The 115,991-nt window shown below is 45.8% G+C and overlaps 3 protein-coding genes and 1 pseudogene across 4 annotated transcripts; 3 read left to right on the top strand and 1 right to left on the bottom strand.

Annotated features, from left to right (window-relative positions):
• The first annotated feature begins 4,294 nt into the window (after positions 1-4,294).
• Positions 4,295-17,002, top strand: TMEM220 (transmembrane protein 220). Its single transcript, XM_075719568.1, has 6 exons — positions 4,295-4,381; positions 4,523-4,552; positions 5,705-5,765; positions 14,509-14,632; positions 15,455-15,514; positions 16,351-17,002. Exons 1-6 carry the CDS (start codon positions 4,295-4,297, stop codon positions 16,481-16,483), a joined length of 495 nt encoding a protein of 164 aa, XP_075575683.1. The 3' UTR covers positions 16,484-17,002.
• A 597-nt stretch (positions 17,003-17,599) lies between these two features.
• ADPRM (ADP-ribose/CDP-alcohol diphosphatase, manganese dependent) lies at positions 17,600-20,387 on the bottom strand. Its single transcript, XM_009490786.2, has 3 exons — positions 19,802-20,387; positions 19,128-19,244; positions 17,600-18,207 (listed from the first exon to the last, which is right to left on the bottom strand). The coding sequence occupies exons 1-3, from the start codon at positions 20,352-20,354 to the stop codon at positions 17,921-17,923; spliced, it is 957 nt and encodes a 318-aa protein (XP_009489061.2). The 5' UTR covers positions 20,355-20,387; the 3' UTR covers positions 17,600-17,920.
• A 315-nt stretch (positions 20,388-20,702) lies between these two features.
• Positions 20,703-81,861, top strand: LOC104027666 (myosin-13-like; annotated as a pseudogene).
• Positions 81,862-91,420: 9,559 nt separating this feature from the next.
• On the top strand, positions 91,421-108,719 carry LOC104027583 (myosin heavy chain, skeletal muscle, adult). Of its 2 annotated transcripts, none has more exons than XM_075719565.1 (38): positions 91,421-91,651; positions 91,740-91,883; positions 91,977-92,133; positions 92,674-92,701; positions 92,800-92,914; positions 93,001-93,093; positions 93,212-93,275; positions 93,358-93,456; positions 93,558-93,661; positions 93,748-93,886; positions 94,818-94,936; positions 95,036-95,185; positions 95,732-95,902; positions 97,345-97,654; positions 97,759-97,826; positions 99,318-99,405; positions 99,500-99,617; positions 99,891-100,014; positions 100,463-100,599; positions 100,690-100,945; positions 101,921-102,163; positions 102,266-102,442; positions 102,529-102,674; positions 102,763-102,853; positions 102,942-103,331; positions 103,586-103,712; positions 103,807-103,925; positions 104,230-104,426; positions 104,820-105,003; positions 105,090-105,255; positions 105,427-105,551; positions 105,716-106,024; positions 106,125-106,328; positions 106,614-106,739; positions 106,835-107,005; positions 107,092-107,196; positions 107,336-107,431; positions 108,479-108,719. In XM_075719565.1, exons 1-38 carry the CDS (start codon positions 91,445-91,447, stop codon positions 108,623-108,625), a joined length of 5,814 nt encoding a protein of 1,937 aa, XP_075575680.1. In that variant the 5' UTR covers positions 91,421-91,444; the 3' UTR covers positions 108,626-108,719. The 2 variants fall into 2 exon arrangements, with proteins under 2 accessions (XP_075575680.1, XP_075575679.1); XM_075719564.1 differs by having other exon boundaries at positions 97,756-97,826.
• The last annotated feature ends 7,272 nt before the right edge of the window (positions 108,720-115,991 follow it).

Here is a 115,991-nt window from a genome sequence, read left to right as displayed (position 1 = left end):
GACCTTTTCTTTGCAGTAAGCACTACAGCCCGATTGCTTTTGAATTAGAGCAGCAAAGAACGAGACAGATTCAGACGCCACAGTTGGTACACCAATCCCCTCCTTCCCACCCTATCCTCACAAGAGACAGACAGGCCTTTGGGGGGCCTCTTTTGCTCTTGTGTCACTGAACTTTGCTTGTTTACGGGGTTGCCAAACCCTCCATGCCATCTCTCCCAAGTGCCCAGGAGAAGCTGCTTTCTGCCAGTGCAGCAGCCCCTTCCCTTCGGCAGAAGTCCTGTCTCACCCCATGCAGGGCCCTGTTCGTCTGTTTCTCTGCCTCTCTCCCAGTCTCCACTAGTGTCTCCTAACTGCTCTGTAGAAGCTGCAGTCTCGCCTCTGGACCTGCAGCCCACCTGTTTGCCACCCATGATGTGGCAAAGAGCAGCCCAGCTGGGGCACAGAAACCAGGCGGGCTGTGTAGGTTTGTGCAATAGCTTGGGACTGGACAAATGAAAGAGTCATAGAGTTCATCCCAGCTGAATTTTCTTTTTGCAAGATCAGCTAATACGGTTGGAAAAAATGGACAGTAATTCATAATTTTGTTTCCCACACGAAGAAGAGCTGGTGTGCCTGAGAAGCTTCTCTGCTTTTATTTTCCTATCATATAAATTACTCTAATAAAAGACACACTGTCTCTTACATTCTTTTCTCTTATTCTTAATAACACCACTGTTACTTTTTAATCCTTGACATTGCCATTTTCTAGCCCAAGATACCTCCCCTCCCTTAGAAAATATATTCAAAAGCCTATCCTGGACCTGGAAACAAAGCAGGAAAATTATTCATTACTAAAGCATATTACTAGGCTCATTACTAGAGCACTGCTCCTTCTGAGATGAGGGGAAGGGACTGAAGATCTGGGGATGGAGGTTACACCAGAACGACAAACATCGCTGAGTGTTCTCCAGTGAGGTCCTGCCCTCTTAAAAAACTCAAACCAGGAGTATGATGTAGTTCATGTGCCTCAGGGATGGAGTGCAGCTCCATGGGGACATACTGAGAAATTGCAGGGACATTTGGATTGTTGCTCTTGCTAATCCATGCATCAAGCTGGGTTTGGTAAGAGGAGAACAAAGTGTGGAATGTAGTTCCCCAGCTTTCCTTTAAGCATTTGTAGTCCCTTCCCGGAGTGCTTGTGAATAGGAAAGTCGTACTCTTAAGGGTGCCTGTAGAGAGTGGTTTAATTTTCCTGGGCTTCGGGATGGGAATGTGAATCAATTTAAATGTCGGGAGGGATTTAGTTATAGTGCACATTGCCTGCTGTTCTGCCTGCAGCTGCCATCAGTTGATTAGTGTACAGAATAACACAATTATTATGAACCATAAAGCCTACTCAGTGGACCTGTAACAATGGCAGCCATTTACAAAGACAGCTCTTACTTCTCTGTGACTTTGTCTGAAGTAATTTCATCTTTCATAACCTGCTCAAGGAAAGGCTCAGTTAAAAATGACAGGAGAAGATGAGTATTAATCCTCTCCACAAATGTGGACACATTCACATGTCCTCTGCATAACAGTTCAGCAAGACGTAATTCTGTTGGGGGCTGAGGGGACTGTATTACACTGTTACTGAAATCAGTGGGAGAAATGATCTGACAGAGACTCCAGTTTGGTAGATGGGTATGGTAGGGATAACATTTCTAAAGGGCCCACTTTCAGTTCATCACTAATTATCACTTTTGGTCACAAATGATCAGTGAATGATGAGGCACTACTATTCTTCTGAGCAATATCCTTTTTGTTTTCCAGACAACACAAAAAGACTGAATCTCTTCTTAAATACAAAACTAATCCTAGAGCATTGAGTCATTAGAAAAATTTCCATCTAAATTCCAATCTCTTGGCAAGGAAAAGAAAGAAATCCCTTCATCCCTGACTCACTATTCATCCCCTACACCTGCGGTTCTTCAATATCACCAAATTTCCAAGCCCTGGCATAGCTGTGACACCCAGTGCCACATCTGTTCATGGCCCTTGGGAGACAGAAGACTCTTGTAACAAGATCACTGGGGATCCTTGGAGCTGGTGCTCACTCTTGCTGTGTAACAGGAGGCCTTTCTGGAGACGGTTCCTTCTCTTCTGCCATGTGAGCTCTCAATCAGCTTAGTTATTTCTACGGTACAGAAAAAAACCTTTCAGATACCTACCACCAAAGTTAACTATAACAAACATGAATCTCTCACACATAGTTTGGATGTAGAGGCGGGCTCACAGTGTCCTTTGCAACTAAACAGGATGGTTCTTGACTATGAGGACAGACTGGACAGAAATTCAGTGGAAACCTCACCATTCATAGTTTTGACACAGACTGCAGGATTGGCAGTAGTTCCTTATTTTGCCTTGCCTATGCTGAAAAGTGAGTATCTTAGTCTTGTATAGTCCTGCCTGACCTTGGAGGTATCCCTCAAAACAGCAGTGGTCCCTGCCTGGCAGTGTCACCACTAGCAGTTTGATCTGAAGCTGTACTGCCAGCCACAGCTATTCCTAACCCCTCCCTGGGAAGTCTCCGAGCTCAGTCGTGCCCAAGCACCCATCAGCCCACTGTGGTGACTGATGGTGCAGCTGCACAGCCGTCTCAACCTCAACCAGTCTGAGCCAGGGCTCTGCACTCCAGCCCTCCCCTGCTACCCTGACAGTTCCTTCCTGCCCTCCCTGGCCACTGGCACACATGTACTGAACTCGGTCAAGGAGCTCATCATGGAGCAGCAAGGGCCGGCTGCTCCCTAAGGGACAGGCACTGGGAGGGACATCATGGCCAACAGAGCATGGGCAATGCCCGTTCCACCACACCGGCACAGGGCAAGCAGTGCAGACCCAGGGACTGAAGTCACATCCAACTGAGAGCCCAGATCACCAGCCAAATTCATGGAGACAAGGCAAGCCTGAGGTCAAGCTGGGAAGTCAACCTATAGGTCAGGGGCAGGATCAGGCCTGGTGAGGGTAACCAGCATCAGACATAGCCCAGTGATGGCTGGTGAGATCCACGGTGATGAGGCACATCTGAGGTCAAGCTGGGAAGTCAGCCCATGGGTCAAGGACTTGATCAACAGGCTCCATGGGCAAACACAGGCAAAGCTGTGGCTGAGCTGGAGATGGGTGGTCCTACAACAGCTCAGGCAGGGACTGCAGGGCCTCTCTTGAGGGGTTTATACTTTTACATAACTACTTGCCAGTTTTACTGTACAAGTTTGTTCATGTGTATTCACTGAGACAAAGATCTAATTCTCTTTCAGGTACATGAGTTATCACAGAAATGTGGAAATGTTGCTATGAAGGCATGGCTGGAGGTCTCGTGTCCAACAGCCCAACTGAAGCAAGGTTGTCACAACATCAGATCAGGTAAGCCATGGCTTTGTCTAGGTAAGCCATGGAAATATCCAAGGATGGAGATCACACAGCCTGCCTGTGTCACCTATTGCAGGCTGCATGACCCTCTTGATGAGGATGTTTCCCAGTCAAAACCTTCCAAGCCACCATTTGTGGCCAATGCCCCTTGGTAGCTAGCAAGGAAAATATGGCTCTGTCATCTCTGCAGCCACCCCACAGGTGGTTACACGTTATTAGTGGATTTTGCTTCCTCTTTGCCCACTTCTGCTCAAAGGCCACGTTCTCTGGACTCCTGACCATCCTGGCCATCGTCTGCAGGACCCCAATCGGGTCTTCCATATCCTTCCTCACTGGGGACCTTGGACAGAACTGAAAGTTGCAGGTACACCATCACCGAGTCAAAGAGGGAATAACTCCCTGAAATGAGCTGCTCATGCTTCTCTGCATGGAGCCCAGAATGTACTTGGACTTCTTTGCCACAGGAGCTCTTTGATGGATGACCTGTTTATGTGCGGACTGGCTCGTGTTCAGTGATACAACCGCTGAAAGACAGGAGAACCCTTGATTTCCTGTAATTACTGGAATATGCATATTGTAACTAGCGCCGCACAATTCTGGATTTTGGCTCGATTTTGAAAACAAGCGTTTTTCAAACCTCTCTAAAAAATCAGTAACTGTGAATAGCCAGCGCTGACCATCCCTGGCATCCCCGCTGCACCCCAGTCTGCAGCGACCCCCACCCCCCCCGCGGGGGACCGCACCCCAGCCCGGCGCACGGAGCGGCTGGTGCCGCCGCGCGGGGGGCGGGCACTGGGCCGTTCCGCCCCCCCCGTGGCCCCGCCCCGGAAGCCCCGCCCCTCCCCCGTGGCGGCTTCCTGCCCTGGCGGAGGCGGAGGCGGAGGCGGAGGCGGAGGCGGTGCCGGCCATGGCGGGCGGGCGGGTAGCGGGGTGGCTGTGGCGGCTCTGCAACCTCCTCATGGCCGCCTTCTTCGGGCTGGCGGCCGCTGTGCAGGTGAGGGCGGGGCCTCCCGGGCTGGGGACGGCAAGCGGCCCCGCCCTGCCCTACTCCCCTCCCCTCCGGTCCCCTCCCGCGGAGCGCGGCCCCGGCCGGGGCGGCGGCTGCAGGGTCTCAGTGCGCGCCTCCTCGCTGCAGGTGAACGACCCCGACGCCGCTCTGTGGACAGTGAGTACGGACTGCCCTTCCCGCCGGGCAGCTGGAGCGGGGCGGGCGCCGGGGGCAGGCGCCGGGGGCAGGCGCCGGGGGCAGGCTCCGGGGGCGGCCCTTTTCCTGCGGCTCCGCCTTCCGGCGCCTTCCCCAGGTGTCCTGGTGGCCCCAGCCCCGCTCCGCTGCACCCATCCGCCCGACGCCTGGTCCGAACCGGGGCCACCGGAGGAAACCTGCTTCCTGCTTTTAGCTGAGAAGCAAGCAGGCGCTGGGAAAACAATCTCTCTACGGCAGCGACGGCTGAAATCCGACAGTGCTTCCAGGATCTTCCTTATTTCACCCCAGATTTGCACCTGCCCCCTGCAGAGCATTGGTTCTGTGTGCAGAACACACCAAACTGCTCTTGTTCCTCCTGTCCTGCATCCAAAAGCCCCTGACCGGGCGGCCTCCTGTCTCCATCGCCACCTCTGCTTGCCTTGAATCACCAGCTTGACTGCCTTCTGTTGCTGCTCAGCTCAGCAGCACTTCCTTGGTCTCGAAGGGAAATCTAGAGAGAAACTCTCTTCTCTGTCCACTTTGCCAGCCCTTCTCAGCCACATGAACAGTGTGGTGGCCCTGGCCTGGTGTGCACAGGGCTTGGAGCTGAGGGGCAAGGGGGAATGTCTCTGTATGTGACAGGAGCTGCTGGGTGGGCAGGGGCTGTCCCCTGCACGTCCCTTGTGCAGGGGGACATCCCTTGTGTGGGTAAGCCCAGCTGATGGCAGCAGGGCTGGGCTGCAGCAGCAAAGGGTGCTTCTGCTCCCAGGGGAGCCGCCCAGTACAGGTGGAGGGTTTGGGAGGCCCAGAGGGAGGGGGTGTCCTGTACGGCTTTCCCTGGGGAATCAAGATGCAGTGCAAGGGGCTCTGGAGCAGGCTGGTTGGGCAGCGAGGACCAGTAACCTGGAAGCTGAGGAACAAGGGCTGGCACTCAGCTGATGGTCCAGGATTTTGGGTCGTGATGGTAAAGATGAGCACTGCCAGTGCCAGGGAGTACCAGAGGGTGAGATATTGGCAGCTGTTCCGCACATCTGACAAACTGCTGTGAAGCGGAGAAGCACTGATGTGGATAGGTGCTTCTGCTTCCTTATCTTGATAAGTTTGATACAGAGTAGATTTATGTTTCATTAACAGGTTGTCTACTTAGTGCCAGCTGCCCTGACGTTGCTTGTCAGCATTAACCCTTCAATAACAGGTATGATATTGGTGTGCAGAACAGAGTCTCTGCTCAAATTTTGTCCCTGAAAGGGTTTTTTAATTGAATCACAGATTAAGATCAGGCCATGTGGAAACATGTCATACTACCTTTCTAGGGAAAAAAGCTTTGGGACCTGCTTCTACAAAAGCTGGTCACTGGTTTAGTGCTCATGGTTGGGTGTGCTGCAGGTGAACGGAGGAGCCTTGCATAAAGGCCTGCTGCTGGGATGGTCTTACCTTTGCAACCTGATTCCAGTGTTCAAAGCCTGAGTAGAGCACAAGCCTGGGAGCATGCTCTGAACATGGTTCTGGTGTAGACATTATGTCATGGTTTCGCCCCAGCCAGCAACTAAGCACCACGCAGCCACTTGCTCACTCCCCCTACCCTGATGGGATGGGGGAGAGAATCAGTGGAGTAAGAGTGAAGAAAAAATCCTGCGTTGAGATAAGAACAGTTTAATAATTGAAATAAAGTAAAACAGTAATGATAATAAGAACAATGTGATAATGATAACAATAATAACATACAAAGCAAGTGATGCACAATGCAATTGCTCACCACCTGCCGACCAATACCCAGACAGTTCCCAAGCAGCAATCGCTGCTCCCCGGCCAATTCCCCGCAGCTTATATACTGAGCATGATGTAATATGGTATGGAATAGCCCTTTGGTCAGTTTGGATCAACTATTCTGTCTGTGTCCCCTCCCAGTTTCTTGTGCACCTGGCAGAGCATGGGAAGCTGAAACGTCCTTGACTAGCATAAGCAGTACTTAGCAACACCTAAACCATCAGTGTGTTATCATCAACATTCTTCTCCTACTAAATCCAAAACACAGCACTATGCTACTAGGAAGAAAATTAACTCTATCCCAGCCAAAACCAGGACAGTATCCATCCCTTATTCTATACCATCTACGTCATGCACAGGTCCTACCCCTTTCCAATGCATTCTAATTAATCACCACCACTTTCCCTGTCTTGATATATACACACAGGTATCATTCCCTTCGTCTATGGGCCATCCCTCTAAAATGTCCATTGAGTTCATTTAGTCCATGACTTTGGGTTCCATTGGTCATCACAGTCTTTCAGAGCAGGAGAGGTGGTGTACGGTGTTGGACTGTTGCATGCTGAAGTCAGTTCTCATTCCAACATGGTTTCATCAAAGTTCATTTTCATGAAGCCGGGCAATTCTTACTGTAATACCATTGATGTGGCATATAGCAACCATAAAAGAGATGACGTACAGTATTATATAGCAATTAACATCATACAATTCAGCTCATTAGCTATTTTCACCCAAAATCAAATCCCCTTGAGGTACACATTGGACTTGCCCATCCTCTCGCATTACCCACCAAGTGCACCCAGGTCCTTGAGCAAAAGCAATCCCACAAATGGGTTTGCCTTTGCCCAAGGGGGAGGTAACCCAGACTGTCTTCCCCAGCATATTTTTTATGTGTCCTACAGGGACTTTATCTCCTTCTACAGTATGTAAAAGTTTTGACTGTGCAGGGCCAGCTCGATTGGCAGATCCTCTGGTGTTGACTAACCAGGTGGCTTTTGCTAAATGTGTATCCCAATGTTTGAATGTCCCACCACCCATTGCTCTCAGGGTAGTCTTTAACAGTCCATTGTATTGTTTGATTTTCCTGGAGGGTGGTGCATGATAAGGGATGTGATACAACCACTCAATGCCGTGCTCTTTGGCCCAGGTGTCTATGAGGTTGTTTTGGAAATGAGTCCCATTGTCTGACTCGATTCTTTCTGGGGTGCCATGTCACCACAGGACTTGCTTTTCAAGGCCCAGGATGGTGTTCCGGGCAGTGGCATGGGGCACAGGATATGTTTCCAGCCATCCGGTGGTTGCTTCCACCATGGTGAGCACATAGCGCTTGCCTTGGCGGGTTTGTGGGAGTGTGATAGAATCAATCTGCCCAGCTTCCCCATATTTATCTTTCAGCCATCGTCCACCATACCAGAGGGGCTTGAACCGCTTGCTTGCTTGATTGCAGCACATATTTCACATTCATGAATAACCTGTGCAATACTGTCCATAGTTAAGTCCACCCCTCGATCACGAGCCCATCTACATGTTGCATCTCTTCCTTGATGGCCTGAGGTTTTATGGGCCCACCAGGCTATAAATAATTCACCCTTATGTTGCCAGTCCAGATTCACCTGAGCCACTTCAGTCTTAGCGGCCTGATCCACCTGCTGGTTGTTTTGATGTTCTTCAGTGGCCCAACTCTTGGGTACGTGAGCATCTACATGACGAACTTTTACAACCAGGTTCTCTACCCAGACAGCAATATCTTGCCACAATGCGGCAGCCCAGATGGGTTTGCCTCTGCGCTGCCAGTTGATCTGCTTCCATTGCTGCAACCACCCCCACAGGGCATTTGCCACCATCCATGAGTCAGTACAGAGATAAAGGACTGGCCACTTTTCTCGTTCAGCAATATCTAAAGCCAGCTGGATGGCTCTCACCTCTGCAAACTGACTTGACTTCCCTTCTCCTTCAGCAGTTTCTGCGACTTGTCGTATAGGACTCCATACAGCAGCTTTCCACCTCCGATGCTTTCCCACAAGATGACAGGACGCATTAGTGAACAGGGCATATTGCTTTTCATTTTCTGGCAATTTATTATACAGTGGGGCCTCCTCAGCACACGTCACCTTCTTCTCTGGTGATATTCCAAAACGTTTTCCTTCTGGCCAGTCCATGATGACTTCCAAGATTCCTGGGCAACTGGGGTTTCCTGTTTGAGCCTGTTGTGTGATTAGTGCAACCCACTTACTCCACATAGCATCAATTGCATGATGTGTAGAAGGGACCCTACCTTTGAACATCCGGCCCAGCGCCGGTAGTCGGGGTGCCAGCAGGAGCTGTGCTTCAGTACCAACCACTTCCGAAGCAGCTTGAACCCCTTCATATGCTGCCAATGTCTCTTTCTCAGTTGGAGTATAGTGGGCTTCGGATCCTCTGCATCCCCGACTCCAAAACTCTAGGGGTCGACCTCAAGTCTCCCCTGGTGCTTTCTGCCAGAGGCTGCAGGTAGGGCCATTCTCCCTGGTTGCGGTGTAGAGCACATTTTTAATATCCTGCCCTGCCCGGACTGGCCCAAGGGCTACTGTCTGAACTATCTCCTGTTTAATTTGTTCAAAGGCTTGCTGTTGCTCAGGGCCCCATTTGAAATAATTCTTTTTCCGGGTCACTTGATAGAGAGGGCTTACGATCAGACTGTAATTTGGAATATGCATTCTCCAAAAACCCACAATGCCTAAGAAAGCTTGTGTTTCCTCTTTGCTAGTTGGTGGGGACATAGCTGTTATTTTGTTGATCACATCCATTGGGATCTGACAATGTCCATCTTGCCATTTTATTCCTAAAAACTGGATCTCCTGTGCAGGTCCCTTGACATTCCTTTGTTTTATGGCAAAACTGGCCTTCAGAAGGATTTGGACTATTTTCTTTCCCTTCTCAAAAACTTCTTCTGCTGTATTGCCCCACACAATGATGTCATCAATGTACTGCAAATGTTCTGGAGCTTCACCCTGTTCCAGTGCTGTCTGGATCAGTCCATGGCAAATGGTGGGGCTGTGCTTCCACCCCTGGGGCAGTCGGTTCCAGGTGTACTGAACACCCCTCCAAGTGAAAGCAAACTGTGGCCTGCACTCTGCTGCCAAAGGGATTGAGAAAAACGCATTAGCAATATCAATTGTGGCATACCACTTGGCTGCCTTTGACTCCAGTTCGTGTTGAAGTTCTAGCATGTCTGCCATGGCATCACTCAGTGGCGGTGTAACTTCGTTCAAGCCACGAGAGTCCACTGTTAGTCTCCACTCCCCAACAGACTTTTGCACTGGCCATATGGGACTGTTAAAGGGTGAGCGAGTCTTACTGATCACTCCCTGACTCTCTAGTTGACGAATCAGGTTATGGATGAGAATCAGGGAATCTCGGTTGGTGCGATATTGCTGCCGGTGCACTGTTGTGGTAGTGATCAGCACCTGTTGCTCTTCAACCCTCAGCAACCCCACAATAGAAGGGTCTTCTGAGAGACCAGGCAAGGTGGACAACTGTTTAATTTCCTCCATCTCCAAGGCAGCTATACCAGAAGCCCACCAGTACCCTTTTGGGTCCTTGAAATACCCTCTCCTGAGGTAATCTGTGCCAAGGATGCACGGAGTGTCCGGGTCAGTCACAATGGGGTGCTTCTGCCACTCATTCCCGATTAGGCTCGCTTCGGCCTCCAATATGGTTAGCTGTTGGGATCCCTCTGTCATTCCAGAAATACACATGGGTTCTGCCCCTCTATAGCTTGATGACATTAGGGCACACTGTGCACCAGTGTCCACTAGAGCCTTACACTCCTCTGGGTCTGATGTGCCAGGCCATCGAATCCACACAGTCCAGTAAACCCGGTTGTCCCTCTCCTCCACCCAGCTGGAGGCAGGGCCCTCTAAGTCCTGGTCATAGTATTCATTGTTCACTTCTTGTAAATGTGAATCAAAAGGCCCTTGATTAAGATCAGAAGTAAAATTAGCCCTTTTACTCTGTGTGGGGAACTGCTCACTGGAAACTGGAGCTGCAGTTTTCCTGGGAGAACTGCCTTTTGTAATAGTTTTTCCTTGCAACTCATGCACCCATGCCTCTAGGGTCGAGGTAGATTTTCCATCCCACTTCGTCATGTCCTCTCCGTAGTCATGCAGGTAAAACCACAGGGTGCCCCATGGTGTGTATCCTCTATATCCTCTCTCTTGAGCATAAGGATGTTGACTCCTAATGGCTGAGATACTGGTGTGTACAGGTGGGGAGTAGGACATGTCCTCTCTGAGTTGCTGGAACTCTTGGCACAGTTTTTCAGACAGTTTTTCCACAGCCGAGACACAGGCCCGTAGGGAGTAAGAGATACTTTCTTCATATTCCCGGAGTCAGCTAGCCACTTCATCCATATTTGGTGCCTCTTCATCTTTCTAGGCCAGTATTGCCAATGAGTTGGCATGCGATGCTGGTGCACTCTGTACCACCTTCCACCACATGGGTCGTGTGCACCTGACTTCATCTGGATCTGTGGGTAACTGCTCATTGTTCGTGTCACTATAAATCACCTCCAGCATGCCTAATTCCCTCAGGTACTGGATACCTTTCTCTGCGGTGGTCCATTTGCCTGGGCAATATATAACATCTTCCTTGAAGGGATACCTTTCCTTCATGCTTGACAGAAGTTGCCTCCAGAGGCTGAGAGTTTGTGCCCCTTTTCCAATTGCTTTGTCAATGCCCCCTTCCCTAGAAAGGGATCCCAGCTGCTTGGCTTCCTTACCCTCTAAATGCAGGCTACTGGCCCCATTATCCCAGCATCAGAGCAGCCAGGTGATGATGTGCTTGCCTGGATGACAACTGAAATCTTTTCGCATATCTCACAGCTCACTCAGGGATAGGGATCGGGTGGTTACCATCTCATTTATGGGTTCTTCCTTCTCCTGTTCTCGTGATGGCCCTGGTTCATCTCCATCCCTTACTAAATGAGCTGATTTTCTTGTGTATTTTTTCTTGTGTATAGGGGCAACCGGTACTGGCATAGGTTGGTTCTCTGGTTTAGCCATGGTGCCTGTCAACTGGGGTTGGAGTGGCCGCAGTGCCTGTGGCTGCGGTTGGAGTGGCTGCTGTGCCTGTGGCGGGGGTTTGAGTAGCCACAGTGCTTCTTGTTTTGTCATCAGATCCAGAGACCTTCTCTTTCTTTTGAGGGTACTGAATAGTGTTGACCAGGGCTCGATAGGCATGGGCCAGCCCCCAGCACGTTGCAATGATTTGTGTCTCTCTGGGGTTGCCAGGGTGACAACATACTTTTTCCAAATACTTTACTAATTCTTCAGGATTCTGCACTTGTTCAGGGGTGAAGTTCCAAAACACTGGAGGTCCCCACTGTCCTAGGTACTTGCCCATACTAGCCCACACACCCTGCCACCCATAACTCTTCAGCCTTGGGGCAGGTCTCTGGATGATATTCTTAAATTGCTTACTAACCTTTGTCAAAACTGAAACAATATTCCCAGCAAGTATCAATAGAAGTATCTTAACTGCCCAGGGATGTTCAAGATACTGAAAAGTTGTTGTAATGAAGGAGGAAACATCATAGAAGAAGGTAGCGAAGGTGCCATTCTGTATTTCCTCCACAACAAACCTCTCAGAGGAAGAAGTATAATTGCTAACTCTCTCCATGAGGTAGTACCCAAAGTACAGTAATGACCTCTGTATGAAACCCAAATACCAAAGAATGCTCAAGGTCAGAGTTTTGATAAGGAAACTCCCAAGCAAAATATCATTAATCACTGCAGAGCATAGCACACTGCACACACCAACACCAAGCTTTAACATGCACTGCAAAAAAAAGAACATGGCGCAGATCAGATGAACTAATATCATGACCGGCAACTGTTAACAGACTCCTTAATACCCTCTGGATAATCTGTTATTATGTCAAACCCTTCGAGCCCCACATTGGGTGCCAAAAAGGACTGTCGTTGTTTAGCCCCAGCCAGCAACTAAGCACCACGCAGCCGCTCGCTCACTCCCCCTACCCCGATGGGATGGGGGAGAGAATCAGAGGAGTAAGAGTGAGAAAAACTCCTGGGTTGAGATAAGAACAGTTTAATAATTGAGCTAAAGTGAAATAGTAATGATAATAAGAACAATATAATAATAACAGTAATAATAACATACAAAGCAAGTGATGCACAATGCAATTGCTCACCACCCGCCGATCGATACCCAGACAGTTCGCAAGCAGCAATCGCTGCCCCCCAGCCAACTCCCCCCAGTTTATATACTGAGCATGATGTAATATGGTATGGAATAGCCCTTTGGTCAGTTTGGATCAACTATTCTGTCTGTGCCCCTTCCCAGTTTCTTGTGCACCTGGCAGAGCATGGGAAGCTGAACAAGTCCTTGACTAGCATAAGCAGTACTTAGCAACAACTACAACATCAGTGTGTTATCAACATTCTTCTCCTACTAATTCCAAAACACAGCAGCATGCCAGCTACTAGGAAGAAAATTAACTCTATCCCAGATGAAACCAGGACACATTAGCACATTAATGCACTTTGTTTCCTTGTTGTAAAGCTGCAGTTTTGCTTACCTACCTTATAGAAGAGCAGTTGTGCTCTGCACAGTCCTTTGAAAGAGCTATAGATCTTGTTCAGTCTCAAGTATTGCAGCTACCCCACAAAGCACATGGGCAACAGTGGGGACATTTAAACGCTTCAGCACAGTGGCTGAGTTTCCAAGGGCATACACTAAGGGGGTTAATGCCACATCACATGTTGAGAAAATCAGTCAGATTTGGTCCAGGACTCCAGAAAATAGTTCATTTTTTGTATTTTCATCCAGTAGAAATAATTTAAAATAACAACATTTTCTATACACAAAGTGACTGTATCTTTTCTGGATGAATACTTACTCTGAATAAACCTCACTTATACCAAAAAAGAAAATCTTCAAGAGTGCATGCTGTTGTCACAAATCACACTGCTGCAGTCTCTCAGCATTCTGGCTACCATAAGCATATAAAGTGGCAGCATTCATAAAGCCAAAACCCATGAGGGCTGGTTACCTGTGGTTTTGAACATTTCAGGGGAGGTTTATTTGTGTGATACCTGTAGCTTCAGCATAATGGCATTTGGCTGGTCAAGAAAATCTGCATGTTAAACTCACAAGTAGTTTTTTGTTACTTGTGCCAAGATCTGTGGAAAATAAAGATTAAAATAGCACAACTATTATATAACTGGACATTTATGTAAATTCACCAAGGGGTATTTGCCATTCAAGTCTGTGGAAGACCCAGATTCTCCCTCTGCTGAGCTGTAGTAAGTTCAGCCAAATGGGGAATCCATTACAACACTGGGTCATGTTGAGCTCTTGAATTTTGGCAGCTCATCATCTTTAATGCTTGCCTGGAGGAGTCAGCACCCAGAAAAAAACTGCTTTTAACTTTACAGTTTTTGCTGTTGACATTGCTGAGATCAGTGAGAACTGCCCATGTTGTTTGCTTACCTCTCCCCCATGAGCCCCTGGGAATGGACATGGAAAACCACAAGAATCTGTGGGCCCATTCAGGTATTTCTCATCATCTGTACTTCTCTGTTTAAAAACATCAGTCCCCAGGCAGAGATGTCATGAGTATTGCTCATCACCACAGGCAAAAGCTCAGGCAGAGGCTTATCAGGGAGTGAGAGAAGATGCTCCCTGCAGTGTGGTGGTCGCTTGGTACCTCTGACAGCTGGCTGGGAGCTGGAACTCACTCCCCTAGACTCTAGTGGTCCTCTGGGAGGACCTCATGCTGAGCATCTGGTTATGGCTGTGAGCTCCGGAAAGGCCGTTCCTCCCGCTTAGAACTTTCATTTGTAATCTGCTTTGTGATTTTTTTCCATGTATGTTGAATGCTGGAGTCTGTTTTGTTTGCTGGAGAGAACAGGAAACTGTTTTCAATGAGGTGCTGCTGCCAAGAAGTTGTATTCCTAGGAAAGCAAGCCCCAAGCCTACTAGTGTTTATTTTCAACAACACTCTTTAGCAGATTTCCCTGGTCATAAAAATGCTGGTATTAATTCCATCTTGCTGCCTAAAATGTGTGTGTTTGCTGGAGGCATCTTTTTTAGCGAGTCAGTTGCTTTTTGATTTATAGGGTTTATTTTATGCTACACTGCAGTTGCTGGCAATCTATTTTTTTCCTCAGATAATGGTGTTTGGAGGAGCCTCTGTGACCTTCATTCTGCTGGTTGTATTGTTGGGACCATTGTCTTGGCTTGCTTTTTGTTTGCTTACGCTCAAGGAAACATTTTGCGTGAAGAGGAAGGCAGGTAAGCAGTTTTTATTTTCCCCTGCATGAATTTAGCACACCAGGCCATCTCCTTCTGGTGGTCACCTTGCTAAACTTTATTTGCTGGGCTGCTGCAGTGAGTGCTCTTCATCTAGGGGAATCAAACTGAGGAGGAGGGACCATAGTGCTCCAAACCAGCGATTTGTTGGACAAAAGAGCTAAAGGGAGAGTGAATAGTTGTGGTTGCTTGCCTGATTATGGCAGTTAGATTTAATTGGGGGCAGTTCTGGCTTTCAAAGACCAGGGCACTAGCACAGTGAAACAACTTTGTGTTCTCTTGCTGGAGCTGTAGGGATGGGAACTAATGTTTTAAAAACTCTTGAGATGATACCATATGCATGTTTATCTGGCATGGGCTGCCGAGTCCTCTGAACTGCCAGGGATTGAGGGGGCGGGAGGATTTCTCACCTGGACATTCAGTTGTTGCCTAAAGTAGGTGCTTGCACAGTATTGAGGTGAAGCATTGGCTGCTACTGCGGCTGCTTACGGCCTGGAATACTGGGATGCTGCTTTGCTCTGTGTTAATGAGGGAAATGTGCTGTGGAATATAAGTTTAGCAGCGGAACAAAAAGTGGAAGCAGGAATTTCTGCAGCTGTATGGCTGGGTCATGTGTGTTTGTAGATTTGTAGTGGCAAGCAAAGTTACTCCGTGTAAATACCTTTATAATTATAAACCTAGTAAAATATACTGAACTTCTCCAAAGGAGCAGACACTACTGTTTTGGAGGAAAAATTTGTATTTTTTAAAAGTAAACATCTGCTTGTATTATTTTCTGATCTGTTTTTTTGTTTGGCTTTTTAGAGAGTTGTTTGGTCTGGTGATTATTACAATATGGATGAGTCTTTGTCGCAGTTCAGCAAAGTAAGTTTTGTTTCTTTTTTTTTTTTAATCCATTCATATGTTCACATTTAGTGACTAGCTTCTTGAAAACACAGTTGATTTTGGCTGCTTGTTTTTCTGCTTCATGTCACTGTCTGAACCTCCTCAGATACTTAAGCAGCAGTAGCTGGTGCTTCAGCCTGTAGGATCTTACACAGATAAAAGTCTGAGGGGAAAAGTAAAGCTACACGAAACATTTTTTCTGCTCCCCCTGCCATAATAGGCAGCGGACATTCTCCCTTTGCATAAGGACAGCATGCCCCTTCTGTGAACAGGCTAGTGAGTGTTGGCCACAACTGCTAATGAACTGCAAGGACATTTCTGCCATTGTTCCCAATTTACAGAACTTTCCAGTGAGGGTCTCTGTACTGGTGCCTGCTGCATCCACCGGAGCAGGCGGGTGATGCAGGCGGAGCTGGCAGAAGTCTCTGGGTGGCTGCCTGGCTGCAGTGGCTCCACACTTTTCCCCGACAGCCTCTTCAGAGGACTGTGCTACAGCAGTTTTGCTAGATTCCTGTTAGCTGGGAGCATGAAAAATCCCAATCTGCCAAACAGTACCTTTGTGCTGGGAAAACATGCCACAGATGCTCTGGTCAAGCAGGGTGCTTTTTTTTTTCACCTGGTTTATTTGGCATGAGGTGGCAGAAAAACTTTCTCTGCTGGCATCTGGTGCCTCTCCAGTAAAAGACTCTGCTGATGCACCCACAGGAGCTACATTAAAGTGGCCAAAGGCTCTCTGCTGTCTGTCCAACTGCAGCCAGGTGTGAATGTTTCGTAGCAGTCTGATCTGAAGCAGCCCTGTTGCATTTGCTTTATAGGAGTCCACTGGGTGGAGTTTGCTTGATTGCTGCAATCGTGGTTGCCCTCTTCCCCTTTCTTTTGTGGCTGTACGTTTATGTGAACAAAGAGATGCGAGCATCCTGGCCAACGCACTGTAAAACGGTGATTTAATTGGGAGGGAGAAAGTATAGAATATTCTGATCTTACTTGCCTTTGCTTTTGGTTCTTAATGAAAGGTTAGTATCAGTTTGATAGGACCCAAGAATGCCTGGCTGCTTCCAGCAGTGCGGTTTGAGATGTGTTAAAAAAATTGAGGAACACTGTAAAATCTGAGTGGAGAATTTTTCTATGGAAACTGTTGTTCAGCTGGCTTCTCCATATATTTTCAAAGCACTGTTGATCTAATGTGTTTTCTAATGGTATATTCAAGATATCCTGGCATCCCCGGATCACCCTCCAACCACCTTGTACTTTGGGAAATCTACTGTTCTGTAACATAAGGGAAAAGTAAAGCAAACACTTTGTTTCAATAACTGACTATTTACAGCTGTAAAACTTCCAGATATCTGCCTGGATAGTCCACTGATACTAACTGAAAAATTGAGCAGTCTGTATTTCTGTTCCTATGCTAAAATCACATGTAGAATATATCTGAAGAAATATTTTCACTATTATCTTTAACTGAAAATTACTGGGTTTAGAGAGTAATAAATACTATTTTTCTAAAGAAAATGAAAGCTTCTGTATCTTTTATTTTCTGAGATGTGTACTCAAGACTGCCACCAGCAGACCTGGTCACTCTCACAACTCTGCTTCTCGCAATTTCTGTTCCTGGAAAGCAGAACCCACACAGCAGCCCAGCGACAGTAAGAATGTTCCACTGCTACTAATCCTGGAGAAGGAAGCACAGGTGAATACACTGGACACACAAGCTGGCTGGGAGAGAGAGCCAGAGCAGGTCCAGATGCAGCACAGCAACATGCTTTAGATCATTCCACGTCAGGGCTTCTTTGCTCAGTACTGCTGCATGCTAATACAGCTGTACACATGTAGAGCCCAGTGGGTGTATCTGCAGCATTACATGACATAGCATAGATAGTCTCCATTTTCCTTGGACTTAGCTTTTTTTGAAGATTACTTCAGTCTTTTAAAGCAATGTTATGGAGACTGCATTAGGCTATGGGGTGGATTAACTCTGCAAGACATGAGACATTACTGACTATGATGTTTTAAAAAAAAAAAATTAAATGTGGCTGGGCAGGTACAATTCTACATGTTTTAATTCTGACTGGTACAAAAAAGTGGTGTTTTTGGACAATATTCATAATATGGTTTGCATTTTTTCATAGTAAGTAACAATCTGGTCAGGATTGGGTGTTTCAAGTCAACATTCTGCATTCAAGATATTTATTTCAAAAATGGCCTTCTCTCTTCTGCACAAAGAAACTAGGTCTGTTTTCTTACAGAAACATGATTTCTAAAATGTTTGAGTTAAAGCTATAAGGATCAGCCACGCACATCTTTCTACAAGCAAATAATAAGCTGAAGCCCCTGCTTTTTTGTCTGAGTACTTCCTGAAGAACAACAATTTGTATTGGGTGACAATTTTCAGAAATGCATAACTCTGTCTGAAATTCTGCCCCTTCCCTTTAGTATCATTTTGTGTTCATAGACATAAATAGTTCCAAAGGCATTGCTTTCCGGTGGAGTTTCAATAACCCCCTCCAAAGTCAGATGATGAACTCCATGAGAGTCTAAACAATAGCCACCGTCATGCAGGTGCCCTGCAAGAAAGCAGACCACGCACTCATGGGAGTGTATGACTGAAAGGGCATCTTCGTAATTCCAGGCTAGGCAAACTCTGTCTGAAGCATCTGGATGAATGGGCAGATGACCTGCAGTTGAGAGGGAAAGAAGCAGGAAAATTATTTTAAGTGTGACCAAACTCTGCCTTCATTGCTGGGAAGTTCAGACACCTAACTGTAAACAGAAAGTTCACCCAAGTGTGAGACATGGTTGCTATGCTCCTACTTCATAGGTTACATGTGTACCTCAGTGGAGCTTCAAAGCTGCTACATGTTTTCCTCAGTTAACACACATTGGCTACATAAGTTTTTTTGCATATATAGAATTACAGAATGCTTTGGGTTGGAAGGGACCTTTAGAGGTCATCTAGCCCAAACCCCCTGCACTAAGCAGGGACAGCTTTAACTAGATCAGGTTGCTCAGAGCCCCGTCCAACTTGACCTTGAATGTTTCCAGGGATGGGGCCTCCACTACCTCTCTGGGCAACCTGTTCCAGTGCTTCACCACCCTCATTGTAAAAAATTTCCTTATATCCAGTCTAAATCTACTCTTCTTTAGTTTAAATCTGTTATTCCTTGTCCTGTCACAACAGGCCTTATTAAAAAGATTCTCCCCATCTTTCCTGTAGGCCCCCTTTAAGTATTGGAAGGTCGCAATAAGGTCTCCTCGCAGCCTTCTCTTCTCTAGGCTGAACAACCCCAACTCTCTCAGCCTGGCCTCATAGGAGAGGTGTTCCAGCCCTTGGATCATTTTTGTGGCCCTCCTCTGGACCCGCTCCAACAGGTCCATGTCCTTGTGCTGAGGGCTCCAGAGCTGGACGCAGTACTCCAGGTGAGGTCTCACCAGAGCAGAGCAGAGGGGCAGAATCACCTCCCTCGACATGCTGGCCATGCTTCTTTTGATGCAGCCCAGGATATGGTTGGCTTTCTGGGCTGCAAGCGCACATTGTTGGCTCATGTCCAGCTTTTCATCTACCAAATATCCCCATATATCCCCCATATCCACCTACCCATAACTACAACTTTTTCTTGGTTTTCATCAGAGAACTTGAGGACTTCATTGAACCAGTTCAGCTGGGCTTGGCTAAATCCTCCATTAAACTCTACAAACCGAGGTTCTTTGAGTCCTGCAATGAACAAGGTTAGTCATAGGTGCATACACCTCTCGTGGCTCCCCTATTTTCTTGCCTTACGATAGATGATTTACTCTTATAACCTTTTTTTTTTTGCATGTCTTGGATCAAAACTCCAGCCTGCTTGGACAAACAAGAGAACATTATTTGTTAGTATTTTGGGGGGTTTTGGTCACACTGCACGCACAGGATTTCCACTCTTGGGTCCCCCTGGCATAGGATAGGGTGGGCATCACTCGATGCTCTGCAATAGCGGCTGCACCAACAGCTGCCTTTCATTCTGATACTGCAGGGCACATAGCGCAAAATAAACCCATCCCAAAAGCACCAGAGCAGCATGATGGGCATGGTGGAACATCTCCTGTGCCCGCCTAGAGACCCAGTGACTGGCTCTCAGCTGACAGCAGGGAGGTGGAGGAGGTGGGCAGAAATGGGGCACATGCCTCAGCCCTCTGGCAACCAGATGTCAGCCCAGGGAGCTGCCTTATCACTCTGGGAAGAAGAGGGTCAGCTGTCCATGCTCCCTGCTGAAGGGTGGAGCAGGGGGGTACCTGTGGGGCTGTTGAGGTTGTCGTTGGAGTTCTTCTCCCGCAGCAGCCGCAGGGACTCCTGGTAACGGGGGCTGTCTGGCTCCCTGCCCAGGATGCTCAGATCATAGGCATCAAGCACGACAATGCGGAACCGTGCAGCTGGGCTGAAGTGATAGGCCTGGCAGTCCCCAGCTGACAGGCTGGCCATGGCCTCAGCAGGACGGCTGTTGAGGCCAGTGTGCACCAGGCGGGCTCGGCTGAAGTTATAGAACTCGTGGTTGCCCCATGCGTGATGCACTGGCACCGGCAGCTGCCCCAGCGCTGCCAGCACCTGCTCCAAGGCACTCTCGGCCTCGCCGCTGCGGGCATTGAGGCCATCGATGCTGTCACCCAGCTGCAACACGAAGGCGAGCGGCGGCCTCTCAGTGGCCCACGCTTCCACAGCATCCTGCAGCAGGTTAAGGCTCTGCCGGTAATACCGCCGCCGGTATCCGCCGAAGTCGTAGCCGTCCTCCGCATCCGCATACTGGATGTCCGCGATGACACCAAAGGAGAAGAGCGGCACCGCCTCCATAGCGGCCGCTCCCGGGTGAGGGGGGCGGAAGGGGCGGGCACGGAAGAGCGGGCCACAAAATGGCGGCGGCAGTGCTGCGTTGCTGGCGGGCGGGACTGTACTGGCGGCTGCCGGCGCCCGGCATCCGCCCGCTGTCCCGCCTGCCGCCGGGCAGCGCCACGCGGACGGGCGCGCAGAGGAGAGTGAGTGAGTGAGTGAGTGAGGGAGGGAGGGAGGGAGCGAGCGAGGGAGGGAGGGAGGGAGGGAGGGAGGGAGCCCGGGGCAGCGGGCCGTGCCGTGCCGCGCCGTGCCGTTCCCCCCCGTCCCCCCCCCCCGCCCCCCGCCTTGTCAGTCACTAAACAGCTTTTTCTTAGCAGCTGGTGTCGTGGCGGTCGCTGGCGGCCACCTTCGTGCTGTGCGGAGGGCTGCTAGCCGCCATGAAGAAGGTGAAGCGGCGAAAGGAGGAGGGTGAGTGCGGGGGCGGGGGGACCGGACCCTTCCCGCCTCAGGGGAGGCCGCGCTGCCTCGGCGGGACCCGGCCTGGGCTGCCGTCGTGTGGCTGGGCGGGAGAAGCAGAAGGAGTGTCTTGTTTTGTACTCAGATAATGTATTTTTTTGTATTCAGATGTATTTTACCCACTTCGGCATCCCACTGAATCACGTCATGCTTCGCACAGTGCCACTTCGTGCCTGTGTGTCTCTAAGTGCTACAGAAAATTTTCAAAAATTCTGAAAAAACTTCAAGGTTAACTGTTTTAAAATTCTTGAATATGCTTTTGCTGTCAGAATAGTTGGATTTGATTATGCACACTCTGCCAGTCAATGCAGCACAGACACGGAGGTGGGGTTTTCTGTGCAAGTTGATTTCCCTCTGTGTAGCGTATATGTGCATTTTCCCTGTCTTGCAATAACTGCCCATGTGTTTCATTTTCATGTGTTAAATAATGAAAATCAGAGATATTACAGCTGTGTTGTGGTTTAGCCCCAGCCAGCAACTAAGCACCACGCAGCCGCTCACTCACTCCCCCTGCCCTGATGGGATGGGGGAGAGAATCAGAGGAGTAAGAGTGAGAAACACTCCTGGGTTGAGATAAGAACAGTTTAATAATTGAACTAAAGTAAAATAGTAATGATAATAAGAACAATATAATAATGATAACAATAATAATATACAAAGCAAGTGATGCACAATGCAATTGCTCACCACCTGCCGACCGATACCCAGACAGTTCCCAAGCAGCGATAGCTGCTCCCCGGCCAACTCCCCGCAGCTTATATACTGAGCATGACATCACATGGTATGGAATAGCCCTTTGGTCAGTTTGGATCAACTGTTCTGGCTGTGCCCCCTCCCAGTTTCTTGTGTAACCTGGCAGAGCATGGGAGGCTGCAAAGTCCTTGACTAGTGTAAGCAGTAGTTAGCAACACCTAAACACATCAGTGTGTTATCATCAACATTCTTCTCATTCCAAATCCAAAACACAGCACTATGACAGCTACTAGGAAGAAAATTAACTCTATCCCAGCCGAAACCAGGGCAAGCTGTTAGGATGTGTTCAGTTTACAAAGGATGCTAATTTTTCTGTTTCATGCTAAGCCAGGTACTTGTCTTTGTCTTTTTTTTTTTCCCCCTTTTTTAAATAAAAATACAGTCATATGACAATGAAAGAGATTATTATGTTTCAAAGGAGTTTAGTGATATATTTGATTTTGCCCAAAATGGAATGCTTTTTGGAAGTCTTGTCCACGTTAGGCTTCTGCGTGTTGGGCTTTGGTAGATCTTGATGTTTCAGCGCCCTGGGCAGTGAGTCTGTGAGGTTGCTTGACTTTCAACTGCTTCTGAGGCTTGCCTGGGAAGCAGTGTGGACTGTGGCGTGGATGTGTTTGATCCCCTCTTGTTTTTTGTAGACCTGGAGAAGGAACGAAACCGAGGAATTGGGAAACCGCTGTTAGGAGGGCCCTTCTCACTCGTCAACCATGAGGGACAGCCCAAGACCAGCAATGACTACATTGGCCAGTGGGTGCTGATCTACTTTGGCTTCACACACTGCCCTGACATCTGTCCTGATGAACTGGAGAAAATGATTGAAGTGGTAGATGAAATCGGTATGGGAATTCAATTGGCATAGTAGTCCTTTTTGTGGGAGGTCCAGGTTTATTGTGGTAAAATACTGCAAATGGTAATAACTGATTATTTTTTTTAAAAAAATGCTGCTGACTACTATTCAGTAGTTGAATTAATTGCTAAGTGGTACATACATCTATCTGCCTGTGACTAGGATCTGATACTTAAAGCATGACAACACTGATCTTTCCACAACAGGGGACTTCTTGGTAATACAACATGATGGTGGCAGGTTACAGGGAACAGTGCCATTGCACTGTATTTTTGCCAAGAAGTGGTTGTGGGGTGTATTAGGGGTTTTCTCCTCTGTTTAATTAATTTTGACAACAAACCTCTGTGAGAGTCTTTTCTGAGAGTGACTGTGCTGTGGAATGGAGGTTGGGGGAAGGCTGTGTCATAGAGGTGGTTTTCTCAGCCTGCAGGCCCCAAAGAGTTACAGAGCAGGGATAATAGTAATCAAGCAAGTGGTAGGGTGGACTAAAGTGAAGAAAATATAGCAAAGGCTATGGCTGGAACATGAGGGAAAGAGCCTGCGTTGTGTCTTCACCTATCCTCCAGCTCCACTGTCACAGGTGTGCTTTTGTTGTATCGACTATTATGCTTTGATATGTGCATCACGCCATGGCATTTTCTGCATCAGAGCCAATTTGTAATCTCTCCTAAGCAGGGCAGGGTCTCCAGTTGAGAGGCTGGAAGTGTAGCTGTACCCAGGACAAGCACAGAGTGTTGGATTTCATGGCATTTGCTTCATTCACAAATTACATAAATTAAGCTGCACAAAATGCCCTTTTTTGTCACTTAGGGTGGGCTTGGATTGATGTTATGGTAGCTTGGCTGTGAGCTTGTTTGAAGGGAGGCGAGAAATGATTTTTAGTTTTCTAAGAATAATAATAATTGTTAATGTCACAGATAGAATTCCATCTTTGCCTAATCTGACCCCACTCTTCATCACCATTGATCCTGAGAGGGACAATGAAGAAGCCATTGCCAGATATGTTAAAGGTATTACTGTTTTCTTCCTTGATGTCTTATAGCATGTAATACAGAGTACTGTAAAGGATGCTCTTGATAGGATTCTTTTCACTAAAATGTCTAAATGTCTTCTTTCTCTCTAGAATTTTCTCCAAAGCTGATTGGATTGACTGGTACCAAGGCACAGATTGACCAAGTGGCTAAAGCTTACCGCGTGTATTACAGCGAAGGTCCCAAAGATGAAGACAATGATTACATAGTAAGTAACTGTAGGGCTTTTGCCTAATGAAAGGCTTTTGATAAGAGCAACATACAGATTTTAAAATCAGAAGGCAGCTGTTACAATCTATGCTGAAGTCCTACATGACAGAGCCCTGTTGCACCGATGTGTTAAGCTGTGTTTTAAAGGTCTTGGTCAGAATCAAGGTGCCCTCTTACAAGCTCAGAACCTTACTGAAACATTTTCTAAAAGTGTACGATCCTAGGCCTGCATACAGAATAGCATATGAGCTAGCAAGCCTGGAATTAATTTGAACTTTTTTCTGTCACGTAATGTATATGTCTGGCTGTTTTCCTATGTGCTCTGAAGTGAAAACAGAACTGGGAAATTAAGGCAATAAGAAGAGGGAGAAATGAGAGGTAGAAGTGAGTAACAACGCATTCCCTGTCAAAGTAACACCAAGAAGCAGGGTCTTCCTGGCAAGAGACTTGGATGATGCAAAGGCTGCCTGCAGATACTGTGGGGATCTTCCTTCTGTGTCAAATGACCTGGAACAGAGAAGCATGTTAATGCTAAATTAAGTGGGAATAAAATACATAGAGTAATAGTGTGAAGGGGGAAGCTGAGGTTTAAGTGAGGGTAAACTGGGTAGTCAAAATCTTACTCTCTGGAAGTTGATAGGACTGGTTATAGGGCTCAGAGCTGCTGCCAAGGCCTTCCTGACTTGGCACATCCTGAGAAGACGGGAAGAGTAAAGTAGGTACAAGTGATATGACAAGTGAGGATACACATTATATGGTCTTCATTTTTTTTTTCTTCATTACAAGAACTAAGGGCATCAGAGAAAACTAAAAACAGGTTCAAAAGGAAAGGTGATGGTTCTTGTTGCAGCGGGCACGTGAGAAGTGGAATCCCTTGCTACAGATATAAATGGTAGAAGTTGATGAGAATCCACAGGGAGACTTCTTGTTAGTCTTGGGGAAGAACAATCTGTTGTTCATGACATGCACAGAAATCTTGCCTAGTTCAGGAAGCCTGTGAGCTAAAAATGTTTGGAAACTGGGAAGTAGTAGAGGAAGATAGCATATTTTTGGTGCTGGTTTTATACTCTTCTTTAAAGCAACCATTGTTGGCCACTATTTGAGGTAGGATGCTGAGGCAGATTGGTTTTGGTCTAATCCAGTATTGTCTATTCTTAATCCATTTTTTAAAATGACCTGACTGCAGCACATAAATATCCACATGGACAAAAAGATTGATGGAACGAAGAAGTGGTGCACAGAAAGAAACAGCAAGAGCAGCACATGATCTCAGTAAAGAGAAGATGGAATCACACTGGTGATGTGCACTGCTCTACATTACTAAAAAGGGTGTGAAGTGGGAGATCAAGAACTTGTTTTCACTTAAAGCAGCAACTCGGTACAGAAGTCTTTGTCTAAGATACTTTATTTGGAGGAGAGAAGCTTGCTGGAGAAATTCAACACCAATTTAAATCAATCTAGGATCAATCTGAAATCAATTTAAAGATATGCTTAAAATCAGATTTATAAAAGGGTGCTAGTGGAAATGCAAGAATAGGTTATAGGAACAGGATTGGCAAAGGATGCCTGCTCAGGAGAGAGAAAAAATCAGTAGAATCTGACACTAAATGAGTGAACTGAAGTTAAGGAGAGTTGATGGAAAGAGGCCAGAAAAGCTGAAGGAGTGCTGGTCCTTATGAAGTAAACCACACGTGGATTCTAGCAAGCCACACCTGGATTCTGGCATGGGGGTTCGGCCAAGAAAAGTAACTGTAGATGACAGCAGCTTCAGGGGAGGCTGGAGAGTGAAACTGAACTGGAGAATGTGACTACAGGTGTAATGAAGTAGGAGAAGGGATCTGGGATCCAGGGAGAATACTGCTGGTCTGTGCTAGGGTTGTGAGTCTGAAAGAAGGGAAGGGCAGAGAGGAAGAAAAGCCAGTGGAGTGGGAGCAGCAGAGCAGCCTGGGAGCCCTAGATGTGGTGCCAAGGAGGAACAGCATACCTGCATCTCTTCAGGATTTGTCATAGGCTCTTGGTTTTGAGAAGCAGTGAGCTCTATGCATTCAGGGCAGGAAGGCCGGAGGACACAGTCTCTGAAACAAAATGGAAAGAGGATGGCAGCAACAGCAGACATGGGAGGGAGAGCTTGCGGCTGGTTTTGTGCCTAACTGAGACTTAGCCATGTAATTATTACTCTGTCATTTCTTCTGGTAATGTTTTTTTCCTTCCTCATTATGTCTTGCATGGACCTGTTGTGCCCGTTGATGATTAAGACTGATGTTTGTGCAGGAGTGGGTTCTGTTTCCTTTGCAGGCTGCTGGGATGTGGGGAAGAGGTCCACTACAGCCAATTAAACTTTGCTGCTTATTTTGACTTGAAAAGAGCATTGAGATGAGCATTTAGAAATTATAATTTCTAAACATCTGTTTGAATTTTTCAAGTATTACTTGAATATTACTAGTTCCTATTTAATAATCTCAATTTTATAATTCTCAATACCAGACTATCCAATTTACTTGTTTTATTCTGTGGTTTACAAGATTGCATTGAAACTCAAATGATGTTCTTATGTGCACACAGTGGGAACAGTGCAAGCTTCAGGCATAGCTTGAAAAATGGTGGTCTTTTGCACACAAACTGCACTCAATCCTGACTGTATTTAATCTTCCATAGGCCAGGGAGTTAAGATACTCTGAGCAGGCTACCTGATTTTTTTTTTTTCCTACTTTCCAGTTGAAGGATCTAAATTGTGATTCAGATTCCTTAAAAAATTGTTTCCTACAACTTGATTTTGTAATCTTATCTTGAAAATTTGAAATGAGTAAAATATTGAATTAGATCTGCTTCACTAAAATTTTGAGAAATGTTCTTTCAATGACAGAAATGTCATTAAGTTTGATGCATGCTTTTAGCTTGTGGTACTGGAAATGTTTATGTGATTTCTTAATTTCAAACACAGTTTTACTCTCAGTGCATAAATACATTTCAGGTCTTTTTCTCCGGCAGCAGTGAGATGATGTAGTCACTTGAGCATCAGAGATTCATGGCCTCCATTTTCAGTATTTTGTGTCTTTGCTCATAAAGATGTTGTCACAGTTAGATGCAGACAGTACTTACCAGTGGCATTTTAAATAAATTTACAGTGGAGTTAATATTTATATAAATCAAATTGGAACACCTCGAACATTCAAGTAATTGTTACTTTGAACATTTTTTAACGTTATTTCAGTTCCGACAGTAGAGGGAGCCCCCTCCCAGCACATGGCTGCATCTGCACCGACTAGCTGCAGCTCCTGTATCCCAGTGATGCTCTTGGTCCCATTGTTTGCACTGACAGTGAACTTGGTTTAATGAAATACCTCTTCTTGTATTGGATTTACATTCTATTAGCAGCAGGGGCTTGAATACCTTGTGGGAGTCATGGAGTATGATATGTAGAGGGGAACTGGGAAAAGACCATTAGCCCGCAGGTTTGCCCCAGTCTTGTCTGTGCTGCAGGAAGGGTGCCAGCAGCTTAGGGAAGACTTGTCTGCTTAAAGTATTCCTTCACACATTCTGAGTTTGCAACTAGTTTTCTCTATTTATTTTCATGGGTAAAACAAGAAGAGGTCGCTGAGGCATTGCTGAGATTTTCTTTATCTTGCTTTAGCTTCTTGATGAGAAGTCTTGTCAGACAGCCGAACCAAAGGCTGAATGGGATGCTGTTGCTGCTGACTTTGAGAGATGTGCAGGATGTTCCAGTATTTAAAGGGTAGCTCCAGAGAAGATGGAGACTCCCTTTTTACAAGGAGTCACATAGAAAAGGGGTAATGGGTACAAGTTACTCCTGGAGAGATTCCGATTGGACACAAGAGGAAAATTTTTCAGAATGAGAACAATCAGCCATTGGAATAATCTCCCCAGGAAAGTGGTGGATTTCCTAACATTGGACACTTAAGATTTGGCTGGACAGGGTGCTGGGCCATCTCGTCTAGACCATGCTTTGGCAAAGAAAGGTTGGACCAGATGATCCTTGAGGTCCCTTCTAACCTGGTATTCTATGGTTCTATGATTCTATGACCTTTTTTACCAAGCCACAATGTGCTCTCTTACAGGTGGATCACACAATAATAATGTACCTCCTTGGGCCAGATGGTGACTTTGTGGACTATTATGGCCAGAATAAGAGGAGCACCGAGATTTCTGCTTCTATTGCTGCGCACATGAGAAAATACAGATCCTAAAATACAAGATCTTCAAAGATTGATGTGAACATCACCTGTAGGTTTGGCTGTAATTGGGCATTGGAGTTAAAGCAGAAGCATAAAAGTGTAACATCCTGTCACCACATGCCTCCTTTCTTCCAAATAAGAAAGGCCACCATACTTCTGCAAAATACCATTATCAGAAATCTCTATAGAGCCTTCCCCATCGATATTATTTGCAGCAAGATCTAGGCTACAGAATGAAATTTGGGACTTCTCTGAGACATTGTTGGGAGCAAAAAATGGAAAAAAACTTTTCATTTGGGAAGAACATGTATATCGCTGGTAAAATTAATTTGTGTCTCTTCGCAAGACATCAGCAAAGGATGGTCACTGCAGGAGCATGATTACTTGATGAAAAGCCATGTGGGCCGTGGCATTCTCAGAGGACCACTGCCCTCTTTTTCTGCACTGTTTTGCTTTGTGGGAGAGGCAGTTACAATATTATAAGGAGCAGAAGACCCTTAAGAGTACTTCTTTATCAAGGTTAATAAGGTGAAGAGCACTGAAAGCAGCAGCAGCTTCCATGTGTGGGACTAGCCCTGTAGTGTGCCTGATCTCTTCCTCATTTGAATGCAGGAATGAAATGTTTTTTTCTTGGTGATTTGTCCAGGTGAATGCTGTTAACTTAGAGGGAAATGAGTAATGGGTTGCAAATAGATTTTTCTTCTGGTCTAAATGATTTTACGTGTAGTCATCCTGATTGTACTATGCTGTATAGTGAAGTGGGGAGGATGAAGGGGGTCTGTGTCCATGCATATGGCTGATACAAGGTTTATGCAGTGCAGCATTTGAAAATAAAGATTGCTTTGTATAAGCAATACTTTTTTCCCTTAGTTAGGTTTGACTAGAATATCATCAGAACTTTGTATACTGGTCAAGCTTCATATTCTTGCTCTGTTTCAGCTCTCTTTAGAAAGTAGTGTTTATCTATAGTAGTGCAAACCATAAGCTGAATGTCCTTTTTTTAAGGTAGCTGAACCCCAGAGAATGGCCCACAGGAGACAAAACAGAAAAGTTCTTGGTGCAGGTCCCAGAGTGTTTCAAACTGAACACAAGTTTCCTACTGGTAGCACTGGCATTCTTAGGAATGTGGGGGTTGGAAGAGAATGTTCCTGTCTGAGGGAAGGTGCAATGTCTATGGTAAATTTACATCTTTCCAAAATCCTGAACAACAGTAAACTTAACCCATTCCAGAGCAGTTGTAAAACATGATAAATTAGTGTAGGTCCACATCAGCTGCCCTATACTATGGTGACCTCCTGAGTGGTATCAAGAAGGTTACTGTGATAAGAGTATGTCTAAGACTGCACTCTTCTGATAAAGTGCTGGCAAGGAAGGAAGATTCCTGAAGTTCCAAGATCCTTCTCCCCGCCCCCTCCACCCCCCCCACACCCCTCCTGCCAAATACTAGATAGTTTAAAGAAGGGGTTTTTTTTCTTCTGTTTTAAAAGATCAGCAAGAATTTTTCTGTATCAGTTTACAGTGGGAGTTTTAAAAAGTGTCTTAGTAGAATTAAAGTCAACACCTGAAAAAGAAGTTAGCTTTTTTTCCTCCTTCTGCTAGCTGGCTTGATTGCAGTAGGCAATAGGAGTGGCTTCCAAAGGAAATGTCACACTTTAAGTCTTCTATCAATTAGAGGCTGTGTCAAATCCAAGGTATTGTCAATGATAGTACTGTCTGTGATAAGTGGCACCCTGGCAATAATGACTTTATTTTCATGGAGTCGTTGCAAGTGTCGGCATTGTTTCTAAAGAGCCTTTCCTCACCTTTTATTTTTCCCCACGATCCTGGAGGTAATTTATTTTCAAAACTTTCCTTATAGAGCTGACTTTTGGCACCTCCTAGCTCTCCATTTCTTTGTCTGGGTGGCTGTGCACCAGTTCGTTTTGAAACAAGACAGGCTGTGGCTTGACCTGCTGGTAATAGTCCTGTAGGAGGCTGGACTGGGGACCTCTGGAGTTCACTTCCAACCAGCACTTCTGTGTTTCTATGAAATTTGTCTTGTTGAGACTGTACTACTCAGTGCTCTGAGCCTCCCTACTCCAGATGAGTGTGTGTGTCTGCTTTTTTCATCATGACCTTTACCAGGGAAAATCGCCTCCTTTTTGAACTTCTGATGCAGTTGTTTTGAGGATGACTTGTGCAATACAGTGCATTAGGATGTAGAAGGTGGTAAATTATATGTATCTGTTCTTGTGATAAAAGCAACATCGAAATACCACCTGTTTATGGGTCTCAGTGGCCCAACACTCTCCCCATTCAATAGGGTCAATCTGTAGTGGACAAGTTGGGCATGTTAACTGGTAACGAACAGAAACTAGCAGTGAGTACTGCTAGTGGAGACGATGTTTAGAAGTGCTGGCCTGTGCAGCTTTTTTTAATGCCTTCTCATGTGCTCTAAGTCCCCAAGTTCTTATTTACCTTATTTGCATTGGGTAAATACTTTTTTTCCTTTTTGAACAAGTCAAGAAATAATCTGAATATTTTCCTTGGGGTGGGGGGATGGAATTGTCCTGCCTGTCTTGCTCCTTCTTCTGTATTAAAGAGTCCATTCCTCTCTGTTCTGTGTTTCTTGAAAATACTGATGTAGAAGACCTGGTAGGAGTGTGACTAAGTAATGGAGCAACTGATCCAGGAGGATATTTTGTTTGCATCTTTAAAGTCTATTTGTGCTTCTCTTGATTACTCCCAAGTGCTTAAGATACCCTGTGGAGAAAAGATGAATTTTAATACTGTAGTTTGACTCTTTAAGGACTGAAAAGACTCATAATACATGTTTTTCAGCTAGATCTGTCTTCCAAAAGGAATGGGAAAGAGACGATATTGGTCCTCAGTGTTCATTTTGAAGAAGGTTGTTTTGACCAGCTGCTGAGCAGCTCTGCTCTCCACTTGTATTGAGCTTGAGCTGTGACCCAGCATGGGGCCAGGCACTTTTGGAGCAGATCTGCTTCAGCCCGTGACTTGCACCTGGGTGGTGAAGACTACCCGGGTTATATGTGTTCACACAGTGCTTTGCCTGCAGTCCCATGGTGCATCTGAATGATGGTAGTGTCTTTAATCACTCGTGACTGTCCCCAACCAGAGCAGTCTGCTGTGCTCTGGAGGGACTGTCCGGGGCAATTCCAGGGGAGGTATTTCCTACAGCACTGGATTTACCTGCTGCCTCCAAACAAACTCCCCATCTGATGGAGTAATGCACACGAGGAAGGAAAAATAGATGTTTCTGCTGTCTGGAAACAAGGTAGCGTCTTGGTACACTCCAGATCCACAGACATTAGTCGTCTGCCTTGACCAGTTATATTCAGTATGTGCTTCCTGATCATGCCAGCTGGGCCCCTGTGCTTCCAGGGGTTGATGAGTCTCTCGACTAGGAGCTTGCTGGCCTGGGGCCTGTGGGGTGCTCCTGGGTTGCAGGCTGAGCAGCCACCAGGCACACTCTGCCTAGCACAGATTTGTACCAGCACCTTCTCTGAGACAAAGACAACCTCAGGAGCGCTCCCAAGCCACTCCAAAGCACGAAGCAGCCAGCTTGACTCAGGGGCAAGCTGCAGTGACAGTGAGAGAGGGCTGGAGAGCTCAGGACAGCTCTTCTGTGCTTGTTGCAGTGGCTCCTTGATTGGAAGCTACCTTTGTGTATCGGGTCCCTCTTCCTGGGTATTGGAGGTACAGGGAGGGAGCGGAGAGTTTGCTGCAGGCAGAGCAGGCTTAAGTACAGGCTAGAGCAGTTTGTGCAGGGGGCGCCAAAAAAGGCTAGCATGAGGCCAAGGGATGGGACAGACTTGGAGGCAACAGTGGGGTGTATGGAAGACCAAGGTGTGCACCTGAGCTGGCACCTGGCCATGTGGCTGTCACTGTGCTTGTGTCTCCTCCACTGTGGCTGCCACACACCCTGTATCCCTCCAGGCTCTTCCCAGCCCTATTACTTTTCCCTGAACCCCCTTCCCTGGGGTGAGCAGTGTTGTGCTGCTCGCACAGGGGTTCAGCTGATGGAGACTCGGGCTCCTGAAGCACTCAAGGTTCAGGCTCCTTAGTGCTGATAGAAATATCACAGCCAGCCCTGCTAGGTGGCATTTTGGCAGTGATAGACTGAACAGCATTGTTGGCCAGCACCACAGAGCACTGCAAGCTGTGGTATGGCGAGGCTGTTGTCGTGGCAGTCCTTCAGAAACTGCAGCCAGTGGCACTGAGTTTCAGTGGCAAAGATGCCTGGCCATTGAAGAAAGCTGGCTGAAACTTAGCGTCCTCCTGGGGCCACCCAGAACTATTTAATCCTTGCTGCTTGTTAGCTATTAGCAGCCTGAGGAAGAAAGCAAGTCTTCCTCATCCCTGTTTTGGGTCAAGGCTACGTGTGGTTTGAGATACTGTAGCTCTTTCTCCCTTTCTCCAGTAACTCTGCAGATACCTACATTTTGTGAACCTTTTCCCACTTCATCAGACTTGTGCAGTCCAAGCACTGACCCCATGTTATGAAGATGTGCTCCCATCTTCCAGGACTGGAAGATAGCCCATAGCCAGGACTGTGGGATGAATGAGGGGTCTCATGTGCTCTTTGGTGAACTACAGGATGGAGCTGAAGGCTGAGCAATGAGTTGGGCTCTTTACCACCTGGCTGCAAATCAGTATGTATTTTCAGTCAAGTCAAACGGCTATGAACAGCCTGTCATGATGTACTGAACTTGCAGGTTGCAGCCAAGGCTTTCCAGTCCCTGCTGCTGGCGTAGGGTGCTCACCTGGATAGACCCAGGAGCTGTGGCTCCAGGATAGTGTGTGCTGGGGCTGCTCAGGAGCTCCCCCGCCTTGGGGCGGTGAGTGTATACTTAGTGAAGCAGGTATTCTGGGCTGTGCTACACAGGGAATGGCCACAGTCCTTGCTATTAGATGTGAACTCATAAGCAGGTCAGTTTTACGGGATTGCTCTTAGGTTTGGTGAGAAAAAAAAGAAAAGCAAAAAGCTAACTATTTCCCTCCTAGAAGAGAATTTAAAAGGTTTGGTTTGGTTTGGAAACTGATTTTCTTAAAGCAAGCTGTGCTGCTCGTGGAGTATCTAGCCCCTGACTTCTAGCAGCTCTGCATCAGTTGTACATGTTCCTGGGAGTATGAGGATCTGTGCTGGGGAGACCGGAGCAGGAATGATTTCATCTGTCTCTGAGCAAAAGCCAGCTCGTTCCATGTTTTAAGCTGTGTATTACTGGTTTAATAAAGTAGGTTCCCTCAGCATGCCAGGGAACTTACTTAGCTACAGCTTACAAAACCTCCTTGTTCTCCCGAAGTTCTTTATGCAAAAATAGACAGACATCAACCAGTAAATCCACCCTTAATTTGTGCGGGAATATTGAGCCATGAGTGCCCTTATCTGAATGAAGGGCAGTAATAAAAGCTCCCTGAAAATACCAGGACTAGAGAGCCTTGCAAGGCAATGCAGCTTGCTGTGATAGCACCCTTGTGACCTTCACCTCAGGACAGCTCCGTGTCTGCAAATGATGGCAGCATGGAGCAACAGATACAACTGCAGCTGCTGTTCCCCAGGGCTGTTTGCAAGTAGACATGCACCTACATGTGTGCCCTGGGGCCTTTCTGCAGTGACCTAAGAAGGTTTTGGTGGTAAAGGGAGGTGTTTCACTGTCCTCTGCCTGTGAGAAGCTGAAGTGGCATATTGTTAGCCTGGGACTTACCCTAATTCTCATCTTTTCCTGGGACATCATTTCATGCCTGCCCAAACACCAAGTAGCCGAGCTTGTGGCAGTCCTGGCTATGGTGGATGGTGTCAGTGCTTCTTCACAATGGGCAATCTTGTACCCTGTTGTGAGGCAGCAGCCCCCTTGTCCCAGCCCCATGTGCAGTTGGCCTGTTTGCAGGAGCAGTCTACTAGCACTGCCTCTGACTGTGTGGTGGTGGGGGAGAGGCAGGGTGGCCCTGGGCACAAGTAGCACTGCATCCAGAGGAGCAAGGAGTCCAGAGCTCTGAGCTAAGAAAGGAGATCCTGGCACTCAACAAGTAAAACAAAAAGGCTTCTTTTCCCTATCCAGCTCTTGCGAGGCCAAGAAATGAGCATCCTTTGCTTTTATAAGAAAATATTGGGTATGAATGTTGCCCAGTCTGTGTAACACCATTGACTCCGATGACCTCTGAAATGGCCTGCTTGCACTTAGATGTTTCTTCGTCATGGTTAGGGTTTTACGTGGGAGCCCTCATGTTGTAACTGTGGAGCTTGGGGTATAATTGCTGGGATTTGGCCGTCTCATTTTCCATACGTACTGGGGGCATGTTGCAGTAACCAGCACCCTGGGTGGGCACTGTTGTAGGTCCTCCAGCAAGCTGTGGTCCCTGCAGCCCGTTCTGGGTCTCCCCAACAGTTGCTGGGGCAGATGCAGCAGATGTGCCACTGCCAGCCATGACTCTTGGGTTCAGCCTCAGCCAGCTGATGGGCCTCTCGCCTGGCCAGGTCCTGCTGGCTGCAGGACAGATGAGACCTGGCACCATTCCCTTGCCCACCCCATGCATGGGGAGCTGTTCTGGGGTGTCCCCCTGACTCAGGGGTATGAGACCTGCCCCCCACACCCAAGCCTGGGTCTGTGAAGTGAGGTACATCAGCCTGGGAGGTGTCCCTGGAAAAAGAGGGGCAACCCCAGAGCATGGTGGAGACACTGTGAGGTCTCTGAAGGAGGCTGGGTGATTAGCACGTGATTTGTTCCCCATGCTGGGTGCCAGGTTAGTGCTCTGGGTTGGATGATCTTAGGGATCAAATCAGAGAGAAGGGCTTTGCAGGGAGATCATCATGGCACAGTCTGGTATTGGCACTGACTCTATGGTCTTCATTTTTGGTTTGGGTCTATTTTCCCCTGTTGAAAAGATCCTGGCCTGTTCTCAGCTGTGCATGTGTGCAGTGTGCCTACTGCAGCTCCCTGCAGTACCCATGCTCCAAGCCTCAGTCCCAGAAATCATGGATGTATTTTGCTGAACTCTTCATGAAAACTTTCACCATAGACATCTGGCAGGGAAAAGGTCAGCCCAGTCCTTTTGTATTCAAGAAAGCTGAAAGTAATTGAAACCAGAAGCTGCTGAACATTAGGAGGAATGCAGCAATGAGCACCATTCCTTGTGTCAGAAAACACTTGGCTGCAGTGATAATTTAGCTCAGTTGCCATTTGATGCACATATAATCTGTATACTTTATTCCTTTTTTTTGTAGTACTTGGGACTTTTGAAATAGCTGTAATGCAGATCTGCAGTGCAAAAGAGGGTGTGACACTAGCCTCTGGCTTTCTTAGAGTGGTCATTTCTAGATAATTTATATTTCTGAGAAAAAACCCAGCAGATTTACTTATAAGCTCTTTAATTAGGCCTTTATCTTCACTGGAGTAATTTCCAGTGCCCCATAAGACCAAATTATTTTTGGAAAGGCCCAGTAGCCCCATCCCTGCTGGTGCTGCATACACTGACCTGCTCATTTAGGCTGTGCCTGTGCCACTCCAGGTGCCCTGCAGCAGTGGAGGGACAGCGCCAGCTTGAAGCTTGTCCGACAGCCACCCTCCAGGCTGCTGGCAGCGCCATTGCCTCTGTGCTGCACCAGCTCACAGCAGTAACGATGGCTTATGAGAGTCCGTGTGTTAAATACAGGCTCGTGAGAAGGTAAGACATCCCTCCTCACCCACTGATCTTTCCCTTTGCACCACACCATTTCTTAACTTAGTTTATATTTTTAGTGCATTTTGTTCACATGTGAAAAGACGTCTATTAAAGGGCTCCATTGCTCTGAACATGGGTGTGCAGCTAAACCCTTGGTACCAGGCCACAGGCACCCAAACCGAGATGTGGTGGACCACGATGCCCTGGGTTCACAGCAGCAGGCCCAAGGCCTGCGCTCATCTTGCTCAGAGTGCTCAACCCCAGCACATGCAGCTTTACATTTTCCTGAGGGCTAGCAGGATCCTCCACAAGTGCAGAGGGGAGCACTTGTGTGTGGCCTGTCTTAGGGAATGGCTTTGTGGTTAGGAGACTAATCCTGCACGATCCTGGGGTTTAGGTGAAACGGTTGAGACGTTCTCCAGCCCTGGGAGTGCAATAAGAACTATCTCTCTACAGGAATAGGACCAAAACCCAGATATTATACTGGGAGCAAGGTGCCCACCAGCTGAGCCCTGGAGTGTCCAGGCTGCAGCCAGGTTTCCTTCTGCTGCTCCTGCTTCTGACACTGACTCTTAACATCTCTCTTCACTTCTTCTGGGAAGGTGAGAGACATCAGCTGAAAGTCCCCAGGCTAAGAAAAGGTTTGATTTCAGGCCTCCCGTTCCTGGCTGCTGGTCCTGCTGGGAGCAACCAGACCCAGCCTGGTCAGAGGGGCTGAGCTCTGCTCAAGCCCTCCAAAGGCAGTGACAGGCTCTGGGACCAGCACTGAAGGGGTGGGTGCTCAGCATCATCACTCAGCTCAGGCTAAGCAGATCCCCTTTTTTTTAGCAGAGTTTGTGCATTGTTCTTCCGAGGTACTTAACGATCCCCTGCACAGCTCAAGGAACTTTATGTTAGACCCTTGGGGTCTGGATTTCATCCAGTACTCAGAAGCTGGCACTCAGATGTCCACAACGTGCTTTGAGTCTGGTCCTGTCTTTTTCCATTAGAGGACGCAAATCATTCACATGTAATCTCCTCTGCAGAGTGGGAAGAATAGCCACCTTGCCAGAGTGAAATACGTAGTATTTCTAAAGCAGTTGCTCTCTGGAAAACTCCAGACACATGGAACAAAAGCAGTAATCTTTCTTCAGCTTGCTGTAATTTTGGAATTTCCTTGGTTGGGTTTAAAGACCTGCAGTACCCCACTCATTCAACTCCCATTGTTATTTATAACAAGAGATTTAAGTTTTAGATCTGTCATGGCACTATGTGATTTTCATTTGCATGAAGCTCCGTCATCCCTATTCACACAGCTTGTCAAACATTCAAAGACTCCAAAGCACAGACATGTCTAAACATAGAAAAGTTTGTACCAAAGAAAAAAAACCAAAAAATCTAGATGTGCAGATTCATCTGCACTCCCCAAGTCTCTTGGCATTCCTGCTTTGCAATGTAACAGGCATATTTTTGTATCTCAGCCCTTGCTACAGGCTACCTTCTGATAAGATTTTACAGCAACTGTTATCCTGAGAAATGTTTTCATATAATAATGGAGAACTGCTAGAAATAAGAGTATGACTGTTACAATGAAAAGTGGGGCCTCTTCAAATAGCGGGCATGTAATAGCAATGGCTGTTGTAGCTGGTTGCGTAGTTCACAGAGCAGAATTACTTAAGAGATCGGAAAGTAATGTGTATTTTTTTAGCTACTAACCCTTGCTGGGCTGGGGAGAACATGAAATGATACTACAGCTTGTGGATATACTGGGTGGCCCTGATTTAGAGCATTTGAGACAATGGCTGCATGCAAATGGTTTTAAACAGTCCAGTATGTTCTTGCTGCAGTGCTCAGCAGATGCCTGTGACTAGTTGGCAGCAGGGGCTACCTGTGGATCATTGCTTGTTGCTAATTTTTTTCCTGCACTCTGCTCCCAGCTGGGCACCTGAACCAGTGAGAGAAAACAGGGAGAGTGGCTCTTGCTGCCTGTGTGTGCTCTTTGCTCTGATCCTGCAACTGGGTGTGAGGAGTAGGGTCCATTCCCCTTGCTTTTGGGCATGCCTGGGAGCAGGAAAGGCCCTGTATGAATCACACTGACAATTCAGTGTCAGGACAAAGCCCCAAACTGGTTGTTGGTCTGGTGTGTCTCCGCTTTTTGCAGACACTCAGTACATTCACTGTGCTCAGTTCAAAAGGCTGATCACAGGGGAACCTTGCTAAAAAAAGCTTTCCCTCATCCTCCAGGCTTAGGGGGATTCTAGGAATTCATGGTTCATGAGATATGTGGCTGTGTTGTCCATTTTTAGTGACCTTAAATGAAATTAAGGGCAATATGGAACATGTTTGTCAAAACACTAGTTACTTGCTCCTGCCAAGACCATGGGGTCAGCTTTCCTCGGACAAACACAACCAGGGCCAGCCGCTGTGTCTGAAAGGTGAGGTAACATTCCCCATGCTGCAGAAGCAGCTGCAGGTGCCCCAGGGTGCTCCAGCTGGGAGTGGTGCTTTGGGTGGTGGCAGGAGCTATTTGGAGCAGGCTTCTGGCTTCATCCAAGTCCTGTAGGCTTTGTTCTGGTGAGGGAATGCTGGTGCTGCCACCTTGGATGAGTGTCCATGCGGTGTGGAGGGCGAACGGGTGATACTGAATAGTGACAGAAGATGACCAAAACAGGCAGGATGACTTGGGGCAGAGGAGACCCTTCCGTTCATGTACCAGGAGCTACCTCTATCCATGCAGGCATGAGGGCTCCCATCGCTCCTGCCAACTGCTGTCCTCACCTGCCCTGCCAGGTGAGCTTAATTTTCAGCCATTGCCTGTCTGCTCTGTACCAACCAAAGAGAGCATTTGGCACTGGAAGACTTCCAGTGAAAGCCCACCTTGGCCCAAAGGGTGTTCATACCCCCTTTGCAAGAGTTTCGCAAGAGTCACTGAGGGTTTTATCTCATTGAAAATGTGCAACCAAGGACACAGATTGTTGGGCCAGAAAGAGAGTAACCCAGCAGAAGCCTGGCTGTGCTGCCTGCTGGTCATGGTGCTTTGCCCTGAGATGGGAGAGCTCAGCTCTGGGTCCTGCCTGACCCCCAACCTCTCCCACAGAGCTGGAGAACTTAGCTACATTTTTATTTTTCACCATGCTAATTCCCACTGGTTTCCTATGCTTTTCAGGGCACATATGTAGGCTGAAGTGGATTCTGTGATGGTTTGGCAGTGTGGTCCTGGAAGCCTGTGGCACAGCTGGGCTCTGGGGAAGGGAGAGGGGTGTCTGAGTCTATGCTGGCCATGCCTTGCTGCTAGTCCTCGGTCTGTGCTGCCCAAGCATGAGTTGCATAGGTGCAGTGTATCCTTGCACAGCCTGCTTGTCCTCAGACACAGGTCTGCCTTTCCCAGGCATGGCTGACTCTACAGCCTCCGCAATTCACATGGAAGTGGTGCTCTGCTTCACGAGTGCTCAGGATTGAGCAGAACTGCACTGTCCTAGCTGGCATGCAAAGGTGGCTAGTGCCCAGCATTTTGGTGGCTACTATGTTCCCTTGCCAATATCCTTCTCACCTGGGAATTGCAATCAGCTGTGTCTAAACCTGATAGCAAAGTGTGACATGGCTTCTGCAGCTCCTTTTGGTAGCAAGGGTAGTCAACGTCCTAGGCAGCCAAAGCGGTATTTGAAGCTAAACTTCTGTAGCATATTCAGGGTTTGGCATTCATGAAATGTCCATCCCTGGCTAGATTTGGGTGTTGTTCTTTCTGATTAGCCTCTATTTTGCCATGGTTTGTCACATCATACTTCAGTCACAGCCTCTCCTCCTGTCCTTCCTGACCTGTGCAGTGATGGGAATGCACAAGAATTGCCATAACTGATCCTGCATGAATCCTCATCACCTTTTTCCCTTCCTATGGCCTTGCCCTCCACCCGACGGGTAACTGCTTTGCATTCCCTTGCCACTCACTGCCCAGGCATCCCATGAGAAGGAGTAGTGGGGCAGGTACCTTTTGGACTATTATTTCTTTGACATACAGGTGAGAGTAGGTGTCATGGTTTAACCCTAGCCAGCAACTAAGCACCACACATGTGCTTGGTCACTCTCCCTGCCCTGGTGGGATGGGGGAGAGAATCAGAAGAGTAAGAGTGAAAAACACTCCTGGGTTGAGATAAGAAGAGTTTAATAATTGAAATAAAATAAAGTAAAATAGTAGTAGTAATAACAGTAGTAATAATAATAATAATACACAAAGCAAGTGATGCACAATACAATTGCTCATCACCCACTGATGATGCCAGTCCCTGAGCAGTGATCGCTGCCCCCTGGCCAACTCTTCTCAGCTTATATACTGGGCATGACGCCATAAGGTATGGAATACCTCTTTGGCCAGTCTGGGTCAACTATCCTGGCTGTGCCCCCTCCCAGCTTATCTCTGGCAGGGCATGAGAAGTTGAAAAGTCCTTGACTGGTGTGAGCACTGCTTAGCAACAACTAAAACATCAGTGTATTATCAACATTATTTTCATGCTAAATCCAAATCTCAGTATTGTGCCAGCTACTAGGAAGAAAATTAACTCTATTCCAGATGAAACCAGGACAGTAGGGATGAGTGAAGTGCTGTGGTTGTAGCTGGCAGAAGAGCATGTTCCCCAGTAGAGAAAATTCTCACAACAAAGAGTCTACAAACCACAGTTAGGTCCCAGAGTTACTAAAACTGGAAAAAAGAGCGACTCCTTTCTTTACATACTGTATATGGCAGAAAACTAACATGAATTGGTGAGCAGGCGGGAGTATCGATCCCTTCCTTCCGAATATAGGGAAGGGGCCAAGCTAAGGGAAGGGGCTGAGCCTATAAAAACTGTCAGGGAGAAAGCCTTTGTTGGTGGATCCTGATCCCCTGGCCAGGCTCATGGCCATGCTGTGACTGACCCGCAGAGGGGTGGAGGGCTCGTGTCACAGGTGCTGTTCCCCATGCTTGGAGCTTGGCAAGGCTGTAGCACTGCGGTGGGAAATCTGCTGTAGATTCCCCACTGGGCCATTCCTTGGGTAGGGAAGGACTGGTATCTGTGGTTTACTTTGCTGGTCCTCAACTGGAGTGGTTGCTCACAGTAAGTGAGAGGTATTGGGCCTTCAGAGAGGCTGTAGCTTAGCTGGAGTCTGACCTTCCACTCTTTCAGAGATCAGAGATGTCAGCCTATTCCTTCCTCTTTTCTGTCAACTGATTGTTAAGGTGAGAATTTAAGGCATGAAAACTAATAGCTTGTCCAGAATGGCGTGAGCTGGCTCTTCCCTTGTGCTCACTGTGGGCACGTCCCCATTCTTGTTCCTGCATGAGCTGCTCTAACAGGCCATGGCCATCTTTCCGAATCAAATATGACTGCAGTAACACTATTTCCTCCTTGGATTGGACTAGTCAGCTTGGACCAGTCCATGGGAGCAGCAATTACAGCGTAAAAGCAATGGATAAAAGCAATGGGAAAAGTCATGTGGAGAAATGACAACAGGATTTTTAAGCTCCTTCATGGTTCATTGTGGCTGAGATAAGCTGCTGCTGTCTGTGCACATCTGCTTTCCTGCACATCTGCCCCCCACCCCCTGGCCAACATATCCACAAGCTCTGGCTTTGTGACAGGATGGTCACCCACAATGTGAGCCAGTAGACAGTGCTATTTGGTAGGGCTAGAGCCTTTGTTTAATTAAGAATGGCAACAGGCAGGAGTGGAACAAATCTCTTCCAAGGAAGGATTTGCTGTTGATGAATCTTGTGCTGTTAGTGTCCTGTCTCTCCAGCAATGTGCAGTGTGAATCTTGGAGGCTGAAAGGTAGACCGGCCAGCAGTTGTGCCTCTGGCTATTACAGCCATGAGCAGCAGTGACCTGAAGTTCAAAAGCCGCAATAATGTGTAGAAAGATCTGGTCCAGCACAAATCCTGTCTGCATGATTGTAGCAATTCCAGGACAGTAAATTTACCACCTGTAAATTTGCCAGTGTTGTAGAGTTCCTGGCTGGCAGCAGTGTCTGCCCTGTAATAGCCATATCTTGTTTTTCACAGTTAAACAGAAAGAAAAATCTGAATTAGAGCAGTCTTACAGATGGTATTACTTCTCTGTGTTTCTGTCTCTGTGTGTACACATGGAAGGAGCATTGAGAGTTGCTGAATCAAGGTTAACTCTTTCTTTCTGAATTATAGATGGTTGCTGTCAAACCTGATGGTGTATATGCCATGAACCCACCTGAGTTCGACAGAATTGAGGATGTGGCCATGTTGACCCACCTGCATGAACCTGCCATCCTCTACAACCTCAAGGACCACTACAGCTCCTGGATGATGTATGTAAGTTCCCCCTCATGGCAAAGGAGAAAATCCAGCTGCCAGGAGATGGACTTCAGTGACTTTTCTGGTTTTTTTCTGCAGACCTACTCAGCTCTCTTCTGTGTCACCGTCAAGCCCTACAAGTGGCTGCCAGTGTACAACCTGGAGGCAGTGTTGGGCTACCAAGGTAAAAAGTGCCAGGAGGCACCTCCACACATCTTCTCCATCTCTGACAATGCCTATCAGTTCATGCTGACTGGTGAGCTTTTCTATTTTGACCAGACTCATAGAAAAAAATCAGTGTCAGAAACACTGCTTCTGCCAAATGCTATTCCTTATCTGCCGTGGGCTCAGTTGCTTTTGCCATCTCTCACAGCGTGCTACCCCAGTTCCTTGTTCTGTGTCATGTTGCAGATTATCTGTTTGGGCTCCCAACTGTTGTGGAATTAGATGTGCCTATTTTATCTCTATGTGATGCAAAACCAGCTCCAGACAGTTTTCCCTGTCTCCTGAAATAGATTTTTTTATTCTTGAAGTGCTGTGCTGTTGTACTGCACATTATCTGTATGTCTGGTCTAAGTACTAAGCTAAGCACCGTAACAGGAGCCACTGCAAAGAGCAGTTGCAGTTGGATAGGACACACTATCTGGGAAGTCCTTAGTCAGCACACCAGTGTGTGGCTTCAAGCAACAGCAAGTAGGTTCAGAACAGAGCTGGAAGAAATATTTTCATCAAATACATGGTTTGAATCAAGTCCTGTCCCTTATTAAATAGTAATAAAGGTAAAGAATGGTAGAGACAGAAGCAAAGAGGAGAGGGTGGGATGGAGCAAAGGTGGAGGAGAGAAGACAAAAAGTGGAGTACAGGGAGGGGAAGAGAGGAGGAGAAAAAGACCATGCATCTTTTCAGTTTTGCTTGCAGAGATTTTTTTTCTTTCCCTTTGATGGGCACTAGGTCACAGGTTACCTGAGAACCAGCACTTCTCCCTACAGCTTATCTGACTGCAGTTATTTTTCCCTTTGACAGATCGTGAAAATCAGTCTATCCTAATCACGTAAGTACATCTGTTACTTTCAACTTTGTCTCCAACAAAAAGTGGGCAGATAATTCTTCGCTCTGTGCTTTCTTTTAACAGTGGAGAATCTGGTGCAGGGAAGACTGTGAGCACAAAGTGTGTCATCCAGTACTTTGCAACAATTGCAGCAAGCGGGGACTTGACCAAGAAGAAGGAGTCCTGGATGAAGGTGTGAGGAAGAAAGGCTTGGCAGAGGGGCAGTCTGGGATGTTATCAGCTTGTGGCTGTGGACAGCACTGGTGACAAACATTTACCTCAAAATACAAAATATTTTTTATTAGCTTTAGCCACTCTCAAAAAGCAGTAAGACCAGGGACTGATATGCAGTTAGGACCACAACAAATACAAGCCACCAGAGCTGCCACTGTCACTGCCCAGGTGTAGCTTCACCTGGACTGAAACTAGGTCTGGGGGATTGGTGTCCAGGAAGAATCAGAAGCTCCAGTTTCTTCACATGGACCAGCCTGTCCCTGTGGCTGAGAGGCGAGAGCTCTGACCATGGGAGAATTCTGAATAGGAGAAAAATGAATTATTTACCATTTACACATAGTGCTGTTTCTTGGTGCTGTAGTCGAGAAGATGCTGTAGTAATGCTGTATAGCTGAAATGAAGGGCACGTGGCTGCACATGTAATCAGGTGAGCCACAACATAGTCACTTTTTCCTACCACGTAGTCCATGATGTTTTTCAATAATTATTCAAATATTCTCACAGGGTACGCTTGAGGATCAATTCCACTGAGGATCAGTGCCTACCCGCTGCTGGAGACCTTCGGAAATGCCAAGACTGTGACAAATGACAATTCCTTGTGCTTTGTGAGTCATCATGTTTCTCTCTGCCCTCCTGCATTTGTAATCCTGTTTGCTTATTACTTGCAACTGGGAGCCACTGGGCTGGGAGAAATGTTCTTGCTGACAAATTTCTTGGTTGGTTGTCATGTGCCGATGTGTTTACAGCTGTTTCATGCTCATAGCTGCATGGGCTGCAACAAACTGTTCTGCTTTATCTATCTTTGAATATCTAAGATAGTTCAGACTGATTTGGAGATGCTGTCACAGAGATTCAAGAGCGAAAAACATGCTGGCATGTTACCCTGAGAATACTGCACTGAGCACTACCTTTTGTCTGCTTGCCAGGGTAAATTCATTCGTGTTCATTTTGGCAGCCCAGCCCCCCGCCTAGAGCGGGGAAGAGCGGGAAAGGGCGAGCTGGTGACGTGCAGCAGCTCTGACGCAGCGTGGGCGGGGCCAGGAGTGACGGCGGCAGTTTAAAACCCGGTGTAACTGCCACTTGGGCGCAGTCACCGAGGTCGGGGGCTCCGGAGCGGATGCTCGTGCCGGGGCACCCTTGCGAAGGCGGCAAAGGTGCAGGGAGAGAGCGGGCAGCCCAGCCCCCAGCCTAGAGCGGGAAAGGGCGAGCTGCTGACGTGCGGCAGCTCTGACGCAGCGTGGGCGGGGCCAGGAGTGACAGCGGCCAAACCCCCCCGCCTATAAAAGCAGCCCCCAGGGAGCGCCAGCGACCAGGAGTGTGGCGCGTCAGTTTGCGCGAGCAGGGAAGGCCGAGTGCCCCCGCTCCCTAGTTCCAAAGGGAAACTCAGGCAGTGGTCATCGTCCTTCCAGGAGAATACCCGGCAGCTATGGTTACCACTCACCCGAAAGCCGCCACCAGAAGGAATGCGGTGACCCAGACGGAGCTCCCGCACAAACAAGCAGCCGTCCAGGTCTCCGGCTGCAGGGAGTGCCTAAGCCTGTCGCTTGTGCCGGAGGGCAGTGGAGACAGCAAATGTATTCGCTGTGACCAGGTAGATGGTCTCAGCCTGGTGGCAGAGTTGGAGGAGGGGGTGGAAAGGCTGAGGAGTATCAGGGCGTGCGAGAGGGAGATAGACTGGTGGAGCTGCACCCGACTGTCCCTGGGGCCAAGGCAGCAGATGGAGGCCCCACAAGGAGCGGAGGATCCCCTACCCTCTTGCCAGCAAGCAGAAGGAGGGGATCCAAGAGACGGGGGGGAATGGAAACAGGTCCCTACCCAGGGAGGCAGGCGAATCCCCTCCCGGCCTCCCTCACCTTCCCAGTTACCCTTAGATAAAAGATATGGGGCTCTGGAAGTTGAGGGCCAGGCAAGTGGGGAAGTAGGTGAAGGTGAAGGTCCAGCCAGGCGGTTGCCGAGGGCCAGTCAGTCAGCCCCATGCATTACGACTGCCCCTCTTAAGAGAAAGAGGAGGGTAATTGTGGTAGGCAATTCCCTCCTGCGGGGAACCGAGGGCCCAATCTGCCATCCAGACCCATCCCACAGGGAAGTCTGCTGCCTCCCTGGGGCCCGGGTTAGGGACGTTACTAGGAAACTTCCCAACCTTGTAAGGCCCTCCAATTATTACCTGTTGCTGGTTGTACAGGTTGGCAGTGATGAGATTACAGAGAGAAGTCCTAAAGCAATCAAGAGGGACTTCAGGGCACTGAGGCGATTGGTCGCAGGATCGGGAGCGCAGGTAGTGTTTTCCTCAATCCCATCAGTGGCAGTAAAGAGTGCTGAAAGGAATGGAAAAACTCACCTGATTAACAGGTGGCGCAGAGACTGGTGCCATTGGTGGAATTTTGTTTTTTTCAATCATGGGGAGGTTTACATGGCATCGGGCCTGCTGGTGGCTGATGGAGATCAGCTGTCTCCAAAGGGGAAGAGGATTCTCACCCATGAGTTGGTGGGGCTCATTGAGAGGGCTTTAAACTAGGTTCGAATGTGGAAGGGGATATAACCAGGCTTGCTAGAGAGGAGCCCAGGGGTGGCATGGCAACGTTGGGGGCAAAATCGATAGCCTGTCTCAAGTGCATGTACACCAATGCATGCAGCATGGGCAACAAACAGGAGGAGCTGGAAGCCCTTGTGCAGCAGGATGGCTATGACATAGTCACCATCACAGAAATGTGGTGGGATGACTCTCATGACTGGAGTGCTGCACTGGATGGCTGTAAGCTCTTCGGAAGGGATAGGCAAGGAAGGAGAGGCGGTGGGGTGGCTCTGTATGTTAGGGAGTGTTTTGACTGTATAGAGCTCGACAGTGGTGATGATAAGGTTGAGTGCTTATGGGTAAGGATGAGGGGGAAGGCCAACAAGGCAAATGTCCTGTTGGGTGTCTGCTATAGACCACCCAACCAGGATGTAGAGATGGATGAAGCGTTGTACAAGCGGCTGGCAGAAGTCTCGCAATCACCAGCCCTTGTTCTTGTGGGGGACTTCAACTTGCCGGACATCTGCTGGAAATACAACACAGCAGAGAGGCAACAGTCTCGGAAGTTCCTAGAGTGTGTGGAGAATAACTTTCTGACACAGCTGGTAAGGGAGTGTTGCGTCAAGAGAGGCTTTGGAAGGTACCCAATTTATCGTTATAAGTCCGGTCACGTTCAGTGCACTGAACTATCACGATTACGGATTCACAAATAACGTAGGCACCTTTCGTCTAGTCGTGCTGCATGAACTATCACGGCCACACTTAAAGCGTCTGGTCGCGTTCAATGACACAGCTAGACCAATAAATCAAAGCAATTTATTAAAGCAACAGACACACAGGTTCTTTGGATTACCGGTGATAAATTCACTGACTGCAAGGCACATGTAAATACCAAAGTTTAGAATAACACAGATGCATCAACAGACCTAAAGCGACTCTATAGAGGTTTCTAAGTTTCCCGGGGAGGCACTTGGTATAACCAAGTGTTAGATTCTTACCCAAAGGCGTCCCGATGGGGAGGCAAGAGAGGCTCAGCGCGTCGACTGATCCCAGAGGTCAGAGTAGTACACGGTGGTATCTTCCCCTAACATCCCCTCTCTCTTGAGGTTAATTTATACTATTTTTTACCTTTCAGGTGGAGCTTGAGGGACTCTAGTCATGCATACTTTGTTATGATTGGTGTAAAGTTTTCTCGCTTCGTTTTAAAGGTATAGGCTCAGAAAAATTCAGAGTGCAGGCTCAGTGAGGAGTGGTCTCACCTTGGAGGAGGGTAGGTTTTGGGATGGGAGTGTGTTTTGGTATTATAATGACATTATAATGAGTAAAGGTTACTAAAGGACAGCATTTTGCCAACATCATGATGGTTTGTTGCCTCCGGGTATCACTTATGCAGCTTATCAGTGCCATGGTGCCCCTTATCACAGGGCTTGGCCGTGATGTCTCCACACCACTCCACCCCCTGGGGAGTTCCTCTTAGAATCAGCACACCAGGCTCCCCTGGGTTGCGACATCCAAGATTACAGGCTTGGGGAACTTCCTGTGGAATCAATTCCAGCTGCGTACCACCCGGATTGCTTCTTCAAATGCTGTGCCTTTCTTGAAACTGAAAATCTAAGTCTATTGTCCAAGTCACCTCCAGCAATCACTCCACAGGGAGCCTACCAGGGGAGGTGCCTCTCTTGACCTGCTGTTTACAGAGAAGGGCTAGTGGGAGGTGTCGTGGTCAGAGGCCGTCTTGGGCTTAGCGATCATGATATGATAGAGTTCTTGATTCTGGGCCATGTAAAGAGGAGGGGCAGCAAAACTGCTACCAGGGACTTCCGGAGGGCAGACTTTGGCCTGTTGAGGACACTGGTTGGGAGGCAGTCCTGAAAGGCAAAGGGGTCCAGGAAGGCTGGGCCTTCTTCAAGAAGGAAGTCTTAAGGGCGCAGGAGCAGGCTGTCCCTGTGTGCCGTAAGACGAACTGGCAGGGAAGATGACCGGCCTGCTGAATAGGGAGCTTTTGCGGGGACTCAGGGAAAAAAGGAGAGTCTACCGCCTTTGGAAGAAGGGGCGGGCAACTCAGGAGGAATACAGGGATCTTGTTAGGTCATGCAGGGAGGAAATTAGAAAAGTAAAAGCCCAGCAAGAACTCAATCTGGCCAGTGTTGTAAAAGATAATAAAACTTGTTTTTATAAGTATATCAACAATAAAAGGAGAGCCAAGGAGGGTCTCCATCCTTTGCTGGATGTGGGGGGGAACATTGTCACTGAGGACAAGGAAAAGGCTGAGGTACTTAATGCCTTCTTTGCCTCTGTGTTTAATAGCCAGACCAGTCATCCCCAGGGTGCTCAGGCCCCGGAGCTGGAAGACAGGGACGGGGAGCAGAATGGAGCCCCCATAATCCAGGAGGAAGCAGTTAATGACCTGCTATGCCACCTGGATGCTCACAAGTCTATGTAGCCGGATGGGATCCACCTGAGAGTATTGAGGGAGCTGGCAGAGGAGCTTGCCAAGCCACTTTCCATCATTTATCAGCAGTTCTGGTTAACAGGGAAGATTATGGAGCGGTTCATCTTGAGTGTGCTCAACAGGCATATGCAGGTCAACCAGGGGATCAGGCCCAGCCAGCATGGGTTCATGAAAGGCAGGTCCTGCTTGACCAACCTGATCTCCTTTTATGACCTGGTGACCCGCCTATTGGATGAAGGAAAGGCTGTGGATGTCATTTACCTGGACTTTAGCAAAGCCTTTGACACAGTCTCCCATAATATTCTCCTTGGGAAGCTGGCAGCTCATGGCTTGGATGGGCGTACTCTTTGCTGGGTAAAAAACTGGTTGGGTGGCTGAGCCCAGAGAGTAGTGGTGAATGGAGTTAAATCCAGTTGGTGGCCGGTCATGAGCGGTGTTCCCCAGGGCTCTGTTTTGGGGCCAGCCTTGTTTAATATCTTTATTGATGATCTGGATGAAGGGATTGAGTGCACCCTCAGTAAGTTTGCAGATGACACCAAGTTGGGTGGGAGTGCCGATCTGCTGGAGGGTAGGATAGCCCTGCAGAGGGACCTGAACAGGCTGGACCGATGGGCCGAGGCCAACTGTATGAGGTTTAACAAGGCCAAGTGCTGGGTCCTGCACTTCGGTCACAACAACCCCATGCAACGCTACAGGCTGGGGGAAGAGTGGCTGGAAAGCTGCCTGGCTGAAAAGGACCTGGGGGTGTTGGTCGACAGCCAGCTGAACATGAGCCAGCAGTGTGCCCAGGTGGCCAAGGCGGCCAACAGCATCCTGGCTTGTATCAGGAATAGTGTGGCCAGCAGGAGCAGGGAGGTGATTGTCCCCCTGTACTCGGCGCTGGTGAAGCCGCACCTGGAATACTGTGTCCAGTTTTGGGCCCCTCAATACAAGAAAGACATTGAGGTGCTGGAGCGTGTTCAGAAAAGGGCAATGAAGCTGGTGAAGGGTCTGGAGCACAGGCCTTATGAGGAGCGGCTGAGGGAACTGGGGTTGTTTAAGCCTAGAAAAGAGGAGGCTGAGGGGAGACCTTATTGCTCTCTACAACTACCTGAAAGGAGGTTGTAGTGAGGTGGGTGTTGTGCTCTTCTCCCAAGTAACAAGTGATAAGATGAGAGGAAATGGGCTCAAGCTGCGCCAGGGGAGGTTTGGGTTGGAAATTAGGAAAAATTTCTTCACAGAAAGGGTAGTCAAGCATTGGAACAGGCTGCCCAGAGAGGTGGTGGAGTCACCATCCCTGGAAGCGTTCAAAAAACGGGTGGACATGGCACTCTGGGGAATAGTAGTCTAGTCTAGTCTACCCTTGATTGGTTTAGTGTGGACATGGTAGTGTAGGTTAATGGTTGGACTGGATGATCTTAAAGGTCTTTTCCAACCTAAATGATTCTGTGATTCTATTGTTCCTCTGGAAAACTGGCCTCTGGTGATATTGAGACCTGTGAGTAAAGGAGGTGGGCCTACTGCTTTACTGTAAAGTAAGGAAGAGTTTGAGGAATTTATATGTGCCTACATACTACTGACTGGCTGGCAAAGTCAAGTCACCTTCCAGCTGAAAGCTGAGAGAAGCTACCACATCTTCTACCAGATTCTTTCCAATAAGAAGCCTGAACTACTTGGAAAGGACAGCCATCACCTGGTGACATTGTACAGTAAAATCAATATGGGAAACTTTTCCCTAAATATGCCAGCTCAGTGACAGAGGGTCCAGTGGCACCTGCTGGCCTAGCGCCATCTGTCACAAGCACCCAGCTTCCCCTTTCGGCAGGTGCCTCAGGCTGTGCAAAGCACTGAAGCTTTGATCATGTGCTTATTTATGTTATCTGCATTCCAGCATCACCAATGACTGGGTTACCAAAGCTGTACACAGCACTTTTATCTCTGTATAATGGTGTTGCACTAGGGGTTACTCCACCTCCAATTTATCTTCCTTGGTTAAGTTCTAATGAAAACTATGTGCAGGTGAGATGTGGGGGTGGATAATTTACTCTGCTTACACCTTGCTGTTCTTGCAGGTGTGGAAAGTCCAACCATGTCCAGATCCAGCTATGGGCCAGATCCTGTGAATAATCTTCAATAGAAAGGTTAGAAATTCTCTGGGTGCAGGATGGCCAGATATACTGATCTACAAACAGTCTATCTGAACTCTTCATCATATGGGCAAAAGTTCTTCCCCGTTTCCAGTATAGCTCCTCCAGCCTTTTCTCCCTTCCCACTGCCATGGCATACCCTACCCATGCCCCACATCTGTCCCAAACCCTTTTGCCACACACTCAACTAACTGCACTCATCCTCACTCGACTGCCCATCCCTCCCAGCTATCCACAGAACATCTCCCAAGATGGAACTCCTACCCCAATCCTCCCACTATGTGCCCTTCCAACATTGACCACCTCCCTCTTCCCTTCCCAGAGAGACTGCCGTGTGGGACTGCATGTCTGTACAAGGACACAAACAGATTTATCTTCAATGTATGGAGGGCTTCCTCTCCTGCACGCTGCACAACCCCACTGCATGTCTGCACACCTTCACTTTTGCTCTTACTCTGCCATAGGACTCAGGACTGAAAACGAGTTGTGAATTTTGGCCTCAATTAGATGGAGATAAACAGACATGTTTGTATTACTTATAAGGACCAGCACACAACCCCGGTGGGTGCAAGGGGTGTTCAGGATGGATTAGTATGTGTCATGTATGAGGATAAGCACATAGAAGTATTACCTAAAAGTATCTTTCTTAAAAGCTGTTTCTTTGGATGGCCCTTGTTCCTTGTCTGCTAGGACTGAATGTTCAGCTCCCAGTTCACAGCATATTAAACTGGTAGGACTGAGAACCTGCCTGGGACTTTCTGCTCATCCAGTGGAAGGAAGATGAATGGATTTACTCTGTCTTTCTTGTCCTTTAATAGAAAACCAAGAGTCTGGGGATGCAGAAGGAGAAAGAGCCTGTGAAACCTTGCTGAGCTGTTGTACCATTTTCACTGGAAGGATCTGGCTCTCACGCCTTCATTTGTCTTGCAGAGGTGCTCCTCATCACAACCAACCCGTATGACTACCCATTCATCAGCCAAGGGGAGATTTCTGTGGCCAGCATTGATGACCAAGAGGAGCTTGTTGCCACAGATGTGAGTACATTTAGCAAGGAGAGACAGTATCACTTTTACCATCACCACCATTATAATGAACTGATCTATCTGGTGTGCAGGCAACCATTGACATTTTGGGCTTCAGCCACGATGAGAGAACAGGGATTTACAAACTGACAGGAGCAATCCTGCACTATGGGAACATGAAGTTCAAGCAGAAACCATGTGAGGAGCAGGCAGAGCCAGATGGCATGAAAGGTAATACCTGCATGGTTTGGAGAGACGTATTTCCAACTGTTTGCATACCATTTTTCACTAGAAATGCAAGGACCCTTCCAGGAAAGAAACAGTTGTTCCTTGATGAACATAAAAAGGAGGTTCAGCCTTCAACTTACCACCTCCTGTAGAGTCACTTTCTGCATCTACTTTATTCCTGATGGCTCTGCTGAAGGACCTTGTGACTGGGACATGTTACTGTAGTGTTCAGTTTCTGGTAAAACATCCAGACTTGTTCTGCTCGAGTGATATTGCAGAGAAGTGGCTTGAAGGGAAAATCACTCTGTTGTCCCATCACCAATGCACTCAGTGGTTTTACCACTGTTGGGGCTGCTGTAGTCACTCAATCATGAGGACCAGCCCTACAAGGCTCTTTGGAAAAGTAAATGAGACTGTTGTTCAAGCTTTGTGGATAGGGTAAAGCCAACCAGTTTGGCAGGTTTCAGAGTGAGCTCTGGCTGGCTCCAATGCATTCTGTCTGTCCAAGCTAAGAAAGTCTTTCAGCTTTTTTTTTTTTTGTTTTACAGAGCCTGACAATGCAGCATACCTGATGGGCCTGAACGCATCAGACTTGCTGAAAGCTTTGTGCTATCCCGGGCAAAAGTAGGAAATGAATATGCCATGAAGGGCCAAACAGTGGATCAGGTGAGTGTCAGGGAGCAGCAGGAACTGTCCTCTCCCTAAGGGACAGGAGTGGGTGCAGGTCACAGCTGAGGATAGTGAGGACCATTAAGGCCTATCAGTGTACTTTCTGGGCTGACAGTATCTATGTATAGTGGAGAGGCATTTTATTCTGGTGATGCACTAGCAGTGCCCTGACACAGCTGTGTGAACCATCTCCCTGCAGGTGCACCAGGCAGTGAATGCCATTTCCAAGTCAGTCTCTGAAAAACTCTTCTTGTGGATGGTGGTTTGCATCAACCAACAACTGGATACTAAGCAGCCAAGACAGCACTTTATTGGGGTCTTAGGCATTGCTGGCTTTGAGATTTTTGAGGTTTGGTTTTACATAGCACTCTCAGACCTCTGGCTGTCTTAAAAGCTTTTTTCCTTTTGTTTGACTTCTCTGACCTTCTCTCTCCTCCTGACCCCAATGCAGCCCTCAAGAACAGGGCAAGTCTCTCAGAAGCTGCTTCTGCCTTTGTAGATCCATTAACCACTTTATAAGAGAAAAGAAATGGCAGAAGCATAGCCATGAAGCTGCTGTGTCCCTCCCCACAGAATCTGTATTTAGTGACATTAGGGTCACCCAAAAACATCGCCAAAGAAGGCTGCATCAACCATGTGCTGCACAGCACAACTTTTCTGTAAGCCTGGACCACCCATGATATATCTTTTACGCTATTATCAAAACCCTTCAGGGATAGTCTGGCTGACCTTGCCTTGACATCTCTATGAAATAAATTGATTTGGGTCAGTTTAACAATATTAACATGCTTACTCAAATATTAGTTCAACAGCTTTGAGCAGCTGTGCATCAGCTTCACCAATGAGAAACTGCAACAGTTCTTCAACCACCACATGCTTGTGCTGGAGCAGGAGGAGTACAAGAAGGAAGGAATTCAATGGGGGTTCATTGACTTTGGGATGGACCTGGCTGCTTTCATTGAGCTCATTGAGAAGGTGAGTTTCTTACGCAGCTTGTGCAATCACACAAATGAGACCTGGAAGGGGTTCTTGAGAGTGTTTGCACTGAGTGCCTTCAATACACACTCTCTGTGAAGCTTCCAGATCTCCTTACCTCCTCCCTTCCTTTAAACATAACCCTTGTGATTAATTATCCACTGACTGGAAATGTATTCTGCCTTCTGAAAAGACATTGATTTTATTTCTTTGCTCTGTCTTTCTTTCTTCTACATCATTATAAATCGTCATTTCATTGTCATATTTACCCCAGTTGTATTCTGTCTTTGCATATTGGTTCCACCTCACGTTTTCCTCTCAGTTAAATTCAAATGTTAGAAAGTCTCATGTCTGCTTGCTTTTTGCTCCTTCTGGATAAGGAGACATCACTACTGTATTCCAAGAAGTTACTGCACAATTTTTGCTTGGCTTGCTTTGTTTTCCAGCCAATGTCTGGTAGTTGAAAACCTTATTTGTGAAGGTCTGATGCTTTTGAATATCTTGCCAGCTGCTCACAAAAAGTCTTGCTTACCTGCTCCTCCCAAGCTAATTCTCTATAAAATACCTCCAGTACTTTAATTTTAGCATTTCTTTCACCCCATATTATTATAACATGAATTAATCTTACTTGAAAACACCTTTTTTCTATTCAGCCTATGGGTATCTTCTCCATCCTGGAAGAGGCGTACATATTCCCCAAGGCAACTGACACTTCTTTCAAGAACAAGCTCTATGACCAGCATCTGGGCAAGTCCAGCAACTTCCAGAAGCCCAAGCCCAGCAAAGGAAAGGCTGAGGCCCACTTCTCCCTGGTGCACTGCACTGGTACAGTGGACTACAACATCTCTGGCTGGCTTGAGAACAGCAAAGACCCCCTGAACAAAACTGTTCTGGGGTTATGTCAGAAAACATCTATGAAAATTTTATGCAATCTTTATGCCACCTTTGCTTCCATGGATGAAGGTAAGATCAGAGGATTACATCTCCTGTCTGGTGGTTCCAACTATAGCTATCACCTGACTTGAATCAGAGTTGAGTCAGTATTTGTGCTGTATGTATTAGATGCATAATTATAATGCTGTCAAAGGGATGTACAGCAGTACCTCAGTCGGACTGTCATTTCATTTTCCAGCTGAAGGTAGTAGTATTAAGAAGAAATCAATCAAGAAAAAGGGCTCTTCCTTCCAAACTGTCTCTGTACTCTTTTGGGTAGGTGTGTTCTCCGGCACAGCATGGGCCAGCTGCAGAAAATGCTAAGGAGGCAGTCCTGTCAGATCTGTCTGCACTAGTTCACCATTCCTACTTTCTCTGTTGCCATACAATACTGTGGAAAGTTACCTTTGGGATCTGGTAAAGGTTAATTTGAATTCTGCTTTGCTGATGAAGTCCAATAGGATGATTGTGGAGAAGGGAAGCCATATGCTCTGATCAGGTTGCACAGTTTCAAGACAGCCCAGACTGTCTTGGCTATGACCTTTGGTGCTAACAGCATCCTTCCCTTATTTGGCTGTAATTGGCTTCTTCCAGGATGTGTCTCTGAGTACAGGGTGTTGTGTGGCAACTAGTTCCTTGCAGTCAGTGTGGGCAACATAAATTACATGTTGCAGCCCCTTGATGCTGCTATATCCTGGGAGCAGGAACTCAGCCCTTCCTGGCAGGATGAGTGCAGCATCCACCTGGCTGTGACATGGGCTATACTCAGAGTATGTCATTATCGCATGAGATGATTAAAGAAATGCAATGCTAACAAAAACTATCCTGCAAAGCAGATGACTTCTGATATCATAGACAAACATTGATTTTGTGGCTCAATTCTCTTTTAAATATACATAACTAATACATCTAAGTAATAAAAACAACAAATCAACCCATTCATTAATTTGATCAAAAGTTCATTTGGTCAAGAAAGACCACTATTTGCATCCCACAATATCGTTCATTTCTTTCCATCCTTGTCCTGTTTAATAGCTCTTATGCTTAGCTTCTAACCACTACGGACATATTTTCATTTTAAGACAGGAGGAAAGTTTATCAATTGTATCGACTGTTAGTAGCTATTTGCTTTGCTGATGCCTATACAGGATTGTAGAATATTCACTAGAAGAGTAAGGAAAAGCTTCTAAAGTTTTATTTTTCATCAGAGTCAAATCATATTGAGAATATTTGCATTATTTCTTGAAGTAATACAGAGATTGCAAATGATCTCTTTTTTTACAGGAAAATCTAAATAAGCTGATGTCCAAATTGCAAAAAACTCATCCTCATTTGTGCTTTGTATCATTCCCAATGAAACAAAGACTCCAGGTAATTCATAAAATATAGATTAGAAATTGGCAGAAAGACCAGCTGACCAATGCTAGAAAAATCAGTATATCCATATGTTGCTCTGTCATAGGCCTGATGGATCACAAGCTTGTTCTGCACCAGCTGAGAGGTAACAGTGTTCTGGAAGGCATTCAAATTTGCAGGAAAGGATTTCCTAACAAGATATTATATGGGGATGTTAAACAAAGGTCTGTAATAACATTCTTGTGTTTGCACTGGGCCCAGTTCATTTGAGAGAAGAGTCTTGCTAAACAAGTCAATGATAAAGTTCTTAGGAAAAGACTGTCTTAATATTCAACAACTATGCAAAGTATGAAGACATATCGAATAGCACGGTCTGTGTGGGCAATGCCCACCCAAATGCCTTCCTGAATACTCTATGCCAAAACCTATTTTCACTTCATTCATGCTCATCTGAATCTTGGGCTATTCTTTGCTTAAATTCTCAAATTTGACACAAGCATGTTTCAGCAAAAATCTGGAGGGTGGTCTATACCACATCCTATATTTAACCACTATCTAGTAGAAGTTTGAAGAAGAATGTTTAAATAATTCTAACTGGAATGGTTTTACTGAAAGGAAATTTTTTTAAACCTGATACCATTTTTTTGATTAAATTACAAGCTTGACGGGCAAATGTAGCTACATTAACAAAACAGACTTCAGCAGGACATCTAAATTAGTTCCACATGGCACTCTCATTTTGTACAGGGCTAACATTTCTACATGCTAACATTTCTGTAGCACCTTAGCTACATTAATTCATGGATTAAAAAAAAAAAAAAGCAACCAAACAATTTTAACTCAGGAACTGCCATGCAAATAAGACATTTATAAGGGGTTGCTAAATTTAGGGCAACCCAGCTGGGGTCATCTGCTTGTTATATTTGAACAAAGGCAAATGTAGGATTAGATCTCTAAGAACAAAGAAGGTACACCACACTTACAGCACTGAAAAGGGTGTCCTGGAGAGCAGGGACATTGCAAAGGGTAGAAGTGGCATTTTGGTCCCTAACTGAAGAAGACTTCTCAAGGCAGTGATGTGGGTGGGCAGATTTGTGTACGGGTAAACAGAGGCATGCTGAAAAGAATAGGGGGTGGAATAATCTCGCAGCATAGGATTGGGAAGTCCATTGCTAGATACTATGTCTAATTCTGGTTTAGATACTTCTGGAGGAATGCCAGAACCTGGATATTGTTCAGAAAAGAGCTACAGGATAAATGTGAACTCAAGTGCAGTGAGAGATTTAAATCCAACTATTTAACTCATGAAACTGTATGTTAACAGATGATTTGTTTGTGATGTAGAGAACCTACATGTGTAAAAGTTTCTGAATATGCAGGAACCTGTCATCCAGAAGACAGACTCAAAGCAAGAGTCCAAGGGTGGGACCTGAAAAAGGATGTTGTCAAGGTAGAAGTATACCTTTCCTACAGTGAGGGTGAATAGCTTACCTGGGACACTCTCAAGGTTTGAAGGCCTCAAATAAGATTGAAATTTCTTTTTTCAAAAAAATATGTACCAGATTAATGACAAGATGGGGGCTGGATCAACAAGGCACTGAGAAAACTGTGTGTCTGTGTTATACAGGAGGTCAGATTAGATAATTGCAGCAGTCTCTCTGTTCTTAAAATCCATGCTGTGCCGTAGCTCACTGATTCTGTGCAGGGAGACTGGGAATTTGGGACAGTCCCAAGTTATTTTAGCAACCTGTTAGAACTGCATTTTCTCCTCCAAGAGTGCACGTGATCACTGTGTGTACAGTATCTGTGTGTGTGCTACCCTTATGAAGCTTGTTACTGTTCCCATGCAGACTTCTTAGAACAGTGTAAATGACTGTGAATGGTCCTTGGTCTGGTTGACTGCAAGGTCAGACATCTCAAATTAAAATACCACTGAATTGGCTTAAACTAACCTTCTGAATTTTAAGGATTTTACACAATAGCAGATCAGGGAGTGCTGACATATACTGTTCTAGCAGCTGAGCCATACGGCTACACATGCCATGAAAACCCTTTATATGTGAATTTATATGAATTTATGTGAACAAGTCTATAGGCATATCTGTGTATGGATGGAGACACAGCTGCAAGGAAACAGCAGACCAAAGAGGGCATAGCATGTGAAAGTCTCCCAAAACCTGGTAATGTCTGGAGGCTAGTGGTCCTGATGAATCCATAAGAACTGCCAAACTCAGGACACCGAGACCTGCCAAATTAGCCCAAGACCACTGGCAAACACTAGCATAAACAACGAGTTGTATAACTGGGGTGACATCCAAGAGTATGGTGGCTGCCGTATGCAAAGACTACAGTGCCCCTGAGGGCACTGGCCTGTGAGTATGATCCTCTCCTTCTGAGTAAAGAACTAATGTTGGCCTTCCAGGCCTCCTACTAGGAAGATATGGGTGAATATGTGTGTGTGAGTGAGCTGTGAAGAAATACATGAATGTGCTGTGTTCGAAGTTGCCTGGCATTAATGATAACAGCTCAAGGCTAATAACTGTAGCAACTTAATTAATAAAAGGTGTTCAAATAAATACTGGTTGCAATCTGTGACTCCCCCATCTCCATCCCTTATCAGGGAAGAGGGAATTTACAACACCTTTGGATGGAGACTGTCATGTGGGAACACACAGACCAAAACCCAATTCTTTCTTCTTTTCTTCCAAGTGATCTTTTTGAAGTGATCATGCTTGCAAGATGATTCTGTAAATCTGACCGGTTTGTTGTAATGTCATTGTGCATAGTGCTCGAGAGGAATCATAGAATGAAACGGAAAGCTTAAGCCATTTTAGATGTTTTTCTTAGGAAAAGTCTGAAAAGATTATATTGAAGGGCTACAAGAAGACCCAAGAATTCTAGAGATGGCAGCATGGGCTATAGGCACCTCTCCAAGAAAGGAGAGATGTGTTACTTCAGCCCACAGGACAGAGGGTGATGTAGAATAAATGTTATCCAGTTATTGTAAAGCTTATGAAGTGAAACTTTAGGATATACCTCTTGTATCACAGGACCAGTTACGGGAAGCTGCTAAAGCATTTTGTGTCAGTTGAGCCAGTGTGACAGCATAAAATCATACTGCCTCAACATTAAAATTGTGTTTTAAAAGAAACAATTAAGCATATTTCTAAAGACAATTTGTCTTTAGAAAAGGAATATCATCTAGTGACTCAAAAATGTATTAAGGGAAACAATTGGAATTAGAGAATCAGGTGAATTTAGAAAAAGAAAGAATAACAGAAGCATTTTGAAGCATTAAAATATACTGTGCAGTGGTTCACCCAGAGCAAGGGAGAGCTCCAAAGGGAACTGATCATAAAAAGTGTGAAACTAAAATTAGATGCTTGGAAAAAGCAGATCAGGATGCAAAAATGAAAAAGAGCTGCTGATCTGCAGGAAGTGATGGAGAATTAGAATGGGAGTCAGGGAAAACACATATTGGGATAATAGATATGAATGGAAAAAAGAGGAGGTGGTAATAGCAGCATATACAATGACTACTACCACCATCCCACGACAGAGAGGTACTGCAGATCAAACTAGTCTTGTTACATTCAAAGAAATGACACCAGAGGATGTAAGACAGATAGCTGCAGATCTTGGGCCACTGAAAGAAGGTACCATTATGGATTGGACTTTTAGAACCTGCTTCAAACATTTAATAAAGTCAGAATGAAATAGGCAAACTGATTAGCCTTTGTGCTATACCAGCTCTTAGCCAGGTTAAACATCATGCACCAAGGGATCACTATATGGCCTCCTTGATGACTGCCTTAAGTCAAATTGCCAAACAGATAGGTAAGGCAAAAACGGCATTGGTGGCACTAACATTAATCCGTAAGTTGGGAGACGATGGGGAGTTGCTCAGATATGGGCAGGACAAAATACCATATGCCAGTCACCCCATCCTGATGGAGCACAGCTAGCTCTGGTCCTCTGGCAGCAGCAACGATGAATCAGGTTTCTTGCAGCACTGGCTGCCCAAACGCACCGCACTATATATTGCAGCAGCCTTTGTGGAAAAAAGTAGGGAAACCTACCTGGAATCAGTAGGAATATTACTCAGTATTATGAAGTGGGTTTAGGAGAAAAGGAAGAAAAGGGAAAACCAGGAAAGTTCCCTATACAGGCCAAGCAGGACCAGAGACTTACAGTAACCCAGCAGATGAATAGCAGAGAAGAGGAAGTTTCGAGAGTGGACGAATAGAGAAAGAAGAGGTCTAGTAAACACTGATAACAGGGGTAGGAAAGCAGAAGAAATTACTAAAGCTGTGCAAAGCAGTGGAGAGTATTAAAGTGTTTAGTAGAAGATAGGATAAAATGGAAGGGGAAGAAAACACAGGATAAGCTAGAGTGATAGATACAACTTGAAGAGAAACATCTAGACCTAGAGACAGGATTGCCAATTTCCCTAATGTTTTTAAAAAGATTGTTAGTATAGAAGAAATTTAGAAGGGATAACAAACAAGAAAGGAAAGGAAGGTTTGAAACCATAGAGAAGCTAAGTGCTATGCACTTAAGTATTTAAAGCTGAGAGAATTGTGGGTTAAGCATGTGTATGTGGAAGTCTGAATGAACAGTAAAACTCATGATTAAAGCAGAATAAGAGTAATGTTGAAGGAGATAGAATAGATAAGTGTTGAAGGAGACTTACATCTGTCTCATAATTTCATTACTAAACCCTGCATTACTCTAAGAGTAAAGATGACATGGTAAAAATGTATCTGCAACAAGAATGATAAAATAAGAATGGTAAAAGTATATACATAAAGATAACAACTTGGTAAGATTAACAACGTTGTGTGATTCCACTTGTCTGTTACTGATTATTCTTTATATATGGATGCTTTCAGCATGCTTAATCTGGACAGTACTGGAAACTTGTCTTCTCTTGTCACAGGTGAACTAGGTCGTCAACTCGAAGAGAAAGATACCATAACATTGCAACTGTCCAGAAATAAGCACGCAATTACACAGCAAACAGAAGAACTTAAAAGGCGCTAGAGGAAGAGATCAAGGTAGCGCTAACTACTGAGCACATGCTAAGGCTTCAAAATGTATCAGGGCCCCAGCTCATTTAAAAAACACTTTTGGAAGTTTGTAAATATTGTTGCCTACACTCTAACACAATAAAATTACTACTGGGCAGAATGTGTGCAGTGACCACTGTGTTTAAGTGCTTTGCTAAGGAGGTCTCTGACACGGTAAAAGCGGTTTCACTTTTGGTTAATTTTTTTGCGTGCTTTTTAACTTTAAAGCCATGGTCTATGTGATTTCTTTTACTTCTGTAGCCCCAGAGAAGAAAAAGCTACAGCATATGCCAAGGTGAGAGCATCAGTCTTGGTCTTTTCTAGTGGTAGAGCTGAGAAAAGTTGGTTGCAGCTGAAGACAGCCGCCTGAACACTTAGAAACCTCTGGCCCTTTTTCTTCTGCCAAAGCTGCAGTGACTTTATTTTAGTGAACAAGGTCATGGGGTCACCTGCTGGTTACAGCTAACATAAATACATGATATTATGGGTAATTTTTAGGCCAAGAACGCCCTGGCCCATGCCTTGCAGTCTGCTTGCCATGACTGTGACTTGCTCTGGGAACAATATGAGGAGGAGACTGTGGAAGTCTGAATGAACAGTAAAACCCACAGCCAAGGGGGAGCTGCACTGTGCCCTGTCCAAGGCGAACAGCAAAGTGGCCCAGTGGAGAACAAAATACGAGACGGATGCTATTCAGTGCCCAGAGGAGCTGGAGGAGGCCAAGTACATGATGATGGGTGAACTGTCCAGATGTTATGTACATTGTGCAGAACATAGACCTACTTTTAGTAGCCTGACCTAAATTATTTTATTGGGGTTTGCAGATACACTTAATTAAAAAAAAGACTTCTCATATTGTTATATCAGAATACTCATTAAATTATGTACATAGTACACTGATTTTTTTGAGTCATATGTTTCTTTTATTCATATTCCTTAAGAAAAAAACTCTCTCAGCATCTCCAGGAAGCAGGGCAGCTGGCAGAGACTGTGAGTTCAAAGTGTGCCTCCTTGGAGAAGATGAAGTTGCATGGGGAGGTGGAGACAGTGGACATAAAGAGAGCAAACACATTGGCAGCGGGCCTTGACAAGAAGCAACAGAACTTTGATAAGGTGATAAGTGAGCACAGTATCTTTTAAGTCTAGCCTTCCTAGAAGGCCAAACCAATACTCCCTGCTTAAGTCAATACTGAAAGCAAGTTGAGTGTAACAGTTATAAGCTCCCCTAGAGCATGGCAATAGGAATTTATCCTGTTTTCAGAGACTGCGGTATTTATTTAGCACAGAAAATAGCTACAAATAAAATAACATTTTCAGTACTAGCAGGGAATGAAACATGATGTCTTTCAGGTCATGGCAGAATGGAAGGGAAAGTATGAGGAGAGCCAGCTGGAGCAGGAAGCTCTCTCTAAAGAACCATGCTCACTGAACAAAGAGCTTTTCAAAGTGAAAAATGCCTATGAGGAAACCTTAGATCAGCTTGAAACAGTCAAACAGGAAAACAAGACTCTCAGGTGTGTTTGGCTCTGGTTTCCTCTTAGCTGTTCACAGTCCTACCACAACAAGACATGCTGTACAAGCACGCTTATGTCTGCACAAGGTGCACTAAATTACAGGAGTCTGTCATTACTATTCTCTCCATTTTAATGGAGAATATAAGTGTCTCACCAAAAGTTGTCAAGCAAGTTTGTAAAGTGACTAAGCTAATAAAGCAAATGTCCTGGCTCTCCATTATCTGCTGCAGAGTTGTAAGATCAAGGGCTTAGGTGCCACTCCCAGATAAAGGTGGTGACCTCAAGAGGCTGTACAGCTTGTGAAAGTGAATTTTACAGATGCACTGTGAACATATAATGACAAGACCTGTAGTGTTATCCTGATGGCCTATCCAGAGACATAAGCACATGCAGGTATCATCCAGGCTCTCTGTAAGGAGGGCTATGAAACCACACCAATGTCCCTGTGTTTATGTCATCCTGCATGAGTTGGCGGTATCTGTTTTTATCTGTACATACATATACATACACTTATACAACCGTGTACACATGTACGTATGTGTATACATATGTATATATGCAGGTACACAAAAGAGGTATTGAACACAGTCACAAAGCATAGAGTTCAGTTTCTCTGGCTACCACAGGCTGATGTCATTCTTATCTCACAGAGGAAATAGCTGATTTGACTGAACAAATTACTGAAAATGGCAAATGATCAGAGACCTTGAGAAAGCCAAAAAGCAAGCTGAAGTAGAAAAAACTGAGCTGTGGTTAGCTCTGGAAGAGGCAGAGGTGAGTTAGTTTAAATATTACTGGAAAAAGTAGAGAGCAGTCTGAACAACTTTCTGTTCTCTCTCTTGGGCAGTGGCTGTGTGCAAGGTTGATTGCCACAAACTTTAGGAGTTTGTGTGAAGTCATTGAGTAACACGACAATGATTATGTTCTCTGAAATGTTACTTTTGTGTTTGTTTTTCCCCTTTTTCTTTTAAAGGCAGCTCTTGAGCATGAAGAGGTCAAAATCCTTGGTGTCAACCGAGAACTGACTCAGATTAAATCAGAAATCAACAGAAAGATTGCTGAGAAAGATGGGGAGATCAGCCAGTTAAAAAAGAACCATCAAAGGACTGTGGAGACGATGCAGGGTGTTTTGGATGCTGAGATCAGGAGCAGCAGTGAATCCTTAAGGCTGCAGAAGAAGGTGGAGGATATCTGAACGAAATAGAGGTCCAGCTGAGCCATGCCAACCACCACGCTGCCGAGGCACAGAAACACCTGCACAGCATCCAGGGAGTTTTCAGGGTCTTGGTTTACCTTTTTGGTTGATTTATTTTTAAGCACAGTATCCGAGAAATTCATTAGGACAAAATTGGCTTTTCATATTTAGGACATGCAGCTGCACTTGGATGATGCTCTTAGGACACAGGAGGACCTGAAGGAGCAGGTGGTCATAGTGGAGCGCAGAGCAAACCTGCTGCAGGCTGAAGTTGAGGAGCTAACGCGCAGCCCTGGAGCAGACGGAGTGGTCAAGTGGCTGAGCAGGAGCTTCTGGATGCAACTGAATGTGTGCAGCTCCTCCATACTCAGGTAGTTTGCTTTGCTAAGGCAGACATATTTTGGGGTCCAGAGATTCACAGAGTAAGAACGAATAGTAATTCATGGTCTCTATGTGTAAGAGGCTAAAGACAGACACTCAAAGCCTCTCTTTTTCTCCTTCATAGCACACCAGCCTTTTTAATAGAAAGAAGCAGCTGTAAACTGATATGGCACAAATCCAAACTACGATGGAAGTTATTACTAATGAAGCAAAAAATACTGAAGAAAGAGCAAAGAAAGCAATCACAGATGTGAGGATGTTAATGTGTTTTTCTCTTCAAATTTTCAGGGCTTTCCAACAGCATTGCTGCTAGGAGTTAATATAAATACTCTTGTCACAAGTTGGACAAAGAACCAGGCTGTGGGCCTGGTTGAAGAGGCTACGAATCGGAGGAGGGTTAGAGTGACAGGGAACTTGTCCTGCTGACAGGTGAGTTATTTGGGCTGTTGTCATCATAATGAACTAAACTCACATTTAGTTAGTCTAAAACAAATAACTTTCTCCAGTGCTGCATGAAAGTGTAAACCACAAAAAAATCCAGCAGTATTGAAACCAGTAAAGTGTCTGATGTATTTAAATATTTATCTCTTCAAAAACCTATTTAAGAGCTTTTCAAATGAGAATTGTGGATTTCCATTCAAAATTGATGCTATATCCTACTGTGCAAGGCCAGTGAAGCTCAGACAGGCAATAGGGCTGGTGTATCATGGGACCCAACCTGCTAATGGTTTTTGATGCATAGGATCAAAACAAAATCTTAACACTTAAAAACTTTATTTGGAGTTAAAAAAGAAGGAAAACGTCTCCACTTTCTCATGAAAATGAAAAAATATAGATCGTTTGAATAAAACAGAAATAGAGTATTACAATGAATTGTACACACACACATATATGTATTTATGTATGTATAAAATTTCTAATGCCGTTATTGTATTCTCGCATTTTTCAATTTAGATTTTTTTAGGTATTTTGCTGCCAAAGCAATTTGTTGAATTTTATGTTATTTATAAGTAATGTCACTCAATATTTCACCAAAATGCTTAATTTGATTTTGTAGGAATCAAATGTTTGAGAGCAAAATGTATCCTAGTTTTGTCTTAAATAACATAGATTGTTTTAAACTATTTTCTGCCTTGTAACACTAGCCATCCAGGCTATCGTGGCAATAACAGGGCATGCACTAAGGCACAGCATGCAGACTCCATCATACTCCACTTGTGTTACACAGAGAAGCCTTTCAGCTGTGCCATGCCCTGCTCCCAAGCTTTGCTGTGGCTCCTGCTCTACCCCATGGCACCTGGGTGTCAATAAAGGTCACAGTAATGACCATACAGTGGGACAGAGCATTTACCCTTTCCAAGGGTTCCAAGGGTTCCAAGCTCCACGTGTGCAGCAAAGCAGATCTTTTTTGCTGTCCTTTTTCCTACTATGTTTTGTCATGTTTCTGCCACTATCATGTCACAGAAAAAAATGAGTCAGGAAATGTGGTGGCAGGAATTTTCGGCAGGAGTGTTCAGCAGGAACCAGGAATAAATTCTCAGATGGTGCACAGCATGCACTGTTCTTTCATGTTCTTCCAGTTTCTTGTGTCATCTCTCTTCCAAGGCAGGCATGATGGCAGAAGAGCTGAATAAAGAGCAGGACACCAGCACCCACCTGGAGAGGATGAATAAGAACCTGGACCAGACCATGAAGGACCTGCAGCACTCAGCATGAGGCCGAGCAGTTGGCACTGAGGGGAGGCAAGAAACAACTCTTGAAGATGGAGGCCACAGTGGGTACCAGCACTGAACATTGGTGTCAAAGATACCTTTCTTCTCTGAGTCCTGTGTGAGGGCTCAAGCCAACTGTTGATTGCTTTACCAGATCTGAGAGTTAGAAGCTGAGTTGGAAGAAGAACATAAATAATCTGCAGAGGCTACGAAAAACATCCACAAATATGAAGAGTGTGTCAAAGAGCTTACTTTCCAGGTAGGTATAAATAGAAAGCAATTCTCCTGATGTTTTTTCTCCCAAGAATGTATAATTGCACATTCCCTTTCCACAGAATGAAGAACACAGGGAGAACATGATGAGGTTACAAGATCTGGTAGATAAACTGCAGATGAAAATCAAATCCTACAAAAGACAGGCTGAGGAAGCTGTGAGTCACTAAACTGAAGCAAATACTTATTTACCATTTTCTAGGACTGTCAGTTTAAAAGTTAGCTCTGTGCTCCAGCATGTTGCCAGATGGTTTTTATTCCTTTTGTTTTGCCATTTCAGGATGCACAAGCCAGTGCTAATCTCTCCAAATTCAAAAAAGCAGAGCATAAGGTAGAAGAGGCTGAGGAAGGGGCAGATACTGCTGAGAGTCAAGTAAATAAGCTCAGAGCTAAAACCCGAGCAGTCCTTTCTACAAAGGTAAGCCTTTGTTGCAGGAGGCAGGTGCGCAGTTTGTACTGTTCACTCAAGCAAATCAAGCAGTAGATTTTTGCCTTGCCTGTGGGTATAGCCGTCATTCAGAAAGGACAGTTCTGGAAGAAAGGGACTTTGAAGAAAGGCTGAGAGAGATGGGGTTGTTCAGCCTGGAGAAGAGAAGGCTCTGAGGAGCCCTTATTCTGGCCTTTCAATATATAAAGGGGGCTTATAAGAAAGACAGAGAAAGACTTCTTAACAGGGCCTGTAGTGACAGGACAAGGGGCAACAGTTTTAAACTGAAAGAGGGTAGGTTTAGATTGGACACAAGGAAGAAATCTTTTACAAAGAGGGTGGTGAGACACTGGAACGGGTTGCCCAGAGAAGTTGTGGATACCCCATGATTGGAAATGTCCAAGGTCAGGTTGGATGGGGCTTTGAGCAACCTGATCTAGTGAAAGATGTCCCTGTCCATGGCAGGGGTTTTGGACTAGATGATCTTTGAAGGTCCCTTCCAGCCCAAACCATTCTGTGGTACTATGATTCTGTGACTCTGGCATTTCAGGCTTTGGTGCCAAGCATGAGCCTTCGGGCTAGTTTCATCACATTTGTTTCAGATTTGAGAAGCTGCCTCATAAAGTGAAAGTAATGAGAGCCAACCTAACTTTGAACATTCCTAAAACAACCTTCCTGTGAGTCTTAGGCAGAATTAATGTTAATTAATGTTAATTAATAAAAAACTGGTTGGGTGGCCAAGCCCAGAGAGTTGTGGTGAATGGAGTTAAGTCCAGTTGGCGGCCAGTCACGAGCGGTATTCCCCAGGGCTCTGTTTAGAGGCCAGGCTTGTTTAATATCTTTATCAATGATCTGGATGAGGGGATTGAGTACGCCCTCAGTAAGTTTGCAGATGACATCAAATTGGGTGGGAGTGTCGATCTGCTCGAACGTAAGATGGCCCTGCAGAAGGATCTGGACAGGCTGGACGGATGGGCTGAGGCCAGCAGTATGAGGTTTAACAAGGCCAAGTGCTGGGTCCTGCACATTGAGGTGCTGGAGCGTGTCCAGAGAAGGGCAGCAAAGCTGGTGAAAGGTCTGGAGAACAAGTCTTATGAGGAGCGGCTGAGGGAACTGGGGTTGTTTAGTCTGGAGAAGAGGAGGCTGAGGGGAGACCTTATTGCTCTCTACAACTACCTGAAAGGAGGTTGTAGTGAGGTGGGTGTTGTGCTCTTCTCCCAAGTAACAAGTGATGAGAGGAAATGGGCTCAAGCTGTGTCAGGGGAGGTTTAGATTGGATATTAGGAAAAATTTCTTCACAGAAAGGGTAGTCAAGCATTGGAACAGGCTGCCCAGAGAGGTGGTGGAGTCACCATCCCTGGCAGTGTTCAAAAAATGGGTACACGTGGCACTTTGGGACATGGTTTAGTAGGCATGGTGGTGTTGGGTTGATGATTGGACTGATGATCGTAAAGGTGCTTTCCAATCTTAATGATTCCTAGTTTTTACTTTCATTATAAATAATCCAGCCACCAAGCCAGGAAACATGAAATTGCTACTCTACCCTTAAATGGTTTAGTGGTGGACTTTGTAGTGTTAGGTTAATGGTTGGACTGGATAATCTTAAAGGTCTTTTCCAACCTAAACGATGCTATGATTCTGTGATTCTGATTGAGAAAGATGCAGCAGCACTGTTTCCTAGCTGAGCTTCCTGGGCAGTTGTCTGTCTCCAACCCAAGACTGTTTGGTACAAGATCTATAGCCTATTTTTCCTAGTGTGATCTGAGCAGGTATAACACCTTTTGACTGCAGTAGTCTAGCTCAGTTTGTGGTTGAAGACAAAATACCCTTAGTCCATGTTTTGGAAAAATTACTAGTGCCTAGAGCATGTATCCAGGAAATGGACAACCTTGGCTCCAGGCTGCCCTCTGCTTACTCACAGCATTCTCTGACCCATACAGCATTTTAACTCTAGAATAGAGACGCTATGGAGAACATGCTTTCTCCTGAAAACTCTGGCCTGTGACATAATAGACAATGCTGGTTCTGCCAGAGGCTGGTGTGCAACTTTCGGTGAGTCACTTAATGCCATGCTCCAGTAAAAGGCTTTGACTTGTCAAAGAGCTTGTCAGAGTATCTTGCTGAGACCTCAGGGGAAACACTTAGAAGGCTGAGTCCAGGTTCCTGAGCAAAGTCTAGACATGAGATTACCTTACGGAGGGAATGCTGAATCTCTAATTGAATTGAAAGCCCAGACAGGGGCAAAATTTCAGATATCTCCTATTGGGTATCCCCAGGTAAAGGCAGGTTGAACATGCTGACTGTGGGCAACTCTCTCTGCAGTATGTTATAGTTTTAGATCCTACTTTGAGGTGCCTGATAGTGTGCAGTGTATATGGAGCCTGGGCACCTGGCATGAGTTTAGGATTCTGTTCTGGGAGGCTTAAAAATTAAGCATTGTAATGCCTAAATCTTTTAATAGATCCAATGGTCCCAGAGGATTGGGGTGCAGGTTGTTTAAGCACTGCAACAGTAAAGTAGCACTTCAGAACAGCCAACAGATAATGTTTCTCCGTTTCAACCCATCAGTCCGACAGCATAGCATTTGATGATATGTGGTCTTAAGGGTTACAGACATACAGACACCACAGACATACAGACACTATACAGACCTGGGCTCCATTTGTACATCCTAGCTGGATGGTGCATTGAGACAGATGATTTTAGGGACCGAAAGACTCATCTTGACATGTGTGGACTAAACAAAGCCTCTCCTTTCCAGGTGGTGTTAGGAAGTGAAAAATGAGCTTCCTCTGGGACAACCAGAACTTGCACAAAGTATCTTTCCAGCTGTGGATTTGCAGTAGCTAGAGCTACACTGGTACAAAGTATTCTTCCATTTGCTTATGGACACAAACATTTTCTGTCACTCTGCTGCTGTAGCAGTGTCATTAAAGTAGATATCTGCAACTTCAGATGCTATAAATGTTGATGTTCAGATGAGTCATTTTCTTTCTAAGTTAAACATAGTCAAACCTGTGGGTTCAAGTCTTACTGCTGCTATCATCATGTTTGAGCAATTTTGTCCTGACCTTAAAATCTAGGTGTTTGACAGGCTTCCTCCATACCTTCTGCTTGAAAGCAGGTATCCTGACCTTGTTAAATGAAGCTGAGAATAAACTACTGTATGAACAGATGTGGTATGTCAAACATGCAATGTGAACAAAATTACAGCATTTGTGCTTAGTTTCACTGCTGTATTTCCGCATAGGAGAACAAGACTGGTCCAGCCTCTGAGCCCACAGCTGTCTGTGTGCATTACAAATCAAGTATTTCTAATCTCCTTGTTGTCAAACCACGCTTCAGAATGTTGGCCCACTTCTGAGCTATCCAGTTTGCAGCTCCAAGCAGGTGAGGACTTGAACTTAGGTGTCTCACATATTTGTTACATTGGAAATAGTTATCAAATGGTCTGTAATGTTAGCAGCAAAACCTGAGTAGCTGCTTGAAGCTTATCTCCCCAGTGACGCTGGGCACCATAATTCTCCTTGGTGCTTCCCAAAGAGAAATACACGTTCAGCTACTTTGTGGTGTATGTGTGGTATAGTTGAAACTGCAGGATCATAGGTAGTGAGAAAACCCAGACACTTTGGCACTGGTGAAGACTGCTGAGGAGACATACCTGGCAGCACAGTAAGGGCTAGAGAGTGAATGGGATACCTTTGTGCAGACATTCCAGTGCTCTGAGAAGGTGAATTAGTTTGTGCACAGCACTAGATGCTGGGTCAAATAGGATGCTGACACTGTTGGGAAGTTCCAGCTAGCTGCTTCATGTCTGTGTGCCTAGGAAAGGTGTATCCAAACGGATCTCACCTTACCTGTCTCCAGGACACAGCCACACCAGTGCTCAGGAAGCAGTCTGGCCTGCTTCTGCTGTCAGTATCAAGGATGCGCGAGGAGCAACCCAAGATGTTCTGTCACTCTTGTCTGAAAAAGTGATGGACGTCACCTCTTTCTCAGTTTTCAACTACAAAGAGGTTAATAAAACCAGCAGGTACCTGCCCCTCCCATGACACCTTTGAAGGTTTCACCATGGCTCCCTATTAGACCCCCAATTTTTTCCATTCCTCCTCATCCAGTGTACTCATGATCCTTGGCAAAGAGTCAGGATGGCCCTACCATCATGGTCAATATCTCTGCCTAATCCTTGCCAGTCCAACATTACCTATATATGGGCTGCTCCTGTTGGACAGGCAGACCTGTTTCTTCCATTACCACAAAATAATCACGAGCCTTAATCACTTGGGTGCCACCACACCAGGTCAACAGTTCACTCATTTGTAGCACCGCACCGTACCCCTTTGCACTGAGATCCTATGGGCCAGTCACATGTCCCTACCTGACCTGGGATTTGTACTTCAGTGTGCAGAAAGGGAGGTAGAGCTGTGCTATCGATGGGACCCACTGCTGAACACAACCCTGTCCAAACAAACAGACCCCCATTGTAGCCTATTAGTACATCACTTCCTCGCATCAGATAACCTGGAGATTCACATCCCTAGTTCAGGCTGCATGAACTATAAATGGTTTCTCAGTTAGAGAGCAAAAACCTTGAGAGTTCAGTGCCAGAGGTACCACCTAGGAACCACTACAGAAACTAAAGTGGTGTAGCATGGCTTCCCAGGTTGGCAAAGACATTGTCATGCCTGCAGAGCACAGCAAAGCCAACTGACAGAGCAGTCCATCAGTCGATCTCCTTGGACTCCAGGAGATCGAAGGCCTCTAACATTTCTCTGTTTTCCACATATTACAGAATGGTTGAGGTTGGAAGGGATCTCTGGGGGTCATTGGGTCCAAACCCCCTCCCACCCTCCATCAGTCCCCTCTGGCCCCCAGTGGAAACATAATGTACACACACTTTAGCAACTGTCTGATTTTTCATTTGTTCTGGCAAAATACATTGATAGCAATGTATTTTCTAACACAGATGTTTCTCTTGTCACTGATAGTTCTCCCTGTCACCTGGGCCCTTCTGTTATTCACTAACACAAGCTCAGTTTGTTTGAGCTCTTCAGCCTGCTCTCTACGATGGGGCTCACAGGACCCTGCCCATTGTTTCTTCCTTTATGTGGCTGCCAGTGAACTTGTGCTCACTGACTGGATTGACTGGTGCTGCAAGGTGTGCTCCCAAAGTGTGGGAGTAGGTCTCAGAATTGTTGGGATATTATCTGCAGTGCTTCCATGCGTTTTCTAGGCTCCGACCCCACAACTCTCTGGTGGGATGTGCAGTTTCTTGTAGCTTCACATGGTAGTTTAGTAGTGCCACAAAGAGGAGTCTCTCGGGGGTTCTTGCTAAATCTAGATCTGGTTATTGCTACTGGAATTGTCAGAGTGTACCACACAGCATCCTTTTCTAGGTATTTTAGTCCACTTGTGAAATTTTCTTTTTTTTTTTTTTTTTTTTTCCCAGTTGCAGGATTTAGAGCATCTGATATTGGGGTAGGAGGTCTCTCAGTTACTCAGTTTCCTTGTCATTCTTTAATAGCTGGGGCATTACAGGATTGCATGTGAGATCATGAAAGTTGGGCATCTTGTTTTTATCTCCTGCCTTCAGCCACATCTTCTTGTGTCCTTTCTCAAATCCACACTCCAGGACACTCTGATGAGTTACCATGTTTCCGAGCTAGCAAGTCTATGCAAGCATCACACTTGTACAAGGGAATGAGGCTGTGAGTCCATCCATTCCCACCTTTTGTCACTGAATACAGAAAACTTACACATGCATGTGGAGATATGGAGGGCCCTTACTGGTATCAAAAAAGGTGCATGTACTGTCTTTCGTATATGAAATGCAGTTTAAAATAGATGGGGATTTTTGGAACAGTGATCACATTCAGCATTTTCAGCTTCTGAGTGAGTTTAATCTACCAGTTTAGTTTGGAAATGAGATCTCATTTTGATGGTCCAAACTATGAATACACCCTCATACCCAGATATTTCTCTGAACCCACTGGGACAATCATGTTTAGTGCTTTGGTTCCTATTCTCAAACCTTAACAACTGTTTGTCATGAATGAGTCAAATGTCAAGGTGCTGTAAAGCCTGTGGCACTTCCTTGCTTGTGTGCTCAAACCAGAGAGCTTGCAGACCAACGCTGTGGTCGTCAGTAAAGTCGTTCACTCTGTCCCAAGACCTGGGAAGCAGATCATCTGCAAACACCAGTACAGGGACTCTGTTTTGCTCAGATAATTAAATATTGCCCTCACATTCCTGGTCAGAGATAAACAGAACTACTGCCAGGTTGGGCAGGGTTTGGGGTTACCCGTTTCTCCTCTCATCTTGCTCTCCAGAGGTCTGTGAACTACTGCCCTAGTTACAAATGGATTTTCACATTTCCTTAGGAGCGTTTGGTAATGATCATTATGCAATGGCCCAAGCTTTCCTATCACTCTGCCCAAAAATAACCTCATGAGATACTGAGTTGATGAGCTGCAAGGTCTTCAGCTTGTCTGAGAAACCTGGAACTTTGATAAACCTTCTCAGTCAACCTAGCCCTTAGTTTCCCTCAAAACTGTCCCCACACCATAATCCTTTCAAAAGGGGCCTCCATCCACTGTTATACACCTGTGATTTTGGGGAATCAAAACTGAGTGCTGGTTTTTCACACCAGTTGGGACAGATCTGGATGTGTTGCTCTTTTGCTCTCTCAAGGGATGACTTCTGTTTCAGCTTCTGCTGCCTGAAAGCAGCGTTTTCCCAGGAGACTGCCTGCATCTTGTTCTCAGCGGCTCACTGCACACTGCTGTGCTTAAGGATGCAATCTGAAGTCCTGCTTTGCTCTTAGGTCATGTCACAGCCTAGCCCAGTGTGTCAAATAACTGGCTGCACAGTACAATAATCTACTTCATAGACCTGTAGAAAAACATCTGCAATTTCCTTAGAAGTAGCTGTGCAAAACCAACGGGAAATTACTAACTGCTAATCTTAAATCACACGATAAAGAAATCAACCAGAACACCTAAGTGCCGGCATCTATGTACAATTCGACACCCTCATCAGCTCCCTACCCCTACTAGTCACAATCCTACACTTACACACCCAAACTGGCTCCCTACACCTAACAATACTAGAACTAACCCATCCTGCACTACCAAACTCCTGAACTGGCCTCTTATCCGGCCTAGCCCTACTCATAGCATTCATAGTAAAAGCCCCTATATACAGCCTACACCTATGGCTACCCAAAGCCCACATAGAAGCCCCCATTGCAGGATCCAATCTAGGATCTAATCCAGTCTAGCAGCCCTAATCAGGGGACTGTCATTAGTCATTCCAGAGTATCCAGGCATCAGCTTGGATACGTCATGTAAGCCTCCCAGCCCTCTTTCCCGCTTTTGGTACTAAGTTTGCTGATTGCTCTTGCCCCAGCTACACAGTCCCTGGTCTTCTGAGACTCTTTCCCACCTGCTGAAGCACAGTGGGTGGAGTGCAGCAGCCCCATCGGACCCTGGAGAACAGGGCTCTGCAGGGATGTAGCTTTAGCAGGATAATCACTACCCTCACCCCACAAGCTCAATTCTGCTGGCAGTGGAGCTCTCTCCCATTTCAAAAAGGGGAATTCTCTTTCAGTTTAATGCTTGGGCTCTGACTCACTATGAGGTTGGCTGAATGGCAAGTGGGGGAGCCTGGCTTTCCCACCTGGCAGCCTTGAGTCCCCAGGTTGACCGTATCTGGAGACCATGGTGCCTGCATTGGCATAAAATGCCATACATGTAGATTGGTCTGGCTAGTTTGGAGTTAAGGATCCTAAGAGCACGACTATGGAACTGGGCTCAGGGCCTGCTGGTAGCAATGCAGCTCTGTGGAAAGCCAGTGGTCATCTTTATGTACTGCCTACTTCATGCAATAAGAATAAAACAAATTGAAAGAAATGCATGGCCATGGTCACAAGGCTTCACAGCTCAAGTTACTGCAACGAAGCTTAGCCCATGCTGAGCCGTGATGGTTCAGGGCAGCACAAATGGGAGCAATCCGCTGCTGGAGAGCCTCAGAGGAGCACACAGACCTGTCCGACATTCCCATCACACAGCCTGCCACAGCAGGGAGAAGGTTTTAAGATCCTGGTTGAGTCTCCACCTGGCAAGGCTGCTCTGTAGGAACCTGAGCTTCGTCACGTGGCACCAAGATGGGGGGTAAAGCCTTTCTCTTTATCGCCAGCCTGATCTTTAGGTGAGCAGCCAAGGAGAGGCTGTTTACACTGCCCACACCTGTCTTGTGTACTGTCTTGTGATAGACACAGGGGGATGCCCAAGTAGCATGCATAGTGGTGCCTGGCAAAGCCAGACTGCTGGGGGTTGTAGGAGGAGTCAGTTTAACTTATTAGGCTGCTGGAAAAATAACTTGCCCATGAATGAATAGTTGTGCCTCTGGTCTGCCTGCTGAACCAACTGAGTCTTCATCTGCAGGAGTGCTAGACGTGCCTGGGAATGGCTCAGGAGGCTGGGACTGTGCCAAGGGGCCTTCTTCCAAGAGCTAGCATCAGATCCATCCCCTAAGGGTGTGGGTTTGCATTTAGTGGCAGCACTTTATAAGCTACCTAATACACATGCAATCCCCTGACCACTTACTTGTTCCTGCCTGCTAACACTGCTGCTGCGCATCAGTCCAGCTGAATCTGGAGTCCCTAGGGAGACTGACTTGGCCAGTTGATCCTGCTGGAAAACTTCTCTGGGACAGTGGGTTTTTTTGTCCCCAGAGAGCTTAATGTGAAGACCCAGTTCTCACAAAGCAACAAAAAAGAAACAGAAATAAAAATGAAACATAAAAATAAATTGGATTGAAAGAAATCCATACCAGAACAAGAAAGAGGATGTTAAAAGGATAGGAATAAGTCTGGGAGGGGATTTGCGATGGCTGGGAAAAAGAAAAGGGGCCTCTCAAACATCCATGATGCTAAAAAACCACTCAGAGATAGCAAGCTTCAGGTGGCAAGAGGTGAATACCCTTCTGGCTGCAAAGGATTTGTTTTTCACTTGCACACAGTTACACACCATCTGGTATCTCTCTAGCTCTCAAGGATGTGTTTGAAAATAAAGCAGGCAGCTGCATGCCCTAAGCTCAGGGACAGGTGCACACCCTCAGGCAGGACTTGCCATAAGCACAGCTGGGCAGTGCTAATGGGACTGAGGCTTGGCCTTGCATCTCCAGCAAATTCACAGCTCCCTCCTGTCCCCTGCCTCCTGGGCTCTGAGGTCCCACCAAATCACCCATGAGCCTTCACAAGAGTCATTCCCAGCAGAGGAGATAAGGCCTCAGAGGGCTTTGGAGGTTGCCCATGCCAGGAGGATCAGCCTGTCATTTGTATCCTTTCATCCTCAGTGTCAAAAGCTCAGAATAGCCCCGCTCTTGCAAGAGTCCTGCGAGGGGACATGCCTGTTTGTGCAGATGATATGCTTCCACTAATAGCACTCAAAGACATTCCTCAGCGGGTAGGTTGCCTTCTATATCTCAGCGCAACGTGCTGCCATGTAGGAGCTGGACAGCCGTGTTGTGTCCTAAGACGGCAGATGCTATTCTTACCCAGAGAGACTTGCTGCAGCACAGCTCCTTCCTCAGCTGAAACGTTAAAAATCAGAAGCAGGCCTGACTGTGCTCTCCCTGGTAAGAGTATACTCTTATCATCAAGAGTGGCCCCTTTGAAGTCTGTGAATGACCCTGTGCCAACCAAGTGCCTGGGTGTTTGCCATGCCCTCCTGGGATGTGCTGTCCCATGGGGAACAGAGCAGCTGCCCAGGTACTTCCAGCAGTCAGTTGGGGCTCAGTTTGGGGTGGATGGAGGTGTCACTTCTCTTGGACACCAACAAATTAAAGTAATGCCTGTGGACCTGAAAGCCCAGTTTTTGCTGATCAGCAAGATGCTGAATCCATGAATCTCTTCCCTGGTGAGGAAGGCAGAGGTAGGGCTTGCTCCAAGCTTGCTCCAGAACCAGCAGCGTTGCAGAAATCCATGTCCCCTCTCTCAGCCAAGTGGAGCGGGAGCAGCCCATGAACATACTCAGATCAAATACAGAGCTGGGGCCCCTGTGCATTAAGTGTGATGCAAGCAGCTGAACTCACCTTCAGGTGACTCTTGTTGCAGAAAAAATTAGTAAGCTAGTACATGAGACAGTGAAAGAGTAACCACACTGCTGAGGTAATGTTGAAATTGTGCTGGGGAGTGCAGGGAGGAGTCTGGGAGCAGGATAGATGTGTGTGAGGAAAAGGGATAAGAGATAAGATGGCAGAGGATGTGGGGGTGGAAGAAATGACAACTCAGTATCAGGTTTGGGGAAGGACAGTGAGGAGAAATCTGAGGGGAAACTGCTGGGAAACACTACAATGATAATCTAACTTGTAGCCCACCTCAGGAGAGCTCTGTAAAGCTTAATTTTAGTTTTGAAGAAATAATTTACTGTATTTAATCTGTAAAGGTTGTTTCATTAGCGTTGCACATGGCTTATCACTCACACCTGCGCACTGTGCGGTGGGGAGCTGGCTATGCTGCAAAGAAAGCATCCTCAGGCAGCATTTCCTAAACCCAGGAGCATAAGCTGTATTGGGACGAGGCAGTGAAAAGCCATACCTTCTCAGATGGTTGAAGACTTCATGGACTACTGGAAGTCCCCAGGTGGAGTCTGGAAGCCCCCAAACATGGCCAGACCTCAGCTGCTCCAGCCTGCTCCCCAGGCAGGGAAGGCAGCTCTGGTTGGCAACCACTGGCCCCAGGAGCTGCTGCTTTCTCTAGCAGGTGGTTAGTGGATGGGAACAGTGCAGAGTGGCCGAGGTTTTGAGCTGCTGCTGTGGCCCACCCCACAGGGACCTAGTTTGTCATTCTGTGTGAGCCCAGCCTGTGGCTACCACCCATGTATAGGTTTTTTGAAGAATCTTGCAAGAAATAAAATAACCAACCCAAAAGTCGAGGAGGAGATGTGAGCAGAAGCTAAGCATCTCTGAGTGGTGCTAGCCACTTCTGTCCATCCTGGGAGGAGGGGGTAGATATGTAATGGGGAAAGGAACAAATTAGCAGTTCTGAACTGGGGGGAGGATTCATGCAGGAGTAGCAGAGTCTGGGAAAAAATGCGCAGTGACAGCCACTGCTATAAAGCCTGCTGGATTATCAGGAACAAAGTGGGACACTGATGTGAGGAAGATGAATTACTTGCTGCTTTATGGAGAATGAGGGTCATTTTGCATTGACACTCTATCTGTGGAGTGAGGCTGCCTGTCACCTGATAAGGGCTTGTGCAAAGGCCGTGAGAAAAACATCAGTCCATAGTGGCCATAAATGAACATCTCTGAGAGAAAGTTTAAAATAGATGCAGCTGATGGGCTCATACAGAGCTGCTGTCCCTTATGGATGGCCAGGGATCTCCTGAGCTCAAATGCAGCATTCCAGTAATAGTACAGCAAATGGTTGAAAATATTCCCCTTTGGAAACTCTTTGTCAGTAAAATCAGATTCAATAATTCACACTGTAAGCTCGTGTCAGGAGCCCCAGGAGAGGAGGAATTGCCTGAGCCTTGCTGTTAGGGTCTCATGACTGTGGTCTTAAAGGTCCTGCCTTCCCCCATCCCCAACCCGTTGCCAGCAGCACAACCCTCATGTCAGCACAGTACTTTTGGGAGAAATGCAGTTCTGCACACATGAAAGCTTTGGCATCAGAGCCCAGAGAGGTAAAGTCCAAGCTTAACTAACTTAAGAGGCAGACAGCAGTACAGAATCATGGGATGAGCTTGCTGTGAGACCCTGTGAGGCACCCTGCAAGATACTGGTTATGTGGAGGCACTTCTCAGGGAGCAGCAGGCACTTTGAGGGACCTGAGGGACTGATTTGGAAGGAAGGCAACATACACCTGTGTTTCTCAGCAAAGCAGTGATGGAGTGAAGTTGGCACTGCATCTTGAGCTGCAGAAGATTTAATATGTCTTTTCTCAGGTCACAGTTCTGAGATGTAAAACACCCTGGCTGCTGGCTATCTGGTGGCATGTGTCACTGTCATTGTCTCCTGCTGGAGTTGTTCTGCTTTACACAACTGATTTGCCCTTCAGGGGGAGCAGGGACTCTGCATCTCAGATGGATGCAGAGAGCAATTAAGGAAATATTTAGGCTGACCACCAAGGAAATCTATCTGCCAACATAAAATAATGAGGCTGTTAACAAATTTCCTGAGGATGCAAAAGGAACTCCTCTGCAGCATAAAAAGTTAGTTCAGAAAATGTCACTAGAAAATTCTGCTACATATCCTGTTGCTAACTTCACTGAGTGGCTCTGGCACTCAGAAAATCCTATGGTAATCCAGTGGGCTGTCTTAACCTTGAAAAGTCTAATGCTTAAAGTGAACAGGTTTATAGAAATTCCATACCACTATATTTCCATTTACAGCACTGAAATCTGTCCAGAAGTGGGATTTGTGCGTCTGTCACAGATGAGTGTCAGCCTAGGAAGATACCACCTCATTGCTCTCTTTTTTAGGATACGGTTGTTGCTAGTGCTAATATTATGCACCTAATCCTTATTTTCCTTCCCTCCCTCTTTTGCCGCTTGCTTTCTTTTTTCTTTGTCTTACCCGGAGGCGTCTTAGCCATCTTAGCCTGCCACCCCACTCCCTTGCTCTGTAACAGGAGCTCCTCAGCTGCTTTGGTGGGTGATAGAAAGGGCATCCTGAATGTCACCTCCTCGGCCAGCTCTTCTGATGTTTCCTGGGAACAGGAGGAGTCTGAGTAACAGCACAACTCTGATACTCAGTGAAGAGCTGTTTCACCCCCAAATAAAAGTTTGCTGCTTTACGTGTCTCTCCACTGCTCTGTTAGCTGGGTGTGCCACTCTTGAGTCTCACTCACTGTCATTTTGCTGAAAGTCACTAAGAAAGATGCCGTCCTTGTAAGGCAGACTGTATAATCATCAGTCGTAAAAATGCTTTATGCAGATGAAACAGAACATCAACTTCTCTGTCCATACAATGACTGAGCCATACATAGACCAAACACTATAGAAATTCAGCCTCTGAAAGGAGGGCCAGGATTGGGAGATAGGAAGGCTACCAGAATAGTTAATAGTTGCCTCCAAACATCAAGTCAGTGCTCACTGGTGGCCACAAAACACAGAGTATCAGGAATTATCAGGATCAGCTGAAACCAAAACAGACTTCATTGTACCAGCTCCACAAACCACCTACTATCTGCAGTTTTGGCCTGTGCAGTTAGGAAAGGTACAGAGAAAGATGACAAAATTGATGGGAGCACTGGAGAAGCAAACTGTCCAGAATATGATCTTTCACTTTGGGAAAGGAACAACCAGGTGTGAAGATGATATGCTTACATAGTATTATAAATAGTATGGAAAAAGTGAAATTGGATTTTTACCAACCATCCAATATACACTCGTGCACAAAATACCAGCTGGACCTTAGCTCTAGGCGGATATGGCTGTCTGCTTATTCTCAAATTTATAAGACTATCTCTGCATGATGCTTTTTTTTCTGCTCTGACTTTCTCACGGCTGAGCAAGCCTTATAGACCCTCATTGTTTTCAGCTGCAAGATGGACTCATAGCTGCTGTTTCATATCCTCTCAAATGGGCTGAGGTTGTTTTGTATAGCAGCTGGAAAAGCAAATTACTTGTGAGTAAAATTCTTTGAAGACCTGGGGAAAGGGAAGGAAGGGAGTAAAACAAAACCCTACTGTTTGAGAAAAGCCTCCTGTAGACAGCAGTGTTCAGAAGCAGGGGATAATAATCACATAATGATCACCGCAACATGGCTTTACCTATGCCAGAGCTCTGCAAGGCCAGATTACCACTGTGGGAAGGTATACTGGAGCAGTGTGTAGTGCTAAATAGCTGCTCCCAGAAACCACAGTCACAGCTTTTCCCCATCTATCCCACCAGCTGCAAGCCTGGAAAGTCAGTGATCTTCCCACACTTACCTGTTCAAACTCAGCCACTTCCAACTCCCTCTGCAGGAACAGGCTTGTCCTGATGCCTGGCATTGAAATTGCTAAAAAACCACTTTCCTCAGGTGCTGTTTATTAGATAACAGGTAGCAATGTAAGGTGGAAGATAGCTTGAAACAGCATTAGACTGTCTTTAATTAGGAAGCATCCTAGTGCTATAGCACCTATGGAGGGAGTTTTGTCAAACAAAAGAAAGGAAAGTTAAACTGGTGTTTGTTCTGAATGGGTTTACTGTGCAATCTGTTTCTTTTGTACTAGTGACTAGGCAGGATGTTCTTCCTCTGGAGATTTTGAGGGAATATATGCTAATTCCTCTGAAAATAAGTAACAGATGCAGCAGATGGACAAAAATCTTCTAATTTCTCAACACCAGGTCTTATTTGGTTGTTATAAATGAGAGGAACCTAACTTCAGAAGCACGTCCAAGCAAAGCTGCTTGTCAGCAACTCTGTCGCCTGTGTGTGATGGTGTTGAGAGACAGTTGGTAACACATCAAACATTGATGTGTATCTAAACACTGAACAGATGTATATAAATTCTATGTTATGGAATATTTACAGTGTTTTATGAGGGTCTGGAGACCAGTCACCCAGCAAGCTAGTTAGGCTGAATCAGGGCAGAGTAATCACCAGTAATTACCTACCACGTACAGGATTGACTTCATTTCACTTTAGCTCTGATATATGCTCAGAGAAGCAGCATATCTATGCAGATATTCCCTGTCCCTCCCAGGCCCTGAGCACCTCCCAGTTCCTGGTTGGGGCATCACCTGAGGAGGAGCAGCTGAAATAACCTGTCCCCAGGCACAGGAGACACTGCTGTCTGACTAGGCACCTGAGCCTGCTCTCCAGACCATTGACCCACAGGAGGAGGTTTCCTACTGGAGCACAAGCTGAGCAGCTCTGAGGTCTCTCCAGCCTCCCAGGGCTCACTAGCAGGGTGTGCAAGGGAATTCCTGATAATTGGGATGTCTTCTATATCCCTTGAGCATTACAGTCTCCATGTGGCGGGACGAGTAGGTCACTGAGACCTGAGAAGGCTGAAGGCTTCTTAGGCTTCATATAGAGATAGTAGGAATGTGCTTGTGCTTCTGTCTCCCATTATTGGCAGTGACACAGAAAATATATTGCTGTTTTCAGTATGGTTTCCTATGTGTGCCTTACTTGGTTTTGCTTACATTTTTCACCAACTTGAGGTGGTTTGGGCTCTAGAAGGCTTTACCACATGGGTGGGACATTGTGCAGAGGGTGGGTATCTGGGGAGATTGGGATGATAAGAAATGTCTCGGGTGTGAGAGTCTATATGTTCCTTTGATCTCACCCAGTACAGTCATTCACAGAATCACAGAATGGTTTGTGTGGGAAGGGGCCTTTAAAGATCATCTCATCCAACCACCCTTCCTTTGGCAGGGACATCGTGTAATCTTATTTCCTTCAATGTTATTTTATGATCAGAAATAACACACAGTGGTGATGTTAGCTGTTGTTCACTATATCATACACATATTTTCTGACAAATGGTACCTAGTGACTCAGAATGAAAAAGGTTTGTACCAGATCCCTAAATTCCTGTAAAGGGGCTAGGGAAATGCTTACCAGCATACAGTTACCACCATGAATGTGTCCAGCCTGTGATAACAAGAGGACCCTCCTGTACTCTGCCTGCCCTGCTGCTCCTCACCTGGTGGAAGTTCTTTCTAATGTGATGTGTTGCACTTTGCTGCCCCAGTGAGCTCCACAGTTCTCTGACTCTGCCTGCATGTCATGCTGTTCTTCAAGGACTGAAAGCTACCAAAGCCTACTGCTGCTGAGGACGTTTCCAGATGACATAACTGAGAAGTGGTATTCTGGAATTGGTGTTCTGGAGGAATATGCTTTGACAAGTTGCATGGAATTCATTGTCTCCAACAATGCAGTGAGATCAAAGATTGATGCCCAGTGGTCCACTTGAGAAAAGCTGTTTTTCAGGACTCCAGGAAAATTTCTGTTTCTTAGCACAAGACGTGAAGCTGCAGTTACCTTCTCTTCTTAGCTTTGAGCAATTGTCTACTTTGGATGGATAGAGGAACCTCTACATTAAAGCCACTGAAATGCTGTTGTGAAGAAACATCTGGAGGTCTTTAGTTCAGTCTCCCGCTTCAAGCAGATTGATTGCTGATGTTGATCAGATCAGTTATGGCTTTGATTAGCCAAGCTTTTTGGACAGAGGCTCCGCAACCTCTCTGGATAGCCTGTGCCATTTCTGCATTACCCAATAGTCAAGAATTTTTCTAATGTCTAACTGGAGACTTTCAAGCAACAATTTGTGGTCATTGCCCCTTGTTACATCGTCTGCTACTCATGAAAAAGCTTGGCACATTGTCTTTGCAACTGCCCCTCATATACATTAGCTCTTTTTTCCTCAGACGAAACATGCCCTCAAACTCTCTTCATTGCACAAGTTTTCTAGACCCTTGCCCATCTTGCTAGCCTTCTGCTGGACCCTCTCCCATTAGTTCACATCCCTTTTGAACTGGGGAGTTTAAACTGGACAAACCTTTTCAGGTGAGGACTCACTAGTGTCAAGCAAAAGGGATAATAGCTTCCTACAATCAGCTGACCATACTTCTAACACCACATGGTACTTTGTTCTTCCTGTTTGCAGTGAGAACACTCATATTCATATCCACCATAACCCCAAAGTCCTTCCTTTTGGAGGGCAGTCTGTTCTAGTTGGAGGAGCAGAGGGCCTGAGAGTAGTTCCCAGGGTGAACTTGGAATCACCAGACTACACTAAAAGATTCTTTTTCCTACTGCAAAACCTCCTGCCATACAGGTACATTTTCATGTTTCCAGTTCATGAGCTTGACGACCCTGAACACACATGAGAGGGAGGTTGTAGGCATGTACACTTCCCCTCTCCAGTCTGGCTGTGCTGCCTAGCTAAAAATGCCTTCTCACTCCTTGTCTCTCAGCTAACCACAGTAATCAGGAGAAGAAAATACACATCTTAAGGGCTGGCAGAAAGGGAGACAGCTGCCTGATCTCTGTCTCAAGAAGGATCTATTTTCAGCATGACTGAATCCTTTCTCCTCCCTGGGGAATGTGTGCCTTGCTGACACTGCATTGCTGTGCAGGACAGTCTGTATTCAGAGATGGATTTCAGTTCGCCTCTTCTCTTTTAACTGTGCTGTGGTTTGCTTCTGGTCCAGTGGAGTCCAACCCTACAGAGATGGAAATAGGATTGACAGAAAATTAATGGCTGGCAGGAAACGTTGCATTCTTCTTTTTCATTTGAGACACTTGCATTTCTTTCAACAGATCCATTCCTGGACAGATTTCTCCTTGGATGCACCTGGATACAGGAAATGGGGCAGAGTTTTCCCTGATGTAACTTACTGGGATCTACAGAGTTAAACTACGGTGAAATCTGGATCATCTACTTCAGATTAGAGACTGCTTCTTTGTAAGAAGCTTTGTAAGAAGCCGATATGCCAGTGTCATATAAGTGATACTTGGGTGGGATAGATGAGCTTTATAAATTAAAACAAATCCAAAGCAGATGCTTGGTAGTTTAGAATCCTTTTCAGGGATGCTTATGCCAGCTGACCAAACACTTCACTTTTTGTGAGCTTTATGTCATGCACTAAACCACTGAATGCTGGGTTATTCTTCCAGTATTTTTTTGCACTTTCTCCTGCCTCCTCTTCCAGCCTCCACAAACTTAGTCCAATTGTCAGGTGTCTTTCCCCTGTAGATATTTACTGAGAGTTCATATACTGCCTGTGTTCACAACACATGCTGTTACAGCTGCCATTGCTTTAGCTCATAATTTCCTTCAAAAATATATCTTAAAACCATCTACTGAAAACACTGAATGAGAAGTTCTTCTTTTCCATGTTTTATTTAGTTAATACAAAATGGGGAAAAAGGAAATGGATACGAATTTAGAGTTTTCAAGTGAAAGTAGTCAACGTTTTAACATTTTGTCTTCTTGTTCTGACTGTCTGAAATAGTTTTTCTAATGCTGATTCTTCCAGAGGAGTTGGTGGAATAGCCTTGATAGTCAGTTTGAATGGCACGGGACTGTTTAATGCTGAATTTAGTCAGGCCCCTTCTCCTCTGCTGGTCTAAGCCACCAAGAATATTTTTCTATTACAGTGCAGCTGACAGAAAAGTAAGCAGACACACTTGGTGTTATCTCTAAATGCTGCTTCATGTTGGAGGTAGTGTTATTTAATATGAAATATATAAGTCTTAGCTGAACTCAGTATGCAAATTGTTCTTAGCATGAGGGCTACATGTCCATATACAACATTCTGGAGAATTTTGCTAGATTTCAGTAATCCTTGTAATCCTTCAGACTTTGAATGATTAATACTAAGCACCTTTCAGAGATTTCACTCCAAGATACCAAGCAAAGCCCACATGCCCTTAGTCACATTGTGCTGCCTTTGGGGTTTATACTGGTACTGAGGTACTAATACAGAGCTATTAATGTAGACATGGGTCAATACCTCTGATGGGCACAGAAATTCAAATTAGGAATCCACAGTAACAATAGTTTCTTCTTCTCTGAACTTAAGCCAGCATATGTATTCACACTGTGAATTTGCATATGCCCACAGAAACCTGCCAAAGTAGGACCTCCTCCAACACTTGATGCAGGGTTGGGTGGGACAGTATGTCCTGCAGCCCCTCTACACCCTCGGCAATCAGGCAGCATTCCAAGTCTTCCTTGTAGGATGTGACTGTCTGCAGTTTTCGGAGTTATTCTTGTGTAAATCCTGTATCATTCCTATGTACGCAAGGTTGCTTTCCCTCCTAAGGAGGTGACCACAGCCATAGCGTGCCTGGACCGTCAGAGCCCGAGATCTGCAATCTCAGATCAAGGAGGATAGTCTGGCAGAAAGTTTCTTTCCTGTTGACTCTGGGGACAGGGAACATGCTCCTTCCCATTTCAGTGGAATAGCTCTATAGCTGCCATTTCTTTGTGTCAAGGAATGTCGTGATTCTTTCTGGTGATAGGAAAACTGCCAGATTCACACCTTCAAGATAATGATGATAGTTCTGCTAGTGAATGGGGTCACAAGCTCCTCAACCTTCAGGATGCCTGTTTTCACATGGCTGTTATGGACTCATGTTGAAAACAGCTTCAGTCAGAGTGGGTGGGAACCACTATTAGAAACAGATGCTGCTGGCTGGTAGTCCTACCATCCAGACTCTCCTCCAAGGATCAAGCAGAGACTAGCTTCCGTGATTTGGATAGTCCAATATTTGAGACAGTGAAGCTAGGTGCCTGAAGTAGATGGCAAATGTGTTGGTCTCTAAGACAGCGTATGTATTCTTGCCTCTATGGACATTATATTGAACCTACGGTCATCTCACCCTATTTGTATGCAAAGCATGGAGTTTACTGGGGGAATGTAGAGGTGCCTGTGCACTTTAGTTGCTTTGCTTTAACGTCACAAAGGGTCTTTAGCTGGAAGTCTACATATGATTTAGTTATTCAATTATCAATACTGGTAAACATGGCAGTAAGACTCGAAGTCTTTTGTGATTCTGCAATTGCTAGGACCCATTTAACATGAAGTGTTTTCTATGTTAAAGATAGTGTTCAACTGGGTACTGGTTAGGCAAAACCCAGAGGTCGATACTGGGTCCAACAGTGCAAAGGAAGTGCGAAGCCCTGCACCTGGGGAGGAACAACCCCATGCACCAGCATATGCTGGGTGCTGACCAGCTGGAAAGCAGCTTTGCAAAAAAAGACCTTTGGTGGACACCAAGTTGAACATGAGCCAACAATGTGCCCTAGCTGGAAAGAAGGTGAACGGTGCCTGGGCTGCATTAGGAGGAGTGTTGCCAGCAGGTTGAGGGAGGTGATCCTTCCCCTTGACACAACACTGATGAGGCCACACCTGGAGTGCTGTGTCCAGTTCCGGGCTCCCCAGTATAACAGAGGTATAGAGCTACTGGAGAGAGTACAGCAAAGGCCAGTAAGATGACTGAGGGACTGGACCACCTCTCCTATGAGGAAAGGCTGAGAGAGCCGGGACTCTTCAGCCTGAAGAAGAGAAGGCTCAGGGGGATCTCATCAATGTATATAAATACCTGAGGGGAGGGTGCATAGAGGATGGAGCCAAGCTCTTTTCAGTGGTGCCCAGTGACAAGACAAGAGCCAATGGGTACAAACTGACACACAGGAGGTTCCCTCTGAACATCAAGAAACACTTTTTCACTGTGAGGGTGACCAAGCACTAACACAGGTTTCCCGGAGCCATTGTGAAGACTCCATCCTTGGAGATACTCAAAAGCCATCTGGATAAAAGCCTCTCCTTCATTGCTATGCCCTACTTCACAACCCTTTTCTGAGATATGGAACACTTTCAAAAAGACTTTAGGTTTCTAGCAGTGGCTTATGGGGACCTACCGACACTAAGTTCAATCCGCAAAGCACTGCCAAGACTGTCCACACCTGGAGACACCTTAACTCACTGGCTGCTTCTCTTTCAAACTAGACCTTCCCTTGGCTGACTGTATGCCCAGAACTGCCTGGCCATGTGCATCACTCCTGCCTGTTACACAGCTGGGTCCACATCCTAGACAACACAAGTCCGGAAGAGCTCTGCTGCGAATCATAGAATCATAGAATGCTTTGGGTTGGAAGGGACCTTTAGAGGTCATCTAGCTCAATCCCCCTGCACTGAGCAGGGACAGCTTTAACTAGATCAGGTTGCTCAGAGCCCCATCCAACCTGACCTTGAATGTTTCCAGGGATGAGGCCTCCACTACCTCTCTGGGCAACCTGTTCCAGTGCTTCACAACCCTCATTGTAAAAAATTTCTTTCTTATGTCTAGTCTAAATCTATTCTTCTTCAGTTTAAATCCATTATTCCTTGTCCTGTCGCAACAGGACTTGCTAAAAAGATTGGACCCATCCCTTCTATAGGCCCCCTTTGAGTACTGAAAGGCCGCAATAAGGTCTCCTTGCAGCCTTCTCTTCTCTAGGCTGAACAACCCCAACTCTCTCAGCCTGGCCTCATAGGAGAGGTGCTCCAGCCCTTGGATCATTTTTGTGGCCCTCCTCTGGACCCACTCCAGCAGTTCCATGTCCTTCTTGTGCTGAGGGCTCCAGAGCTGGATGCAGTACTCCAGGTGAGGTCTCACCAGAGCAGAGCAGAGGGACAGAATCACATCCCTTGACCTGCTGGCCACGCTTCTTTTGATGCAGCCCAGGATTCGGTTGGCTTTCTGGGCTGCAAGTGCATATTGCCAGCTCATGTCCAGCTTTTCATCTACCAGTACCCCCAAGTCCTTCTCCGCAGGGCTGCTCTCATTCCCTTCATCCCCCAGCCTGTATTGGTATCGGGGGTTGCACCGTCCCAGGTGCAGGACCTTGCATTTGGCCTTGTTGAACCTCATGAGGTTCACAGAGGCCCACCTCTCCAGCTTGTCCAGGTCCCTTTGGATGACATCTTGTCCTTCTGGCATGTCAACTGCACCACTCAGCTTGGTGTCGTCTGCAAACTTGCTGAGGGTGCACTCGATCCCACTGTCTATGTCATTGATGAAGATGTTAAACAGCACTGGTCGCAGTATGGACCCCTGAGGTACTCCACTTGTCACTGGTCTCCATGTGGACATCGAACCATTGACCACGACCCTCTGGATGCAACCATCCACACAATTCCTTATCCACTGAACAGTCCACCCATCAAACCCATATCTTCCCAATTTAGAGAGAAGGATGTTGTGAGGGACTGTGTTAAAGGCTTTACAGAAGTCCAAATAGATGACGGCCAGAAGACTGGCTTTGTCATTGACCACTGGGAAGTCAAAGATTTTCAGTCCCCAAGGTCAGGTGATCTAGCCTAGCACAATCAACTAGACTCTCCATATAGCCCCAGCACATTCTGAGGGCACTTTGTGCCAGCCTGATAACACTGCATAATACACACTTGCCATGTACCTCTGAGAGCAGAGCCCCACAGAAGAGCAACAGCAGCTATTTAATACTTAACCTGCTGCTGCCAGGCTATGCTGCCTTTATAGTGCAGATGTTATAGCTTCCCTGGGAACGCGGGACCAGAGCTCCCTCCCCAGCCTGAGGGGAAAATACCCCCAGCTTTCATGCCCTGGGAGAGGCCTCAGCCATTCCTTGCTCTTCTTGCATGGTCTTCTAAACACTGGGCTCTGAGATGCTAAGACCTTTCTGTCCCCTCCTTGGTCAGGACTGAGAGCCACTGGGCTGCTGGACACCACATGGCACCCCAGCACCCCAGGGACTCAGCTGCAAGAGCCCCTCAGAACAATGGCCTGCTGGCCCCGTGCTGGGGAGCACAGTTGCACTCTAGGTCCTGCTGGATGGAGGTGCCCCTGCCAGCACCCCTTGGTGCCTGCTCCCCAGAGAGGCAGGACTTCAGATGCACCCCTGCACTGACCATTTCCCACTGGCTGGCTCTGGGCTCCTCCTGGGCAGGGTGCAGGGTGTTTCCATCAGCCTCCCCATTCCCTGTGTATGGAGCCCAGCGGTGAGCTCTGGATTTGGGCTCCGAAAAAGTGGGCACTGCAGCGCTGCAGCCCTCCTTGGAATAGGCTTCACAAGCACAGGACATTGCCTGATGCTGGTTATTACAGCAGATCCATGCACCATTTTTCTAACTTTGCCCATGTATTATCCACTGAGCTCTTTTAATAACCAAAATGCCAATGACCAGGGGAAGAATGTGTTTAAATCTGACAGGATTTAAAGCAGCTTACATGACAGTCCCCTCTTCCCAAAACTAGGTCAGTCTCTCTCCAGGACTACCAGCAAATCCCGCTCCCCCGCCATTCCCATCAGCATTGCACAGCCATGCCTGCCACCCGCAATGCTCTGGTAAAGGTATCACTGCTTTTTTTTGAACTGTGCAAGTGTGTACGTGTGCAGGATATTTGTGATGAAATGGAAGTGCTGGACTGAGGATGTATTGGGTGCAGAGCATTTGGGACTGCATGCTGAGGAGAGGTGTTTGTGCGTATGTCCAAGTATTTGTATAGGTATGGCTGACTAGAGGATCTTTCTGTCAATTTTATGTAGGAAAAAAACTGTAGGGGGCATTTCTAGATCAGTTATCTTTCCTAGCATTGTAGGCATGGGAACACCTGGATAAGCTAAGAAGTTGCTAGCAAAAGAAGGGAGCATCTCTTGCTCACTGGCACTGACCTGCAGCTCAGAAGTCTGAGCAGGTATAACCCCTCCCATAGAACAAGGTGGTGCACAACAACATTTCTTGGAGAATCTCCCACTTATTCACAATCTGAAGTGTGTACAGACAGGCACACAAGCGTATGCCTCTGTGTGTGTGTGTGCATGCGTGCACGCACTCTTCCCAATATCCTTGAAGCTGCCTCACATCTCTGTCAGAGGCACCAGCTTAAAAGCCCAGGTAGAACCCAGCCTCTCACTGCTGCAGTGTTTGGCTGATGATCCTGCTGTGCCTGTAACGCTCATTATACATTTGCACTTCTGCTTTCAGGATTTTGCCATCACAACTGCCAAAAGCTTTTAATAATGCTAATTTACCTTTTAACATCCTGTTTTATCTATTGTACAGCTGGGATATCTGTGGTGCTGACATACCAAGCAATCTACCCTGGGTCATACAGTGAGTCGGTGGGAAAGCCAGCAATAGAATCCATAAGTCTTGCATCCAAGTTCTCTAAGTGCCTTGACTAGTCCAGATTCCCTCCTTAACACCCTTGTCAGATTGTTTATAGAAGATGTATTCATATAGTCAGTAAGACATCAAGATTTTCTAATTATATCTAGTCATGTCAAATGACAATTATGCCCTTAGTTCAGTTTGCCAGACAATGCTTTACCAAAGAAGGTTTGCCAAAAATTTTTTGACCGAAGAAAGAGTAGGCATCTGTAGCATCTGCAGACTAGATGGTATAAAATGTCCCTGTGACAAGTCTGCCCTGTCTCCACAGAAAGCTTGAAGGTAAGTGTATGGGGTCCACAGGCTTGCAGGAAGGGGATGGTGCCTTTAGGTTCTACAGCATTGCTGCTGCCTCCAGTGCTCATTTCCAGGAGGGAACTCAATTTCTCAGCTCAGGTTTTAAATCTGCTTTCAAGGCACCTGCACATTTTCACTCTGGATTTCTGTGCAGCAGCAACTAGGGAGTTGCCATTTCTGTTTTACAGTACTGACCAGCTGCCAGCCCGCAAGCCACCCCTCTTGGTGTCACGAGAGGTAAGAACCTGATTTATTAATTATTAGAGGGCAGAGAAAGATCCTTTTGGGTGGGATTTCTGGAAGCATCACTGTTTCACCCTATATTCAAACCTAGTGTGATTACAGTAGAAGGTGGTGGGGTGACCCAGGTTTTGAAGTGGCTGTGTTTGAAGTGTCTGACCACTGATGGCAGACCAGAAAATCCACATGGGGAAATTTTTCACTTCTGCTTAACTGCCCTAATAGGATCAAGGCCTGCTGGCTTCCCATCTTTGCTATGGCACCAGCAGAACTGGACCAAGATAAGGAGAGCAGGAAAAAGTGCAAAATTCTGCATTCTACCTGAGAATGTATGAATTAATAAATTGTCTGAGCATACAGACCTTCTAACGACCTTTGTAAAATGCCAGAGCTCTCTTAGATACCCATTTTCTTACTCCAGAAAAAAAAAAAATTACCTAATGAATAAAGAGGGAATCAATTTTACTAACGTAGCTAGAGAATTTTTAAGTGGAGTTAGCTAAATTTAGCTACCTACATGTTTAATAAAGCATCTGAAGAAATACTCCTATTTTTTTAAAGTTTTGAGAACTCATCTGTTGCTAGATTTTTTTCAGTAAGTATTTATTTGGGATCTTAATACAGGCATGGCAATTCCAATTTCAAGGACTGAATTCTATTTCACCCAAGTCAGAACTTTGGGGCTGAAATTATTTAGATATTGTACAAAAGAATGACAAATGCATAAATCAAATTAAATTATGGCAGAATGTTAAAAGGTCACAAAGCCTACCCTTTTCTTTCAGTTGACAACTTCATTAGCAAAATTCATTAATTTCCCACTGTCTGTTACCACCATATTTAATAGGTAAATGTCCCACAGGTTCAATGTTTTCCAAGACTGTAGGTTGCCTAAACTACAGTTTTTCAGAAATGTTTCTTGACTGCTCATCCTTTTAACAAAATGTTCTAACTGTATTTCCATTCCTAATAGTGATATCTTAGTGAAACTCTCTCAGCAAATTCACTCTTATCTTATAGACACAGTATTCTTAAAGCTCCAAACCCACAGTTCTGAAAGGTGATTAAAAGTTGCTCTCCTAAATATTTGAAGACCTAGACTACATCAACGAAAACCTCTTACTTTCTAAGTTGACCTAAAAATTGTCTCTGGTTAGCTCATGTTAGATGTCCCATGTACTCAGTATGAAGAGAAACCGAGGTACAGGGTATAAAATTTTTCCCAATCTTACAGAAAAGACATAACTAATGAGTGCCATATTGTTCCTCCCCATTAGAGTCCTGTGCTTGACGTGCCTTCAGTAAAGTGCAGACATGGCCTCTGCAGACTCTGAGATGGCTGTTTTTGGGGAGGCGGCTCCCTATCTCCGAAAGTCAGAGAAGGAAAGAATTGCAGCCCAGAACAAGCCTTTTGATGCCAAGACATCCGTCTTTGTGGCCCATCCTAAGGAATCCTTTGTGAAAGGGACAATCCAGAGCAGGGAATCAGGGAAGGTCACTGTCAAGACTGAAGCTGGAGAAGTGAGTGAAAAACAAGGCTGAAGGACACCATTTGCATCCCATTCCAAGCTTTCAGCTGACATACATGGATCTTTTGTTTCCTTGGCAGACCCTGACCGTGAAGGAAGATCAAATCTTCGCCATGAATCCTCCCAAGTATGATAAAATCGAGGACATGGCCATGATGACCCACCTCCATGAACCCGCTGTGCTGTACAACCTCAAAGAGCGTTATGCAGCCTGGATGATCTACGTAAGTACCAGCAGCAGTCTTCCTTTGGGCAGGTAGGAGGAACTGCTCTGCCAGGTTAAGTGGAAGCCCATGTGCTGTCTCCCTTCCTTGCAGACCTACTCGGGTCTCTTCTGTGTCACTGTCAACCCCTACAAGTGGCTGCCGGTGTACAACCCGGAGGTGGTGTTGGCCTACCGAGGCAAGAAGCGCCAGGAGGCCCCTCCACACATCTTCTCCATCTCTGACAATGCCTATCAGTTCATGCTAACTGGTGAGTGCTTGGCCTCCCTAACAGCAGTCTAAACCAAAAAGGAGCATGTGACAAGCTAGCTTAAAACACCACAGAGATGTTTGACTGAGAACTTGATTGAGTCATGCAGGAATTAATTTCAAGTGAAACTGACCCAGAAGCATGCATGGGCTCAGCACTGTGTCATGTATGCACTTTATTGTATGAAGTTCTACACTCTCCCACTGTAGAAATAGTGCTTGACTCAGTTTGCTACTTTTTTCCACTGATAGGAAAGAAAATGTTATTATTCCATGTAATCCACTATTTTGAACACAGATAGGCAGTTTGATTAGATTTCTTGATGAGAATTTTGTGAAGGGCAAGTGGGTGCACAGCTTGTCTCAGGACCACATGCATCCATTTGGGCTTATACTTACTACTGTTAGTACCTGGAAGGGAATGGGTAGTCTTGGACTTTCTGAAGAAGCCCCAACTTACATTTACAGCTTTATTTCTCACTCAGCTCCATGTTACCCAGGTGAACTGCTAACACTGTCTTTCATTCTGCCTCTTTCACAGATCGTGAGAACCAGTCAATCCTGATCACGTATGTTCATCCCCTGTTTGGGTTGCTGTGGGGCTGCCGGGTGCCAGGGGACCTCTTGCCTGACCACACGCCCTCTGCTTCTCTCTTTGGTTTCACAGTGGAGAATCTGGTGCAGGGAAGACTGTGAACACAAAGCGTGTCATCCAGTACTTTGCAACAATTGCAGCGAGTGGGGAGAAGAAGAAGGAGGAGCAGCAGTCTGGCAAAATGAAGGTAAATTAATAGATATTGGCTTGAATCAATGCTTTTCTTGACATGATTTATGGAAATGATAACCAGGAATAATTATCATCCTACAGGGAACTCTTGAGGATCAAATCATCAGTGCTAACCCACTGCTGGAAGCCTTTGGAAACGCCAAGACTGTGAGGAATGACAATTCCTCACGCTTTGTAAGTTGTTGAAAAACCCTCCTCATGATAACAGTAGTGATGGGCTAGTGGTATTCTCACATAAGGAGATGGCAACGAAATGCATCTAGGCTGAAATGCTTCTCGTTCTCCTTAACAGGGCAAATTCATCAGAATCCACTTTGGGGCCACAGGCAAACTGGCTTCTGCTGACATTGAAACTTGTAAGAGACTCTCCTGGCCTGATCACATTCTTTCTCACCCTCCCCAGTACTTGTGCTAACTCTGTCCTACTGTCCTTGCCAGATCTGCTGGAGAAGTCCAGAGTCACTTTCCAGCTCAAGGCAGAAAGAAGCTACCACATATTTTATCAGGTCACCTCTAACAAGAAGCCAGAACTAATTGGTAAGAGGCATCAGTGAGCTTTCTGGAGGAAGATCACTGAGCAAGATTTAACTACATTACAGAACCAATGAAATTTAACCCATGAACCCATTTGTTTTCAGAAATGCTCCTCATCACCACCAACCCATATGACTACCCTTTTGTGAGTCAAGGTGAAATCACTGTTCCAAGCATTGATGACAAGGAAGAGCTGATGGCTACAGATGTAAGTAACTTACAAAACAGGTCAACAGGCACAGGTCATACATTACATAACATGCAAATATTTCACTTTACTGATTGTATTACCAGAGTGCCATTGACATCCTGGGCTTCACTGCCGATGAAAAGACTGCCATCTACAAGCTGACAGGGGCTGTCATGCACTACGGGAACTTGAAGTTTAAGCAGAAACCAAGAGAGGAGCAGGCAGAGCCAGATGGCACAGAAGGTATTATCAAATTCAATAATTAAACCTTCTCTAAGCCTCTATGGATGTGGAAGACAGCAAAAGTTGTTCTTTGTTGGATCCCAAGGAAAACAGTAAGCCAGAAAAAACCTGACCCTTGACCTCTTCTCAGTACATCAAGTTCCCTGATATCAGGATTTTTGTATCTTATGCTATGAACAATTAATAGCTTAAACTGTCCTTTATACACTTCCAGTAACATTATTAGTCATACCTTTGTTGGAATATGGCTTGCAATTGTGAAACAGCCAAGTGGTTCAGCTCTAACAGGATGGGGGACCATGTTCCCATTCACCCTCACCTGTCAGATGCTCAGGGAACTCTGGTGTGAGAGCTGTATTTGATTACTCTCCTTTGTTGGCACACACCTACAACCCACATCCCCAGTTCTCTGAGCAATGGCTTCTCTTGCTAAACAACTAGGCAGAAGGTGGGAAGTACCATAGCTAAAAGGATGAAACCCAGTGAGTTTGATTGAACATCAGAAACGGAAGCTCAGAAAATGCTGTAGGCTCTGGATCTGAAAGAGATATCCTCTCTGTGTTCCACCCTAAATATTGGGTGGTTTTGATCACCTGAATGTAGATCAGTATCTGACTGTTGTCACTGCAAGCTCCTGAGCTACGCATGTGCTACAAATATTCAGACTGACAAGCTGCAGCTTTTGTTTTTGTGCCAGATTTTTGAAAACATCATTACTTTCTATGTGCTTCAGTGAAGATTATCAAACATAAATTCTTTTAGAAAAGCTCAATATGCATAATGATGACTTTGATGTTACCAAGATTCCCTCTGTGAGAGTCTATGGAAAGATTTCAAAGAACAGAAATCTGAATCTGCAGCCTTTAGAGAATACTCCAGGATTCAAAGTCTGTGTGACACTAAATTCTTCCTTTTTCCTCTGTTTTTTTAGTTGCTGACAAGGCTGCCTACCTTATGGGTCTGAATTCAGCTGACATGCTGAAGGCACTATGCTACCCCCGAGTCAAGGTTGGGAATGAATATGTGACCAAGGGTCAAACTGCACAGCAGGTAAGAAACATGGTAACCTGGAACCATGTTTTCAATTAAGATCCTTTTGATTCTCCTCTGCTCTGTATGGTAACTACAGGCGTTTTTTTTTTCTTATAGGTGCACAATGCTGTAGGTGCTCTTGCAAAGGCTGTCTATGAGAGGATGTTCTTGTGGATGGTTGTTCGTATCAATCAACAGCTAGATACGAAGCAGCCCAGACAGTACTTCATTGGAGTCCTGGATATTGCTGGCTTTGAAATCTTTGATGTAAGTAACAAAGATTTTGTAAGAGCTATTTGGAAGTGACAACTGGATGTTACGATCACTCTGAGACATATTTTTAAAGAAGATACAGTATCATCACATAATTTTTTGCAGCTATTTGTCTTTTTATGTAATGAAGCAAAAAAAATGACGTTTCAAAGGACTTGTCTTATTTCAAGATGTGCAAACTCCAAAGTACAGAATGGTCCAATCAGAAAAATTCCTTGGTTTAAATGATCAAGGCCAAGACAGTATGAAAACATGTATATCATGATAGGCCTAAACTTGGCTTTTTTCTCCCTGTAATTTGGTCTCAGTTTATACAAGAAATATATTTTATCTTCACATTTTTATCAATGAAAAAAAATTCCTTGTGGACAATAAATTTGATGCATTTCTCTGTTTTGTTACATAGACATAAAGCAGACTGAAGAAATAAACAGACTTGACAATGAAGCCAAGATAACTGCATTCCTTATTTTTGCAGGATGAGGTTTTACAATTATTGCTGCATCTTGCAAATATGGGTCTGTCTTATTTTATTTCAAGTTTAACAGCTTTGAGCAGCTGTGCATCAACTTCACCAACGAGAAACTGCAACAGTTCTTCAACCACCACATGTTTGTGCTGGAGCAGGAGGAGTACAAGAAGGAAGGAATTGAATGGACATTCATTGACTTTGGGATGGACCTGGCTGCCTGCATTGAGCTGATTGAGAAGGTATCCTTCCTGTTCAAATGCATTACATGCGTGGAAATTCTGTATTTACTTGGGCTCATTTTTCAAAGGGATCCTCTATGTTCATGTCGAAATATTCAGCTTTTGTTATTCAAAATACCTTGCCCGGTAGTTTATTTTTTCTGTGAAGTGAGACATGAAGGAGATTTCATACAGCTGTGTGGGAGCTAGTCTGTACTGGTCTCTTTTCAAGTGCCAAAAGGTTGTTAAACTCCCAATAAGTGTGTTCTTCCAAAACAGCTAGAGTCAATTTCCAGGTCAGTGTGTCCTCCTCACCTTTCAGCTCTGACAGACTTGTGCTTGTACAGCAGAATAGCTATATCTTTGTAAAATTAACATAGAAGATGGACATACATAACTGTCGGCACACAGCTGCACTTACATATGCATCCTTTGACAGACGATGAGAAGGCAGTCACACTGCACATGAGATTAAAAGTTCAGTGGCCGGCAGGATGATAAGTAGTTAGAATCACAGAATCACAGAACCGCTGAGGTTTGAAGGCAGCTCTAGAGATCACTTAGTCTGACCCCCTTGGTCAAGGCAGGGTCAGCTAGAACAGGTAGCGCAGGTGCATGTCCAGTTGGGTTTTTAATATCTCCAAGGGTGGAGACTCCACAGATACTCTGGGGAACATGTTACAACTTTCGACCACCCTCACAGTAAAGAAGCTTTTTTTTCTTCTGTTTAAATGGAATTTCATGTATTTCAATTCATGCCTGTTCCATCTTGTCCTGTCACTGAACAGCACTGAGAAGCCTCTAGTTCTGACTTCTTTATCACCTCCCATTAGGTATTTATACACATTGATAAGATCACCCAGAGCTTTCTCTTTTCCAGGCTGAACAGTCCCATGTACACAGCTTCTCCTTGTATGTCAGATGTTCCAGTCATTTAAATATCTTTGTGGCCTGTCACTGGGCTCACTCTATTATGTCTATGTTTCTCTTGTATTGGGGAGCCAAGAACTGGACACAGCGCTCCAGATGTTTCTCAGCAGAGCTGAGTAGAGGGGAAGGATCACCTCCCTTGAGCTGCTGGCCACACTCTTAATGCAGCCCAGGAAGAGCTGGCTGCCTTTGCAGGAAGGGTGTATTGTTGGCTCCTGTTCAATTTGTCGAAGACATCTGTGTGTCCTTTGAGTCCTGCTAGATAAGAAGGTGGTGCTCTGATTTTATAAAACACATTCTCAATATGAACTAAATGAATTTCCATTAATCTTTATGAGTCATTTGGTGTTAAAAAATGTAGGTATCAATTCGTTTAATCTCTCTTTCTAGCAGAAAATGTAATTGAATAATAATTGAATAATAATCTTTCCTGATGTGTATCTCAGTCTGTGTTCCACTACTTTGCCTAGGTGAAGGTCATTATTGCCCTGAAAACTAAATTTCAATCTGTCTCCCTTGTGTGTTTCTTCCAGCCTATGGGTATCTTCTCCATCCTGGAAGAGGAGTGCATGTTCCCTAAGGCAACTGACACCTCTTTCAAGAACAAGCTCTATGACCAGCATCTGGGCAAATCCGGCAACTTTCAGAAGCCCAAGCCTACCAAAGGGAAGACTGAGGCCCACTTCTCCCTGATACACTATGCTGGCACAGTAGACTACAACATCACTGGCTGGCTTGAGAAGAACAAAGATCCCTTGAACGAAACTGTCATTGGGTTGTACCAGAAATCATCACTGAAAACATTGGCCTTACTCTTTGCCAACTATGGTGGAGCAGAAGCAGGTTGGTTCTATGAATTCCATATTTTCATTGATGTACAGCTTACAAAAAGGAATCATAACGCAAAAATCTAAAACCTGTTTTATTTATTTTCAATTTTGCAGAAGCTAGTGCTGGCAAGAAAGGTGGCAAGAAGAAGGGTTCTTCCTTCCAGACTGTCTCAGCTCTTTTCCGGGTACAGTAGATAGTTCATTATTTCTTCCTAAGATGAGGAGTAAACCCGCCATTTAAAATGGCTATTATTTTCTTGGCTTAGTTGTGTTAAAAGACCATGAAGTTCTTGGGCCATATTTTGCTGGGAATAAATCCACTGTGATCTATTTATGCTCCATTCCACTGAATGCACAACTTTTCTTTTTGTCCACTTGTCCCAAGATGATGTTTCCAAACGGAAGAATGTCATACTGAAAACTTCTAAAATATTCCTAAAATATACCAGATTTCCTTCAGATGCCCACCTCTGACTTCAGAACCTTTTATTGCCCTTTAACAATATTCTGCCCACTGGTCTGGAGGATGACCTGTTTGCTCCATTTGTATCTCTAGTTCTTCTCCATGATTCAGGGATCAATCTCTTATAGCTGAAACATCACCACTCCTTGCGTTATGGATTTTTAAGATGTCAGATACTTGACAGTTCTTTGTCATCACCAAGTCTTGCTGCCTGGCTGCTCCATACACTTCTGCCAGGTGAAATACCTAGTCTCTCCTGAGTTTATTTATTACCATATTCATCTTTCTTTTAGGACTCCCTTCTTGATATACACTAGTTTCTTCTACAGATCTGCTGTCATATGATTCTTGATCACCAGATAGCATCTGGCCAGTGCTCTGAAACAGGACGTGGGCATGTGTGTATGTGCCCCCAGAAAAATAATCATAGCTGTAGGGCCTTGGCCTTGCCAGTGGGAAATTATTGCCAACATGTATCATTCAAAAATAATGCAATAAGCCTATGTTTAAAGGTCATAAGAATTTAAGAGGTAAAGTTATAGGAGAAATATTATTTGGGTTGCATTTCTGTTATGTTTTCAAACTTTCTTCCACTATCCCTCTTGTTTAGACATGTTAGTGTCTAGACATCTTAATTTTCTGGCTGGTTAATTTACGTACTCTGAGATGTCCTCTGGAGGCACCTGCTTCCCTCCACTAATTGTAGGCAATAATTATTTATAAATAAGTATACAGATATTAATTACAAAACAAGGCTGGGATTCATCTCACCTTATTCTCATCTTACCTTACAAAATAAACATGTAATCTAATAAAACTCAGCTTGTCATTTTTGTTCCTTTTGCTTTCAGTGGGGAAAACAGGAAGGTTCTATGCAGTGTGCTCCATATGACCCATATTAAATGCCGACTGTAGTATGCTTCAAACTGCCTTATAGAGGTACCAGTTTATCTCTCTGGGTTCATCCAATGGAAGATGGATATAATTTCTAATGAAGGCATTCCACTAGAGTCAGTGAAATGTATTGAAATTGTATGTTTAAGAGTACGATATTTCCTACAAATTAGTCAGAATAACTTTATACATTAAGTTAATAACAGCAAAGACCTGTGGGAAGTCAGAAAAAATGATGCATGGGGCTTCATTTCAGAGGGCTTGATGCTTATAGCGAATTACACTTGCTAATATAAACTGTTGTTAATGACTCTCCCAGGAGAATTTAAACAAGCTGATGACCAATTTGCGAAGCACTCACCCCCATTTTGTACGCTGCATCATCCCAAATGAAACAAAAACACCTGGTAAGAGACTCACATATAGAAGGTTTTCAGTATGGTGCAGCTCTTCCCCTCTGTATTACAGGATATAGCATGTATTTGTGCTCTGAATTGCTAGGTGCCATGGAGCATGAACTGGTGCTTCACCAGCTGAGGTGTAACGGTGTGCTGGAAGGGATCAGAATTTGCAGGAAAGGATTTCCCAACAGAGTCCTGTATGCAGATTTTAAACAGAGGTCAGACTTCTTTGTCTTGCTGGATCATTTTGTGCATCTTGAGTAGCTTGTGAAATTCAAGTTCCACCTCTGGTGACTAAAGCATTCTCTAAAGTTTATGTTTAGCAGGACTGTTACATTCTCAACAGTTCTTAGACTCTTTCTTGCAGTGTACCAGCCAATTGGTCTCAGCAACAGACCTCTTTATATTCATAGAATCATAGAATCATTTAGGTTGGAAAAGACCCTTAAGATCATTGAGTCCAGTGCAATTCCTTCCATTTTCTCCCCCAGATACAAAGTATTAAATGCAAGTGCTATCCCAGAGGGACAGTTCATTGACAGCAAGAAAGCTTGTGAGAAACTTCTTGGATCAATTGATATAGACCACACTCAATACAAATTCGGTCACACCAAGGTACAAAACCTGTTTGTACTATGTGTTTTTGGTTTGCATGGCTTGAGAATGATACTCAGATTCTCCAGATAGTATGTAAAATGATCAAATAGTGTATTTAAAAGAAATCAGCTAAGTACTTATTGACTCAACACTTGCATAAAACTGAAATTCATTGCAATAGGATGATTTCATTAAGGGTTAATTAAGGGTTCATAATTTAAGACAAAGTTGTAGAATAAAAGAATCAAGGGTTAATAAAAACAAAGGCAAAATGTCTGGCTTTTATAGTTCCTCAACTGCAGGTTGGAAGCTTGGCGATATAACAGAGGGTCTATCACTGCACACATTCTTTGTGCTTTTGCTCTTTCTCTTAACTTCCCATATTATCTGCTATAGGTGACAGGGTATCAGCCTACACTGGACAACAAGCACATACACTGCACCTTTTTTCTTGTTCTTACCTAAGGTGTTCTTCAAAGCTGGGCTGGTAGGTCTGCTGGAAGAGATGAGAGATGAGAAACTGGCACAGCTCATCACTCGCACACAGGCCAGGTGCAGGGGCTTCCTGATGAGAGTGGAGTACCAGAGAATGGTGGAAAGGAGGTAGACACTTCTTCAAATTAGGTTCACTGTATTTGGCTTATTGTGTCATCATGGTCTAAATATTTAATATTAATTTGACTTACCTTTCAGAGAGTCCATTTTCTGCATCCAGTACAACATTCGTGCATTCATGAATGTCAAGCACTGGCCCTGGATGAAGCTGTTCTTCAAGATCAAGCCCTTGCTGAAGAGTGCAGAATCTGAGAAGGAGATGGCCAACATGAAACAAGAGTTTGAGAAAACCAAGGAAGAGCTTGCAAAGTCTGAGGCAAAGAGGAAGGAGCTGGAGGAGAAAATGGTGAAACTGGTGCAGGAAAAAAATGACCTGCAGCTCCAAGTGCAGGCTGTGAGTACTGCCAGTGTGCCTCATTCTAACTGAACTGACTATCAGGCTGATATTTACAACTACATTTTCAAAAGACACATAGAAACTACAATCTAATTAAATTCAATTGTATTTCATTAAGTGGTGCTCCTAAAACTATAATTAGCTTCAGTAAGGACTGTCAGGAGGCTTTAGTCAAGATACTGCATGGGTGAGTGTTTTCCATGGTGTATGCTGAGGTCTCTGTCATTTACATTCAGTTAAACTGCATCAGAACAATCAACAAACTTTACTTTTATTAGTATGATGTTTGTCCTTCTAGTAATTTTTTCCTACCTCTCCAAAACTGAGTATGCCTATCCTTATGCACACATGATTAGGAATTCTTGGGACAAGATAAGAGGACATTTCTTGCCTCTCTTTATTCTCCAATTAAACAAGATAACATGTTTCTCTCTGGTGTAAGTAGTGGCTTAGCTGTTACGAATATTACTATGTTGCAATGCTGAACTAACTGAGAGGAAACAGAATTTAATGTTCTCACTCGCCCTCCTAAATAACTCAAAATAATTACATAAAATTATGTGGTACATCTGCGGTGCTGTAATGCTGTAGTTTCTAAATTAAATCGTTCACAGAATAGAGAAGACTGTATCTTCAAAGTAATACTATGCAGCATATGTAATAGGAAAATTTACATGCTCAATTTCTAAAGAATCTTGAACTGTAAAAAGATTAAGAAATCCACTCAATGCTAAAATTATAATTTTTCTTTCATATTACTTCTGCTAGACTGAAACTTGAGACAAAATATAACAAATAACAAAAAAAAAGTTGCAAAAAAAGCCTAGAGACAAATTTTCCAGCAATTCATTCTGTTGGAACATAAACCAAATTTTTAATTACAAAACTACTATCCAGGACTCTAAACTATGAAGGTAAGCATCTTGATATTCTCTCAAAAAACATATCACTAAAAATGGTATTTTCCACCAGGAAGCTGATGCTTTGGCTGATGCTGAGGAAAGATGTGACCAGCTCATCAAAACTAAAATCCAACTGGAAGCTAAAGTTAAAGAGGTGACTGAAAGGGCTGAGGATGAGGAGGAAATTAATGCTGAGCTGACAGCCAAGAAGAGGAAACTGGAGGATGAATGTTCAGAGCTGAAGAAAGATATTGATGATCTTGAGTTAACACTGGCCAAGGTTGAGAAGGAAAAACACGCCACCGAAAACAAGGTATAAGACAGAAGCTGTCACTTTTACAGAAAAGACCTCTATTTTGTAATACAGTATGAAGTTTTAAACAACATTTTTTTAACTGCTCCCTTCTCCTCAAAGGTGAAAAACCTCACAGAGGAGATGGCAGCCCTGGACGAGACAATTGTGAAGCTGACAAAAGAGAAGAAAGCCCTCCAAGAGGCCCACCAGCAGACACTGGATGACCTGCAGGCAGAAGAGGACAAAGTCAATACTCTGACCAAAGCTAAGACCAAGCTGGAGCAGCAAGTGGACGATGTAAGCACATGTATAGCTAAATGAAACGGAAAACTTTGTAGAGGAAAGCGTAGGCAGCAGAGCACTGATGGCTTTGTTCTTTTTAGCTGGAAGGGTCCCTGGAGCAAGAGAAGAAACTGCGCATGGACCTTGAGAGAGCTAAGAGGAAACTCGAAGGAGACCTGAAGCTGGCAAATGACAGCATAATGGACTTGGAAAATGATAAGCAGCAGCTGGATGAGAAACTGAAGAAGTAAGTGTGGCTGTGGGGCACCTGAGTGCTGGGCTGGCGCACTTGGGTGGTTGTGTTCAGGCACTAACATGGTTTGCTTTGTGCAAAGGAAAGACTTTGAAATCAGCCAGATCCAGAGCAAAATCGAGGATGAGCAAGCCCTGGGCATGCAATTGCAGAAGAAGATCAAGGAGCTGCAGGCAAGTCTGTGTTCCTTCCCCTCTCCCACCCAGTCTCAGGTCAGGTAGGAGGAGGGCATGGGTGTGAAGGGTCCCTAATGTTCCCCAGGCTCGTATTGAGGAACTGGAGGAGGAAATTGAGGCAGAGCGAACCTCTCGGGCAAAAGCAGAGAAGCATCGGGCTGACCTCTCGAGGGAGCTAGAGGAGATCAGTGAGCGCTTGGAAGAAGCAGGAGGGGCTACCACAGCTCAGATTGAGATGAACAAGAAGCGTGAGGCAGAATTCCAGAAGATGCGCCGCGACCTCGAAGAGGCCACGCTGCAGCACGAAGCCACGGCTGCTGCCCTGCGGAAAAAGCATGCGGACAGCACAGCTGAGCTCGGGGAGCAGATCGACAACCTGCAACGAGTGAAGCAGAAGCTGGAGAAGGAGAAGAGTGAGCTGAAGATGGAGATTGACGACTTGGCCAGTAACATGGAATCTGTCTCCAAAGCCAAGGTACACAAATACTTCTATTAGTAATTGGAAAACAATGTAATATTTGTGGTTAATTGTATCTTATTTAACTATTATCAGGTTATAATATAACTATTTTCTCCAAATCCAACGTATAGAACTGTTTGCGAATACACGTAGTCCCCAGATATGTAAACTGCATCTTCTGGACAAATTTTCCTGCTTTAACTAAGGCAGGTATATATAACTAAGGCAGATGTATTAACTCTATTTTCTTATGTGTGATTGACACCTAGGCAAACCTGGAGAAGATGTGCCGCACCCTGGAAGACCAACTAAGTGAATTTAAAACAAAGGAGGAGCAGAATCAGCGCATGATCAGCGATCTCAGTGCTCAAAGAGCTCGTCTGCAGACAGAATCTGGTACGGCACTTCCATCTCTAGTTTGGAAATGGAAGAACCCTCTAAATTACTCTTTTGGCTGTTAAAATTCTTTCTTAATTACAAACTTTTCCAGGTGAATATGCACGCCAAGTAGAGGAAAAAGATGCTTTAATTTCTCAGCTGTCTAGAGGGAAACAGGCTTTCACCCAGCAGATTGAAGAATTGAAGCGGCAATTAGAAGAAGAGATAAAGGTGAAGATATTTCATGTTACTTATGAAATAAATATTTTACATCACATTGGTTTTGGTGCAGTGTTCAAGAGTTTAGAAGGTTATCTAATTAAAAGTTCAAAGCATCCCATTAGGCAATCTAGGCCCTGTCAGTGCAGGACTCCCAGCTTCTTGCAGTTTATCAGACTTTGGCTTTTATTTTTTTCATGCAGTCAGTTAATCACTATTTCTCTGGGATATATTCCAGTGTCTAAGTGTCAGTAAGAGAAAATTTCCCAGGATACATCTACTACTTATTACTTATTACTTATCTTTTTACTACCAGGCCAAGAATGCTCTGGCCCATGGCTTGCAGTCAGCGCGCCATGACTGTGACTTACTCCGGGAACAATATGAGGAGGAGCAGGAAGCCAAGAGTGAGCTGCAGCGTGCCCTATCCAAAGCCAACAGCGAAGTGGCCCAGTGGAGAACCAAATACGAGACAGATGCTATTCAGCGCACAGAGGAGTTGGAGGAGGCCAAGTACGTGAGGAGTGTGGGGAAGGCTGGCAGAAACCAGTAACAGAAATTTGAAGAGACTACTAAGATACTGAAAGGCAAAAGCCTAGTTGTAGGTTGGGGAGGAGTTATATGAAACAGGTATATGTACTATAAAAGATGTAGTTTTCAAAAACACAAGGAAAATATGCTATATGACAAAGAATGCAGGAGAAAGGCAATGTGTGGTGTGTGCAGAGGGCAGAGGGATAGCTAGACACAGGGGAAAGAAAAAGGGAAGAAAAATTACTGGCTACGGTAGGCTCTGCAGCATGTACGTGGGGACCAAATACTGCAAAGTGCCTCAGCACTGTGATGAAAATGAAAAAAAACTTCCATTTTAGTCCCCAGTTATGTCCTCTGCTTACCACCTCCCAGGAAGAAGCTGGCACAGCGCCTGCAGGATGCAGAGGAACACGTCGAAGCTGTCAATGCCAAATGTGCCTCCCTGGAAAAGACAAAGCAGCGGCTGCAGAATGAAGTGGAGGACCTGATGATTGACGTGGAGCGATCAAATGCTGCCTGCGCAGCTCTGGATAAGAAGCAGAAGAACTTTGACAAGGTCTTTTGGGCTCCAGACCTGGGGCTCCTGGGCAGAGCATCCCCTCCTGATTGCCACATCCATGCTGAGGCCCTGTTTCTCTCCAGATCCTGGCAGAATGGAAGCAGAAGTATGAGGAAACGCAGGCTGAGCTGGAAGCCTCCCAGAAGGAGTCTCGCTCTCTCAGCACGGAGCTGTTTAAGATGAAGAATGCCTATGAGGAGTCCTTGGATCACCTGGAAACGCTGAAGCGTGAGAACAAGAACTTGCAGCGTAAGTCCCTGGCCCTCTGCTCCTGGCAGGGCTTTCCCACAAGCTTGTCTACTAAGCATTCCACATGGGTCCGTGCCTGCAGGTCTGCAAAGGCGTTTGTCACCCTGGTGTGGCAGGGCCCGTCCCATTCGGCTCTGTGCCTGACCATGCCATTGGTCTTTGTTCCCACAGAGGAGATTTCCGACCTCACGGAGCAGATTGCTGAGGGAGGAAAGGCGATTCATGAGCTGGAGAAAGTCAAGAAGCAGATTGAGCAGGAGAAATCTGAAATCCAGGCTGCCTTGGAGGAAGCTGAGGTACATGCCCATAATCACTGGCATCTGCACTAAAAATATGAGCAATGTGGAAATACGGCTAAAACCTGCACAGCCAGCTGAGATTTCCTGAAGTATTCTGTAATTACATAGAAAGCAAGCAGTAGCTTTATCGATGCTACAAGTGTTTGTGTCCACTTGTCCAGGCCTCCCTAGAACATGAAGAGGGGAAGATCCTGCGCCTCCAGCTTGAGCTCAACCAGGTGAAGTCTGAAATTGACAGGAAGATAGCAGAGAAAGATGAGGAAATCGACCAGATGAAGAGAAACCACCTCAGAATTGTGGAGTCCTTGCAGAGCAGCCTGGACGCTGAGATCAGGAGCAGGAATGAAGCCCTGCGTCTGAAGAAGAAGATGGAGGGAGACCTGAATGAAATGGAGATCCAGCTGAGCCATGCCAACCGCGTGGCTGCAGAGGCACAAAAGAACCTGAGAAACACACAGGCAGTGCTCAAGGTCCGTTCAGCAAAGCCACAGAAAGAGAAAAGGCTTCCCTGACATTTTTGGCACCCAAGCGCACACTGTCGCCTTGCAATTTCTCTTGCCTCTTTTGCAGGATACCCAGATACACTTGGACGATGCTCTCAGGACACAGGAGGACCTGAAGGAACAGGTGGCCATGGTGGAGCGCAGAGCAAACCTGTTGCAGGCTGAAGTTGAGGAGTTACGTGCAGCCCTGGAGCAGACGGAGCGGTCGAGGAAAGTGGCTGAGCAGGAGCTTCTGGATGCCACTGAACGTGTGCAGCTCCTCCATACCCAGGTAAGAGCATGGTGCAAAAGCAGTTGTGTTGACACTTAACAAACACAGATGGCTGCTATATACCAGAGGATAGGGAGTACTAGAATGGCTTCTCTACTGTTGTCCACAAGGAAAGGCATACTCAGAGCCCATCACCTGAGCCCACCACTCACATTTAGTAGACAACTATTTTAAAAAGAAGTCCAGAGTTTGAATTGCAAGCTTGAAGAGTAAAGACTTGGCTCAGGCTGTAGGTGTGGTATCGCAGGCCTCAGAATACAAGTCTTGCAATCTCTCTTTGCACAGAACACCAGCTTGATCAACACCAAGAAGAAGCTGGAAACGGACATCATGCAAATTCAGGGTGAAATGGAGGACACGATCCAGGAAGCCCGCAATGCTGAAGAGAAGGCCAAGAAGGCCATCACAGATGTGAGTCAGGGGCTCCTTTCATTGCTGACGGTGGGCGTATTCTCCCCCAAACCGTCTCCAGCCCCAAAACGGCTTTGACCCTTTGCTCTCATCAGGCAGCCATGATGGCAGAAGAGCTGAAGAAGGAGCAGGACACCAGCGCCCACCTGGAGAGGATGAAGAAGAACCTCGACCAGACAGTGAAGGACCTGCAGCACCGTCTGGATGAGGCTGAGCAGTTGGCGCTGAAGGGAGGCAAGAAGCAAATCCAGAAGCTGGAGGCCAGAGTGCGTAGGGCTTTCAGTTGTGCATGAGTGAGCATGTCACGTGAGTAACGACCAGGGGAGCTCCACAGATGGGCTTCTCGTTGCAGGTGCGGGAGCTGGAAGGGGAGGTTGATGCTGAGCAGAAGCGCAGCGCTGAAGCCGTGAAGGGTGTGCGCAAGTACGAGAGGCGGGTGAAGGAGCTGACCTACCAGGTAAGGCAGGAGGCCTCCTTGGGCTGACATACCCTCTCGCAGGAAGTAAAAGTTTTTGCACTTGATTGCCAAGGGGAATTGCTAACTCACATGGTGGGGAAACCAATTCACACTCTTTCCTGTTTGCCAACTGCTTTAGTCTGAGGAAGACCGGAAGAATATTCTTAGGCTGCAGGATCTGGTGGACAAGCTGCAGATGAAGGTGAAATCCTACAAGAGACAATCTGAAGAGGCTGTAAGTATCACTCTGAATGCTTGGCAAGAAACACTTTCCAAGTGGGTAGCATGGTCATTGAGCAGATAAATGGAAGTGCCACTGGAAAGTGCCACTGATCAATAATGGATGGCTTCAAGGTCTTTGAAATTCTTGTAAATTAGCCTAGCTTTTGAGAATGGAATCAATGAGCGAATAAGAAGGCTAATGAGGAGGGCAAGTGCACATAACATTTTTTTGCATTATTTTCAGAATTTTTAAATACATATAACTGTCTTTAAGAAAGATGCCTGTGACCCTTGCAATTCAGAGAAGCTTGGTAGTTATGTGGAAGAAATGACCTGCCAAAACTCCAGAATTCTATGCCTAGGAACACAGAAAATGCTACATAATAAATCCTTCTGATTCAGCATATGCTCATCTACTACAGGGAATTCCACATTTTGGATATGGCCAGGGAAATTTCAGCAGCTAGAGAAGGTGTTGGAAGTACACTCCCAAGCCACATCGTGCACTGCATTTAGAACGGTGCAAGGAGCCTTTGCCTTTTTCTGGGCATGCTGCAATCAGGGATGAACTGAGGGAAGTCCTGCAGCCCCTGAATTTGTGAATGTCTGAGCCATGCTCAGCACTTTGCTGCTGCAAACATTCTAGTACAGACAAGGGCTTCTGGACTCAGATAAGGGGATTTGTGAGAGAGACACTGAGGAGATCTCATGGACTCACTGCCTCTTACAAATTCCTAACCCCATCTCAGGGTCTGCAGAGGTAGTTGAATATTTAATTCCAGAGCTAACAAAATCTGATTTCCAGCTGCCCAGTTTGTTTCCTTCCCACATTCCAGACAGGAATTATGTTCCAACCCAGTTGTGTTCTGTCTACAATGGATCTTCTAAAAAGGGGAGGATGAGGAGGTCTGTGTGAGGCTTATGTGTAAGCAGTGGTGGGTGGGGGATGGAGGTTTGTGCCTTCCCCCAGGGAAGAGCCACAGCCCTGTAAGGCCAAGGCGCAGGATCAATGAAACCCCTGCCCTGGGCTCCTCACCACCAACTGCCTCTCCCCGCACAGGAGGAGCTGTCCAATGTCAACCTCTCCAAGTTCCGCAAGATCCAGCATGAGCTGGAGGAAGCCGAGGAGCGGGCTGACATTGCAGAGTCGCAGGTCAACAAGCTCCGAGCAAAGAGCCGGGAGTTTCATAGGAAGATAGAAGAGTGAGGATGTCATGAGGCAGCAAAGTGACCTGAGGGATGCACAGAATGTGAACTTCTTGGTCGCTTTCTTCTGTAATTAGTCTTTGCGCCCACCTCAATGTCTAGAGAATAAAGACTGTAGATTGCTTTGCATACACACTATGAACAGTGCCGCCTTTTTTTTCCTCATCGATCCTGGGATATTGCATTGCAGCACAAGTTTTCTTGCTTTTCTTGGCTGGAGGAAGGGAGAAGCTAATGCAAACTCTGGACTGAGGACCTGCAAACTGATAGTCCAGCCTGTGCTCTCTTCCATCTCCAGCAGCTCCTTGCCCTGCTCCTGCCCTCACATACTCTTAATGCTTCTCCTATTGTCCTTTTAGCACAGCTTACTTCCCATGTAAGAGGCCAGAGAGGGTGATCCCTTTCCTCTTTCCTTTCCCTGCTTTTGTTTGTGATCCTGGCAGTCACAAACCCTAAACATCAGTCTCGGAGTAAGTTATCAGGAGTGCACTTAACCGTGAAGGAAGGGCCAGTTGTTCCTTGGCAGGGATGATTTTCAGCACACAGAGCACTGTTACAACATGTTGATAGTGCCCCTAAAATCTTCCATCTCTCTTACCCTAGATTCCCTCAGCTGCTGCTACCACCTGCTCCTAGTTTATCTGCAGTAGACAAAATGCTGAGCCCTGCCTGGGGCCACGTGCTGGAAGGACTGCCGCTTAGGGCCTATTTCTTGCACACTGCATGGCACCAACACACCTCCTCAACACATCACCTCAAAGGTCAGCCTTGTCACCTCTTGCACAACAGGCTGCACGTAGCATTGCCTCAGTCAAGAGAAAAGAAGAAAACTGATGGGTGTACCCCTCCATTCCTTTCTCACATACCTGTACCTTGCTTTTGGCCTACATACAGGCTAAACAGACAACATATTTTTGGGAAGAAGAGAAAGGGATGAGGGAAGAAGGGAAGAGGGAAATTGTCAAACACTTTTTCCTTCATTCAGACCCTGATCTGAACAGCAGAGGCACAATGGGCACATACAACTACGAAGTCTCGTGTGCTTTATCAGCCATCTCATCTGGGTTATTCCGACACATTAAGCCTTCCGTCTAATTTGGGTGAAAGACACACGGACAGTGCCAAGGTATGTTAAAGACAAGCCCACAGATGTCTGCCTAAGCTGATGTTTTCATAGAAATGACAGCTCTCAGCTTCCAAATAACTTCTGTCCCTTATTTTCAGGGAGAACACACAGCCTTGGAGGATTTTCTCAGAAACCTCAAAGACTGCAGGGCTGTGTATACAGTGAATCAAACACAGGCTAGTGGTAACTGAGGACTATTAAGTTAATTTGGAAATTCTTTCAGCAATATCAACTTACACAATTGCACCCACTGTTGCAGCACTGCCTGTCTGAAGCGTTTACCGCCAGTCACTCAAGCTGACTCCAGGCTGCAGGATCCCTTTGATGCAGCCCAATGTGGAAAGAATGAGAAACACATTAGCAGCAACTAAGGAGTGAGGTGCATCTGGCACTAAAAGGGAGCAAGAAGCAGACTCAGGAGCAGGGGCTCCTGAGTATGTGTTGATGTTGAAAGCTTGTGACAGTCCACAGCTTTCCACCTCTCTACTGTAGCAGCGCTAGTACTCAAAAGCAGAGGTGGGCCCTCCATGGACCATTGAGCCTAGCAGGGATGCAAGATGGGAGTGGGACTGGTGTTGTGGGCTGAAGGGATGCAGGCTGTGCAGAGAATGATTGTGCCCAAGCCTGAAGAAGGTAGCCCCTGAATGTTTTCCACCTTGATTTGCTTACAATGTTTTCAAGGGAGAGCTTGCCAGTGGAGCTCCTTGGGGTGACAGAAGGTGGTACGGACTGACACTGTCTGCTTGGTCTGAGCTTGTAGAAGTCAATGCCAGAGGCTTTGTCTACAAACAGATGCTCACACTGCTGGGAAGTTGCAACCGACAGCTCCATGGCTGTATGCCTATGACAGCAATATCCAAAGGGCTCTCACCTTACCTGACTCCCAAGTGCAGCCTCACCAGCACACCAGCTCTCAAGAGGAAGTCCAGCCTGCTTCCAGTGTCACTAGCAAGCATTGGTGAACAGAACCTCTGTCAGTGCAGTCTGAAGAGAGCCGCGGGAGAGGGTTCTTTAGGAGCAGACCTGAGTTTTCAATCACAATGACCTTAAGAAACTCACCCAACACCTTGCAGAATGCCAGACTAGTCCTCCCTTCCCATGACACTGCACAACTATTCCCCATGGCTCCCTAGCAGACTCCCAACCTTGTTCATCCCTCCTCATCCCCTGCAGTCTTTCTTCTTGCCTGACAGCATGCATTGGTCTGCCACCACAGCCAGTGTCTCTTGTGGTGAGCCTTGCCTGCCCAAACCCACCTATGAGTGGCCTGCTCCTCTTGGGTGGCTTGAGAATCCCTAGCCACACCTGCAGGCTTCTCCAAAGCTTCAGGTGGGGCTGGGTAGAGTCCAGATGACACACAACATCTCATGAGTATCCCTGTTAGCTGTAATGGCTTGTACAAGCATAAACTTCTGAAACTGTCTGAAATCCTGCTTTACAGACCCTGCACCATCCTTTGCCTCACATTGCCTGGAGGATGTGTTGTCAGAATGAAGGAATGCAGCCAGCAAAGCTAGGCATAGGGAAGAGAGAAGAAGGCAGGCGTGAAGAGGAGTGAGCAGGCTCATGGCTCCTGGCCACACTGGTAAGTGTGATGCCTGGAGATAGTTTGTTTGAGGACTTGTACAAAAGAACTGTCACGAAAGGCATCAGTAGGAAAGGACAGGCAAGTCACTGAAGAGGCAGATCTCACATTACGGGTATTAACTGTGTCTGTTCTGACCTACTATAGCCTTCTTTAGATTCTGGTTTGCAAAGTCAACTGTTTCTTCCTCTCACCTCCTGCATGTTTCACTTGCACACAGTTACACACCATCTGGTATCTCTCTAGCTCTCAAGGATGTGTTTGAAAATAAAGCAGGCAGCTGCATGCCCTAAGCTCAGGGACAGGTGCACACCCTCAGGCAGGACTTGCCATAAGCACAGCTGGGCAGTGCTAATGGGACTGAGGCTTGGCCTTGCATCTCCAGCAAATTCACAGCTCCCTCCTGTCCCCTGCCTCCTGGGCTCTGAGGTCCCACCAAATCACCCATGAGCCTTCACAAGAGTCATTCCCAGCAGAGGAGATAAGGCCTCAGAGGGCTTTGGAGGTTGCCCATGCCAGGAGGATCAGCCTGTCATTTGTATCCTTTCATCCTCAGTGTCAAAAGCTCAGAATAGCCCCGCTCTTGCAAGAGTCCTGCGAGGGGACATGCCTGTTTGTGCAGATGATATGCTTCCACTAATAGCACTCAAAGACATTCCTCAGCGGGTAGGTTGCCTTCTATATCTCAGCGCAACGTGCTGCCATGTAGGAGCTGGACAGCCGTGTTGTGTCCTAAGACGGCAGATGCTATTCTTACCCAGAGAGACTTGCTGCAGCACAGCTCCTTCCTCAGCTGAAACGTTAAAAATCAGAAGCAGGCCTGACTGTGCTCTCCCTGGTAAGAGTATACTCTTATCATCAAGAGTGGCCCCTTTGAAGTCTGTGAATGACCCTGTGCCAACCAAGTGCCTGGGTGTTTGCCATGCCCTCCTGGGATGTGCTGTCCCATGGGGAACAGAGCAGCTGCCCAGGTACTTCCAGCAGTCAGTTGGGGCTCAGTTTGGGGTGGATGGAGGTGTCACTTCTCCTGGACACCAACAAATGAAAAAGATGGGCTGGGCTGTACCTCTGAAAGTGTATGATTTTACAGCTGCCTCCCCCTGTGTCCCTGTATGGGTGAGGATGGAGACAGAGGCAGGGCTTGCTCCAAGGCTCAGCAGCTTTGCAGAAGGCCATGTCACTTTGCTCAGGCTGGGCTTTCACAACACTCACTGAGGGAAGGTAGAAGGGTGGTACACCAGAGATCCCTCAGGGCCCTCTGGAGTATCCAGGCTGCAGGAGAACCCGTGGCCAGGCCGGGGCGGCTATCACGTGGCGGTTATGGAGACCCAGCTCTGCCTGCAGCCTGACTCCACTAGCCCTTTGGAGAGCTCAGTAAAGCCGGTGTCGCTGCCTGGTACAGTCACCACAGGCAATCAGGCTGAGGAAACCAAAGCCCAGAGACATCAGTTGGGATGGTGGCTGTGCCTTTTGCGTTGCCATTTTGGCTGTTGCTATGGAGGCACAGACCCCATCAACTTTCTTCTCATCTTAGGGCTCCAGCAGGCTCTGGTCAGTCACAGGGAGCTCGGCCAGGCAGCAGCTGACCGGCCCCACTGCTCAAGACACCCATTGCCAGGGGGTGGCAGCATGGAGCCGCCAAGGTGGAGTCTCCTCTGGGTGGCTGGCCCACTACAGAGCAGCAGCTGTCTCACTTAAAAATGGGTGCTTTTAAAGGCGCTGAAACTTCCTGGCCCACGTATTATGATGGAATCATACCAGAAAGGTTAAAATCCAACCAGGTGTGTCAGCCAGTCTCATGTGTTCACCACTGGAACAGAACAGGACAGGTGGAATGGGTCAAAGAAGACCTGGAAATGTTAGGGTCATCAGTGTTGAAAGAAAAGACCCTGAGCTGGCAGAAACAGCCACTGGTGGTGTGTTTTTTTGCAAAGGGGGCATCCAAGTACTTCGTCAGTGTGGAATGGGATCAGACTTAAAAGTAGCTCTGGAAAATTGGAGAAAATGTCTCTAATTTTCAGAAGGAAACTTAAAGAGAAACAAAGTATTTTGGGAGGATGATATCAGAGAGAAATACATGGGTTTTGTTATCTGAGCCAGGGAGAAAAGGAATCGGGGCATAACTTTGTACACACTCAACAATGTCAAACAGTTGCAAAAATGGTACATCTAATTATTGCAAATATTAGTATAAGTACTCTTTCTATGTAGCAGGATATGAATGTTTGCTTTCTTCAGCAACAGGTTGTCTTAGTGACAGTCTACAGTACTTTGGATAGAGCACATTTTGTAGACCTCTTCTGAAAAAAGAAAAATCTTTCTGTAGAGTAAGGAGGAGAGGAGCCAGAATAAGTATAAAGAACATGACTTAGAAAAAGGAACGGATAGAACTTCATTTTTTAAGTCAAGAGATGAGAAAAGTAAAGACTGAGTGAGGGAGTATGAATATATTTTTGTCAAATGAAAAAGATTTTCATTAAGAGACATAGCTGTTTAATTTGAAGTAAGAAGGATTTGGAGTAAATATGGAGGAAATATTTGAATGAGAAGAAATGTATGGTAGAACAGAGTATCTGTAATATTGCATGATCTCTTTTAGCCTGTGCTTTTAAGGACCTATTTTAGACAAGCATCTCCCAAGGACTGTTTAGATATGGATGGTATCATATGCACTTTTATAAGAAAAATAGCAAGTATATCAATAGCTTTCTTCCAACGGAAACTGTGATGATCACCATGTCCTGAAGTTTCCTTTTGCAGAGGAAGCCTGGGGCTGGGGTGAGAGCAATCACACATCAGCTTCTCCTTTCCCGCTGGGACATGTCAGCAGGACCAGCTCCCTGGGAGACAGGGCTGCTGTGAGAGGCAGGGTCAGTCACTAACACACACTTGAAACACAGGCTGTCTCTCCCTTAGCAAATAGAGCGGCAGGACAGGAGGAGATCAGTGACCAGAACAGCAAATGCTGAGGACCTGGTACCTGGACTAAATGGGTTTCAGGGGGAAAGGGTGGGAGTCCTAAGGGCTGAATTCCTGTCTGAGGTGGGAGCACATTAGATGTGCCCCTGGAGCACACCTGTCATGCAAACCAAAGTGTGGGACAACAGGGAAATCTGCTTCAATAACATTTTCCTGTTTGACACTAAGCATTAATGAAGACATGCTCAAAGACTCCCCGTGCAATTAATGCTGATTGCACCATGGCAGCATGTACAGACCCCAGGTGAGGCAAGGGCTGGTGACACCCACCCCCAAAGAAGACACTGTCTCTGTCCCAAAAGGGACGGGTCCAGTCTGGGAGTCTCTGTGCAGCTGAGGCTGCAGGCACAGAAGTGCCCTCCAGCTGCGGTGCCCTAAAATCCTCTCCTTCCTCTTGCTGACAGGGGTGAAGTCTTTCCTCTACTTCTGCCTTGGCATGTGGCAATGAGTTAGCCATGACTGCAGGAGGAGAGGGCTTTAGGTGGCCAAGAACAGGTACTTGCTTTGTTTAGGTGAGCTGTGCTTCATGTCCTTGGTTTTGTGGATCCCCTCTCTAAGGAAGAGTCTGTTGCCAGAATGTGACATTTCCTTCATGATACAGCTACTGAGATGGTAACAGGTTGTCCCAGCATGAGCATGCCAGAGACCTGGGTCTCCAGGGCCAGGAGTCTCTGTAATAATATGCACAATGGCCGGTAAAGAGCACTTGGGCATCCTGTCCTGGGATTTCTGTTGGCTTTTAAAGCAGGGGTATTCAGTGCCACACTTGGGAACTGCACCATATAGCTGCCACATGAGGTGCCATTTTAACCACACTGTGATTATCATGACTACCTGCTGTGGTTACCTTGTAGGGCTGTTACATTGCAGGCTTTGTGAAGGGCCTGAGAGCTTGTGAGAGCAGCATCCAAGCACTTTGGCAGGGCGAAATGGGATCAGAATTAAAAGTAGCTCTGGGAAATTGGAGAAATTTTCTCAAATTTTCAGAAGGAAATTTAATGAAGAGAAACAAAGTAATTTGGGGAAGATTAGATGAGATAGACAAATGCATGGCTTATGGCTGTTGAACTAAGAAGGAAAGGAAGTAGGGTTTGTAACATGTCACAAGTTTACACTGGATTAAAAAAAAGGACATTTTGATATTTTTGAAGGTTTCTAGGCAATTTGTTGGTCTGTATTGGTGTTTGGATGTTATTGTTGAAGACCTAGAAAGTTTCTGCAGTAGGAAACAATTCACATTTCAGTGGGTTGGGTTGGTAATTACATGAATAAGAAAAACAGTACCTTTACTTTGGAAAATATATTTGGAACAAAATAAAAATCATAAAAATATTTACCATAAATTAGAAATACCTTAAATATATGATCTGCCTTACTTGAAAATTGTCATATTCTTTAGGATTTTAAACTCTCATCACTCTTATAGGATGTTTTATTGTGCAGGTTTTTATTTAGGATCCTTGCAATTTGCTGTAGTTTTCAATCTGAACTAATCATCTCAGTCAAGTTGTGTTCTTCCTAAGGCCATCTTTAGATAGATTATTCTAGCCCTACATATTGTCCTGTGTTTGAATTACAGAGCAGCTTTATTGAGGATCCAATATATTACATTATGAGGACACATGTAAAACACCAGTGAGAAACAAAAGTTTTCTTCTTCTTAGCTTGTGATTATCT

The sequence above is a fragment of the Pelecanus crispus genome, chromosome 12 (assembly GCF_030463565.1).
Source record: "Pelecanus crispus isolate bPelCri1 chromosome 12, bPelCri1.pri, whole genome shotgun sequence".
In the NCBI taxonomy this organism is placed as follows: domain Eukaryota; kingdom Metazoa; phylum Chordata; class Aves; order Pelecaniformes; family Pelecanidae; genus Pelecanus; species Pelecanus crispus.
This window is presented reverse-complemented; position numbering and strand designations above follow the sequence as displayed.

Excerpts from the sequence above, each read along its gene's own strand:
- TMEM220 (XM_075719568.1), top strand. The coding sequence starts at position 4,295 with ATGGCGGGCGGGCGGGTAGCGGGGTGGCTGTGGCGGCTCTGCAACCTC. Across the intron at positions 4,382-4,522 it reads GGCTGGCGGCCGCTGTGCAG|GTGAACGACCCCGACGCCGC; the intron begins GTGAGGGCGGGG and ends TCCTCGCTGCAG. Across the intron at positions 4,553-5,704 it reads CCGACGCCGCTCTGTGGACA|GTTGTCTACTTAGTGCCAGC; the intron begins GTGAGTACGGAC and ends TTTCATTAACAG.
- ADPRM (XM_009490786.2), bottom strand. The coding sequence starts at position 20,354 with ATGGAGGCGGTGCCGCTCTTCTCCTTTGGTGTCATCGCGGACATCCAG. Across the intron at positions 19,245-19,801 it reads CAACCTCAACAGCCCCACAG|GACTCAAAGAACCTCGGTTT; the intron begins GTACCCCCCTGC and ends TGTTCATTGCAG. Across the intron at positions 18,208-19,127 it reads AGAAAAAGTTGTAGTTATGG|GTCATCTGCCCATTCATCCA; the intron begins GTAGGTGGATAT and ends TCTCAACTGCAG.
- LOC104027583 (XM_075719564.1), top strand. The coding sequence starts at position 91,445 with ATGGCCTCTGCAGACTCTGAGATGGCTGTTTTTGGGGAGGCGGCTCCC. Across the intron at positions 94,937-95,035 it reads AGGGTCAAACTGCACAGCAG|GTGCACAATGCTGTAGGTGC; the intron begins GTAAGAAACATG and ends TTTTTCTTATAG. Across the intron at positions 105,552-105,715 it reads CTGCCTTGGAGGAAGCTGAG|GCCTCCCTAGAACATGAAGA; the intron begins GTACATGCCCAT and ends CCACTTGTCCAG.